At 40.3% G+C, this 144,179-nt stretch overlaps 1 protein-coding gene across 3 annotated transcripts; it reads right to left on the bottom strand.

The window, feature by feature from the left end:
• Positions 1-49,834: 49,834 nt before the first annotated feature.
• ZPLD1 (zona pellucida like domain containing 1) lies at positions 49,835-143,903 on the bottom strand. Of its 3 annotated transcripts, XM_085072599.1 has the most exons (15): positions 143,803-143,903; positions 125,702-125,763; positions 106,866-106,986; positions 80,399-80,522; positions 80,161-80,268; positions 70,934-71,047; positions 65,511-65,731; positions 63,001-63,182; positions 62,280-62,352; positions 59,158-59,255; positions 58,467-58,547; positions 57,475-57,646; positions 56,041-56,149; positions 53,242-53,271; positions 49,835-51,397 (listed from the first exon to the last, which is right to left on the bottom strand). In XM_085072599.1, exons 6-15 carry the CDS (start codon positions 71,037-71,039, stop codon positions 51,222-51,224), a joined length of 1,248 nt encoding a protein of 415 aa, XP_084928725.1. In that variant the 5' UTR covers positions 71,040-71,047; positions 80,161-80,268; positions 80,399-80,522; positions 106,866-106,986; positions 125,702-125,763; positions 143,803-143,903; the 3' UTR covers positions 49,835-51,221. The 3 variants fall into 3 exon arrangements, with proteins under 3 accessions (XP_084928725.1, XP_084928708.1, XP_084928716.1); XM_085072582.1 differs by lacking the exons at positions 80,161-80,268; positions 80,399-80,522 and adding an exon at positions 74,814-74,954 and having other exon boundaries at positions 106,871-106,986; XM_085072590.1 differs by lacking the exons at positions 80,161-80,268; positions 80,399-80,522.
• Between the last annotated feature and the right edge of the window lie 276 nt (positions 143,904-144,179).

Raw genomic sequence — 144,179 nt, 5'->3', positions numbered from 1 at the left:
TCTCACAGCACAGAATTTCTTCCCAGCATCTAACATAAACCTCTCCTTTTTCAGTCTGAAGCCATTCCCCCTTGGCCTGTCACTCTATGCCCTTGTAAAAAGTCCCTCTCCAGCTCTCTTGTAGCCCCTGGATGTACTGGGAGGCTGCTCTAAGGTCTCCCCAGAGCCTTCTCTTCTCTAGGCTAAACAACTCTCTCAGCCTGTCTGCATAGGGAAGGTGCTCCAGCTCCAGATGACTCTGGTCATCTTTGTAGCCCTCCTCTGGGCTCACTCCAGCAGGTCCATATCCTTCTTCTTTTGGGGCCCCAGAGCTGGCTGCAGTGTTCCAGGTGGGAGTACAAAGATGTTAAACAGTGCCAGTCCCAATAGTGACCCCTTAGGAATGCCACCTGTCACTGCTCTCCACGTGGACACCAAGCCACAGCTCTTTGGGTGTGACCATCCAGGCAATTCCTTACCCACTGAGTGGTCAACCCATCAAATTCATGTCTCTCTAGTTTACAGACAAGGATGCCATGTGGGACAGTATGAAATGTTTGTGTAAGTCCAGGCAGGTGATGTCTAGTGCTCTTGCCTTATCCACCAGGAAAGCCTACATCATATCACCTAATAGAGAGAGGAGGGACAGACAGAAGAAGAGTTTCCTTTCGATCTTGTCACCTACATTTTATGGCCTAATTATTTCTTTATTGGATAAAGACTGTATATAAACACCAGACAATGTAGAAGTCTGGAAAAAATTTGAAAACTCAGGTGTTGGAGCATAAACAACCTCTTAACTAGTGCACGAAGGAACTCTTCTCACCAGCAAGTCATTCTGTAAGCACCCAAATCTTGCCTCTCCTGGGGAAACATCTGGTACCAAAAACAGGATCATTTCTTTTTCCTCTAGTTAAAGCTCGCACACCTGAGCAAAAAAAGCAAACACTGAACACAGATGGCACCTTTGATTTTACTCTTGGAAAAGTGTGAAGTTGTGAGGATTATAGTGTTAGGCCCACCTACCTGTGCTGCTTAATTTGGCCAAAAATGACCAGGATAATCCAGCAGCAGAAATCCAAATCAAAGATGATAATCTTTTGTTCTGACAGTGGTTGGTGACCTTTCCCACTGACACAGGACTGCCTTTTTCAGGTTGGCCACAAAGCTCTACACAACAGTGAATGTGGTGAAAATATTTCTGTTTAAGTCTTTTAAAGCTTATCTGCCTTTTTTTGTTTGTTTTTGAACCTCTGACCTTGATAGCTTTTCCCTGCACTCAGGTACCATCTGCATCCACTTGCTATGACACTGCAGAAACAACAGTATTTGGCAGTTTTCACCCGATTAAAATGTATTTGTGTAGGAGAAAGAGATTTGGGGGTTTAAAATCAAAAGAAAAATAAATTCCATTTGCAACTGAATTCTTAAGCTTGTTTCTTCTATTATTAAAAGAAAATTGTCACAAAATTTTAGAACTTTTTCAAGTGCTTCTTCCACTTCTTTTCTACATGACCTGAATACGACCCAAACTTGCAAAACAATGTTTATCATTCCAAGACTACAGTTTTAATGTAGACTTCAATTCAATTCACTAAAAAATTGTTTAATATTCATTTTTATCTATAACTACCCAACTCCCACATAGTATTTTTTCTAGTCTTATCCTAGTGTGATAGAAAAATATGATTTATCAATATTCAATGCTTCTTCTCTTTGAGCGATGAATCCTTATTTCTCTTCAATGTGTGGTTCTTCACAAAAAAACACATATAAAGCCATCTTCAAAATACTTATATTCCATCTTAAAAGTTGAGATTTTACATTCTACCTGGAAATTCTGTCTGAAGTATGTATCTATTTTATTATTTTTATTTCACTTAAAAAATTAATTTAGGGTACAGATAGAAATCAGAAACCAGACTAGTTTCCATGAAAATCATGCAAAAGTCCCACTGGCTTCAACTGACCCCAGCTTTCATCCATGGCTGAACTGCTGAAATTGGTGTGTTTCAGTGAGGCTGCCATGGTCTGTCTACCCAAAAAACATTCATACCATTTCATCTGATGTTTATCAAATTCCCTTAGTCTAGAATTTCTTTCTTGCCTGAAAAATTTTCCCTGCCTCGCCCACATGAGAAAAAACATTTCCTTCTCATCAGCAATGCTATATGTATCCCTTGATATTCTTCTTTAATTTCTTCTTCCTTACAGCATCTAATCAGATTTGTGGCAAAAAGGGTCACCTTAGTTCTTATTACACTAGGAAAGGTTAAAGATGTGTCCTCAAAACTGACTTCAGGGTAATTATAAAAAGGAACAGAGGAAAACAAAGAAACCAATGATAACCAAAGGGACAAGGCATAAAAGAGATCAGATGCATACCAAATATTATGCCCACCCAGAAAAACACTTCTGTTCACATTTGAAGGCAGAAGCTGGAGTAAGATAGCTGCCATGAAAGTGTGTAGAAACACATTTTCTAAATCCCAAACATCTACAGCACAAGATCTTCCCAATAGCTTGTCGTAGAATACGTGCAGCACTTGCTCATTCAAAACAACAATATTTTGAAAGTAAATGTAAAATCAATGTCCCTTTATAATGGGTGAATTTGTAAATGAGATTATCAGAACTGCCTATTAAAATGTGGTCTGCAATATAAAGATACTGCATAATCTCCTGACAGGAAGACAGAAACACAGTTTGAAGGCTGTCATTTGGCAGTTTGCTGACACTGCTGTCTTTTTCCCAAATTGTTCTCTACATCATGCAAATATTTTCAGAAATAAGTCCAATATTATTTTCAATTCCTCTAGTTTTTCTTGGATTTCTTTTATGGCAACAGATATTACCATACAAAAAGTAAAACTACCAATCATCCTAACTTAAACACATCACATAAAATTTAGTTGGCAGTAAGAGTAATAAAAATGGAGAAGAGATGAAGCAGGGGAAAATAAATAACTAGGAGGAAGGGGAATCCCTGAGAGAAAGATTCACAGCACAATCCCACAAACTATCCCTGTATCCTCACAGAAAATGACAATGATCGAGGCTATGTACAGAATTAGATTAAAATTATTTACATGGGTCTAATACATACATCTGGTAATTTCCTGTGAAGGCAATCAGATAACTAAGTCATAAGAGCTATATCATGTGGTTTTAGATTGAATAATGTGAGATGCTGGCAGTTGGTAGCTACACCAGTGGCTCGATTTTTGTGTAGGTTCTGTCTGCTCGTGGCATTTCTAATCCTGCTGAATGGGGCCACAGCACTCCAGCAAAAAGAATTCTGGAGGATTCAGCACAGTGGCAATATTAGGTCCCAAACTGTCCTCTAATTGTATGCTTGAATTTCTCTCATGTATCATTCTCTTCTTGGATTTTAGTGCATGTTTCTCCTCAAGATGTACAAAAGCCATACACTCATCAACTTCCATAAGGCTTCTAGGACTTTCTGTGCCAGTTTTCCCACAGCAGAGGTGGCTGAACAGCAGATATTTGCAGCTTAACCAAGCTGAAAATTCTGCCTATGAGAGAGGACATTTCCAGCTGCCTCCAACCATGGCAAATGTCCTGGAGGAGGCAAGTTATCAGAATGCAAAATGCCCCATAAATGCAGGGAAGATACTAATTTTCTCTCTATTGCCACACTGAGGACCCTAAAAAATTATCATTTAGCAATCAAGCCACCTGCCCCCAAGACAGCAGGCATGTAATGCAACATAATGTTGGGTAGTATAAGGCCTCTAAATTTCCATAATGACTTTTTTTGTTTCTTTCTGTCTTAATCCCCAAGAACTTGAAACATATTAAATTTCAAAAAAGTAAGAAAAAGAGAACAGAAACTGATAATGTGCTCAGGGTGGAAAGAGGGCTGGGTAATATATTCATTCTAATTGTATTAACCTTCCCCCATAATGAGAGGGGGGAAAGCCTACCATCTGCTTAAGTCATTAGTCAGTTCCATAATTAAAGGATTAAGATTAGCTCTAACAATTTCATTACTTTTCCTAGGAAACTGAACATCTGACTGTTTAAAACTAGTCTGATGCCATTAAAAAGTGCTATTGATTAGTTTTGTCTTTCTTATAGTTTGGGAGGTTGCCATCAACCCAAATTCAGTCCAATTGATTTATGCCAGGCACGTTTTCTTAACTTGAATACCATGCCCAATACATAAGGAAAAGATTTTTGTTACTCTGATGTAAATAAAAGCATTTCATCAGCACAAAGTAATAGTTTAACCTCATCTGCTCCTGATCTCATACACTGCAGTTTATGATTAGCCCTAATTTGTATTTCCAACCATTCAAGAGCAGTGATAAACAAAAGGAGTGAAAGGGGATGACCTGTTCTCTTGCACAGCTTTTAAGCTAAAGAATTAGCCTCCTTTTAAGTCAAAGTGACTGTAGACTATAATAAAGCAACAAAATCAAGGTGAGAAATGATCACACAAGTCAAACCTACTTAAAGGGCCAAATCAACCTAATCTTGTCAAACACCTTTCTTTATCAGGCAGCAGGGATTTATCTGAGGATCTACAGACACTCTTTAATTCCATCATTAATCTTGTACTATCAATGCCTGATCATTATTTATTAAATTCGTCTAATTAGGATGGTAGATAGCATCTACTGTTTTATTTCATCTTGTATCAAACATTTCAGTGAGATATTTAGGTTGGCAGAACCTAAAACACTGTTAGACCAGATCTTCGCCTGGTTTAAATGCAAGTGAATAAGAGCCTCAGGAGAGCATTCTCCTTCAATATGTGCAGTTGCTTACAAGGACTAAGGGCTAATATTTATATAAAAAGCATTTCTAGGTCCTGGTGTCTTTTTTAATGATGCTTTTATTAAAATCTTTCATCATATTTCCTTAGCAGAGCAGGTGAGGAATCCTGAGGGTAACACCTGCTACCACCAAGGCCCCACACCATCTACATGCTTTGTTCTGTGTCACTGAACACATCCATAAACAATCCAGGCAGCAGGAAATGTAACACTGCTATTTACCAGAAACAGCAAGTAATCCTTGGTAGTAAAGCTTAGAACCATCAGTGAGGAGTTTTGGAAGAATCTCACAATACTCAAGTGACCCCAAAGGAAAAGTGGCAGGTGAAGCCCAGGGTTCTTAAAAACAAAGTACTTGAGATGAAAAAATCTACCTTATCTATATGTAGATAATGACTGAGTTTGCATTAGCTATGAGCAAAAATTCAGCAATTGTGGATACCTTTGAAAAAATGCCAGCAGAGTGGTCTGAGGCAACACAAGGAAAACCAAATACCAGCACTGTCTGTAAAAGAACTTGAGAGGAAAAAAGCATTTTGCCATTTCCCTAAGTCACCACGTGTTCTTCCCCCACACAGCATTTTGCCACAATCAGACCACGTCCAACAAAAGACTGGAAAACTGGGAAAAACTAAAACAGCATAGAGAGAAGGACGACAGAAAGATGTGAAATTGGTTCAGCTCAAAAGGAGCACACATAGATTAAACTTTAGCATTGAAAAGACACTTGTTTGAGGGAATATGAGAGAGGGCAAGAAAAAACTGGTACTGACTGTTGTACAAAAAGGTGTAGAAAGAATAATCATTCTCCAAAATACGTTACAAGTTTTCTGAAGATTGGCAAGCCACCAGTTTTAAACAAAGGGATCGTTTAATTTTGGGGGACGATGTGCTAATATATGGTAGAACTCAAAGCAGCCAGATATTGGGGTGGTTAAATAAATTTAGAGAGACCAGCCAAGCTCACAAAGCCTAAGTGGCTATTAAGTGACTATTCAGATTGTGTTTTTAATGCAGGCTCTGGTTTACAGAGTCCTTAAATCACTATTCGTCATAAGCTGGGACAAAACAACAAGGAAAACAGACATTCATACTTTTTGAGGGTGTAAATGACTTGCCTTGTTTAATCTTGATTATCATGGTTTGCATGTTTGAATGTCCATTTTTATCTATATCTATAATTTATCTATAATTTATCTATAATTTACCACAGCAATATTTTTCTCCCTCTCCTCATCACACAAAACGCATGATTTAGACTTGATATCTGAAGCACGCATCACATCTTAAACAGATTTTTTTTTTACTTGATTCTTCACCAGCTATAATGGAAACTTAAACACCCATTTTATACCCAGATACAGACACCTAAGTATCCTACAGGAACTGAATTCAAACCCTAGTAGAGAATTTATCTGACTAAATGTGTTTACATTCAAGCACAAGGCAGACAGCATGAACACCATTTGTAGTCAATGGAGGAAGAAATGGTACTTGTAGAAGCCCCTCATTTTAGCTTTATGCATGAGCAAATTCAATCAAACAGACCATGTCCTAAAGCTCCCAGTCCCCCAACCTTTCAGCAAGGAATGGAGAGTGTGGTGAGCTCAGATGAAGATATCCACACTGTGAAGTTTAAATGTTACCTGCATTCATGTTTACACAATTCAGAATTCAGGCAAAAAATCCCAACTCCTTCCCAAGAGTAAGGTGTATATTACACTTGTAAAGTGACATGTACCATACTAATGCATGAATGTGCACAGAACATACCAACTCCTGAGGGCTGGGATTATTTTTCCTACTTCACCAGGAAATGGAAACAAAACTCAATGCAATTCTAACATTAGTTTGCTATAAATTCCTAGTCTTTAAGCTAATGGCAAAATAATGTTCCTCTCATTAGTTTAATGATCATATCGTGCTTAATACAAGCATCCCCCCCCTCTTTTTTCCCTCTTTCATTAACTCAGTCTAATAGTTGCACACAATTTTCTTTCACTATAAAGCTGTCAATCTTTCTCTTGTATGTAACATGTCAGTCTGTTATAGCACAGAATTAAGGCAATGCATTTATCAGTCTGGGACCTCTTTTCATTTACTCACTCAGAAATTATTTTGAGCTATCTATAATGATGCATGTTAATGGAGCACATTTTAAGAAGCAAACATTTAGATCATTTACAGCTTTTCTTTTTTAACTGTGATATGTGCTTCCTTGTCAGTGTTTGACTTAGAATAAAGTAGCTGACACTTGGAAAAAAAAGGAAAGGAAGCTGACACTGATGCAGAGGAAAGTCCCTCAGCTCATACTGAGCTGGCTGTTCCCCTGAGGCACCCAGAAAAAAGGACTTACTCATGGCAGTATGCAGCAATATAAAGCAACAAAAAAGTTTCCTTCTCTCATAATGATGAAGATTCTTCTTTGGAGTATGAAAAATGAAAATAAAATAGTTATTTTTATATGCTAGATTTTAGAAGAAGTCACCGGCAATTTCACTGAAGGGATAAGGAAAAAGAAGCAATAACAAAGAATATGTCCAAGGGCTGCCATATGTGAGACCCATTAGATGCTTAAGACCCCAGATGTATTTGGCTTGACTAGAAATTTAGAGACACTTTATTCTAGGCATGTGACCTATTCAGCCATTCTGTTGGGATCTCCTGCATTCAACAATGTCACATCATCTGAGCTGACACCTATTTGCTGTGAAAGAACAGCCCTGCATTTCTATCAACACTCTGAGTTTCCATTTCAGGCCCTCAACTGTCTCTTACACCTTTCTGTTTCTTGCTTATGTTTATCCCAGCTTCTTCAGAGCTCATACTGCTTTAAAAGAGCAAACATTTATCTTTGTCCACAGTCCTGCCTCTGGTCGGTGGCAACAAAGCTGCTGTTCTTTTCTTCAGTTCTTTACAATAAAAGACTTTATCGAATGAAAACCAGCAGCTGGTGAAAGAAAGCCCCATTGCTTCGCCTTGGCAAAATTCAAGGGGTTGCTGTGCTTACTTGCTTTGTTCCTCTCAGAGGCTGGCATTCCCACACAAATCTGTTTGTTTCTTCCCTGTTTCTACGAAAGTTTACATTAAGACTATCCCATTTTAACTTTCCCCATTGGGGTTTTGTTTTTTCCCCATTTAATGTATGAGAAATTGTTTTAAGTATCCATACCTCAATCAACCAATTCAGAGACACTGTATGAAACACAGTGTTCAGTCAACCTGTCAGTAATTTTATTACATTTTGGCTTTATAAAATATATATACTTATGAGTCACCTCTTCAGAAACTGTTTTTTAGAGCTAAAACACAGTATTAAGCAAATGGAGAAACAAAAAACTCTTTAATTCTGGACTGTGACTTCAGTGGTTGTCTGCCTTTTGAAACAAGAGGCACTCTTCATCCCTAAAATACATGCTAAGGGCCAAAACAATACTTTTCAAGGCTGTAGAGCATGGAAAGAGAGATATTAAATGGAGTAAATATTTCAAGCTACAGCTGCTGTGTCACTTACATTGGGAAAAGGAGATTGCTGGGAGATTGCCGTTACCTGAGTCTGGCTCAATGATCCTGACATCAAAGCATGCTGAGAAGGGTACCACAGGAATGGGAATAACAGGCCATTTAGCTGCTGCTACCAATAATCTCTTAGGTATCTCTGATGCTCCAGGGGAAAAGATACAGGGAATAACCCAGTTACTCATCCACCAAGGAAACTTGTGCACTTATGAAATGCGGAAATGACCCAGGTGCCTTGCTCAGTGCCTGTGAGCCTGCTATGACCTCCTGTCATTTCCTAGAGCACAGGCAGGCTTTAAGCTTCCCTGACGTGGACAGCATCAGTGTTTTCTAAGGCTAGGACCTGTGCCTTTGTTACAAGGTCAGAGGTTTTTTGCCCTAAAAGCACATAAGCAAACCATTAGCCTGCCCCAAACACCTCTGACTGAAGGGAGATCAGAAACAAAGACCAAGAGCTACCAATAACTCTATCATGTGAAATGCACTGAATCCAAATAATCATATCTACCTCTCCCCTTGCAAATATTGTGTTCTTCCCATTTCCCCAGACAACATACACGTATTCTCTCACACTGCTTTGTCCTTGTGTAGCTGAGAACAGATCAAGCCATTCTCTCACACACTGTTCCAACCAAACTGATTCTGAAATTTTCTCGTGTCATTCAAGGACAAAAAAGGGGAGGAATTTAAAAAAAAAAAAAATTACAGGCTTGTAGAACTGAAGAGCCCTTTAGAGACGTATCTCTGTCGCTCCTCTCTGACAGAGAGCTCTGATGGCTACAGCAAAATCTCGCAGCCTCTGTGATCAGCTAACCTTGCCCTTACCCTTCCCTCCAGATCTCAGCCATTCCTTTCTGTCCCCTCTGTTGTAAGAACACGAGTGTTTCAGATGGAAGTGATCCATTTCCTAATTTTTTGGTTTTGTCCACCAGTGTCACTCACATGGAGACTGGTTTCCAGCAAGGTCTGAAGGTGCTACTCCCATTCCTTATCTTTAAATCTGTATCTCTCACTCTTCTCTCTCCTGCCTTTTCCCAGGCTTTGAGAGCAGCATAGGATTTTTGCTGAAATCCACAAAATTGTCATTATCTCATGATGTCACAGAGGCCCAGCAGACCTTGGCTCTGCTACATGTGCAATTCTCCACACCCATAACAGGGAGGACAGAGAGGCACAAGCCAAATCCTGACCCCCTTCTGCCTCCACCTCACACCAGGGAGCCCCAAAACTAGGATTTGACTCCCACAGAGGACCACTCTGAACTGGACCACCCTGACCCAGACCACTACTGGTAGATCAGAGCAAGCTCACCATGCCTGATTTTATTCAGTTCAACACCGCATTAGATACCTGTGAGCTTTTTCCTGTGTGCAGCCAGTGACTGGAAGACAAGCACTTGATGAAATCTCAGGTTATTTCAGACACACAGCTGCAAATGAAACACACAGCAAGTCCTGGATGGTTCCCCACACCACATTCAAGACCAGACAAAACTGGGCATGCAGTGCAATCCACACTGCTTCAGGCACTGGTATTCAAAGGTGAAGAACACTAATTCAAGGGTTGCAAACTTTTAAATACCACTTTTTCCCCCCTACTTCTTGCATGCATCTGTATCTTTTTCTAGCCTGCCTTTTACACTGCAATTCACCCATGTGCCTCTCTTCCTGAAGCATATCACATTTGGCTTTTCTCAAATGACTATACAAAAATATATTTACTTTAGCAAGTCAACATGTGTAAATGTCATAGTCTGTCACGGCTCACTGTTTCTCTTTCTTTCCAAAGTAAACAATGTAATGCAATAAGAAAGGTCAGAGAGCTGGACAGCATTGTGCTCCTTTCTCTGTTTTCATTTCAAACTGAAATGGACAATAAATGCATGCCTGCTCCTGGTGTGAGGAGTCAGTAGAAGATCAGTGAAGGAGGCCAGCGTATCTCAACAGTTTTCGAACTCACAATGCCTGTTCCCAGAGCAGCTGAACTCTGACAAGCACTGTCAGAGAAACCAGCACTGAATTAAGAGGAAAGTTGGATGCCTATATTTTCACAAGGTTTCTCTTAAGAAAGCAGATGCTCATGCCATTTAGGAGGACTTGCTCCTGGATTCATACTGATTTGTTTCACTGCAAATTAGTGTTACTCAGGTATTATTAAGAAAGCTGAGGATGAATCAAAGAAACTGCTTTTCATCACAGTGCCAGAGCAGTACAGCCTGGAGCACAGCAGACATGAAAGTGCACAATATGCTTAGTGAGATATTGAAAGGAAGCCCTATATATTTCTAGTGTTCTTTCTTCCTTTTATGTGTGTGTAACTCTGCTGGAAGCTTGAGGAAGAATGGTTATTTCCCCAAAGAGACACATGCACAATTTGCACAAAATTTGTGACCTTTCTGGACACAGCTGCCCTCCTGGAGCAGAAAGCATCGAGTGAACCAGTCCTGTGGGGTTTGCTTTAGAGCAGAACTGTGGTCCTACACACTCAAAGGTCACCATGCTGTGGCAGGCACATCACCTGAGCTGTTAGCCACTGCCACCAGTGATAAGACAAATCAGAAGTGTGTGGTGGCACTTCACTATCAATAAAGGGTTAGAGTGGGAAGCTCATCTTCTGAAAATGGGTAAAAGGGGAAGTTCCAAGAGAACACAAAAGACAAACAATGTTTACAATATGCTTTTTCCTAAGCACGCAAGTGATTGCTCACTCCCTCTAAATATGTGTTTTCTCAGCATTTCCAACAAGGCTTAGGAATGATGGAGTTGCATTTTATTGTTTAAACCAAGGTTCAAGGATCTTCTGATTTTCTTTTCAGAAGCAGTCCTTTTATTCTAACACTTCTCTAGTTGAAATGGTTTTACCAACCTGTGACCGGCACGAAGTTCTGACCTCCTGCCAATGCCAGGCAACCACGTTAAACTGACTGTGTTCTCACCCAGTGCCATCACACTGTGCTTCACCCACAAGTACTGCTAGAGAGAGAGAGTGAACTCATGGTGCAGCTCTGCCCAGGAGATGGACTGAGAGGCAGGGAATGCACACCTGTCAGCTATAGAAAAATGGGCTTTTCAGCCCCCTCCATACTTCAAAGAAAAGCAGGCGGTTTCAAGGTCTGCAGCACTGAATGTTTGCCATTTGATGGAGAAAGGGCTAGGATATATTCAGGTCAATTTACAATGGTTATCAAGCACCAAAACACTAAAATGCCTGAAGATATTGTTTGCAAGAAATCCTGCATACTTGATTTGAAAGCAGTGTTGTATAAAGGTTTGCATCTGTATAAAGGTTTGTATTTCCTTCATGAAAGCTATGCTATGCCTAGTATATTCCAGCAGAAGGTTTTGTGTATGGAGTAGCTTGATTTGGGAAGAAGTCAGACAGGAGAGACAGGAAATGAGAAGAAAAGAAACTTCAACAAATGCTCTGTATGGGGAAGCCTAGAAAGCAAAGAAAGAGATTCTCAAAAGATTTTCAAGTAGCATTAGCAAATCACTCATTGCCTTCATGTAGCAGATTGTAGTACTTTAGAAACTACTTCTTCTCCGCTGAAAAAATGCTGAAAGAATCCTTAACAAGAGCAGGTTTGTAAGCCCCTTAAAAACTCTGGCCCTTAGGAACTCAGAGTGGATGTTCTCTGCTTCTGTAACACGCTTACCAATCACCCTGTGCTCTGCAATGTTTTTCAGCCACTTCATGCTTAAAGTAATCTAATGATCTTAGCTGCAGGAAAAGTTTTGCTAATGCAAGTGGTGGAGGTCAGTGCCCGTGACAAGCGGAGGGAGAGTCAACGTGAGGCTGGCAGATTGCTTGGCACATGGGCTGGAGACATGTGAAGCCTGAGCTGAGGCAGCAGGGAGGGAGAAAAGCTGCTAGAGGAAGCTCTGGAAAAAAAATCAGAACAGTTATTCCTCCCTTCTTGTACATACCAAGGGACATGGTTTTGCAAGTTGCTTTTCTCCAATCCACCAGGATGGCTGCTTTGGGGAAAAACACATTTAACAAGTGTGCTCAAAATCACATCTTTTAAGTCCTTTTTAGCTGGCAGTTCTCTATTCCCTCCCCACTGCCAATTCTCAGACAGGTTTTTAAACAGCTGTTTTTAAACTTTTGACACTTTGGGTTTCTCTGTGAGATGTGATGAAGTTTCTGTCTGTTTCTCTTGCTCATAGTCTGATCTGCCAGTCTAGCCAAAACCATGGACAGTTCTTGTCCTCATGGCAATCCTTTATGCTCACTGGATATTGTCCAAAAGCATCTGCAGAAAAGAGATACCAGATACACAAAAAGGCACAATCAAAGGGCACTATTCACACACCAACTAGATTCCTTTGTCCAGCTATTTCATAGCATTTCTTTAACCATCTGGTCTCTTTGAACTTGTCCACTCTGCCAGATTAACTGTGTTCATTTAAACTACTTTTTTTTTTAAAGATCTAAATTATTAGGCATTGATTGAATTCCACAGGCCAATGATTACAACTAGGAGAACCCTTTGCAGTTCATAACTTACCTTGTTTTGTTCCTGTTCATAAATTATCCACAAAGGACTTTGATTTTTACTAATCTCCTCATTATTCAAGGGTCTTCAGCAAAAAATTAATGCAAACATATTTCAACATATGGATTCTGTCTGTGGGCTACTTCTTCTACCTCTCTGACTCACTGTAATTTATGGCCTGCAAGTTGTCAGTTGAGCCACATGGCACTCCCATATCCTGGCTGAATGTTTGCACCAAACTATCAAGACTTTCTGAGAAATACTATTCAGCTTTATCTGACACTTCTCATTGAATAAGCTTCAGGTCTGAGTTATCATTATGAAACACTTACAGAAACCAGAGTAGCAGAAAGAGAGGATGGCTCTTATTAGCCACTTCATGACTTGAGAATAAGCCCATTCCCTGCCTTACCTGTGTTCACAGAGCAGAGGTATTTCCCACAGCTTCCCAGATGACTTATTCCATAATTTACAAGTCAACAACAAAATTATGGGTAGAGGAAGACCTGACCAAACAAAAGTTTATTGCTTTTTACCCTGCTGCCCTCTTTCTTTGTAGTCCTCACCTTGTTTGGATGTAGCTTAGGTACCTCTGCATGAATGATGCAGATATATCTCCAGTTTATTCCAAAAATGAGAAAAAGACAGCAGTAATGTTTTGTTCATTTACAACAGAATAGGCAATGAACTTACCAAAATGAAATGAAGCCCCCAGGGACAGTTTCCCAGTGCACAGTTCCAGGCTGGTTCCAGTAGATGCCCTGTGCAACACCCTTGTCCAGCCTGTCCTCAGGGCTGCCTGGACACTGCTCTGTCACTCTTGAGCAGCACTCAGTGAAGCCTCCTTGGCCCTCATGCTCCTGACTGCCTTTGGTCCAAATAGGGCTTCACACCAAAACTAAAACATCTGTCCCTTCATAAAGCTATGATTTCTTAGAGATTTTGAGGAGAGGCAACTGCTATACCACCAGTTTCTGGGGAGGTTTCATTTCTTATTTTTTCAAATTAGAAAAGAGGAAGAGACAGCCAAAGGGCTTTTATACCTTTTTACAGTGCAGTGATAAAAGCCACCAAAATCATAATAGCTGCCCATTTCTTGTTTAAAATGCTCTTGCTTGGCTTTAGAAAAGAGAAAACAACTCTTTAGTGTCATTTTGATCAGCACTGCCACCATCTGCACAAGCCTTAACTCATACGGCAGGGATTTGCAGAGGAATTGCAACCAAAGTGGCACCAACAGTGTGTTTTCAGAGCTGACAGAATCCCAGAATAAGGAATTAAATGAAGTGATTCACTGAGGAGCTGAATTGCATGACCCATGTTGCCAATCCATCGCTGCAAAGTCTTACACAGAAAAGTCTGATGGGAAAAAAAAACAAAACCAAAAACCACAAATTAGAAAAAAAGGTTTCCCCGACACCATCAGATCTGTTCAATGTGAAAGAATGAGACAGACAAAGCATATGTATTTATCCAGTGCATTGTTGAGCTGTAACTCTTTTTCCAGACTCAATCGATATTTTTTCTCTTTTAATTCCCCCATCCACTGTACAGGAGTCAGCTAAGTTTGTTTACCAGCAGATAACCATCTTAATTAGACTACTGTATTGAAGCCCTGCTCTCTTCAAGCACAGAAATAGTTTTGCTCCCTCTGGCATTGTTTTCCTTGGAGGTGTCTCTTGCTAAACACAATCTTTTACTGTTTAATGAAACAGACTAATGTAAATGCCAACCTGTAATCTTTGTGCCCATGTCACTCCCACTCAAGTGAAACTAGACAGGACCAGTTAATTAGTACAAGTCATTAAAACCAGATAAAAAGCACTGTTAACGGCCAGCTTATTTATTTCTAAGCATCTCATTTCCACAGCATCGAAAACAATTGGAATCAAGTAAAACGACAGCAAATGTTTTATGTCTTGAGCATGAAGCCTGTGCACACTGCAGGCAAATTCTTGCAGAAGCCATAGCAACTTGAGAAGCAAGTCCTGAGTAACCAAGCTAACTTTTCCAAGACCAGCACGTGCACTGCTCAGGAGCCCTCACAGCACAGAGCCCTGTGCCATGTGCTGCCATCAGAGGTCTGAATCACTGCAGCACAAGAGTCATTGCAGCCACACTGCTAGCCAAGGCAAATTCTCAACACCAACAATGCTTGTCAACCCACACGGAATTCAGTAAAGATTTGCCTGTAAGAGAAGGCAAAACCTGACCCTACTCTGTCACATCCTACTGAAGAGCTGTTACTTCTCATACACAGGTTCCTGTTTTCTGACCCTCAGCACGTACTGCATGCCAATCCTCTAAAAAGTACCTGAGCACAGGGCACATTAGGGGCACAGCAGCTCCATCCTTTGCTTACAGTTCACACCCTACACAAACGCCTAGTAAGGCAAGAAAGTACTTTGGAACCTTTGAAAAACTTTCTTTCCCTGAACAAATTTTCCATGGTCATAGGGCCAGCACAATTCTGTCCTTCTGAGGAGGGCCATGAATAGAAGAAATTGTCAGTAAAGAAATGTAGAGCCTTCCTCACTCTTTTACGATAAACCTACCAAAAGTGCAGGGCCACGTGCCTCTTCCAATGTCTTCCATCTGCATGTTAAAACTAGAAGGAAGGACCTTCTTCATGAAGTCCAGTTGTGACAATCAGTCAGTTCTACACCTCTTCAGCAATGAGGAGCAACAAGCAGCAGTACGAGGGGAGGAGCCATGCCAAGAACCCCACCAAAATAAAGATACTTTTTGCTAAGTCAGTGGCTGGGACAAATGACTGAGGGGTAAAGGAGAGGGTTAGATTGACAAAGTACAGGCCTGTGGCCAAGTCATGTCTTCTAAATCTTGGCACTTCTGTGTGAAACACGGAGTCACAAAAGCTAGCAGAATATTTCTGTTCAGAGCATGCTTTGATGGCTGCCATTTTTTTCTCAATGTTGTGCTCTTGCAACCTGAGAAACTGCAGGCTTTCAGCGCAAGTTAAGAAGATTGGCAGAAATTCTTACTCTGTCACTGGCTTTTTGTGAAAATTGACTCCAGCAAACTGCTAGCTTTTTCACAGTCACAACCTAAAAATAAAGTGAAGCAGATTAAGAAAGACAACACAGCCAGTTCTGCAGAGCCGCAGACAAAGATCCAGGTTAAGCACTATTCTAGTGCATACTCTCTGTCACTGCTCACCTCAGCAAGCGTAGGAAATTTTAAGAGGTGGGTAATACTTCTCCACATAGTTTTAGTGAAGTGGGGGTGATGTCAGAAAAGCACACATTTTACAGTAGGCACATTCCACAATGTCTGCACATTGCTTGTAACCCAGGGCTTCCCTCTGCAAACCTCTTGTACCTCATGCTAGCATTGAAGACAGGAGCTCAGCCTCCCTTCAGCCAAGAGCTCTCTTTCCCCACTTTGTGCTGGTGACAGTCTAAACATGGGCATTTTCCAGATGCATTGCCTATAGATGTCAGAAAAAGGAGCAGGGAGGACAATTCAGTGAACTAAAACGTCAAACTCTGATATTCTCATTATAGCACCTGGTCATTGTAGGGTTTATTTGGACCTGATCCAACAGCCCTGTTGTCGTATTGTATTTACTAAGGCTATTGTGTACTAAATAGCAGGAAGATGAACAAACACATCTTTCTTTAAAAAAGAAAAAGGCAAATTTTATTTTCTTAGCAGCCTTGGAGCTGTACAATTAATGTTCACCAATTCAAACACAACATTTACTCATCTGTCCTTTACTGCAAAAAAAAAAGATAGTAGAAATAGTTGGATATCCTTCAGCTGTTTCCCACTCCAATTTGCTTTTTAATTAGTACTGATTCCAGGAAATTATATGGCTATATTTTTCAATACTGTATGCTTTTATGTGATGTGACATTATACAATGACATGATCAACAAATGCCCTGTTCTGGCCCTGGAATATTGCACCCACATCCGTCATGCCTGCTTTCCACCCATGGTCCAATGAATGCAATTAGAAAATTAGTAAGCCTATTTCTATCCTAGTCATGTCCGTGGGCAGAGATGAGGTATGGAATCTAATGATGAAGTTTAAATCAGGTCATATATGACTCCAAATAACTTGGTCGAAAACTGAATATAGTTTGTTCTCAGACTTCACCCATCTGAAGATCAATTCCACTTACATGTTTGCCTTGTTATCCTCGTACCCTTTCTCACCTGCTAAAGAGCTCCCCAGCAGTTCCTCAAGGTCTTGAAATTGTACCCAAGCTTTAATATCAAGGGAATTTTACAAATTTGAACTGGGCTCTGCTTTAATCCCGTAGCATTTTCAATCCACTTTTACACAAAAAATTTATTTCTCTCTATTTTTTCCCCTCTTCCCTTCACACATGCCAAAATGACTGCACATTGGTCTAGAAGCTAGTGTCTAGACCTCAAGAAGCCCTAGAGATAAGACACAACTCACAGCCAACCAGCTGTCTCTGGACTCCACATACAGGGAGGGCATTTCCCTCTGAGCCACCCCTGTGAGGGTGCAAGAGTGTGCTAATTCTCTTATCTCCCCACTGACTTGTGTTACATGGCCCAGTGACTCAGGACATGACAGAGCATAACATGCAGACCTTTTAGACTTTCAGTAGCTATTTAGTTAGGAGTAATAATTCCTTTTGAATGACAATGCACACAGAGATCGCGAAGATTTATTGAGTATAACCTACTGTAGTCTATCCATCAAAGTGACATTCAGTCACTTAAGAAGTTCCTGATCTTACTGTCCTTAATGAACACTTCACAGATTTCTGCAGTATTATTTTTGCCTAACAGAGAAGTCTCTCATGTGATTCTTAGGGAGAAGAACTTCCCTAAGGAGTAAAGAGATCTGCCTTAGCCCTTGGTAATCACAGCACATGCTGATGTTTGATTGATGTTGCTCATTTATCATTTCCCACTTGCTCTTTCCACAGCACACCACATACTTTAGAATTAACATTTCCATGGCTATTTTGCAGTGAAATCTCATTACATGTTTCAGAGTAACAAGGGAACACGATCCCCTGTCCTTCTGACAGCCAATTTACCTTGAGTGGGCATCAGAAGAACAATTCCTGTTTTGCCTGAAATGTGAATGACTGTAATGATTAAATCCTTCCTTTCTAGGGGGTGAAACTAGTATATTGTCATTTCCAGCCATGTCTTTATCATCAGTCCTATAAATAAGCAAGAAGTAATACTCCCCTTGGAGTCAAACAACAAAAAATAAGAAACTGCTTTTCATCCCTTAATCTGTTACTGCATACCCTTGAAGATGTCTCTCATCTTCCTTTTACTATTTTTCAGGTTCTCCCACCACATGGTTGTCTCCCATTTTCTTCTGAATAAGTGAGTCTGTGACCAGCTGCTCTCCCTCTTAGCTCTGTCACAAAGCAGAGGTCAACCCTTCTGCACTCCCTCACTCTTAGACTGGCTACCTCTTGTTTTCTTCATTACCAAGACAATTGCCAAGCCAAGTCAAAAATCCTCCTACCTACAAGTCCTGAAGGGCAACCAAAATATCCATGCTGCTTTTTCTCACACTTATTCTCAACATGCAGATGTTGCTTTTTGGGCCAACTTGCCAGCATCAAAACTCTTTGTTCAAATTCAAAATTTCACATAATCCCTGAGCAGAGCCATGCTTTCTCTGCTCCAGCAAGGGACAGTGACCCTGGAAAAACATTGACAGTGACATAGTTCAGAGACACTTTGAGGAGAATTTCCCACTTCATCTGGAGCACATGTATCCCCAAACATCTGGAGAAGGCTAGTCACTTATCACACTGGTGATTAGTCCCAGAGGTTGACAAGTTCCTTTATCTTCCCCAGCATTTTACAAGCTCAAGACAAACCCAAATTCTTCCACCACAATCAAAATACCATCTCCTGAGGAAAGAAAAAATAAGCCTCTTAAGTTGAAAAACTTCTCCTCTTTCCAAAGACTTAGCAAATCCAACACTTTTCCTGCCCATTCAATAACACAGATTTTGAGTGGCACAGATCACCTGAGACAGCAGCTCTGTGGCCCTGCCCACATAGCTTAGTGATTGACACTTGCTGGAGATGGCTCAGCAGCTTCTCTCTGTTTAATGCAGAGCACAGGCTTTGTCCTAGTGTCCTAGGTTGTCCTAGTGAAGAACCTAATGACTGCTCATATTTCTTTGGCATCCTTACCCAGCAGCACAGCTGCAACAGGGAAGTTTCTTCCAGACTGCCCTATAGCCTCAAATCTAAACCAGGCAAATGTGATTTGCCCTCTCTCCTGTGCCCCCAAGTGCCTCTGCCTACACCAGTGAAACAAGAATACACCCTGCCACCATCACTGCCCTTCTCTGAATGGCATCTCTCTCCTACAGCATTCTTTTTGAAAATACATGTTCTTTTTGATCAATATAACTTAAGTTTGTGGCTAGCTTCTAGACAATTGAACTGCTGTTTCCCAGTTAAAATCCACCAAAAAATAACTTATCCAAGCAGCTTCCAAATCCTCTCCATAGTCAAGACACAGGGGAGGTAGCACCTTTGTCTGCAGAGAAAGGTGTGGGCCACTCAAGTCACATAAAAGATGCCAGCTAGAATAAGAATGTGCATGTCCTGGAAATACTTGTATGTAGGTCAGAGAGTCTTTAAATATGCATTGAAACCATATTAGTGTCACTGACCTGTCTGGTCACAAGTGCAGCTGCTGCCTTAAACCATCTTAAAATTGCTTCTTCTGAGAGCAAGTACCTGCTGCCTCTCGGATCCTTCCTTTATCTGTAGATGGGTGGAGGGAAATTATTTACTATCAGATGTTCAGCTGTATTTACTGATTTTAATAAAAAAGGAAACTTGATAAAGGACACTTCCTTTCCAATTAATGGCCTGCAAAGGTTTATCATTGCAGACATTTGGCACCAGAGCTGAGGGGAAGTTTGTATTGCTGCTGTTCAGCTGTGCTTTGCCTCAGGTTAACTCATACTTTCTGTTCTGGTGCAGCTAATCTCTGGGTTTTTTTCCATGGGCATGAAATAGTTGTTTTCCTTGGGGAAAAAGAAAATAAAGACAAAAAATAACCAACAAGAAGCCCCATATATACAGACATGGCAAGGATTACTTGTAACAGCCATAATTTAAGGGCAAAAAGAATCCTCTTATCTCACCTGCAGAGTGGATTTAAAAAATGAGAGCAGGAAGAGAAATGACTTGCTGAAAGGAAGTTTTGGAGGGCATTATTAGGGTCTAAATACAGATTTATGTAGTCTCCATGCTGTACTCTGATATCTTTCATGCACTTTGGCTTAGACAGATATAGAAAAGGAACTGGAGCAGATATGAGTTCATCACCGACACACATTCCGTCATGATGTCTCTGTTACATGTTGCTCTGTTACTCTGCTGGGTAAAATGACTCTGTTACTCTGCTGGGTAAAATGGTAACTTCTCTCCTGGTTAATATCCTAAATGTACAGCAAAAAGGCAGGAAATTATTTATATATGTATTTGTAGCAGGGAGGAGGTGCACACATGTCTGCTGACAAGCACACTACATCTGTTCTGGTAGAAAGCAAGCTGCAAAGGAGAGGGCCTGCTTTTCCATTCCCAGCATCATCAGTCCTTTGCTTCTGTGCCAAAGGAGAGAAAATACACTTTTAGTTCAGTCATGGTGGTGCTTTACATAGGACTATTCACATTAGTATCTCCAGGTACTTTGTCTCCATGTTAAACTCCTTCTCAAGGGCATAAACTGACCTGTCCCAATGCAAACACACCAGTTCAATGGCACTGCAGTGGTGCACACACACGAGAACAGCTGTGCTGGTGTGATGTAGCAGGGGCCGGGAGGGTGGCACAGGCCGGCTCCCCCCTGGACCGGGTCTCTGGTTTGTGTAATTTCCACCAAATCCGGGCTGAGCGGCCCCCGAGGTTCCGCGGCATGGAGCGAGTCTTCAAACCACGTCAATTCAAGCAGGAATATAGTGATACGAAGGAAGAACTGGACTCCATCTCTGTTCTGGCAGATTGGTTTATTTGGGGTAATGGGAAAAGGGGTGCAGGGAAGGAGAAGGGGGAAGGGAGACAAGGCAGGTAGCAGATGCTAGCAGCCCAGAGATGCAGACCTCGAGCTAATCCAGGCTCTGCCTTTTAAGGGGAAGGAGAGGGGGCAGGGGCTGGCTCTCTCTGAGCCAATCCCAGGAGGACGAAGGGAAGATTGGCAGGAGGGTTACACACCAATAGGTTTTGAGGTACAGCAGAGCATATTTCAAAATGAACCAATGGTATACAAAGCAGAAGGACAAAGGAGCACATGGAATCCTAAAACCCCACGTTGCTACACTGGTGCACATGTTCTGCTCTAAAGAAGATCTCTCACAAGATATCTTATTACCTCACAACCACTATGTAAAGGATTTCTGCTGGTAAAATAAACTTGTGCTCACATACACACACACACACTGGTATGTGGCCTGTGGCACAACAGAACCATTTTACCTTCAAAAATCCCCAGAATAGTTAAGCAAAACCATCTTTGTTCACGTTCGTAATCTTTCCTCAGGAAGAAGCCAGGCTACAATAGGAGCATGCAGTTAAGGAAGGTGGCAATCCTGCTCTTCTAACTGTGCAATTAAGATAATGTAACTTTATATTTCCACTTGGTAAAATACTTTGAGATCCTCAGATGAAAGCTCTGTCCCAGAGCAAAGCATTTATACCTCCATCAGTGGGGCAGATGGCATGTGGTGTGTGAAGCCTGTTGTCAATGCTGTTATAATTAGTTAAGAATCATCCCTTCTGCTGTTTGACAATGCTTGGTAGGGGCTGGCATTTCCACAGGAACAGTTCTATCTTGGTGCTAAATACTTAGGCTGCTTCCATCACTGTTGTAGCTGTGTAGTTGAAGAATATTGTGCCTATGTGGTTGAAACACAACACAACAAATGTACACATGAACTAGTGAAGACCAAAGGAGACCTAGAGAGGCAGCCTTGTCCATTGCTCTGCACAGAGCAGGGTCAAGTACCCCTGTGCATTGCCTAACCAGTTTGTCTAACCTGTTTTAAAGACTGTCAGTGATAGAAGTCCGTGCCTTCTTAAGAAGCCTTACTTTGTACTAAATGTGAAGTTGTCTAATATTCAAGCTCAAATTCCCTTGGGGAAACATATGCCCATTATTTCTAGTCTTCCTTCAGAAATAATTTTTCCATCCAAGGCCCTCACTCTTAGCAGCTATATTTGTATACCTGCAGATTATTGTATGTGGTACATTGTATTCTATTTCATTGCACTGAAAAATATGCAAAGTGTGTACCTCTCAGCTTCGTCCATCCTTCTGCTGTAAGCCCATGGCTGAATAAAAGGAACACTGGAAAAGAAAAAGAAAAAAATAGGCACAGAAACTATCTTTCAAAGTAATTGCTGTTCAGCAGACCAAGGCTGGAAAACAAGCATAAATGTGTTCTAATTATATCAGCCCCTGAGTTTTGTTTTGGGTCTATTCACATGAATAAAATTACAGTGATTCTGCCTTTGCCAACAGGAATAAAGCACCTTGAAACAGGCATGGATATATCTAGCTAAATAAAAGTAAATATATTACTGATGATGACTGTTGGTACTCCATAAATAAATGCAAAAAGAGAATTTGAAACAAATTTGAGTAACTCATGTAAACATCATCACATGCAAGGCCAAGGAAGAGGGTCAGCTGCACTTCCCTTGTGGCACAATGCATCCATGCAAAACATTCAGAATTTCTTTTGCATCTTAGAGCACCCATACCCTGTAATTAACATCTGAATTATGGAGATTTTTTTTATATCTGAATTGTTCTCAGACTCACTTACAGGAATGTTACCTCTATTCATAACTCACGTTCTCCAGTTGCAATAATTACTTTTCTCCTAGAAGAAAAGACACAATGCCTAAGACAAAAGAGAAGTGGCAGAGCTTTGCTCTGCTCTGTGCTTCACTGGATTCCTACAAGGAAATTAATTGCTGGGCTGAACCACACAGTAAGTCTGTTATGCTCGTATCTTGTCTCTGACAGGTACCACCAGCAGGTGCTTCAAATCCTCATAGACAGTCACACGGTAATGTTCCCGTAGAGGATGTCTCTTCCAAAACCAAGGCGCTTAAGACTAGTTAATGTCTTGAAGCAGAAGGGCTCAAATCTTTAATATTTTGCTTCATCCCAGCTGGTGCAATTATAGACATTTACCTGAGTGCAATCCTCTCCAGTCAAATTCAAAATGTCAGTAATAGTGTCCAAAAGAGTGAGTTTCATAAGTTAAGTAAAAAGGCAGTAAAAAAAAAAAAAATCATATAAATTCATAATATGGTCCTTCACTTTACCAAGTTCTCTTAATCTCAGAAATAACAACAAATGGTAGAAAGAAAGGTCTAAATTACACCTTTAAATATTTCCTTACTTGATATACTTTTATTTTTCATTGCAATCCTTTTGATCAAGTCCTAAAAATTCTACTATTTCCTTAAGATATTTTACATCTTAAATGCAAACCTTTGTAAAGATCTAGCCTTGGTATCTTGTGGTTAATTTCCTTGAACAATTTAGCTAAGCAGCAAGACCTCAGGAAACCCTCCAATCTAATTTCTGGCCAAGTACAGATCAAGTCAACCAAAATCATTCTTTATTTATTTGTTTCTAAAATCTTTAGGAATCAGAATTTGAGAAGGTCTATGGATAGACAATTCCAGCGCTGAACTGCTGGAAAACTTGTCTCAGCATTTAGCCTAAATTTCTCTTGCTGCAATTCAAACCCATCCAGATTTGCCCTGTTTGTGTGTCATCACACATCTGCAGTGCAAACAACTCCTCCTAAAGCAGATTGCCTTAGACATCCTTGCCCTGTTTTGGCCACTGAGTGGTTTCAAATGACTTAAAAGTTAAGTGAGCAGTATGGAGAGAGAATTGCAGTGTCCAAAAGCACAGCCTTGGCAGCAATGCCATGGCTGCAATTAAATATGCACTGTTAATATGATCTGACCTCCATCCAAGAGCAGCTCTGTGCACCAAATCCGTTTTCCAAGGTGATGTCCAGAGATCCACACCCACTGGAAACTGTACCTGCAAGAGCCAAATTCAGGCTCTTCAGTAATATTCAGTGGAAGGCCAAACTCATTGACCTGAGCAGTGAAACAAATGCAAGAGTATCATACTTGCCTGAATTATTCTCAATTTTTCTATATGTGTGTGTGTGTATATATATATATAGTATATCTAATGGGGAAAAATTATCTTAAGGTAAAAATAGTTCATTCAGGATGGTGTCAAAAGGCTTATTCTATTTAAAGTCCTCTATCTCTTCTACTCCTCCTCATTTTTCTAAATAAATATATCAAAGTGCCAAAAAATATGTTGCTTGGGATTAAAAGATAGCATCTTCTTTCAAGAAACAACATGTTCCTTAGAGAATATCAAAAGAAAGTACTTGGACTTTCTAAAAGTTTTCTTCAGAAATAAAAAATAATAACAAAATTATCACAAAAAAAATAGAAAAACCTTTGTCAACAAACATTCAGACACAGCATTTGGCAGAAAATCTCATAAGAAAGAAGTCTGCCAAGATTTCACACTGTGGCTCAGGCTATTTGCTCACACTAAGCAGGTGATACTTCTCTTTTCAAGACCTAGATCACCATCCAGCAAGAGGAACAGATCACAAAGACACAATCACTCTTCTACTGGAGTTTTTTGGTGATCCATACAGGCATCTCTCGGTCTAGATGGCATTTCCATGTTGATCTTTCAGTCCAATGTATTTAACTGGCCTTACACAAGTTCTCCATGTTTTTGAGTTGTCTTAATCTCCTATGTGGGGCAGATATTTCCCTAAGAAGCTGTGACCATCATTCAGAGCAAAGCAAGGGCTGATGGCTCTCCAACTGCAGCAGTGTTTTGAAGTGTGCTGTATTATAATTTATGTATATCCATACCATAGAATTATTAGGGTTGGAAGAGACCTCAAAGCTTACCTAGTTCCAACCCCTGCCATGACAGGGACGCTTTCCCTTCCTTTTCTTGCTCAAAGCCCCATCCAACCTGGCCTGGAACACTTCCAGGGATGGGGCATACATATCTGCTCTGTGCAAGCTGTTTCAGTGCCTCACCACACGCACAATAAAGAATTTTTTTCTGATATCTAGTCTAAACCTACCCTCTTACAATTTCATGGATGTGTTATTGGCAATTTTACGTGAGAGAGGAGAACAGGTCAGAACAGAAAAAAAAAGTGAGATTAAGCTGTCCTCCTGGGAAACTCTGAAAGTGTTCAGAAGACAGAAGTTACATTACACCATAATATCGTTAATTTTTTAACATATTCCAAATAGAAGTGAGACATTTTCAAACACCTGATAAGGCCTTGACAATTACAAAGCTCCTTAAATATTGATGTGAATTGAGTGGGTCATTTTATTTTTTGGCTCAGCAATATTTTACCTTCTATTACTTTGAGAGTACTCAAACATGGAAATGGGAGCAGGATGCGCTATTAAATGGGTAAAGTGCCAGAGAGAGCAATATGAAGAATAAATTGGAATCCAAATCTCATACACAAATTATTATTAACACTAATTTCCGCATATTACAAAGCAGCTTCTTTGCATGTATGACATTGCCTTTTGCACCCAAACATGACTTTAATTAAGATCTAACTTATTCATGACTATAATTCAGATCTAACTGCTACTCTAGTCAAATGAGTATAATTAGTCCCAGAGGGTAGATCTAAGAGAACTAGGGTTTCCTTTTTACTCTACATTTAGGCAAACACAATAGATGCTGAAAGATCCATCTGGAAACCTGGAAATTTAAAGAGTTTTACAGAGCTGGTAGGGAAATTCTAAACAAAAATGTTGTTAAAAAGGACTTTCATAAAGGCTCATTTAGTTTAATTTATTCTTGCAGACTACACAATAGAAGTGAAACAATAGAGGTGATTAACCAAAGTAAAGCTGATAAAGTTTTAATAATGATTTTCTTGTTTATTAGGAAATAGAACCACAGAAGTTTGTTTAGCCCATCCACACACAATTTTAAAAGGTATTAATGAGGTATTCATTTTTATTCCTGTCCTGCAGAGAATACAAATCAAACAACCTCCTACAGAAGTTGTCACTGGCAGAACCAAGTGAGAAGAAATCCTACCAAATACTCCATATTTGTCAAGCATTCAATTATCCCAGTGTCCCCACTCACAACATACTCCATCCAGAAGGCAAAACAGTGAAGACAATACAGTCCATATGATTTGTTCATTCTTATAGTAGATCATCCAACCCCTACAGCTGCTTTGCTTTCCACCCTACTCCTCCTCCCCACACACTTCCCACAAGGTACTCACTTCACCTTTGCCTGACAGACCACTCCTCATCCAGTTCCTCTGTCCTGAAGGAAAGCTGATAGAAACTGGTTTTGCAGCAAGAACCACCTCATTTCCCAGCTGCTCCAATGTCAAATCAGCTTCTAAAACAGATTGCAAGGAATTACTGCTCAGGCCCAGCTTAAAGTTTAATGTGCCATGACACTGTGCTTGGTGACACAGCATTTCAGAGAGCTACCCTTGCATTGTTGTACCCTAAAATTGTCCTCTGGTTTGGTCACTACTTCTGTCTGAACCGCAAGAAGAAGTGTGAGCTTTCACACACTGAACTTCTTCTGACTTTCTCAGCTGACCGTTCATCTATCTGTAGCAGGGACACAAAACGCTCGTGAGATCTCCACGCTGTGTTTGAGGAAAACCAGACTCAAGAGTCCTTCTGGTGGAAAACACCATCACATGACAACCTCTGGTCCAGCCAGAGGACCAAGAGCTGAGGCACTGAATATTTTTCTGCCTTTACCAGAGATAAAGCAGCAGTGCAGGTGCTACCACGTGCAGTCAGCCAAATTTGGTTTTCAGAATGATGTAGTCTTGGCCATCACGCTCTATATAATGGCAACTATTTTTCTTCTTATATTCAGTACAGATTAAACTTCACATTTGCCAGAATTAATCCATCAACTCAGTTCCCAAAGCTCAGTGAGAGGCAAGAACTGTGTTTTAGAAGCATGCACATGTTCTTAATACTCATTTAAGGTAAAAAGGGCTCAGTATATGACTAGTTTCAACCATGTTGTAATTGCCTCCTTAAACCAAGACTTCTCTTAGTATCTATAAGTGCAACTTGCTTAAAATTATTCTCAGAGTGAAGAAAAACAAATACAGTCAGTTTCACAACGAAAGAAAAAAGTTGAACTCATGTTTGGATGACAGCTAATGCATGAGGCTTGCAAGGCCACGGTCAGCTGGAGTGGTGCCTTTCTGGAAGGCATTATTAAATGGGTATGAATGAACTTGGACTGCTTTTGACAAAAGTTAGAGGTTCTTTTAAAACTGTGTTTCATAATACACACACACAAGAAATAAAAACCAAACCAACTCTGTAGACAATATTTTTGGAATGAACTCACTCAACCAGGTGATAAAAATCAGGGTTTGACTCTGCTCTCAACATGCGTTTCCAACTCTATGCTTCCATCATTTTCACTAATTTTTGCCTTTGTATACAAAAAGACAAACTCTCACAAGTAACCATTTCTTTAATTGTTTGCCATTTGTCACAAGGTTCCTGTTAAGAATGACATAAAAATGTTCATTGAGTCATGAACACAAGACATTTCCTTTGATCTCAATCCCAACCCAGAGAAGAACATTCAAAGTTTAACAGGGAGATGGAAGGTTTGTTTAATCTCCAGAGGCATTTCTGAATTTTTACATCCCACATAGCCCCACCAAGAGAAGACAATGTCACTTTAGGAGGAGGTAACTGGATTGTCCCTGTTATATTTGTTTTGACTCAGTCAGGTCTCAAGGTGATGTACTGCTTCAAATTACACAAGTATTTTTGTCTAAGAAATATACTGAACAAAGTATGTATGAGGTTCTTCACAGAAATTGACCCTACACAGTACTGAAGAAAAGCTAAATCTGAGCCAGGACTAAGAGGCTGAGGGATCAGAAATGCAATTTTCATTGCCTTGCAGCAGGTTCAAGGCGAAGCTGTACTCCATGCATCCTTTACCAAAGGTAGTATGATGCACATCTGTGTGCAGAGCAGCAGCACTGTTCTGCTGGGTATGCTAGCTTGAACAGCTTGTGCTGCATAATGAGAGACAATAGAGAGTCAACTCAGAGAGGAAATAAAAACCTATTAGATTGTCTATTTCATCCCCTTACCACTATAAGACTTCACTCTATAATAATTTCATATCATTTATTCTATTCTAGTTTAAAGTGCCTGGGGTGAAGAAGCTTCCCCTGAGATATTATTCACAGCTTGATAGATCTCAGTATGTGGAAGCATTTTCTAATACACAACACTCACGTTTCCCTTTGAAATTTCATCCCATCACTCCTGGGCACCCACCCTAAATCAATATTTCTTTTCCTTCCATTACTTGTCACCTTCAAGTTTCAGCAATGCACCCCTTCTGCTCCCATTTAACAATCCCATAATACACAGCAGATTTAATCTCTTCTGGATGCATAAATTGACTCTTTAGCACCTCCATTACCTGTGCCTTCCCCTCACCATGTTTCAAACCCTCAGCTGAGGACAGGGCAAGAGGGGCTCTGGGAAGCCTTGGCTTCATGCCCCTCAGCCCTGATTCACAACCACGGCCAGCCTTGGCTGGGCTCAGGGTGTTCCACCTTGCAAATGTATTCTGCTCCTTTGCATAATGTGTAGTGCAGGGGGTTAGATCCATGTGTAAATCCTTGATGCAGTTTCCTTTTTAAAAAAAGATGTATTTGCCATGTAGCAATTTGGGCAGTTAAAGGACAGTACAATTAGGAATGAAATCCACTTTTTCTTTCCATGCGTTTTGCTCAAAGGCTGGCAGGTGGCAGTGCATGCTTAGGAATTAGCCATGGAAACGTGGCCACTGCAATTGTCATTTATCATTTCTTGAATAGGGGGGTGGTCACTTTTTCTTTTCACCTTCCTCTTTCATTTTACATTTCTTCTTCTTCATATTTTTTTTCCTTCTTCATCTCAAATAATTGTTCCCCACATTCCAGCATGGAAAGTAATTTAATACAATGTGTTTCACACCCTGTCTGTGTGTGTTTGGGTATGATGACATTTTTGGTTTATTCTTAAAGGTCCTGTATTCTCATGGACATTCAAAAAAGTTAACCTGCAAGGCCAGTAAGAGACACACTGAAATGAATCAAGCTGTCTTGGGCAAAAGCTGAAAGGAGAAGAAAATCTGAAATAGCCATCTTGCTGATGCAAAGGATATCAGCCAGCTAGCTCAGTCTGCCATGGAAATATGCATTGCTGGTCTTTGATAAAAGAGCGAAAACTTATCTGGTTTCTTCAGGAAGCCCAAATGAGACTGAAAACACTGCAGAAGAGGAGGAAAAACAGCACTGATACCATTTGTGTGTTGTCACACCTCAGGCAGAGAGGCAGTCTGTGTTTCAGGTCACCATAAACAACATCTTAGGCAGAACAGTGGGGCATCCCAGCAGCATGTCCTGAATCAGAGATCACTCCCATGCACCACAGGCTCTGTTCCCAGGCCCCAGTGCTGGGTGGTGGGATGAGGAAGAGCTCATCAGACTGTGACTTGAAAGGCACTGTATGGACAGAGCTGTAGGGGCACTCCTGCCGCCCTCAGCCCAGCCCAAGGAGGCTGTGGAAAAGCAGAGCACTGAGCAGCTTCAGATGCTGCCCCAAACATGTTTTTCAGTGAACTCCAAGCTCCTCATGCAGGTTTAAATCACCTTGCTCTTCATCTCCCCCATCCTGGCTTTAGTGTACAAAGCAGCTGCTCAAGCACTGGGTTGGCTACTTGAGAGAAAAGAGCAAAAAGATGTGGAACAGCAGTTTTGGGATGGGACAGCTCAAGGGTGGCTTTCTGGCAATGGAGGAAGCCAGGTGAATCATGCCCAAGCAGGAAGATGCTGGAAGCAAGTGAGGCACAGACAGGAGAAAATGCACATGACTACATGGCCAGAGAAGAGGAATGTCTAGATGGAGAGGCAAAACCAGAGCAGAAGCCCATAGCTCTGGGGAAGAAGTCAGCCTCACTCCTCTGAATGCCAAATCCATGGGCAGACAAGTTAGCAGTGCTTGAAATAGCATCAGAGTGGGGAGGAAGAAGGCAGGACACTCATGACTGCTCTCCTGCAAGCAGCTTCTTCCCATCTGTCATCTGCACAGACTTTTGCTGAAAGAGATATTCACAGGGGTGACTCTTGCCCCCAGTACCACAGACACAAGACATCTTGTTTTTTAGGAATGCTGCTGCCACTGGCCTAGCCCCCATGGCCTGCCTTCTCCATTTGCTCCCACCAAACTCCAACAAAAGCAAACTGTTGTCACACTGTGTCAGTCTATGACCAAACCCTCACAGTCCTCAGGGTCTTTCATGGTTCCCAACACTGCCCCAAAGCCCTCACAGCTCTCCTGTCACCCCAGACACCAGATGGAGCACTGCCAGCTGCACTGCTCCTGGTCCACCACTGCCAAGTTGAGCTCTGCTCAGCCTGCCAAAACACCTTCAGCCTCCTCCAGCCACAAAAATTACTCTGGCCATTTATTTTTCTTTCTTTTAGGTTTATTAGCTAATTGCCATTGACTCTTGGTTATGGCTGTGAAAGACCTTTACCCTTCAACTACTCAATCTTTGCACTGTGATGCAGGCTCACATTTCAGTGTTCTAAGTTATGAACCATTATCTTATTCCCTGGTTCCTCATTATGGTACTGATCCAAAATCAACAGAGGCTTTCCTCTGGCTTCAGTGCTTTCTGGATCAGACTGACAGCCCCGGCACAGCAGCATCTGGCACATTGATGGCTGGGTTGAGTGAGCTGTTATCCAAAGAGGGCTCAGAAGAAAATGACCAATAACATTTGGAGGCAAGGGCAGAGTGTTATGGAAGAAATTGGCGGTGGGCATTTAAAAAGCACCATGAGGTGGAAAGCAACAGCTCCCTGAAGTGGTTCAGAAATCCTTTGCAAGGAGATGCAGGGCTAAAAATATGCCCAGATTGGCTGAGTAAGCACACAGGCGACAGAGCAGGTAGGAGCAGAAGGAGAAATGCAATGAAATTCAGACCAAACACCAAGAAAAAAGTCCCCAGGCAGACCTCTGCTTAGCTTCTGGAATACTCTCCAGCAGCAAATAATGGCAAGCTATCAATTGGTATATTTAAATGCAGATTTGACAAAGTACCAATAAATACTCTATTGAGAACAATTCTACAGTGAAAAAGCTATGGATGCTCTTACAACGGCTTTTCTCAGCGCTAGGCTATGTGATTTTTAGGATACTAACTGGAAAAATGACAATCCTTCACTCCTTTGAGATCAAAACCAAAGAAGCCATGCCAAATTACTGTACCATATATGCAAATAACTGAATGCAAATTATGTTGTTATGCTTGTGTATACTCCCAAGGAGCCATAGCATCTTTGAAGCCCTTTCTTCTTCACATACAGTGTATGTAGCCATCCGTGACAAATTTGTGTTTTCTTTTCTGAGAAGTAATATACTGTATTCCTCAGTGGCAGAGAAGTGAATGGAGCTGCCATTTACAAAATTTAAATGTTTACACCCAGAGGGCAATTAAGTCAGTTTTATATGATAATGTTATAAATGAAATGCTAATAAGTACTGTAAATGGCCATGTAATCACATCCCATCATTTGCCAATTATTAGGGAGGGTGAAAAAGAGCTGAAAGCCAGCAGTAGGGCTGAAGATGATGTACTACTTTAAATGAGAAAATGCAGATGTTGTGTAATGCATAGCCCTGACAGTGGCATTGTTATAACAGGAATTCAAATTTCTAAGCAATTTCTGATTTCACCTTGTATTATCATGTCAGTAGTAGTAATAAATTGCTCTGACACAGGCATTTTGTTACAAGTATTGCCAAGGGATTTATAGAGATGAAAATTGGAATTTCAAAGGAACTGGAGTGCACACCTACTTTAGGAGCTGCACAGTTCCCAAGGGGTGGCTTTGCCTGGGCTCCAAAGTAATAGTAAACATTGTGCTCTGGAAACTGTTTAGATGCTTTGTTGTGCAATTGTATCCGAGTGAGAAGTCCTTAAACAGGACTCATTTTCTATAACCCTGTGCCAGAATGGTTTCTGGAAAATCCCTCTTTCTACCACATTGAGGGCAAATTTCAGCCAGCTCTCAACAGAGGTAGTATAAACTTACTTTCAGTAAGGGCTCAGAGGCTTTAGTCTGAGGGGATGCCAGAAAACTTTTCTGAATGTCATAGATTGAAACAGCTCAGGCCTTGAACTAGTTGGCATATAAAACCTTATTAAACAAACCAGACTCTGGTCCCAGAAGATCCATCCCATTGGAAAGGGTATGAAGCACATATCAAACCACTGGGAACTACTATTGACCCCATCACACATGTGACTAAACAAGAAAAGCCCACAAAGACCTCTTCTCAAATTAAGCCTTCTCCCAAAGTGCCATGCAGGGCCCAGAATCACTTCTGCTCACACCAGTCAGACACCACAGAAGCTGCTCATCAGTTTGATGACTGAAGGTCAGAATCTCATTTGTTCTGGAACCTCTTCCTGGACAGTCTCCCTGGGAGACAGCAAGGAGGGAAATTGTTGGGTTGATGAAATGAGAAAAATATAATCAAGATTCACCAAACTAACAATTAAATGAATATATCTCATCATAGCTGTTACAGCATGAGGTCTTAAGTAGAACAGAAGGCTCTTGGTCTCAGTTCTAGGGTTCTCCTATGTGAAGACACCATTTCCCAGAGCCAGGGCAGTTAGTGCAAAGCAACCAGCAGGATGTGGAGGAAAACCCTTTCACAGTGATACAGGATTGTTTGGTTCTACAATAGCAGCACACACACATTTTGCACCAAAAATGCAGATTCAGGTGCTTGAGTGCCAAGCCTTTCTCACTAAAGTAGCAAAATTATTGCCTTTTCATCATAATGGAAATGTGTCAGGTGCTTTAAGGCTGTAATGCCTCCTTCAAGCCATGAAAAGCCACATCAGATATCAGAATGCATAACATTTAAAAGTAATACCTCTGACATTCATTCTTTCATCTTTTGAGCCCTTAGAGATCACATTTTCAAAATCCTCTCCACCACTAAAAAAAATCAGGAGCTTTCTAAACAAAGCCTGAGAATCTCACCTAACCATGCAACTCCAGAAAATGAAACTTTTTTTTTTTTTACAGAAAAAAGACTCAATGAACATGCAACAACACAGAGCTGGCAAGACTGTCCATAGGTAAAGACTAGCAGTAAACAGGGAGACTCATGTTCAGAGCTGCACCAGAGGACAGCGAGTGAAACAGGAATTACAACACTATCCCAAGAACTAGACCAGTTTTATAGACATTATTTCACAAAATAAAAGGCCTTCTGACACTCAAGAGAGTTTTGTGTCTGAGAACCTAGAACAGGATAACAAAACTCACAATACTACCATGTTATATTTCTCAGTCTGGACTAAACTGTGGTACTTCTGACTGGGCTTTGCAGGTCATACCCTAAATTTTCTACATCCTCTTCCTTAATGGGTATTGATCATAAGCACTGGCCAGAAGACTGCAATAAACATTCATAATAAACAAATATAACTACTGCATAGGAGAAAATTACTTGACATTGATGGTAATTAGTGGGCAATTTCCATGCTTATATTTGGTTTTAATCAAGACCATGAAACTTTTTTTTGTTCCTATTGTGATCGATGAAGCATGACAGACAAAGCAAGTCATAAGCTTGACCTCTGACTGGGCGTAAGAAGAGACAAGATTTCTACTATTCACTGGGCAAATCATGTTGTTGTATTTTATACAACTCAGCAGCTTTGGAGAGTAAGGCAGCAAAGATCCGAAAAAGTCACAGAAACTACAAAGCACAACAGAAGAGTAAGTCTACCTGCCCAATGGCATCTAAGAAGACATCAAGACACACGAAGCCTCACCTATTTTTTAGCAGTGATGTAATCAATTCTGCAGCACTTGTAGTCTGGATGAGTAAGAAAAGATTAAGCAGTCATCTGGCAATCTCACCTGAAGTCTGAGGTTGGTTTTGAAGGTCACCACCCCTGTGAGTTGGGTAAAGTCGGGGGGAAGGTTTAAAATTGGCCTTTGCCTTTTGCCTGCAGTGGTGCAGGGAGCCTGGCCACTGTGCAAGAGCTGCTCAGCATCTCCATCACACTGACAGGCTGTGGTTTGAGCACACATGTGATCTTTGCGATTCGCCTTCTGGTGCATAAAGGAAAATATTTCTCTTTGCTGAACTCCACATATGCAATGAAATCCCCAGTAACCCAGCAGTAGCCCAGATGAACTCAAATCCATGAGTACTACCAGAAGGACTACCAGGACTGCGTTGAGGTTTTGTTTTTCCCTCCAGCACTGCTCAGCCTGCTCTGCTCACCATATAGAGCAATATAAAAAATTTTTAAAATGGAAGCTCAGACACATATTTAAAAGATCAGCACCACATTCATTACTCTTCTTTTCCTGACCAAGCCAGACACCATGACTCATCCATACACTCAACATGCTCTCCATTGGCACACTTTGCTTACCTTTATGGCCCAAACTCTGAGGAGAGGAACACCAGGCCACATCAATACACCTCACCATAGCCTGGAGAAATGCCCTGACAGCCAGGAACTGATGGATTCCACTGGAGGACTGCCTGCAGTGGGCACAGTAGGGAAAGGTACAGCATAAGGAACTGCAGTGTGTTTGATTTACTGCATTTAAAGCACTGTGAAGGTGAAAACCATGAACTAGAAATGGGAAATCAGGATACCAACTGATTTGCTTAAGCAACAGAAGACAAATGGGAGGAAGTTTCAAACAGTTCAAAGGGATGATGAGTGTGGATTTGCAGTTAGGAAACATGGCTTAGCACCTCTCCTACAGATGTGAAAACTAAAGAATTTTATAAGATTTATGTACAATCATCTAAACATGATTCATAAATTAAACATGACTTACAAGATGAGAGAGCTCCCCTTTCATCAGTTTCCCTTGTCTTTCACAGCCTCCCTCTGGGAGGCATCAAGTCCAGCTCAGAGCCCAAAGACAAGCAAGCTGTCCTGGGCTACTGCATTTTCTGCAAGGATCCTGAATGCTGAATTTGGTGAAATGGCTTCAACCAATACTGCAGGGATGAGACAAGGATCTGGCTCCACATTCATAGGGTTTTTTTCTGGAACATTGGCTGCAAGTAAAAGAAATAAAAGTCACAACATGCAGTTTTACTCACAAAAGGGTATAACTATGTCTCAGTATGCCCAAGGAACAGAACTGTTCCACAGATAAATGCTGTTTCTACACATTGCCATTTGTTTTCAAAATGCACATTTTTAGTGGAAAAATGCAGAATAGCAAGATATGCATAATATGCATATAATGCATAACACATTCACATTTTCAGTGGCTGAAAAGCTATTCAAGACTACCTTAATTTCTCCTGAAAACATTTCTAGAATAACTAAAAAATATTTCGTGCCATCAGAATACATCTACATTCTTGTAATGCAATCTGCTCTAGGTATAAGTGTCAGAAGGAGTTATAAGGTGAGCAATTATAACTGAGCTCCACATAGCCAGCAGCATAAGCACAAAAAATATGCAAGACTACAGGGGTTTAGAGTGAAGGGAGAAATATATTGTTTTTATTAAAACGCATTAGGATCTCATTTGTCTAATTCCCAGTTTAATGATGCAGCCTCTCGGCAGAAAAATAGCTTTGCCATTAGTTAACTTGATTGTGTTGGGGGGGACTTTTTTTGTAGACAGAAAAGTTTTAACATCAAATTGATTTTTTTTCTCTATTCAAATGAACAAGCACAAAGTGAAAGATCTTTTCTGAAGATGTATTTTTATTGGGGAGAGACATTTTTGTCTGTTCTGTTTTTGGGGAAAGATTTTGTGGAATGGATCATCACTAATCTAAGTTACTTCTAATTGTAGCAGCCTATTTTCACGAAATTATTCCTGAGTGAAATGTAATTTCAATGGAAAAATAACTGTTGAAATGCCTCATTTATTCCTATCGATTTGAAAAGCAGCCAAAAGATCATTGTCCTGAACCTTTTGTTAATTTGTTACTTTACATAGCAGTGAGTTATTGATGTAAACAGCCTCAATATTAACCAGCTAAAAAGTTAACTCTAAGAAGATCTATTAAGCATTATTTGACCAAAAACAGAAAATATTAAGTTGAGAAAGTCAAGATTTTATATACTTAGCTTTTCCTTTTTTAGTTTCCCCATAAACTATTTAATGCATTGTTTAATCTATGTTATCATGTTTAAGGGGAGCAAGTGCTAGAACCCAGTTTTCATCTAAAAATCAAGACCTGACTTGAAACTATCAGTAAAGGTTTATGGATTCGTCTTTACTCTGTGTTTGAAGAAGCAGGGAAGTCATAGTGATTATGAGAGAAGGAAAGGAAGAAAATTAGGGAGTGGGGAGAAATGGGAGGAAATGCAGAGAGCAGTGCCAGCAGCTAAGGAGCTTTTCCAAACCAGAGGCAGAAGATGGAGACAAGCAAGCAATCTGAGCAAAAACAACAAAAAAACATCATGTCAAGCCACAGACACATACGCCTCCACCCCCTCTGCATCCTGTTCCAAGGGGGAGTTAACTTGCTGTGACATTACAGCATTTCTCACATTTTGGAATATCATTCAGGGCTCACTTTCTGCACCATTTAACTCATTACAAACTCAGTTTTGCAAACTCACTCCTTGGAAAATCTTTATATTTTCACATGTTTAGTTAGATACAAAGGAGCAGAGATGAGATTAAAATTCCCACAAAGCAAATGATTTTGAAAGATACAGCTGTTCAGAAGCACGACCCATTGTGGCGCTTCTTATCAAGCTATTACAAGAAGTAGGTCACTGCAGCTCCAACTATTCAAATGTCACTCTTTCCTTCCAAGAATCAGTCACTGCTAGGTCTTGCCTAATAAAAGGCAAGTCTCCAGCAGAGAAAAAAAACTAAAGAGAGAAGCAATTTCCTCCAACATCAATGGCAAACCATGAAATGGTACTGACTTTGTAGTATCTGCTGACAGAAATTATTATAAGAAGTCAAAGGAGTGTAACTGGGAAGACGTCTTTCTTCAAATTACACTTCTGAGTTTCTCGTACGTCATTTAATGTTGAGGGAGTTTTGTTGGCTTGAGTAAGCTATTCCTAAGATGTTTGCCTTTTCATTGTACAATACCCTTACCTTTATTCCTAGGCATGGATTGCTATCATGCTGAGGCATTTTGTTCTCCATTTCTTCACCCCCCACCATCTCACAAATAGAAAAATATTCTTGTCTTCTCTAGTGTGGAGAGAGAGGTTTCCCCCTATTTTGTGGAGAACATCTGATGCTATTAACAGGTCTCTGCACACTGTTTCCCTCCTGCCATTCTCACACAGGACACCAATATGTGAAAAATATGAAACACAATAGGCTCATGCGTGTGTCATCCACTGCCTTTTTACCTAGGGCAGACTAAAATCAAAAACCAAACCAGAGACTACTACCCAAAGTCACTGAGGCTCTCTGCTGATGTTCTGAGAGGCTGAGGGTTTAGCAGGCACTTATCCTGTGTAGAGCAGTAATGAGTCCAGAGAGCTTCTTTCCTATACCTGTCCCTGATCCAGGGCAGAAGTTTCTGGGAGTTGACACCCTATGTCAGGGTCTATGCAACAACACTTTTTTTTATCAGCTGAAAGTTCATCACTGCTCTGCTTTAAGGCTCTGCTCGCTCTGGAGGTGCTCTACAGCACACTACAGACTTGCAGGGTGAAGAGACCAAAAGCAATCTAGTCAGCTCTGAAATCAATAAATATGAGACGGGAGAACAAGGAATGTTCTTCTTGCCTTTTGACGTTACCATTTCTCGACAATGAACTATCTCCTCTGTTTCTTCTAAAGCTGAGGGATCTTGGGTGCTTAGTAAATAATTAGAAAAATCAGGCCAGTGACAAGCAAGACTGCTTAAATCTGATATATAAACGGACAACTGAACTTTTTAATGGATACAGAAGAGCTGCCTTTTTAGAATGTAAGAACTTTACCTCTTTTGATACATTCACACATCCTGAGCTCCAAGAAAATAAATCAGAGAAAAGCAGAAGCAAAAGATAGTTACAGGAATTCAATCTGAAACAGAATGGTCAAAAAGGTCGTGGATCTACCAGGCTTCCAGCAGTTTTGGTTTTAAGTTATGGCACAACTGTAACTTTGAAACAACACTAAGCTAATGGTGGTGCTGCATCCCGCTTGCCCTCAGGTAGGATGCGTTGCCTGAAAAACCATGGGCAGGCCTGAGCTCCAGGAGAGGGATCCTGGGAAAATCCACCTGCTTCACCATGGAACAAACACAGGAGCTTGCCTTGGCCAATAGGGATATCATGAAGTCTGAAATTACAGCCTTTTAAATCCATCCCTTCAAATGAGAGTGCAGAGCACTCTTTGGGCCTCACTGCCCTGGAACATCCTCAGTACCACACAAACATTCTCTGTGTGAACCATTTACTTACTGCCCACACCTGCCTGCAAGCAGAGGGGAGCCAAACCCCGAGGATCCTGACTAGGAGGTCACTGAGCTAAAAGTAATTTTTTTTTTTTCTTGTCACTTATTGCTATTTGTCAGTTGTTCTCAACAACTCCAGCTCCAGCAGTGGCTTTCCTGCCTTTCCAGGGGATCTCCAGCTGTAAAGCAGCTTGCTCCAGGGCTAATTTTGGAAGGACAGGCCTTAACACAAAGACTGTCCTGCTACAGGCACATAAGGATTTTTAGTCAAAATAGTGCTGTACTCTTCAAAACTGCAAATTACTTCTTAAATTTGTCTCTTTTCTATGGAGAATAAAAGGTTTCAATACGAGAGGACAAACACCTATTTGAATTTTTAGCTGGCTTTTTAATTGCTCAGTCAATGCTCCTGAAAAAAACCCTTATTCCTTCTTGCCACTGCTGCCAAGGAGTTTATTACACATGCAAAGGGCATCTGTATGGCCTTTGTCCATGGAAAAAGCAAGTAATGGCACCAGATTATAAGAAAAAACAAACTCCTCATATTGCAATACAACATAGAGCATTATAAAAGCAAAACATATTACTCTGCAGCACAAAGTCATTTTCTCAGAACTCATCTGGGTGATGTGAAATGGCCTTGTACAGTACTGTAATGATTGACAGACCTGATATAAATATCAAGACAGATAATATGAGCTGCAGGGCTCTGATTTCTCCCACCATTTATGGGATAAACCAGTAGCAATAGGAAAGAGGTATTGAGCTGTCATCAGAAGTCACAGCACAGAAGCTTCCTATCTTTCAAATGAGGGCAAGAGATAAGGTCAAGAATTTTAATTCTTTATGTAAATATCATATATTTGTATTTTTAAATGTTGACATTTATAATCACTCTGTGCTTTCTCTCTACTGCTATGTATAAAATGTGACAACTGCAAAAGAAGTATTTTTCCCAACACTATTCCAGGAAACTGTCTCATGTAGCTGGTGCTACCAGCAGTGTTACTCTGGGCAGTTTCTGATCTTACACGAACATCACAGACACCACAGCATTAAGTGTACTAACCTGAATGATTCCCATTGACTCCTCAGTAAATTTACTAGCATTACCATAAACTAACAGCAACTGCTCAGCAGTTCCTTATGCTGCCTTGACTGACTTGGAAATGTGCTAGTTAAGAGACAAAACAGCAAGATCTGATCATATCTCTGCCTCTATCGTACTATTTGCTAACTTACTGGTGTGACTCTTTAATCTCTAGTCAATAAAACAACTTTCAAAGCATTGCTGTCCAAAGCTATACTCCATCCAGTTGGTATGTCCATACAGGGAAGGTGCTGCAACGCAGCCCTAGAACAACTCCAGTCTGGATTCAATGAAATTATTTGGGCTTCACACATTTTCAGTTTCCACCTGCAAATCTTCTTTTCATTCTTGCTTCTTCATCTTAATTCTGCCTCCTTCCTGCTTTTCCATCATTATCCAACCACAACATTAAACATTGGGATATGCTGTGAGAAAGGTGCTCTACAACAGACATAGGTTTGTTCCAGCATAGCAGGAGATGGGCCCTCTGCACTCCAAAAAGCCAGTGGTTGTTCTCCCAGTGCTCCAGGAAGAAGTTACACCCTGAGCAGGGCAAGAATTTGTGTTTTAGTTATCTTCTGGTAGCTGCCCCACATCAGCTGTCTTACTGAACCCCAAGAGCAGATGAAGGTTATCCAAGTACCACAATGTACTTCACAAACCACAGCTCTGTACCTCAGCTTCCCCCCCAGTCACTTGCTCAGGACACATGCTACAATATCAATGAATAATCCTTCATCTGAGGACTATACAGGTTCTTCTCAACAGAATAGGACTCAAAATACTACCAGATGCCAGATCCCATTGTCAAAGGAAATGCACAAGTCCCACCTAACTCATGTTCCCATTCTTCTTGTTTGGATATCAACCAAACCTGCACAACACTACCATGTCCACAGAGCTTCTTGCCACCTCAAAATCACAGAATCATCAGGGCTGGAAAAGACCTTCAAGACCATCTAGTCCAACTGGCAACCCAGGACCACTATTATCAGCCCTAAACCATATCCCCAAGTTCCTCATACAGCCTTCCAAAACACTTCCAGAAACAGTGGATCCACCACCTCCATGGGCAACCTGTTCCAATGCATAAAATATGTAATCTGAACCTCCCCTGGTATGACTTAAGGCCATTTCCTCTGGTCCTTTCACTTGAGATGTGGCACAAAATTCTGACCCTCAGCTTTCTCCACCCTCCTTTCAGATGGTTGCAGAGAGCAGTAAAGTCCCCCTGAGCCTCCTTTTCTCCAGGCTGAAGATCCCCACCCAGCTCTCTCAGCTACTCCTCGTCAGACTCGTGCTTCACACCCTTGAACAGCTTCATTGCCCTTCCCTGGACACACTCCAGCACCTCAATGTCCTTTTTGAGGTGAGTGGCCCAGAACTGGATACAGCACTCGAGGTGTGTCCTCACCAGTGCTGAGTACAGAGGGACAATCATATCCTTAGTCCTGGCTGGCCTCACTATTGCTGATCCAAGCCAGGCTGCCGCTGGCCTTCTTGGCCATCTGGGCACACGTTGGCTCATGGTCAGATGGTTTTTGACCAACACCTCCATGTCCTTTTTCACTGGGCTACTTTCCTCCAGCCATTTTTCCCACAGCCTGGAGTGATGCGTGGAGTTGTTGCAAACCCTGTGCAGGACCTGGTGTTTGGCCGTGTTGAACTTCCCAGTGTTGTCCCTCAGCCCATCGATCCCTCTGCAGAGCTTTCCAGATCCCTCTGCAGAGCCTTCCTACCTTCCAACAGATCAACACTCCACCCAGCCTGGTGTCATCTGTGAACTTAATGAGGATGCTCCCCCTCACCTCTTCCAGATCACGGACAAAGATGTCAGACAGGACCAGTCCCAGTGCTGAGCCCTTAGGAACACTGCTAGTGACTGGCAGGCGACTGGCAGCCAATTTAGTTTCATTCACCATCACTCTCCAGGCCTGGACATCCAGCCAGTTTTTTACCTGGTAAAGAGCATTCCCATGCAAGCCATGAGCAGCCAGTTCCTCCAGGAGAGCTCTGAGGGAGATAGTGTCAAATGCCTTGCTGAAGTCTAGACAGACAACATCCACAGGTTTTCCCTCATCAGCAGATCGTTTTGTCATAGAAGGAGATCAGGTTGGTCAAGCAGGACCCTTTACATTGAGAGGTCTGTTGTATCTCACAGGAATATCTATCCATTTCCTCAGTTTTACAGTAGCATAACTCTTCAGACGACTGAATAAGCAAAATGGTAGCAAATAACTTGTTTTGTAAGCTCTCCTCACAACCTTCACAGTTCATGTGTTCTTTTTATGTTAATATCCCATATTTATATTTCACTGGAAGAAACCCTGACCAGCTAAGTCACCCAGTTACAATTAAATGCAGATAAAGCAGTCTCTATTGCCTAGGAAGACAAAAGAGATATTTCATCCAAGCTGGAAGGATACACAGATTTTTTTCAAAGAAAGGCCTACCCAAAAGCTACTTTTTTAATCCTGACTTTCACTGCTACACTTCAGCAAATACTTAACTAAGGATATCTCACAAAAATCAACTGAGAAAAAGAATTCAGATTGTTGTTTATTATTTTCCTCAGATAGCTTTTCTGCTGTCCCTAGCAACTTGAAAAAGAGCAGAGAAACAGAAGAACTATATGTGTAAAATACACCAGTGTGTTACAGCAGAAGTTAGAGGGTGAAGGACTGTTGTAACAATGCTGAGGAAGGTACTGAAAGATGACTATTAAGGAAGGAAAGCTTTCAGAGAGCTTCTGAGACAGCAAACTAAAGTTTAAAAGGAAAGGGAACCATGTAGGAGAAAAAAAGATAAATTAGGAAAAGGAAGCATGCAGCTTACACAAATTTACCTCTCTATAAAACACACCCATGTCACAGAATCACAGGGTGGGTAGGTTGGAAGAGACCACAGTGCACCATCTGGTCCAACCTCCCTGTTCAAGCAGGGTCTTCTTGAAGTACATGGCGCAGGATTGTTTCCAGATGGGTCTGGAATATTTCCACTGAGGAAGACTCCACAGCCTCTCTGGTCAGTTTGTTTCAGTACTCAGTCACTGCACAATAAAGAAGTTCCTCCTCGTGTTCAGGTGGAACTTCTGCACATCAGTTTCTACTCATTGCCTCTTGTTCCATTGCTTGGCACCATGGAGAAGAGCCTGGCTCCCTCCTCCTGACACCTTCCCTCCAGACACTTGTAGACTTTGACAAGGTATCCTCAGCAATCTTTTCTCAAGGCTGAACAGGCCCAGCTGCCTCAGAGAGATATTCCAGTCCATTAATCATTTTTGTTGCCTTCCACTGGACCTGCTCCAGGAGCTGATAGTCTCTCTTGTCCTGAAAAGGCTAGAACTGGACACAGTGCTCCAGATGTGCCTTACTAGGGCTGGGTAGAGGGGCAGGATCACATCCCTCGACCTGTTGGCAATGCTCTTTGTAGTGCACCCATTTCAGTGTTTCCTTCAGCAATTCAAATGGGAACTGTTTGTGAGGCAACTCTGCAAGAGGCCAGATCATTTTTACCAGATTGAATCAAATACAGATACCATTAGCTATTCTACTGTACATTCACAGCCTGGTAATCATTACAGAGGTATTCCTCACAGGGGGAAGCTCTTTCCAGACAGCAAAACAGCAGGAAAATTGCGCTTCTCTACCTGCAGGCAGGCAATGCAAGTGATCTCCATGCCTACCTTAAAAGGGATTATTGGCAGCTCCAACACACCTGGAAGCAGAATTAACCCAGTCCATCATAGAAACAGAAACAAGAAACAGGATATATGTCTCTCTCCAGACTTCTTCCGCAGCAAAACATGTAAAACAATAAGAATGGCAAATAACCTCTGTAGCATCAGAGCAGACCTGTACGAATTGTATGGACAAAGAGCTGAGGAAATACTTAAGAGGGATGCTCTCTGGGAACACAAGTATCTTGCTTGCTTTATTTTATTAATTGGAGAAGGCCTTCATGCTTTATTCAAATCCATGTAAATCAGAATGTAGCAGTGAAATTTTTTCCACAACTCCAGTCCAAATTGGAATGGATCAGAAAAACTACTGAAGCACATGGATTTCAGTTTCATTATGAGGCAAGTGCAAAAATATTAGTAAAAGGTGTTGCTTTTGCTTAACATGTTTTTTCCTTCCTCTTAATACTATTAGTTCTTCTTTCCAGTATGACAACAGCAGCAGAGCATGCTCAATATATTGAGCATCAAAATTTATTTCCTTAAGATTTACCCAGAGGAACAGTAAGTTTGACATTTACCAAAACAAGAACTCATTTTCTAGACTGTTAGCCACTGTATGCTTTCATTACTGTAACCAGAGGTCTCCTGTGCCCTATCCCAAGTAAATAGAGAGTGAAAAGGCAGCAGTCACCTAGAGAAGAGTTTGGCATAACCACCAAGAAGGAGGTGGGACACTAAAGCTCAGAACCAGAAATACAATGGGGGTAACACTGACCTGGCTCCCACATGGTCACAGCTTAGGGTTAGGCTGGGCTTGGTGGACAGAAGTCAAGGCAGGCTGGGGCCAGGCAGGAGAGAAGGCAGGCACCCACCCAGTTGGGGAGCAGCAGAAACTATGGTCTTGGGAGACCACAGTGGTTACAGAAGCCCTAAAGCAGCTGGCAGGGTCAGAACACACACAGTGGTGGAACACTGTACCAGGAATAATATCAAGGATTAAGGCTTCAGGTAGAGAACGTAGGATTTGGGGAGAAAGTTAAGAATGAAGGTACAGAGCATGACTTCAATTCAAGCTGTCATTTCAGCCATGTCCATGAAGAGACTGACTCAGAAGCACTGCCTAACCGGACAAACCAGAATCCGCCTGTTTCATCCATTGTATTTTAAACCATTTCCCTGCCTTATTCACTGGAAACTTAACTTCTCTAGTAAAGGAGATAGGGCTCCACTAGGCAGCAACCTCCTTTTCAAACATTGCTTGAAACTACTCTGGTTCACTGTTCACCCTGTACCTAGCAAACAGAGCAAGGTTTGAAGGAAAATAAACATCTTTCCAAGAAAACACACCACGTTGAGCATAGCTCCTTAGTGCTTTACTCTGTAACATTAACGTTCTGTCAGGATTGGATTTCTAATGTAATTTCCTGATTAAAAGCAAACAATATAACAACCTCTGTTGAGTAGCATCATCATTGTCCCTGTCATACAAGATCAGAAGAACATGAACCTGGAACTGATAGCAACAACTTCTTTCAGTTGAACAAAGGGAGGAATGATTTAGTTTAGCAAGTAGTGGTCATTGTCTACCTGGACACCAGCAACAAATGGAGCACTGTGGAAGTCTGCTTGTGATCTGTCCTCTGCAATACCTTTATCAATGATCTGGAGAAGGTGACAGCAGACTACAGACAAATTTTCAGATGACTCAAACTGGGATAACCACCCTATACTCTTGAGGGCAGACCTGCCATTCAGAGTCACCTCATCAGGCTGGAGGAATGGGCTGGCAGGGACCCAATGAAATTCAGCAAGTACAATTCCAAAGTCCTGTATCTGGATGGGAGTAACCCCTGCAATGACATATGCTGGGGAGTGACTGGTTGGGGAGAAGCCCTGGGGAAAAGGAGTGGGGAATCCTGGTGGAGAGGAGGCTGCCCAGGAGCCAGCAGTGGGTCCTGGCAGCAGGGCAGCTCAACAATGTCCTGGGCTGTATGAGCAGGAATGTGGCCAGGGGATTGAGGGAACTCATTGCCCCCCACTACTCACCCCTTTTTGCACAAACTAGATGTACTCTGTCATTTTCTTGTCCCCATAATAGAAGGAAATCAATAAACTGGAAGAAGTCTGGTGGAGGACCAACAAAATAGTTAGTGGCTGGAAGACCTGCTAAGGGAATGAAGAACCTAAGAGGCTTAATGAATTTGAAGATTTGAAAAATACTAAGACAAAACACCATCATGGCAATTTCCACTCTAAGGATTAAAATTAGAAGAGCAATTGAAAGAGGACAATACTCAAAGCATGTCTGAGTTTAACATTAGGATTCAAGGCACAAGTCACACCCATGGTTTGGGCCTGACAGACCAGAAACACTTTTATTAAGTGAAATTAATTTAATAGAGACTCCCAGGGAGAGGTTCCTATGTGAGCACTGTGTCTGTGCAGTACTCTGCAAGCACTGATAAAAAAGCTGACAGCATTGAGAGCACCCAAGTGCCGCTGAAGCAAAACACAGATTGCTGCTGCAAAGTGATCTGCACAAGAGGAAAGTAGGTGAGTGCTTAAATTTTCAATCTGTCCACCTATGATCTTGATGCAAGCTCAGTATCAAAGCAAATTTCCCTAGGACAGCACAATCTTCCCTAGTTTATACCCCAGAGCCTACACTATGAACTAACTGCCCTGGAGTGTACCAGGGCAAACCATAGATGTTTGGTTGCCCCATAGACACCATAAACATTAAAAATTCCTGCCACATAACACATGGAATAAAACTGCTTCTCTTCCTTGAAACCTGACACCTTGACAGCCCATTCTGCAGGGACTGCTGCCCTCACACCTGAGGCCACAGTGCTGCCACCTCCCCATCTCCCTGCCCTGCCTTCATTTGTGGAAACAAACACAATTATCCAGAAAGGGGCTTACTCAGTGATTTCCCACTAAGTCATACCCTTCTGTCTGTGTGTTTACTCAGTGTTCCCAGCAGAGCAAGTCTGTGTGGAGCTCACATGGAGCAGAACAAGCTGCTCAGCTTCTCTGTGAGCAGCACTGCAAACAAGCAGCACAAGCAGTGCCAAGGCTGTGCTCCCTTTGCCAAGTGACAGAGCACCTCCACAGTGGGATCTGCAGCTGGGAAGCACCAGAACATGGTGAGGAGGCTGACTGGGAGCACTGGCCCTGGCCATACTCATTGCAGTTCTCTGATGACAATATGCAAGCCAGGGCTCAGTGTTTTGGGGTGAGGAAGGGATCCCCACAGGCATCACTCCATCCCATGGCATTGATGCAGCTGGGCAGCCCCTAACATCCAGAAGCAGGGTTTGACTCTGAAGTGAGATAGCACTCAGAAATACCTTCTGACATGTCACTGGCTCCAGAACAGATGCAAGCCTGTGCAGAATACACACCTGGTGAGTGTGCATGATCCTATGCACCAAATGAGTCATCCAGTACAGATCCTGCATTGAATTTTTGTGCTAACAGTCATTTGCAATTAGTGTTTGAATTAACAGGATCATTATTTTTATCCATTAGAATCTGGAGAGGGGAAAACAGAAATCAGGCATATCTGCTCTGTAATGTAATTTGTGATTGTACTGATTGGTCCAGCTCCCAAATCCCCCTTCATAAAGTTAAAAAAAATTAAAAAAAAAAATCAAAAACTCAGTTCAAAAACCCACACTAAAACTATGCTTGTTCCTCAAACTGCTGCTGAGCAGAGAGATATTACCGCCTGATAAAAGTAATAAAATTACCTGAATAGATCTTGATTCAACCTCAGCTTGAATCAAGAGACAAGGGATTACAGCACTGAGGAGAAAATCACAAGATCAGGTTCTTCTTCATCCACTCTGAAGAGTACCTGTAATGGATATCATTCAACCTCTCTGTCTTGATGGGAAATATAACACACTGCTGGCAGGAACATGAGGTCTCTCCTGATTCACTCTTCAGTCCAAAAAAAGGGGTTGAAAACATGCTGAAGAAAAGCTATTTTTTATTTATGCAAAACAAGCGAGTTTGATAAACACACTTGAGAGACCTAGAGTCTATGCACAAGCAGTTCAGGATGTAAATAGAGTATCTGAGGCCTACTCAGGTGAGGATAGCAAATGCCTATAACCGCCACCATATTAGGAGTTCAAAAGAGTGAAGATTTCCCCTTTTAGCAGGTGATTCAGGCGTTCCAGCTATGGCTAAATGGTATTTTTTGATTACAAGGACAGGAGTGGACCCAGCTTTAGCACAAAGTACTTTTCAAACTACACCCTGAAGTCCAAAAGAAGAGGTTAAAAATGCAATAGCAGCATTAGAAATCTGGCTGGCCAACACCTTCCCTGGTTTGCCAGCAGTGATTAATTTACCTTCTTCACAAAATAAGTCACTTAAACAACTTTTCCACCTTAAATTTTCTATTTCTCTAATCTCAAGGGTGTGCTTCCTAATTGTGCAAACATACTCTTTTAAAGAGCAGGAAAGAGTTAATTAACTAACAACAGAAAAATTAATAGAACTTTTCAAAAGAGACATGACATTACTGAAACCACGGGCATATCAGACAGTCCAGTCTGTGCAGAACTACTCTCTGATGTCTCTTCCATGTCCATCCTACCTCTTTCTTCCTGAAAGGCACAGGGAAGGTCCAAGGACCAATTTGCAACACTTGGAACACTTCCTAGTTTACCACAATACTCCTACCTATGTCTCCTCCAGATGAAGAGATGAGTAGCTTAACCAGGGCAAGGCTGCTTCTTCTGGCATATTTATGGAGTCTAAGAGACATCAAAAGTAAGAAATACTGTCTGCTGAATATAGTAGGAAATGTGGTTTACTTCCAGGTTCCTTGGCCAAGGCTTTTTTCTCAAATGTCAACTGAATTCATCCCAAGCAATGGTATACACAGTTCTGGTTGGACATGCCATTTATCTCTTCCAAGAATGGACCCAGGAAGTGTTTTCACCCTTTTCTATGTTTATTAAGCTCTACAAGATTTAGAACTGAGCTTAACATTTCAGTTTCTTTTTGATCTGCTCCCCGGTCTGGATCACAGACCTGAGAATATTTCAGTACAGTGTGCTTAGCTGCAGAAACCTGACCTCTGTGCATAAAAAGCATTAAAACACACATAACAGGCACCCCTAAGGGAAGTCCTTGCATTAAGAGAGCCACTATTATTTTAGCAATTCTGTTTCACTTAACACCTGCAAGACACCCATTTTGTATCTGGCCAGAGCTCCTTCATCCAGAGTACATGTCTTCTTAGTTTCAGTGCTTCCTTTAAAACTTGATCTTTCCAGTGCCCACTACATGTAATTGATATTTCCAATCCATTCCCCATTCCCTCTCACCTGATAGCCTGCCCTTCAAAAAAGTAGGGTGTAACTTTCACACACATCCACTCAACTTCTGCCTCACCTGTTACTTGAAATTTGTGTGGTCACAAGTTATGGATTCCACGTGTTCCCTAATACCTGTATATTTCTTTCAAACAATCCAGGATGGGGATATTTGTACAAATTCAGTCAGTCCTTCTCTTTCTAGAACTATTTTGGCAGCCTGCCTCAAGTTTTCAGCTCCCCTAAAATTCATAGAGCATTCCCATGTCAGATCTGTAAATGAATAAGCCTTGGTTTAGGCATTGTTTTCCACCTGTGACTCTCCATGTTTCTTTACCAAGGAGGAACACATATTTGTTTCTTTGAATGCATGATGGAGACAAATACATTCACAATCCATAGCAAATTCAGTAATGATTCTTGCAGATGACTGTTAGAGCTCTGTCCACTAATTTAGCCAGAGGGAGACCACCCTTTGGTACCTAGCAATTTCCACATGAGGAAAAGTTACACAAATATCTTACCTGGTTCTTCACAAACACAAACCACTCCAGAAATTTTAACAAACAAAAGAAAAACATTCTGCACATTGCATTGAGTGACAACTCCATTTTTGTAATAGGTTAGCTGAGCCTCAAGAAGTTTAGTCAACAAGAATTCGTTAATTACTAATAAAGAAACACATTTCTTTATAGAAAAGCAACAAACTGCTTTCCAGAAACACAGATAAATCAAATAGGACAAGTATGATATTATATCAGCAGCTTTTTTTATGTCCAACAACATTCACTTTCTTTTTCTGTGATCTTAGCCAAACTAGATGGGATTTGTGGTAGAAAAAGGGTCTCTCCCTCTCTCTAGCAGACATAAGCCTAACAGTTTTTAAGGGCTGGTGAGTCAAAATGGGCATATTCACATTAGTCAGTCTTTTTAAAAGTACTAAAGGCAGCAATTAACTGCTGAAACAACTTTCTCAGGACGATAATGGCTATCTCCATCACTGGAAACTTTCGGTTAAAGCTGCTCCTTACTAAGTAGTAATTACATTAATGGACTTTTTGTGGTTGTCTTTATTAGTAAATTAAAATAGATTATCTGAATTTATTTATCCCCAGGCTGGAATATAAATCTCCAGAGTTTACCACTCTCCTTTAAAGGTCAGCAAAGCTATAATTATATTAATTTATCCTGTATATTGAAAGCTCTTACCAAACCAACTCAAAAAGCAGGTCCAGTTTTCATCTTTGTAGAATGAGCTCCACGGAAGCATGTACAAAACTAACAATTGGACAGGGGGAGAAAACAGTTCAGACAAAGTATCCATTCTGAAATGTTTAAAATAATTTTATTAAACAATCGTGTTTTACATGTCATCAGACCTACCCCCTGAAGTGCAAAAATGTTTCTGAGGTATTAAGACTGGAGGAAAACAGGCACAGTATTGGTTGTTAGGGATACCGCCCTACAGCACAGTGGAATTTGCAAACAACAGGCCTTTATACAGCATTTGCAGGATCAGAGAAAACTGACAACAAGACTGTATTTGTCTTTAGTCTTGAGAGCCAAAAAGCCCTGATCATTAGCCAGTTCAGTCACATCAGTGAAGACACAGACATGGTTAACATAGGATGATGATAAATATCAATGAGGTGTTTCTAGGCCAATATGTACAGTACATGAAAAATGAAATTTAACTGCTGTATGTGTGACCAAAATCCCGACTGTCTATCCAGTCCAGCTTAATATATGTTGTGTTTATGGTGGCCTCTCCAGTAACAGCATTTTGGTCTATTCTACACAGCTAAGCCACTGCCTTGTGCTCCTGTTTGAGGGCACCTGTCACTCACACCCACTTCAGGTACGTCTGATGTTAATCAGATTAACTAGAGTCAACAGTACAGTACTGCTTGTAGACTGTTATCCTTCTAGTTGCCCTCCTCCCCTCATCCGTGCAGTGAACAAGTCTAGCTCATGCAGAAAATCTGCTAAAGAAATAAGCACTGATTGATGACTCCTCATGTGGAAATGAAAGCCTTATCTGAGAACTGAAAAACTCATGGGGCAAAATTTGCCCTTACCAATTAGTATATTAATGAGAGTTTTACTCACTTGCCAAATTGTGCTGAAAAAATAATTTTCTGTGAGGCAAGTTTGGGCAATATTTAATACATGCTATCTCTACAAGTCAATGGAAGGTATATTTAAGAAAACAGTTCCAAATTAGTAAAAAGTAAAAGTCATTTGTTCCAAGTCTTTCTTGGGTTGTTTCTAGGCGAGATAGCTGATAACAAATTCCTCCTGAGACACACTTGTTTTTGTGAAAAATGTAATGACAAAAGAGAAGTGATCCTTATCTTACTAGGTGTTTATGAACCTATGAATTTTTCTGAACGTGTCAGGCTGTGTATAAAAATGTCATACTTGGAAAGGTTCTCATCTGCAGCATCTTCAGCTTTTAGACCTTAGTGAGAAGATGAAGACATGAGCTCTATTGTCAGCACATTCATGGGCAAATGTCATGCAGTCTGACTGCAAACACAATTGAGATTCTCAAAATCTTCTAGGCTTGTTACCAATATCACTGCTGCTTACCTACACAACAACACCTAGCAAATCTACAGATAGAGAATAGCTGGAATACAAGCTGGATACCACTGGAGTGTTGCCTTAACGTTACTTTTTAATGGAATCATTTTTCACAGACAAGAAAGGCAACCCCAAACAAAAAGTGCAAACAAATCATCACTTTCAGTTGAAAACTGGGTTCCGGATGCCACTCAGGACTGAGCTGTTGGGCCAGTTTCTGTGCAGAAGGGTTAGAGAACATACAAAAAAGAAAATGCTTGAGATTCCCAGGACGACAATGCCTGAAATCAGCGCGCTGGTGACGGTGTTCAGCTGGAAAGGAGGTCCGTTTGGGTGAGCTGCAAGAAGAAAAATGCTCAGGTAAGATCTGGCTATAATCTCGCAGGAGTGCCAAACACCTCTGCCTCCCCTTCCAACATCCAATATACAGTATAATTGCAGTGAAGGAACTAAAACTGTACCTCAGAATGAGCACCTGTCTACTTGGATAAAGCTTGTCTAAGTACATTTTGAAAACAGTTATTAGCTCTTTCAATATCAGTCATGCTGGGGGAAAAAGACAAAAGACTTCTAAGGCATAATCCCTCATGTGCTAGTGACCAACCTTGACCTGTGCTGCTCAAAGCAAGGCTACCATTATCCAAGGGCTATTGTGGTAGAGGTATAAAGATCTGTGGGCTAATCAAGTTAATTAAAGGGTTTCTTCCCCTCTAACATTACATCTATATCTCAATTCAAAGTTTATATAAATCAGCAGACACATCTGGCACCGTATACCAGACATTCTCAAAGCTTGTACACCTTCAGTGAGGGCTTCTTAATTATGTTTATTAATTCTCAGGTAGAAGAGGTGACATATTTATTACTTAATGCAGTTCAACAGTCTGTTCATGGACCAATTCCGAGATATTGGACCACATACATCCACAGACTGTACTGCCATTTCCATCAGGATGGGAAAAAAGCATTTGAGTACCAATGAGCATTTGGCATCACCAGTGTTGGAGAGTGAGATGAAATGACAACACAGCCTCTACGTGAGAAACCACACTGCTTCTCCCAGAAGCAGCCACCTTGCCTCAACCCTAATCCCATCCTCCTCACCCAAGCTGGAAGGAAATCAGTGCTGTTGATCTGGTTACCTCCCCTACTCAACACTGTGCTGCTTTTTGACCACTGCAGCAGTAATCTCACTCCACACTTCTGTGCTCTCCACTGGGACAGCAGCAGGCAAAAGAAAGACTGCTGCCCTGGGATGGAGAGGCTGCTGCTTTTGTTGGATGGGAAGGAAAGGTAGCAGCCATTAACATACCAAACTGTGTGCAGCAAATAAAGAATTTGCTTTTTATTATTTTAATTATCTCCATGGGTAGGAACACACAAGGGAGCAATTAATTACAGGGAAAACTCTCCATGACAGGCAAGAACAGTAGCTGCTTTTACATGTTCTAAGTTGAGAAAAGAAAGTAAATAGTGTTAGAGTTCAGAGGACAGGATAGATTCATTGTTCCACTCAGTCCTGTTATGAAGAAGTACCAGGTGAAATGGCCTAATGTACCACCTGGCTACCCTGTTCATCCTTTCTTAGTCACCAGCCACTCCTTGTTGCCAGCAGAGAACAGTAACAGGCTGAAACAAGTCCTCTAAGTAGCCAAGGAAAAGCACCCTAAAACTTAGAGAGCTGATCTCCTCTGCAGGCTATTTCCTTCCTTTCTTGCCCCTAGCAGGGCACAAGATCTATCCAAGTTTCTCCACAGGCTCTTTGCACTGCTAAATGCCAGGAGAACAGGAGCTGAAGCTCTGATCTTCTGGTTTTGAGATGTGAACCAAGCTAGACTGCAGCACAATAACAATTTTCCTGCTCTACTCCTGTTTGGCATGAGAAAATTTTACTGCTTAAGTTTGGTTTTTAAACTCTCATATGTCATAGCATCAGATCTTCATTTCAATTTCATCATAGGAATTAAATTTAGTGATGTAGATTGGGCTAGGTGCACAAACTAAACTGAGAATTCCATGCTTGCCAATTGCTTTCTTTTCAGTATGTTGGTATTGACTCATTTAAGTAACAACAACAAAAAAAATTCTTGGTGTGTAGATATAAATCAAAATGGTTCATCTCCTCAGTTCTGCTTCTCTCATAAACCCTCTTTTATGTTTCTTGGAATTCTGATTAACTTACCAAGCTGTGAATTGTTGGTTGGCGTCTCATCTATATAAAACAAAAATGGCATGTGTTATATTTTTAAAATACCTCTGACTACCTCCTCCCCTCTTGCAACAGAAAACCCAATAGTCCTAGTTTTATTTTTAAAATACATCAGCTGTACTTGCCACATTGACTAGCAGCTTTCAGCATCTGTTAGAATATGAACAATAGCATTAATTGCATGTCATTACTGCATTTTTAATATCAGGAGATATTAAAATTTGAATTAATATTTTTAATGTCCTGTGGAAAAACAAACCAACACCACCTTAAATCAGGAACCTCTTAATTGAGAAGGTGGCCAGTTCTGTTGTCCCCTCAGCAAAAATACAACCATAAGCACAATGTTATATGCAAGTCCCTTCACTGTTAATCATATTATAAAATAGCTCTATAGGAAAAAACTTGAATTTTACAGGAAAAAATATGTCAGTGACATAAACTATTACAAAAATGTTATTTTCACCATGCTCGTTTTCCTCTTGGCAGTTACATAGTGGCTTTATATTCAGGGTAACATTTGTATTTTGTCTTCAGTTTTTACTTGCGTACCAGTGTCCATTTCAGAATTACATTTCCTGTGACTACTTTGGGGGTTTTTTGTGCAATTTGTAAACACAGTTCACGTATACATTTGTTTTGAGCAGCTGTCTCCTGAGTTTAAGAGAGACATCCATCAAAAGCTACATAATTTCAACTTCACAAGTAGGTACCTGCTTTGTTTCCATACAGAGACTAAAACATATTCTTCTGTGTGTATCTCCTGTAATGACTTATTTTGGATTAACAAAAAAGAATAACGTTTCTCTGAAAAGAGCCAAATGTTGGAAATATGAGCTCAGAACTACACAGGAGAAGGACCATCACTCTTTTGCAGCAGCACTGTTCAGTTTCTGCCAAGGCAGCTGCATCAACAGCTCCATGGCCAAAACAGCTGCTGACAGGAGCCGTGGGGAGACCTGGCTATCTCAAGGAGCCAGCACAACACCCTGGCACTCCTCATCCAAAATTTACCTAAATTTTCCAAAAAAAATCCAAATTTATCCAAAATTATTCATCATGCAGGTGGTTTTGGTCAAGTTCTCCCATGATCTTTCCCCCCTTTTATTTTCTTAACTATTGTGTTCATAAGCCTCCTGGTTTTTATGGACTTATTTTCACAATGGGAAGTGAGAGCCAGACTAATTCCCTCTTTCTGCTCTAGCAGAAAAAGTGAAGTGCAAGTCAGATTGAGGGATTTGCCCAATGTCACTCATGAAATTCATGGCAGAGTTTAGAACTGAATCCCATTTTTTTCCCAAGTATTTCCTATTAAACTCTACTTCTGCCAGCTTGAGTGGAATGCTCCAGAAACATTCTTTGTAGATACAGAAATCAAAAAAGCTTTACCCACTCGCTTTCAGAATACACCTAAAAAATTATTTTCATTTTTTCAGCCTTATTCATGATTTCATTTAAACAACCTCAATAGCTGTCATGAAATTATAAAATTGTTTATCCTTTCTCTAGGGCCATTAAACATCCATGGACAGATCTCTTTGCTTGAAGCTGTGCAGTATTTAAAAGTAATTGATAAGTATTCTTTTTTTTCTGAATTGTAAAAATAGCGCTCAGCATTTGAATCATAAGCTCTATTACCTACCAGGGGTTGCTCATATAACAAGCTGTATCTAGTTTCCATTCCTTGCCTAAGGCAGCTTTACTCCAGCATACATGTTTGGCTGAGCAAATCCATCATTCATTTCCCACATGTATACATGTACTCATGTGCAACTTTGAAGTTAGTTCTTCTCACTTTTTCTTGACTAATCAGATAGCAGAGACTCAAATGAGACCATGTATAATGCAAAGAAAAATACTTATTTTCGTTGCAGAAATGCTGCTTAGAGCATATTTGCTCTAAAAATGGTCTCTTGTTAGGTGGTTCCCCATTCCAGAGGGTCAGTTGCTCTCTTTGTAGATGGGTGCAACTACTTTGTATGTAAAGAAGGATTTTATTCTCGAGTGTTTAGTCTTCCTAGATCAAGTCCAGTCCTACTCTCAGCATCCTAAATCTACAATTGCTGAAATCAGTTGCTTAACTGCAGTTATTTATAAATACCTGTAATTTCTAAAACAAACAGGAGTAACATGAATTATTTTCAGAGACTGCGGGTTTCATTTAGAGCTGCCCTTTTTTTTTTCTTAAAACCTTTTGCAATAAAAATTAAAATCATAGAATTTCACCCCCAATTTAAAGCAGTAAATTTTGGCCCACTGTTGAAAATTTACAATGGTTTTGTCCCATTTCTTTCTTATAGCTGACAGCTAAGAATGGAGTGCATTAATTTTAGGCAATACATACATAAAAACCCAGAGGGAAGCTGGAAGAAATGGTGAATAGAAAGTGACAGTGAATATTCATTATCCATCCAAATTAAATTGCAACACTGAACACAGTACCTTCATTTATATTATCTTCAGTGAAATCTGACAAAAAAAGAAGTCAACCCACTGAGTTTGGACTTTTATAATGGCCTTATATATATATACATATATATATAACAGTATCCCACAGTGATTTTATTGGAGGAGGAAGCATGTGAGAGCCAAACACAAATACTAGTTCAAAATGTCTACCAAACAAAATAGTAAAAAATGTAGTAAAATATACTCAGCAAACTCACAGAGAATTCACCCTTTAAGTCACTGCAAATTTACATTAAACTGCAAAACGTTTCCCCAGGTTTCTGAAATTCCTGCAGTCCATAGAGGAAGATTGCTTATTCTTACCACTCCTTGTAATGATGGGGCCAGCAGAGATTACAGCATTGCCAGATGTGCTCTGCGGGCTCCAAGTTGTCCTTCCACCAGTGTCTCTTCTTTCTCTGTTACTACAGATCTGAGTGGTAAATCAAAACAATCATGAATTTAGAGTGGAACAGAATTGTGGCCTTTTTGTGCTTCCTGCTTTAATATAAACTACATGATAAGCAATACTACAACTTTGATTTCATTTCTTAGTATGCATTAAATTACTTAGCAATAAAAACAGCTGCAATATTGCCTAGAAGTGTATCTTACAAATGCCTGGCTTCCCATTGTATTTTGCCTCACTTTGTTTACAAAACTACATTGCTGTTGTGTACAAGATCCATCTGATAGTATATTAAATTTTCAGTAGTTAATTTCCCAAAGCTGTGTTTACAGACAGTTTTCCCCAACAAATCTGTTTTTCCTGACAATCCCTATTCTAGCAAGCTTCTCAAGTGAGAATTTGCACATCTTCCATGGAGTTCTAAATCGCAATGACTCACACTAAAACAATCCCCAGCACTCTCATCTGGAATCCGCCTTTAACATCTGTAACCTATCATCTACCTTAATCTAGGGTACTCAAGCATGCTTCAAACAAGAGCATTTCCTTAGTTTCAGCTTCTTCTGAAAGAACATCAAAAACCTCAGAACATAAATTGAATACAAAACAAATTATGTAAATGCATAACATAATATAAAACAACGTACAAAATTTCAGAAGTATGCCGAACTGACAGCACTTCAAAAGTCTAAATAGGAAGTCATTGAACAGAAAACGATGCTGTGTTCTGGAGACATCACAGAACTTTGTGTTTATATGTTTATTTAAAGATTTCAATTTCCAAAATATATTGGTTGTTCCCGATACTCCTAATATTAGTTAATTTTGAATAGACCATGAATTTCAAGAAAAGAGTAGTTTCCAAACTATAAGGAAGATGATAATAAACTATAAGTGGTACAGTATTTTTTTTCACTGTGAGAAACTTTTACAGATTTTCCGTGTCAGTATAATGGCATTTCCTATAGCTTTAAGTTTTCCATACATTATATTCTAAGATATTTGTCTTTATCCACTCTGACAATGGATACCTTACTGCTATACTAAGAATATCAACACGAAAACTGTCTCAGAGTTGCTACTTCTAAAAATTATGGACCACAAAGCAAGCAGGTCCTTTCTCACATGTTCAACAACCTGTGTTTTGCAGGTCTAGTATTACTTTATCTCCAGATTACAGTATTCATTTCCCTATTCTTCATTAGTTGTTTCACATTCCTTCAGACACAAAAAACATTCTTATTTCAATGTCTATAAGTCAGCTTCATTCTGTGCCATCCAAACTTCCATAACACTTGTATGCAGAACTCCAGTGCGCCTATTTTATGTGCAGATAATGAACAACTTACTGGCACAAGAAAGGGACAGTCATCTGCTCTGCACAGCTTTGTCACACAGTGAAGGAAGACCGTCGACATCTTCTGGTTCTTGTGCTTCACAAAGCGAAACACCTCGAAGGAAAACCGGCCCATTTGACTCTTGCCGTTCTCAATGATGGTTGTCTGCGGATCCTTGTCACAGCTAGTTTTTGTAGAGAAAGGTAAAGCTGGGATGAACAGCTCTCTTGGTATTTTGAAGCACTTAGCTGAGAATAAGATGACTTAAGCAGCACGTTCAACACTTTAGTTCCTTGGAAAAGAACACAGTGCAAGTATCTGCACACACACAGTCTGCCCGTGAGGCTGCAGAGTCCTGTGCTGAAACGCATTCCTGCAAGAACGCTATGTTTGCTTTGCAGCAGCACAGAAATAACCAAAGTACCATTTAATTCCAGTGCCCAAAGAAACTTGAGACCAGAAGCAAAAAGTAATCAGGTATGCTAACCAGTATAGACAGGTAACTCCAAATGAAGACAGTATTTCTCCAGTAGGTGTCAGGGCTAAAATTTAATCTGAAATACTGCCAAGATGTTTTGCAAAGTTCCAATTCAAATAAATGTTATTACTGAGAGAAGAAGCAGGAGTATCTATTTAATCATTTGCTTAACTGCTTTCCTGGACTGGAGTCTCTGACGTTTTTTATCACTGTCATTCACCACATTTACCTTTGGTAAAATAGAGACCGGTTTAGCCATTCACTTTGTCCGTTTATGTTACCTCTAGTAGAGCTATTTTGGATATATGCTTTTCTACCTTCATAATTCTTATGACTTTGCACTTTTTTCTATGTTTATGCTCACACAAAAATGAGTTCTGACATATTATCTATAAGCCTAGCCCTTGGTCCTGCCTACTAATAATGCTTAAACTTTCCGGGCAGTTTAAGACATCACTATTGAAGAGATTTATAATTATTTTCCTAAGGAAGGATCAACAAAATACTGGGTTTGCACAGGACCCACCTGAAGAAAAGATCATATCGAAGATCATCACTAGGATTGCCAGATGGTGTGGTGTAACAGTAGTCCATCAGAACATTCCACCTGCACAGGGAGTAAGGTGATAGATGAGGGGAGCTGGCAGTGCAAGAGTGGGGGGTGTGAGTGAGGTGAGATTAAAGGACAGTACAGGAAAGCAAATAGGTAATGCAGGCTGTTACAGTGAAACTGAGTTACTGTATTAAATGGGTCACATACAGCTCATCCTCTTCCTTCAACTACATAGGAAATTAAATAGCACAACATCACAGCAGAATTGTATAAATCAAATCATTTGGTTTCATGCAAGTCAACCACCATACCAACACACATTGCACACCTCTCAGAAATCACAGCCACATAGGACTAGAAATCCAAACTAACGCACTTTTAAAAGCCTTGTATTTTCTCACTTGATCACACAGAGGCCTTTTCTTAAATAAAAGCAATATAGGATTTAAATTATAATTCAGGAAAACTTTCATAACGAGAACTGCAGCAAAATATGCATTCACTGTCAAGGACCTGACACCCTCCAGCTGAGAGCAGTGATTATTGAACACCAACCATTATTCTAAAATACAAAAAGCTATGAGGAAAGACAGATGCTTCTAAATCAGATAAGTACCAAGAGTTGAATAGCAAGCAAGACAAGAAATAACATCCTGTATGGTACCTGCCATCAAGGTTGGTTGCTCGTACAGCTGCATATATTTTGGTTTTCAAAGGTAAACCTGTACTTGGAATAAGGAGTTGCTGGGTGTAGGTTGAATCCTGTAAAACAAACATTGCTTCAATTGTAACAGAAAGTCCTCTGTACCATCTCATCTGCATCCACAGACTGAACTCTCATCAATTTTTCTGACCCTCCTGTGCAGAACGATCATTTACTTTGTCCTAAGTAAAGAAGCAAAAAGCAGTGCCAGAGAATTTGCCTAAAAGTTTGTCTGTAAAGACTGGCTTTGCCCCATGCAACAATTTGGGAGAATCTATGATTTAACAAAGTGGTTGGATCAGTGATTAAAGAAAACATATCATTCGCTGACACTTCAGTAAGTCTCCCAGAGCAGATAGGCAACAAGTGGAGTTACTGTGACTTTCTAAAGGAGGAGCTTTACTGGGTTGTCACACTGCACTCTTTCCCAGGAAAGGTTGCTAAGGTTATTTGAATTAGTGGAGATAGCAATGCCAACAGGTGTTATATATTTTAAGCTACAGTCTGGGAGAACAGAGACATTCTGTTATGCAAAATGTAGTTTCTATGGAAGCTGGCTTGTTGAAAACTACCTCTAACAAACATTTTCATTTAAACTGTAGTATTTCAAAAGAGCGTTTTCAAGAAAGCTGTATGCAACTTAAAATTTGGCAATTCCCCATATGCTACTCCTTAAATATATCTGTTTTATTGGGGCTTATTGCTCTAAGTCTGAACCATTAACGTCACTTTAGCAACAAAACCGTGAAACAAATCTGTGTGACAGATATTAATTCAGAATATCAAAATTCACTATCTGGTAAAGTCACCTATGTCAAACACATTGCTAATGCAAATAGCACAGCAGCTTGGTGTGTTGAAAACTCTTGTGAAAGGTCAAAATACTCAATACATGTGAAAAAATCTGGTGAATAGGATTTCAACCGGGTTCAGTGTGGCAAGTGAGACCATGGCAAGCAGCAGCTGACAGCATCAGCAAGGTTTACACCTAGAGATCAAGTGATTTTTTTCAAAGGTAACAGTGCCAAAATTAACAGCGTTCCAAATATCCAATCTATGCAGAGGCCTTGAGGTAGGTTTGCCTTCTTTCAAATTAATTTTGCATTTCTGTAATACATATCTCTGCCACATTTTGCAACTGATTAAAAAGTGCAAGACCCTCACTACTATGTTCCATGGCTGCTCTTTTATTCTTGAAGAGCAGTTTTTATTCATTTAGACAGGCATTTGCAAAAAGGCATAAAAGCACATAGCCACTTAGGCTCTGTGAAAGCCCATTAAGCATTTTGCTATTAAACTCTGAGTCTATCATAAAAGCTCTTCTTTCTTTCCTAACAATGACATGCATAGCATCACAAAGTAGATGTAAACAACACTTTGTGAGGGAAGACAGAAGTAAGCTGAGAAGAGGAAGAGTCAATGTTAAGAAATCACACTACAGCCAAATTTGGAAAAAGGCAGGTGCTTGCAGTCAGGAGACACATCTGTACACAACCCCTCACCAACAGCGAGGGTGGAGAGAAGCCTCGAGGTCCCTCCCAAAACCAGGGCTGCCAACAGGGATCCAGTGAGCCCACAAGACAACAGGTGTCCAAAGACGCATTCCCAACAGGGAAAAATGCAGGCAATGTCCATGTATTTATCCAGCCCTGGGGTGTGCAGCAGAAGGGCACATCTACTAGTGGAATCTGCCAGCCTTAGCAGTATTATTCATGACAGCGCTGCTCACCAGGGTGAGTAATACAACTGCTGTCAGAATGATAAGACACCACTGTTCGTGGTCAACTTGCAAGCTTGCAGGGCTGGGGAGGATGAAAGCACATTTTGGTGCAGGATATTCAAAGAACAAATATTCTCAGTATGAGCATCAAAAGCATTTATTCCACACTGCTGAACTGGGCCCTGAAAGGCAGCCAGCATGTGATGGTCAATGCTTGGCTTGGCTTAGAAATCTGCCTACCCTCATTCTGCTCCATCTTTTTGATCACAGGTTTATTTAAAAATGAGAGAACTATAATCATCATTTTAACAGATTATAGGTTGTTATTTGGAGCTCTGCTCTTTCAAACAAACATGATTTTTTAGAGCATGCCATTGAAAAATGTCCTGTTGCAATATTTATAACTCATTATGTTCAAAGCATAAAGCATTGACTTTTAAATCAGTTGCATGAATTATAACTCAGCAGCAAGATGGCATGAATAATAATGCAAAAAAAATCGGATTCATAATTTACAAAAATGATGCTTGATAGATTGAAAAATTGATATTTAAATCAGGTATTTAAAATGTATGAGTAAAAATTTTAATCAACACAAAAATATAATTTCAGGGATTAATGTTATGTAGAGGTCCTTGCATTTTTCATGTTTTAGTGTCACCAACCCTTTTTACATGATAAAAGCTTTTACAATAATGCATATTCAATTTAAATTATCTAAAACACAAGGAAGAAGCAATGGATGAAAACTGTTATAAAAATCTTTAAAGTCCCCACCGTAAGGCAATATATGCATCAGGCTATAGATTTGAAACAGATACATCCCTCACTAAAATCACAGATGACTGAAACCCTCTGAGGAGGCTTGAACATAAAAATAGCCCAGCCAAAGGGCTACAGTTCATTGCTAAGGGAATAGGCCTGGAATAATTGTACAGAATACTACAGAGTACTCTCTGTTTAAGTACAAAGCACCTATACACACACTCACACAAAACATAATAAATGCAGGCAAAAGTATGCACTCTGAAGTATGATTGTTATTGCTACAATTGATAAGTCACATGGCACTACAAACTGAAAGCCAGAGCTGTAAACTGAGGAACTGTATAAATACAGGACCAAAAGGCTGTAAGTGTCCTCAAAGACCAGCCATATGAATACAAGACAGCAGGTACATGCAAACAAAAAGGAAAAAGGAATTCAGAGATGAAAGATGCCTGGAAGCAAGGCTTGGTTCATGGGAGGAGTGGGAAGGAAGTAGCAAATTATGAAGAGTCTATACTTTGGTCTGCTAAACCAGTTTGTACCCACATAGTGCAGAGATTAATTTACTCCAGGTCATACTGTGTTTTATACTCACATTGTAAAGCAACAAATTCAAAGTGCTGATAAATGTACCATTGTTCTCTCTTACAGAAATAGCAGCTGATGACCTACAACAGAACCAGAAACCAAAAACCATCATGAAGAAAGATACCTTATTTTCATTTTTGCATACTGCAGTGGGTTTTATCATTAAAAACCACAATGAGTCGTATCACAAAGAGTTAATTTATGCATTTGGGTTATAAACTTCAGAAACAGGAATTTATAGTGGAAATACTGGCAGTCTTAACTATGCAGAAAATAATGGATGCTACTGAAAGGATGAATCAGAAAAATAATTAGCAGAGAGGCAAAGTGACAAAAAGGAACCCACTTTACATGATGTACAAGGCTTACTCATGGAACTATTTTCTCTTGCATTCTATATTTACAAGTTTACAAACTATTTCATGAAGTTATCTTTTTTTCTTTTTTTTCTTTTGCTGCTATCATTTTTCATAGGAACATCTGAATTTTAAGGGAAGTTTTACATTATCTAAAGGTCTCTTCCTAACAGCAGGTCTCCATAAACCATGTTATCTCATAATGATGATACAGAATTTTCTTTTTCCTTAGAACACCTTTTGGTGCTTTTCCTTTCCTGTACTCTTAAACAGCCAAAAATTGTTACATTGACAATACTGTTATGACAGGCACGTACACATGCTGACACAAACATGGGGATGAAACACACAGGAATGAAAAAGTAGACTTACGAAGCAAGCTGGGTATTGTTAACCAAGTACTCCAGTGGGTAGCTACAGCTAAATTTGTACAGAAGGCCAGGCAAATAGCTGATAATCGTTGGTGGGTCTGGCGTGTCAATATAGCCTGAAACATTACCGATCTGTACCACTGAGGTATTTCCATAAGCATTGATACCTCGAGCTGAGGATACCTATTGAGGGAGACAGAAAATTAGTTAGCTGAAATTTAACTGTGGAGCAAGAAAACTTAAGGGCACTGATGGTTTTGCCCATAATTTACTCAAATATCTTTATTAAAACGTTCAAAAATTAATTCAGTTTAGTAACATCTTCCCCGTGTTCTGTTTTTCATGTCCCTGGAATCATGCATATGCAATTCACAAGCCATATCACTCTTCTTAGAACACACTTGAGCAACATTTGAAAAAATTTATGAATCTTGGAAGCATATTTTTGGTAGGTACTTTTTCTCTCTACCTTCCCAATGAATTCATGCGACTTATAGGGAAAAACTGAAGGAACTTTACTATTACAGTTAAAAAATATTACCTTACATTGAGTTTCCATATGCAATAAAAAGGCTAATACACAAGTAATTTCATTCACAGAAACAATATCTTCTCACTGTTGAGCTTTGGTTTTGACACATAAAAAATAAGGTACTTTCTAAGCAGACACAAGACAAATGGCTGAAGTTTGAGCCTGTGGCTTTGTTTATATTATAAATTTCTAAATCTCAATTATAAACTATAAACTGTCAGAAATTACAGAGCTGAAAAGTAATCCAAGCTTAATGTCAATGCAACCTAAATTCTGTCCATGGACACGTTTGTTATTCTGTGTTGCTCAGCTCACAGAGCATGCAGAGCCTGCAATAATGTGCAGGTCTCAGGAAAACTGAGGGACACTTTCCTCCTGGTAGCAGCCCAGCCCCACTGCATCTGTCACTGCTGATCTGAACAAGGGGGTGGTTTGAAAACAACTGAGAAGTGTCACAAATTCCTTTCTCAGTAGGCACATACACAACCAGGTAAATTAACATTGCACTGGACTTTTACTGTAGCGTTTCTTTTGTATGACTGTATTAGCAAAACAGATGTTTTAAGTAGCTTTAGAACATATGGTTTCTTAAAAAAAAATTAAATTACGGCCAAATCATCCTGTAACATTTTGCAGTAAGTAGCACAGGACACAAAGGTATTTTGATTTCTTTCTCCATGGAATACACACCTAAAAGACAGAAGCAGGCATACATTTTGCCAATAGCATACTTAATGATTTGCTAAATGGCACAAAAAGGTTGAGAGCAGAATTTTCTAGGATCTGAGTTTTGCCTAAACACTATAGGCTAAGGTAGGCTGTAGTCAGCTACAGTTCTCTTCATCTTCCTCACCACCCTATACCCATAAAGTAAAAAGTTTAGTCTGCTGTAATACGGAAAGACCTGGGTTTTACACAGGTTCTGCCTGAACTTTGGTCTTTCCTTTACTTATATTGAAAATTGGCTTGAAGGTCTTTGCTATGAAACACTGCCAAGAAATACAGGGGATTGTACTACTCCAGCGTGGGGAACACAAAAAATGCTCCCTGCTCCTTTTTTGCCTTCATTTGGGGCACAGCATGAATAAACAGAGAGCATGGAGGGAACATTTTTGGTTATATTTTCAGCTGCTATTTGTCTTTGTATTCATTGCAGGCTGGTGGGTGACTTCATGGAGAACTCCAATTATTTGGACTTATCAGACTAGGGGTTGTTTTGTTTTGTTTTTTAAGCATCAAGATCTTACAATCATAATCAAACAAATTCAGGGAGTTTACAAGGTGACCAGATATAAAGAAACAGGAAGAAGCTGCTCCTTGGAAAATTCTTCTACTGCAGGTTATGGAAGTGCTACAGTTGGAAGAGTCTTGAATTTGCTGAACTATCTTCTAGCTGAAATTTTAAAAGAAAACTCAGCCTAAGGCAAAGACGTCTCAGAGCATATCAAACATTGCACCCCAGTTTCAGCAAAATTCTTAGCAACAAAAGAGGAGGTTTGTTATAAAAATTGACAAGGATCAAGTACAAGTAGGAATTCTGAATAGAATAAAAGCCTTAAAAACAATGAATTTTTTACGCTTGGTTTTGTAAGTTATATGTAGGGTACTTTAATACAAGTCATCACTGCTTACTTAATGTGATACACACAAACTGTAAATCTCTCCATTCTGTGAAATCTAAGGCATGGTCAGCAGGAGTTTTAGAAACACCTTGGAAAAATCTCATTTTTCCACTGAAAAAATATTTAACATTATACTTTCTAATCAGAGGCCAAATGTGCATCCCACCACATTTTCTCATTAGTAATCAAGATTATAAATTACTAACTTTCTCTGGTTTTCTTTGATGTATGCAATATGTTTCTAACTGTGTAAAACAAAGTAAATACTATCTGTAAAAGATACAATAATGTCAAGAACATACCCTTGATCCTATGTGTAAATAGCCATGCTATAATTTCACTTTGACTTGGCCTTACCACTAAAGTGTTTCCACAAGATTCCAAAGTACTCAGATTGATGATGAAAATGACCACTGCTGGAAAGGTGTTGTTATTAATGAAGCCCCTGCAGTGGGCATCCCCGTGTTTCCCATTCAGTGCCAGATCTGTCTCAGAATAACCAGAGAAAAGAACTGTGCAAAAATTTATCTTCATAGTAATTGTCTGTACTCCACAGAAAACATTGATATCTCGCTCAGCTGCAAGAAAAATACAGAGAAAGACATTGTAGAAAGATTTGAAGTAGCATCATATAATTGTTGTAGCAGTTACTTTAGCGTTGTGACTTCCAACCAAATAATTTTTTAGAGTTCAGTCCCAACAAAATGCTAGAATATAAAGGTCAGAATTGCATTAGTCTGCAGAACAGATTTGACTCGACCACTTCACTAAAGAAAAAAACAAGAATTAATATAGCAACATAGTGTGACCAAGAAAGAAACATTTATCTAAAATCCCCCAGCAAATCTTTTAGCAGCACATTCATAAAATGAAACACTGCAACAGAGGAGAAAACAGCAAGTGGTTAAATATTTGCAGTCTGATTAAGCAGGCCCCTCTGGAACAGAAATTTCCAAGTAATTTTGAGAAATTGAGGAGGCCAAGCTCTGCCTTCCAGCCCACTCTGGCATGGAATACTGGCTACATTTTTCTGAGATGTCTGGAGTCCACTTTGTATGAGATCACAGGCTGTGCAGACTTTGAAGTACAATCAACAGCTTAATCAGAGTAATTTATTATGATTTCTCTAAAGTTGTGTTTTCCTGGGTTTTCTGGGGTTTTTTTTAAGAACCATCAACTTGAGCTTTAATGAAAAATCAGTTGGCTCTTGAAAGACAATGATCAATACTACAAAGCATCTTGCAATCATTCATTCTGTGCATTATGACAACACAAAAGACCTAGAAAGCAGCAGCTGTTAAAACTGATCAATTTTTGAACAGCAAAAAACCATCTTCGGACAATTTGACCTTTTATTCAGAAGTTCTGAAGATTTTTATGTACTGAATGGAAAAGCATCAGGTTCAGATACAGGCACAAGCAACAGATTGCTTAAGCAACAAATTGTTTTGCTTTAAAGCTCTAACATTGGTTTTCTATAAGGTCTTCTTTGCCCACAGATGACTGGGGAGCTGCTCTGGTGTTTTCCCCTAGTGCTTCACAAAAATGCATACTGCATTGTGTTAAACACAAGCATTACTCCCTTTTTATAACAACTAATTTATTGCATCTGCCTAAAGATTAAGTGCTATTAAAAATTGTAGAACAACTTCAGTCAATACTATACCATTAAGCTTGCTGAAATGAATTGTTTCACCGTGTTATCACAACAGAGAGGAAATGAAATCTCCATTACAATGACCTAGTTCTTCCCCCACGGTGCAGGAGCACAAGCAGTTTAATTTAGACAGCTTTAATGGTGGCTTTCAAGCCAAAACAATCAAGTGCAGGAAATAACAGGCCAAGCTCAGTCCTGAGCTAATGCCGTGATAAATGTTACTCACTGGGTGTAAATTTGGGCAGAAAGGTACTGGAGGCAAGGCAGGAGTTGGAAGTGATTTGGCATGAAATTCTCCTGGTTTGTACACAATCATAACCCCACTAATGTAACACACAAAGATCAGGAAGCAGCATGCCTTGGTTTTCGTTACAGGAGGACTATTATGATCCATTTAATGAGTGCACTAAGGCAGAGGGACCAGTACAAAAAGGTGAATGGCAAAGTGTGCATTTGTGCTTCCTTGGACTGATGCACAAACAGTCAGATTGTAATGAATTGCAGGATGGAACACAAAGTAGCTCAGTTAATTTTATAACTCACTTCAAGCCTTTTCAGAAAGCAGTAACTTCACCAATTAAGTTACTGCTACTGCTTGCAAAATTATCATTTGACACTATGGGAAATGAGACCATACCATACAAAACCAACTTTTGTGTGATACAGGAGGATAAACAACCTTTCCAGACTGAACATTTTCTGCCCACTACTTCACAAGGAAGTGTTGCTGCCAAATAGTCTGTTCTGGAAACAAAACATTTTTTGTTCAGAAATAAATCTGAAGCTAGTTCCAAACAGATCTAATGCCCTCTTAGATGTTAAATATCTAGCTCATTTTTTGACAATTCAGGAAGGTAAATATTATTCCTACATAACTTTAAAAGAAAGAAAAAAAGTATTTGCACTCCTGTATTAAAAGCTCTTGGTTTTATAAGAGGAGCAATGGTTTGAAGGCTACATCACCCATCTAATGAAAATTTAAATATAATACCCTCTCTGTCACAGAGTTTCCATGCAGACAAATCTCCTACCTTCTTTCTGACTCAAATCACACAAGCTGTCTATAGCCAACAGCGCTCATAGATGTGTCACAAGCAAGAGAGCAAAGTTCAAGTTATACAGAGATCCTACAGAAACAAAGACAATCTTGAATTATGGAAAGACTCATGGTGACAAATGTTGGGAACTCCACTGCCCACTCCTGCTCTGTTGGCCCTCCACACATTGCCAACTCACCCCAGGGTAGGCAGCAAAAAACCCTCAGAGGACAAGAGTTTTCCACAGAAGACCACTCATAAAAGTCATTCCACCAGAAGAGGCATGGAAAGACCTGTGTAGTTCAAAACCAGTTTCTCTGCATGAACCTCCTCTTTGATCAAATCACTGCTTTGATACTGAATTAAAATGCATCATGTATGTGAAAAGGCTGCAACATTTCCTCAGTTCCTACTAAGTTCTCAATACATATTTAAAACAAGAACCCCCTGAATCAAAACTGCATTTCCCCACTGAAGACAGACTGCTATGGCTCTATGCCCCAAAAGCCTTCTAAAAGCTATGCTTTACTGCAATGCAGAGCTAAAGCTTTTCCCCAGGTAAGCTCTCTGAAGGGTGGCAAGATCTAACCTAATTATATATTCTCTGGAACACATCCAGCTTTTAGTATTAAAAAAATCACTGAATTTTCAATCTACTGAAAATGGGGGGTATTTTTCCTTCATTCCTAATGACTATTGCGTTCCTGCACTCTAAAATAAACCTGCAAACTGCAGAAACAAAAGATTGTCTGATTGTCATCCTATTTATTCAGCACCATTCCTATGCAAGAAGTCACCTAAGCGATGAATGATAAAAGCACAAGCAAATGAAAAATGGATGAGCTCCATGGTTCCTCTAGGAAGGCTTCATTTCTCCTCTTTGTTGAGGAAAACTTCTGGTTTTTAACAACATTTAAAGAAAAACAGGACATAACTTCAAAATCCAATGGCTTCTCTGGTATCTGCACCCCATGCTTTGAATTCCAGCTGACAGCAATGAAGATTCCTTGTGTGGAACAAATAAGGAACAGGAAGAAAGTCTATCCATAAACAGGTTCTGTGAGTAGTATCTCAGCCTGGGAGATACTGTTTTTTAAAACAATCTCCTTTTTGACCTCTCTCTCACCTCTCCCCCTTCAGTTTGAACTCCAAGGGCCCTGAGGCAGCATCCCCAAAGCCACAGCCTGAGCCCAGGGGAAGCCAGCACAGGAAGAGTGAGCTCCTTCCCCCTGCAGAGTCTCTCTCACCCATCTTCAGCAGCCTCTCAGCTCCACTAGCCCCAGCCCATTACACAGCAGACCCTTTGGCATATTGAAAATATCATCTGTCAAATTTGGGGACAATAGGGGTTCCTGGCTTTTACCTCTGTCTCTGATGCACAGCTGATAAACAGAATTATTTTTCTTTCTTAGCTTTCAAAATCAACTGTAAGACTGTTGATTAAATTACAGCCTTAGAATCTTTGCTGCCATGGATGACAAACAAGAATAAACAGGACTCTGCTTTCAGCTCCTGTGGCCAGTGAGGAGTGATTAGCATTTACTTAAAAAAAAAAAAATCTGTTTATGTATAAGCTAAACAGATTTTCTCCCAAGTCAATGAGATTTGGCAGACATGGAATCTGATATGACTCATTTGTATGAGGCAGAACTGCAAGAGGCCCTAAATACCCACAATAGGAGATGAATTCAATTCACAGGTATCACATTGCAAATAAACATTGGCACAGAGCAGGTGCAAAGAATGACCAGAGAAAAATTTTAAAACTCAGAAAGAGGAATATAAATTTCCCTCTAGCTATTGCAAACCCCTCAAGAAGCCTGAAACAATGACCAAAAAAGCCACAATTACATAAAAAAACTCAAAAGGTAGATCTGCAGCAGGTGGGAAAAGTTCCTTCACATTTCTGAGGCAAACCCGTAAAACTTGACGCTAAGAAGGGGAATATACAAGTAGCTTGTGAAATACTCAGTTAAATTGTGATTTTCTCAGGAATGTAAACAACATATTTGATCTTCTCAGTCTGTCTTATTTCTCTGTTCTTCATACCCATATTGATTAAGTGGAAAAGAATCAAACCCACTGTTGGTCTTTATGTCAACAGAGCACCTAGCAGTGTAGTAGTAACATAGGAATCAATAAACAGACTTTCCGCCTTCTACTGACTTTAATTTAATAAAAGAGTTGACCCTTCCTGGAAAAAAAAAATCAAAACTTTTATTATTCAGAAGCAACTACAGGAAAGGTATTACAGCATAATACTACACTGAGAGTTCATTACTAAACTATTCAATTCAATTGCTATCTCAGAAAAACAAGATGTGAGAGAGACAGTATCCACAGCCTTCTTTTTATTATTATTATTCTGCCCGAGATACAACTGAAGCAAGAAGGATAAGCAATGTAATAGAAACTAAAAGGATGCTTTACCTGAAAAAACCCTGATACCATGCCACTAAGACTGACATTTCATTTCTATTTCTCATTGTATTAACAGCTCTGAACATCCAGTGTCCCCAAAATGACTTCATTCCCATTTTCTTAGAGAAAGGACAATGCATCATACACAGACATATCCCATTGCCTCACCTGTGCCTAGCAAAGGGCATAATGTTGAAGCGAGGCACTAAATTTTGCTTAGAATAGAGACATATTTCTTTATTTTACTAAAGTTATAATTATATTCTCTTACCCAGGAAGAGAAAACAATAAAACCCAAACACAAAAGAAAACCCAGTTAGAAGTGTGAGAGTGTTAAATCTATAGAGAACATTTACAACAATATGAGCTCTGGCGAATGTCTTGGACAGTTTAGAGCTCTGGCAAAGCAGGTCAAACCCCACTGATGTGAGGGGAATTGTGTGCATTGCTACCAGGCTGAATTTGACCCATTGTGCAGTTAAGAAGGAAGTAAAGTGCGACATTAGACAAGTTCATTGTCACAAAGATAGTTAACACTCACTTAATGTGGAGTCCTACCCCCAGGCTTTAGACAGATTTAAAGCTCTGTATTTAAAAATAAGCACTGCTTTGAACCAAGACAATAAAGAAGCTATTAGATAAAAAAAAGTCTATTAAATACTTACCAGGAAACCTGCTATGGAGGTTAGCATCACAGTTGTATCCATTGAACTGAGCACTCACTGGAAGCACTTTAATCGTCAGCAGGAGAAGCAACCATACCTGTTCCATTGCAAAACCTAGGAAAACATTAAGTGGTTATTACACACATCTGTTCATTGCATTAAGATGCTTACTGCAAACATTTAATCACTCGGGAGGCGATGGTCTCCAGCAAAGGAACTGAGGATAAAGCTCACAAGCTTGTGGGAAAGAGGTCACAGACAGCAGGGCCAATTTCTCTGCTTCTGAGTAATGTGTAATTTCTATTAACTTCTACAACTTTTAATCATAACTTGTGGCAAAATAAAAGGTACTCAAGGATGATAGAAAAGGTAAAAAAAACCAAAAAACACCAAACTAAAATATATTGATAGATTAGAGTTTCTGGAATATTTAAATTCCAACCATTTTAGAAAGATGTCTTGGATAAAATTAAACTATTTTTCTAATTCCTTGAAAACCATAGAAATAAAATTGCTAGCTCAGCAATTCTCAGGCTCAAGATCCTAGGATAAAAATCAGTATCTATTTGCCAAACATTTGTTCTTTGCAGCACACATGCAATTGAATTGAGCTTATACAAAAAGCTGGTACAGACACTTTCCTCTATTTGAATTGTATCTGGCAATCAGAACACATGAATTTCTAGTGTTCTCAGTAATTATTCCTTTTGCAAGGAAAGCTCCCAAGTGTAATACCTGTGGTATTTACCACAACAAAAACAAAAACAAACAAAAAAAAAATCTTGTACCTGTCTGTCAAAAGCATCTCAAAATACCGAGATTTTTGTCCATGAATGTCCATGAATCCAAGTGCACTAATTTTTTTATTTATTTTTTTTTTATAAATAAGGTTTTGTCATTCTAGAGAATATAGCTGGTGATGTGGACCCCAAATGTGGCAATGCTCTCCATTTGCCTAGTCAGGAACTCAGCAATTCTTTGATTTAGGAAATTGCTTTCTCTGAGACCACAGAACACCTTTCTCCACCTAGATAAGGAACATTACAAACTCCAGAGATGCAGGACACCTGAATGCAGCCATGCCTGGCATGGCAAGGGACTGTCATTCCTTGCTGAGAAGAGCTGGCCACAGCACATGGAAAGAGCATTTGAGACAAATGCTCACCCTTGACTCAATCCTTCATGGCTACACAGCAGCCTGAGGTAAAATCTCCTCTATAATACAAAGGCTTCCACTAATTTTCAAACCATGGTCATTTAATGCTCTGTGTTGAAAGCAAGACTCTTAGAGGACACTCCCAAGAGCTTTGTCCATGAACAGATCAACTCCAACAAAACATTGACCCAAATTCTTCTAAAAAGTCAAAGATATGTCCAAGTGTACAGACAATGACTCCTCTGTAATTCTGCTTGGAAGTACATGGAATAAAACATGGAATTGGAAACACCAGCTTCCAGCCAAGCTTGCATGTTTGGGAAGTCACATATAACTTTTGCTATTATCACATTCAAAAGGAGCTCTGCCAACAAGTTCTTCCCAACTTCCTCGAAGTGTAACTTACAGCAACAATGCAACCTCCTTTTTGTTTCAGGTGGATACTAAATTATAAACAAAAGCACTCTTTGACCCTTTACTCTTTTTCCATTAGACTCTTGTGGAGGTTGACAGCACTTGCAGCTAATGTTGATGAAGAACTGTGAAAACATAAGAAAGCAAATAAAATTTCCAGCTGGGTTGCTATGAAACCTCTGTATTTTCATGATCTCTTCACCCTGTCCATTACTCTCAGATGGAGAAGTAAGGCAGTGTTCTGTTTGTTTGTTTACTATGAAAATTCATACTTTATTTTGAAAGAAGCACTTTTTCCTTCAGAAAACTGGCATTTCTCCAGTGTCCTGGAGCCTTACCTGTGCTTGTACAGCACTTATATCAATAAGGTGGCTATTACTGTTCTCTTGTATATGGGCTGGTTTCTTATGTCCATTACAATGGTGTAAATCAAGGGCAATTTATCAACATCTAAATCTGAATTTAATTTTCTAAATATCCACAGCGGTTTTTTGCTAGCAAAAAAAACATGTCTGAAAAGAATTTAATGAAAGATGTCACTGACAAAGCTGTAACTATTATTTTAGATGAAAAGCAGAACTTCACAATAAATTCTAAAATTTTAATTATTAAATAACTTATACTGCTGCATTTTGGAGGAAGAATAGATGATTGCTAAGGAGCAAATCTGAATTAAGACATTAAGTATTTATAGCGTTATTTCTCTAGCTGCATTCAGAACAATTCAGATTTTAACACAACCAATTAACTCCTACTTGCTTTTTGGCTATTGACTCATCTGCATATGGATCAACATGCAGATCCACATCCCCAGTTGAGCTGACTCCTGCTGATTTTGGTTAAATAAGCTAGGAACCTGAATTATTTTTCATTTCTCAAGAGAACTGCGGGGTTAGAAAGTCCCCTGAGAGGCCAATATTATTGATCTGCCTACCCCAACAACAATTAAGGCAGCCATTCCAGCTTTTCCAGCCTGGTCTTAAAGGCGTCTAACAAGTTATTTCTCAAAAGAAATTTCTAAACTTCAGTATCCCAAATGTATAAGGCATCCCAACCAAAAGGCTTGTACCACACTGATATGGCTGACCATTTAATACAATTATAGAGGAATGAAAGTTTTATCAAAATAGTAACACTAATATAATTTTATTGCCGGCATATGGAATTAAAAATCCATGTACAAAAATGTAAAATAGCATGGAACTGCCAGGAATAGGATGGTTTATAATCCAGGAGTGAAATCTGTGAGAGAGATATTTGCCTTTTTTTCTGCATTTAGTATGCAATCCTTTGTATGCCTTTTTTGAGGAATGCAGCTCTTAGTGTTTTCCAAAAAAAGTGCTTTGATCTACTAGCACACATATTTGGCTGCTAAGGAGCCTTCCAGAGTTAAAAAGATGTCAACACAGACTGCAAGGGAAATATGACCCTTTCTAATCATTAAACCCTTAATTGACAAATCCATATCATGTTTCACTGATGTACCAAGAGTCAGGTCCTACTGTTCAGTGCTGCATATCAGGGAAGAGTACAGAGAGGTCAGAGCTGGAACACACACTCCTCAATTTATTTGTTATCACTTCACAAAGCCCTCGTCCCTGCTTTGATAAACTTCACCATGTCAGAAAACCTGCATAGAATTCCCAAGTAAAGATGTTTATGATTTAAACAAGACAAGCTTTTGCTGTCAATTTAGGAATTTATTTCCACTGAGAAGCTGTAGTTTGATTTAAATTTTGTCTTCTTTCCTCTCATGACCTGATATGCATTTCTCTTCTTTCTCATCCTCTCTAAAAAGATCTTCAAAAAGTTTCCATTGTCAACAGCATTCACTGATTCAGTCCTATGTTTTTATTGAAATGCATTTGGGAGCTAGTTGTGACTTCCAAGTATATTATTATTATTTCAAATATTCTTTGTGCATTTTATAAGAACTTCCTATTATCCACTGCTTACTCTCTATTTTTAATTCACAGGGTGTGGCAGTTCAGCAGAATAATATGGTGATCTTTCTACCTTCTGACTGGATAAGTTTTTCAAAAAGAACATTTAGTGGTAATAACAAGTTCTGAAAGAAAATTATAGATGTGATGGGCACTTAATAAGCTGATGGTGCATTTGTAAGTGTTTTCATATACACCTAGTAACTGCCTAAATGTTGTCTAGCAATGTACATTAGGTGTCTAAAAGTAATGGAAAAGGAACATTACTTCTAGTCAGAAAAATATTTGCGAATTATCATTACATGTTTTGAGTCCTTCTCAGTCATCTCATGACAAAACAGCTCCTTGTCTTTGTGGTTTGCCTCGCCTTGCTGCCACACTTGCTCCTGCATGTGCACTCAGGCTGTGCACAGCTGTGCAGAGCATTCACTGTGCCACTCTCAGCTCCTCCAAAACCACTTTGCTTCTAAACGTGAGCTCATTTGCCATCACCTAAAAGTAACCCTTGGAACAAAACCAGAAAAATAGTCTCTACTTCAAGTTCTTCAGTGGAACTTTCTCTTTTAACTTGTACATCCTATTGAAATAAATTATCCAGATCATTTTCACTATCGCCTTCCACTTTATATCCTTGGATCTTATGATGCAGATAAAACAGGACTTGGATCTTTACAGCAACTGTTTTAAAGGTAAGCCTATCAAAAGGTGATAATTGCCTTTTTTCAAAAGGTTTGTTACAGAAAAACGGGCACTTGGGATACAAAGAACTTCAAGACAGATTTCGACTATAAAATTTCTCTGGTTTTGTGGATAATCTTTGGTTCTGAGACTTTGAAGCATGCATATATTTTTTTAGAGTATTCTGTGATTTCAGATTCCATACTGCCATCACGTTTCTGACACCTAACAAAACCTACCAAGCTGAAAAAATAAATATATGCAAACACACACATACACATATATACATGATAACTGTGTACACACAGAGGCACACATGTACATTGAACTTATCAGTTTCCTGAACAGAAGGCTAAAGCTGATGATGGAGCTAAACCTGTGAAGAGCCTGTAGGCTCCCAAAATTACAGTATTTGAGGGCTCACAGCAAATGTAAAAATTTGACATATGTGAGGAAATAATAAAATAACATCAGAAATCAGTGTACCTCAGAATGTACAAAATCACCTGATTTTTCCCATACACAAAAAAGTGAAAATATTTTTGTTTTAAATAATAAATGAATCTGTCTTGTAGCTATTCAGAACTCAGCAATTATCAACTGAACAAGAAAGATCATGCTTTAAAAACACTTATCAGTCAGGTAGAAACTTGCCATCAGCATCAGTTATTTGGCCTTGGAATGACATGTATTTATTTTCCACTCATATTTTTCCCCTCAATTCTTAAGATTTATAAAAAAAAGGGAACCTGGATTAGCTCCATACTATATCAGAAGTGTAATTAAATGTTGGGTCAAAGCTTGGAGTCTCCCTTTAATCCAAATTCGGCCAGAACCAAACAGGAGCTTTCCCATACCAATTCTAAATCATAGCTAAAATCTCAAATGCCAAGATGTTTTGTGAATCAAGCAGGTGCCATACTGTCCAAGGAAAATGAGACTGGGAAGAAATTTTTGCAGTTTTTGAAAAACAAAGCTTTTGCTTTGGTTCAAAAGTTTACAAAATTCTAGCTAATGTTAAAATAATTTTGGGTTATTTTCAAGTCTTTTTACAATAATCTCTTTCACAGAATAAAAAAGTCAAAGAGTCTGGGAAAGAGATGTTAAGTTTCCACATAAGTAAGCCACATCAAAATTATTAGACTTTAATTTGAAAGACCACATTTTGACCAGCACACCATAATGGGCAACTGATATTCAAGATCATAAAATATTTATATGGAAGCCATTCATAGTGTGTCTATGAATTCAAATTAAATAATAACTCTAAACCCTGCTGATTACCAAAACGCTGCAAACCTACATCTGCTTCCAAAAGACACAGCTCAGTATTTTTTGTGAATCTCATTACTGTAGTGAGAAAAAAATGTGTATGTTGGGTAAATAATAGAAGCCTTACAGCCATGCAGAGCTCTTGAATCAATAAAACCAGGTGTGTTTAGAGAGAGATGCACGAGCACAGGTCCATCTGGAGCTTCATCTCAGAGCCTCAGACAGGCAAAACTCCAGCTGAGATGGTTTTTCCGCCTGCCTAATGACTAGGGATATTTAATTGCTGTACCATACTGCCAATAAGCTCCTAAAAAGAAAATTTCTGCATCTTAACACTTCAAAACATTCCTAATAAACTTTTAAACACTGTACCTTAGTATACATGTGTGTCATCATTTTTACAACCAATCCTTGGATGCACTGAGTTTTTTTTAATCTAATCTGAAAAGAAACTAAGTTAACTGCATATTTATGATGTGAGAATGAGTGACAAAGTGAAATATGCCTTTATGAAATATTTCCAAGACGTTTATAAAAAGCTGCATAATATCTTCTTCCAAGGAGACAGACTACTAGGAAAATACAATTATTAAAATATAAATAAACCTAAACAAGTGTTTGTTGAACAAGCCAGAGATCTGGACTTACTATATCTGTTTAAATTTATTCACTTGCAAGAGTTGAGCTCATGGAGTAGACTGTTTACCTGCTAGTCTGTGCTAAATGACAGATTTATTCTAGTATTTCCTGCATCCACTAGTGAAATATTAATACTCTTCAAACGTGGTATCTTCCCCCTACACAGTCCCATATTATTTTCACCATAGTTCTGCTTGATGATGGAACAGTTGAATTTTACTTTAAATATTGCCAGAATATTTGCTTTGCAGTCCCACAAAAGTGGCTTCAACAGTATACTTATTTCTCTCTTCCATTTATTTTAACAACCTAAGAAAATGCTAGAATTTTTCAAATCATGCCAATCATATCATACAATAAAATTACATAGCTATGTATCTGAGAGATAAGCTAAAAAATTTAAGTCTCTATTTGAAATTATGTTTCCAAATCCATGGTTCACAGACACCTCAATAACGTGTGAAAACACAAATCAGCTTTAAGTTCCACATATAGAAATGCACAAAATAACATCTTCTGAGCCTCACAGAAAAGACTGATTTCTATTCTATTCTTCCAACCTGCATGAACTAACCAGTGTTTCCCACAGGGCATTCGTGCAGATACAAAGCACAGAATGTTGCCAGTGAAAGCAGATTTGTGAGGAAATAAGGTCTGAAGGAAGTGATTTATGGTCAACTCTTGGACCTGAATTAAGCAATTTTGAACAGATTATCCTCTCACTTTCACACTCTTTAGACCGTCTACTGCATCAGAAAAACTTTGACATCAGCAAGACCTGAGGAAAACAGAAACCAAATTGAGTATAAGGTTTGGGGAGCATTTGGAGCAGTGAGTGGTCTGAAAAGGTCATTTTAACTCAAATTTGTATGTTCTTGACAAATCAAGACCTCCTTTTAATCATTAAAATCCAATAATTTGACTTTTTGTGCTCTGCTTTTCTTTAAGCTTGTGGTTTAGAGTTAAATTCTTTAGTGCAACTTCAGTGGATTCAACTGAAATGACAAGAATATAAACCAACTGAAAACATTGATAGATTCCCTATTGAGGTCACTGCGTTTCTGACTCACATCTTAAAACAAAAATAAAAATCATGTTGGATTTTCTACTTCTCACTTCAGCTACAAAATACTGTAAACAACCTAATTACAAAACAAGAGCCATCATACCACCACCAGCTGTGCCACATTCACTTAAAGACTGGCAAGTACATATAGTAGTATCTGTAATGAACACAACTGCAGTGCTTAAGATACTGTCTAATTAATCCAATAGTGAGAAAAAATGGGACCATTTAGCTCTATTGCAGCTGGTCTATGCTGTGTTTCTCTTTCACTTTTAGTGGAGACATTGCCATTTGACAATCACTGAGACTGAAGCCAGCCCAGGATGATCTTGGACTGAAACACAAAAGCAACAGTTGTGTCATGTCCCCTGCATGGGTAGTGTCCAAAGACTGTCCCTAAAACCTGGAACTAAGAGACTATTCCTAAGCTTAAATACATTCTCCACATATGTACATTCAGTCTACAGATTTCCTTCTCAGACCACTGATCATTATGGGGGTTCCATCAGCTAGCAAATTTACAGAAACCATCAAATCATCTGATATAGGCCCCTGAAGTGTCATCACATTCTAGTGGCCTTCAGTTGCCTCTAACCATGGTCTGGATTCAAACCCACTGATCTAGTGATGAGATGTCCTTAATCCTATTTCCTGACCCCAGAGCCCTGCAGTCACATGGGCAGATAAAGATCTTAATGAGTATCATTCCACTTAATTACTCTTTTTATGGTTTTGAAGAGAGCAATATAAATATAAATCTTCAGTACAATAATGCTTGATGTCACTAGCAAGTAGATTATACTGCAGCCATCTGTTTGCAGCTTGAAAAGTTACCAGTAAAATAAGACTTCCCTCACAAAAAACAGCAAGTTTATGCCATCATGATTACTTCAAATTCCTCACTTTTAGAAACAACAATTAAGAAGTAAGGTTGTAGAATAATGCAGTAGTAGAATACAACCTTATCTAATCCTTGGAAGTTAAACAAATTTGCAGTAAATAATGCTGCTAGTACCTTGGTCAAAGGAAGCACACAATAGCACAGATTTCATAAACTGTGAAATCAAAGAGCATTCTGTTTCGAGATTTATATTTTAAAAGAAAAACTATTTATATTGTGAAATAGAAGAGATTCTCTTATGGCTATTTCTTTCACCATGTTTCAAGTCCATGTTGTAGCCATTTGGGAGTTCAAACAAGGTTTGAAGTAATTTTTGAGCCAACCTGTAAAACAAGCCTGAGGAGTACTGGCTGATCTAGCTGAAAGAAAACAAAACATCATGCACTGGTAAAACCATTCTTTGATAAAGAATATGCAAGCAGGGCCAGCACTCGTATCTTCTGCAGCTCTTAAGGCTTTCCCCTGCAGTACACAAGGCAATTATAGTAACTATGTCAATTTAGACTGTATCAGTTCATCAGCTTAACTGAAGACTTGATTTCAAATCCCCACAATCTTCATTCAAGAATATATTGCCATTATTATTACTTTAAAAATAAACAAAGGTGGTGCAATTACCATGTCCAGTCAGCTTTGTGACCAGAAACAATGTAATTTCCAATCAACGAACTCCTGTCATTCAATTGCAGTGGAGCCAGATAAGAAGTCCTGCTTATCAAAATTTTCCTCCATCAATGCAATGACTGTGGGAACAGGCTGACTGACACCACAAGTTGGGTAACAGTGTCTCCTTCAAGCAATTGATTGTTTCCCTCCTGAAAGCAACATGAGTGGGTTTGACATACATTGATAGCCCCAGCATCGCACAGCGTTTATAAGCTTCCTCCCCTTGCATTAATAGCATGAGCATCTGGCCTGGGTAGCCTTAGGTAAAAGCTAAGATGTAAAAGTCAATCATAGTTGGATGCTAACACCTTCATATTTCATCAGCCATTCCCTGCCCACTTCTTCCCCAACGAACTACCAGTGAGACTTCCTAGTGAGGATAAATTTGTCTGACAGGTGATAAAGAAAGAATTTTCTTTTAAAAGTAAGGAATGCTGTGATATTAACCAATATTTTAGTAAGTTCTAGTTGGCTGACATGGTGGGCACTTACCCAAATCCCCTGTAGCTGTTGAGTCAGCTGTACTCCATCTATCCCGTGCTCCTGCATGTGATCAACTGTTCGACTCCTCTGCCCTGCAGAACTTTTTCAGAAAATACTCTGAGATTGTGGATGGAGGAAAAGAGACACTCATTATGAAAATTCTTTTTAAAATAGGTCTGGATTTCAGATGGGAAAATTTGACAGGTCACAGAATACTTTACAAGCCTGTTCATCATCAGAGTGAAACCTGAGTAGGTTCTTTATGGTGGCTTTTTTCAATCCTCTGCCTGTTTCATTCTTGCAGGCTTTTGATCTGCTTCTCTCCACTTGTATGAAGATCTCCAGAGGACCATGTGGGGCAAACAATCAACCTGGAGAAATTATTCTGTCATCAGCTTGTTGAGGGAAAACCTTGTCTGCTTAAAAAGAGGGGTGGCAGGAAGGAGAGAAATGGAAGCATTGAGATAGGATCAGTAACTAAACTGCAGGGCTATCAATGTACCGTTGTGTGTTGTGAGAAGTGTCTATTTTTTTTTTTTCAGCTCTGGGCTAAACTCATAGTACTAAACAAAACAAAAGCAAAAAGAGAGACATTCCACGCTGTGATGAAAATGTGATATAGGGGTGTCATCATGAATACAGGTGTCAACAGAATGGTAATTACCAACAGGACATCAATGCTCACAAAGCCAAGTGCACACAAAGGCAAAGATCAAGCTGCTAGAAACTAAACCTGCTTCATAATATCTACTCCTCCATTTCTGGGATTTGGAGGGGGGTGTTTAACTCCCGTTTCTGGCATTAGAATTTTTTCCTCCTTCTGCTCCCTCCCTTCAGTTCATATTGTAACTATCTGTGCCTGGAAGCTTTTGTTACACCTTTGGCCACGGAAAACAGTAGTTTATAGGTTTTTCCCTCATAGGGATAGCTTTGAGGTACCTGGATTTGTTGGAACGTAGGGCAGTTTTTAGAACAGGAAAGCCCAGCTTCTGCCATGCCTTCACTTCAGCCTGGTTCTCTTAAATATCAAAGTGCTGCAGAGCACACTGTGGATACTCATGGCAACCCAGGCAGGCCCCACAGGGCAGACATGGCAGAACCAGCAGTGACATGATGCCCTGACTCACCTCCTCCTCCTCATCCTCCCGCATCAGGGCAGTGACAGAGGAAAGCAGATTTTCCTTCTAACACTGAAGCCTTGCACAAATCCACAATGAAATTTCTCAGTGTAACATCAGTTTCATAAACAAGAGTATTTAAAGCACAGTCTAACCTTGATTAGGTCTCCAAAATGAGAATCTCTATTTATGTTTCTTTATTATTTAAGACATGCGTAATATCAAAAATCATCCCTTATCTTTTGGTCTTCAGATGAAATTATGAAAACATCAAATCATCATAAGACACTATGCAATTTCTGTTTCCACTGACAGGAGTAATCTGCTCTTATTTACAGGAATAGATCAATCAACAAATCTCTGTGCTTAGCAAAAACAGGCTCTTCACTGCTGTTGCACTGTACCTACAAGTGACCTGAAGGATATACTGCATGTCCTCAAAAACCCAGGTTTCTTTTTCAAGTTCTCTATAGATAATATAAATTCCACTGTTGTACAATGTGTTATTTCTCTATTCTTTACATTTAAAATAAAAATAAATCCCCAAATTCTTTGACAGGATAAAAATGAAACAAACCTGACTATTTCACCATTAACCCTTGAGGGAATGTACACCTAATTATTTGATTTTCTAATCTAAGAGTGCATTCATAAAGAAAACTATTTTCATAATGTATAATATTCAACAGCTTTGCAAGTTTTCAGTATGATTTCAAACAGTTATTCTGACCAGGACAAATAGAAGATCACAGTTCTATGAACAGATGACAATAAGATTTCCAAATGCAGCTCATTATGAGTAAGAGGAGATATCTTGCTCATTTTCAAATTAAAAATCTGTCTCCATCCCACAAATCCCTCTGCCCATCTCACTCATACTTTATGCATTATTTGAAACTGGACAAACTGATTCTTCTAAACCATAATGTTAGCAATTTGGATGCAGTCTGATTACTAATTTTATCAATTCGCTTCTAAGAAACTTTCTCTTTTCATATAGAAAGATATAACACATAAGACATTTCTTTTTTCCGCTTCTCCAGGACTTAGAAAGCCCTCAAACCTTACTACCCATATCTAGGTAACTGTGAGGAGACAGAGAAACTGTAAGAAAATAGAAAAACTCAGTAAAAGAGAATAAATTTCAAATAAAAGGTCATGTCCAAAGTTTATTAACCAGTCCACAAGCAAGCCAAATTCTGCTGCTGATTTGCCCACAATAAAATTACATATTTTGCCAGATTTGCATTTCTCTCAATAAAAGTAAGATAGCTAATATAATTCTTTATTAACAACCAGGAAAAAAATTCCTGGTTTTTATCACTATTATCCTCTCATAGAAGGGCTCCAGGGTTATCTTAAACTTGCTTCTACCAAACACAGACCACATCAGAACTTCACTATTAATGTGAAATTCCACAAACCTCAGCTAGATTGTTAGCTTTAAGCACAGAGGTTATTTCAAAACACAATATTCTTCAATTTCATGAGTTGTACGAAATTCCCATGCTCAGTTTAAAAGTGAAATGTTTTGCTTTATGAAGAAGGATTCTGGGTTTTTTGGAAATGAGCTCTGAAGGTGTACAGTGATTGCCGGAGTGTCCATGAATTGAATTTTGCAGCCTAAATGACCTTCTAATGGAACAAATCAGCCAAAGAACATCTCCATTGTTTAGGAACAGAGGAAGTCTTATATACAATTGGATAAGTAATTTCTCTAGTCACATGCTTTCTGTAGAATTTATGTCAACATCAAATGTTAAAAAAAAAGTCAGAAAAAAAGGATGGTTAAAAGAAAAACCTCAGCTGCTGAAACACAAACTAGCAAATCTTTCTGACAAAATAATCTGTTAAAATTTGGCATATATTTGGAACATATGTTGACGTACATATTGGACATATATAGGCGTATATTTAAGAGTAATCATGGATTTCTTCCCTAGACATCATCCTTATCCACATACAGCTATTATGTCCCCTGTTACATACCTGTTTTGCAACCAGGCCTACATTAGTACATTCAGTTCTTCTGACAATGAGTTTGGAAGCCTCCAAACAGCCCCCCACTCCTTCTCCAGCTGCTTTGTGTTTCTCATAGCTATATTCATCCACATTTAAAACTCACACCCCCCCCACCCCACAACTTGCTTTTCTAGGGATTTCTCAGTATTAAGACCTTATTAAGCCCATTGATGTAAGCAATTCACATTACTACCCAGGTCTCTTCTAAAAGCTCAAAACCCAGATAAACTGGATTAACAATTTATGTAATTCTTACTATACCTAATCAATGTGTGCTTTAGCCACAAGGAAAAAAAATTTAAAAATCAATACTGCATGAGAGATTCCTCCCCAGCTGTAATCAAATATACTCACACAAACACATGGCTTAAAAATTGTCATGGCTGTGTACATTATTGGCATCTAGAGAAAGTGCACACCAGTTTTAAGTAACTGAGCAGTATTCAACCTCAAATCTATCTAGTTCACTTTCTATCTTGCCAAAGCAACTGTAATTTAAATCTCTCTAATGCAAACTGTTAGCAGAACAGGGAGCACAAGCGAGAAAAATGATCATGAAATTATACTGTACTGAAACATCACAGAACCCAAACCCAGTTTACGTGAAGTTTTACCAAAGGCAAAACTGTGACCTGAACAGATTGTGAGCAACCCTGAAATTAGTTTCATTTGGGTACAGACCACAGAACTGAGATAGACAAATCCCTGTTAGTTTTACTAGCACACAACACCACACATCAAAAGACCAACATTTTTCAGTATTAGCAGAAGTAAATGTGAATTAGAAATGGTTGTGGTTACAAATTGGGAACTAGAGTAAAAAGTACTCGCAAGAGTCCTTCAGCTTGTCTGGATTTATGAAAACCTGCCTGCACGCTGGTAACAAATACATGCTGCATGTGCTTTAGAACAGCATTAAAACTAGCTAATTTCTTGATTTAAAATTTCCCTTTATTTCACAACTTCTCTGCTTTTTAGTTTTAGATTTTTAAGCCCCTACTGGCAGAATCTGCATCTATACCATAAATGACTTTAGCTCACCTGTGATTTCCCATGAAAAATCAGATTTCATGTTGACAACCTGACAGCCCAGTGTGAAAATAAATCTGGAATTCAACTTCCTCTTGGATTATACAAGAGCATTTTTACTTTGTCCCAAATCTTAAAAAAAAAAAAAAAAAAAAAAAAAAAAAAAAAGGAGGGGGGGAGCAGGGGGCAAAAAATCACTAAGTGACAATTTGCTCTCTTTTCTCCAGTCATAGAGAGTTACACTGTTCACACACAAGATGCAAACTTGGTTTTAAGACTACAATTTCCAAATATACACAGTGTTTGGTAGTATTCGATGAATCCTAAACACCGCACACTTGTATGTATGACTGAGGCACCCTTCTTTATGAACACAATTCCACCTCCCAGTTAAATCCAGTGTCTCTATTCCTGTCCTAGATTATACTTAATTTTTCAGTAGTTAAAGCATTTATTTCTTCTTCAGAAGCCCTCTCATCCTTCAGATGTTTTTGACCTGAAAGGAACATTAACCTGGTCCTCTTGCTTTACAGCATAGCCTTTCTCCTTGTCTCCCTCTGCCATTAGCTTCTTCAGCTAAATGCAGATGTCACCAGCCTTTCTTTAGCAAAGGGAAATAAGTGTCCCATTAAGTACTTAGAGGAGTGGACAGATTCTCCCATTCAGCTGGTTCCCTACACACTTGCTGGTGCTGAACAGCAAATCTTCTATTTCTGAGAAAGGGCTATCACAGAGAGGTCTTTCTCCTCTAAGTGGTTTCCTTATTTCATCTGTTCTCAAGTTTAGTGTTAAGTTGCTGAAAGATCACCTCATTCATATGATTGGGAGTCTGTTCGCCTCCAGAGTGTAGGGTGAATGAAGCAATAATTATTTGTTGGAAAAATACAGATAGTTTAGCTTGCATTGCAAAGAAATATGCCTGAATTTGTCATTATTCCAGGGACGAATCCTGAGGCCTTTATTTCCTTTTCAGAGAGTCAGGCCCTGCTCACAATGGTGAAAAATTACATGGGGATAGTCCCAGCTGCTGCTCCCGCTCAGTGAGAGCCCAAAGGGAACAGGAGAAAAGGGGCTGCCTGACCAAGCTCTGCTGCAGACCATGTGTGCACCCACGGCCTGGGGCTTCTCCAAGGAGGAAAGCAACCACCACGTAAGGTAGGATGAGAGTTTAATGTGCTTTAATACACGAGCGAAGTTCCCCAAGCCAAAGAGTTTCCCCAGCCTCTTTTGGTGTAAGCAGGTTTTTCAGCTTTAGAGCCTAGTTTACATTACACTAGGAGCTTCTTTTGGGAGTCTCTTACTTTTGAGGGGCAGGGGGGTTAAGGCTACTTTTTTTCAAGAAGAAAAAGCAAACTGCAGAGTTATTGAAATAAATGCAGAGCCTCCCATGTTTAGTCAGTTCATGGACAGATTTCTCAAGACTACTTTCCGTGAGATTTTTCCCAGACAAATAACAGTCACTGCTACAGTCACTAGGACAATTTTCTCCAATTTAATGCAAGATTAAAACTTCAAAACAGTAAGACCATTAAATATCAGGAAACTCTAACAAGAAGTAAAAAAGAGTGACGGAGATCAGAAAGATTTCCACAGCAAAGCCTTGACACATTCCTCCTAGGTTGCACCTGCTCCCAGAATACAAAAGCAGCAAACTGCCCCTAGGAAGTAAAAAGCTTACTACACAACCCCTATGAACTGCATTTAAGATGCGTATTCATTATTTTGCAGAAGGAATGTTCAGCAGGATCAATATGCCATCAAGATAAAAGAAGAGTATAAATTGTCCTGAGAGTTGGTCAGAATTTTCTTTACTGTCAGCCAGGGAATTAAAAACAGGGCAGGAGGCATATTAAAACTGTGCTTTTATAAGCTTAATCAGTAGGCTGGAAAATGAGTTTCACAAAGAGATAATGAGCTCCCAAATCATAATTTGCCAAGGGTGCATCGATTTTCACTCGTCTTCAGATCATTTATGAGCATCCAGCACAAGAACACCTTTCTGCCCCAGGCTCCCACCAAGCAGGGGCAGGTGCCAGAACAGCTCTCCCTCTGCAAGAAAGAGTTACCAGTTCAATGGTTGCATCAGCTAAATAGGTCATGAGTTTGGATCCACTCAAGATGGATATTTCATGGTCATTATCAAAGCTGAGAATGAAAGCATTTTTGTGCCCCATTGAATAAATTTTCTTCCCCTCATGGGCATCTTCACAGATATAGCAAAGAGCTAAACGTAACAGGTTGATGACAAAATCAGTTGTGCTGCCATCACTGCAGCTTTACCAACCAACAGTCTGTGTCCTCATCCCCTCTCCATCCCCAGAACTATTAGGGCAATGGCCCAGTCCATAGGAGAATAGACTGAATATCTCTCCTCCCGCTTCCTCTTGGGGACAACTCCACTAGGTCTAAGGATGAAACTTACTCCTGGGCTGGTGGAAACAGGTTTTGTCCTCACCAATTCATTCTGAATCCGTTAAACAAAGACACTAATGTTAGTTACAGTAAAGGAGAGAATGATCTAGTTCAGCATACACTCTTGATCAGTGCCTAAACCGTTATCCTGAGAAGCAAAGTTGAAATAAAGATCTCAGACTAGAGAGGCACTAAACCTAGGTTTTCTACATCTTAATCCAGCAGCTAGATCTCTTGATTAAAACAGAGGAGCTACCGCAGAGGCAGCTTTCTATCCTGGCAACCAAAATTTTTACAAATATCACAAAATTATAATAGAATTTAAAAACATGGTCTTTTCTTTCAAGTTGACATTTGATTTCTTCTTTTAAGGCACACACAAAAAACATGTATATATCTGCATTCTTGCTACCATGAGTCAGGCTTGTTTTCCTCTCTCACCCATACATCACCAATCCCCAAATGCCCTATGCTACAAAGACTCACTGAATTTTTTCAGGAGAAATGTTGGAGTCTGAGGGAACAGTCTTGTCCTCTGACTCCTGTATGCATTATGTTCTTTTAATTCCTCTGTATTTTGTATTTCGAGTTAACACTGAGATGTACAGAATTTTTCTTTCTAACTCTTTCTCACTTTTTTCACCCTCTAGTGCTTTCAGCTTATTTGATTGCACCCTGCTCTTGCCAGTGATTTAGACTGACTGGGTATTAATTGTCTGTTACATCACTTTTTACTGTGTAGCAGACACAATTTTCTCTTGTAGAGTTATCTTCATCCCACAACCCGGTTGGATTCCAATGGAGCTATTTGTTTGTCAGGGTAAAATTCAATAAAAAAATGTTGGTTGTCTTCAGGAGTTATTTATCTTTTGCTGGAGAGTACAGTAATTAAAAAATAGTGCTGTTTGGAGAAAACAAATAGGTTGCGGTGTTGTTTTTTTTTCCTTTAAATTAAATCCTGCACTCTGAAGTTCATTAGCACTTCAAAATCTTTTTTTCTCTAGAAAAAGGCACAGAATTATAAGGGAAGAGAGCGCTCCAATCTTTGGACATATCCTTTTTTTTTCCATTCTATCACATCTCTGAACAAGTTAGACATTCCCTAAGTTACTCATTTCAGTGGAAAATGAGGATTAGGTCCCTCTACCTTGTCAGTCAAGCAAATAAGACCAGATATTGATATGGGGAGGGGGGGTGGAAAGGAACCTGTTACTCATTTTCTATTTAAACATGTATTTTTAAAAGCACAGTTTATCTCCCACAGCAAGAAACAACCTACCCATATCCTTCATTGAAAGGACTCAAAGCTGATGCTTTCTTCCCTTGTTCATTAGCTGGATATGTCAATCACCAGACCTTAGCAGATGTGGCTGGGTTGGTAAAACTAATCCCCACTGTGAGCTGCCATTCTCTGAAATACTCTGAACTTCTGCCCTGTGCAGGTGACCATGCACTGAACAGGTTGCCCAGGGAGGCTGTGGAGTCTCCCTCACTGGAGATACTCCAGACCCATCTGGACACAATCCTGTGCAATGTGCTCTGGGATGACCCTGCTTGAGCAGGGAGGTTGGACCAGGTGGCCCATTGCAGTCCCCTCCAAACTTTGTCCAGTCTGTGATTTTGTCCTGTCTTTGTTGCTACAAGTGTCTGCAAAGCAACATCTGAGGACTGAAAATAAAAACATCATTACACACCTTAAATTTCATCTTCCTCCATGCAAAACCAGTGCAAAGAGCTAAAAAGTTTAAACTCTAAATTTCATGCAATTTTTCTAGAGAAAACAGAAGAAATGAATGCTTACAAATCTTCATTAGTCTGTGCATTATGGAAAGATACCATAGGCTAAATATCAGAATTGTCTATTAAGTACCATAGCAACAGATCAAACTATATGCTAGTACACTAAAAGAAAACACTGGGAAAAAAAGAAAAAAAATAACAAGAAAATTGTGACTAAATGTATGTTAAATTAATCCATAAAATCAAAAACTGAGGAAAATATATCCTCTCAAGAATTACAGCTTCACTTGATCTATTTCTTTCCTTACTATTAAGTCCACTGCATTATTTATTCATTCAAGTGCTTTAATCAAGATAACCACTCAGAAGCCATTTGATTTAAAAGTACTGTTCCTGCTAAATGTAGCAATAACAGATCACAGCAATTTGCAGCCCACGGTTATGTGCAGCAGCACAAAAAGCTTCCTGCTCTGAGGACACTCTGAATGGCTACAGCCAAGAAAGACAGTCTGGGGTGTAAAAGGAGATTTTTATACTGTTTTTAATAAAGAAATACTGTCGTGAGAGGCAGCCTTCCCCCTTTTGCTCAGAGCCAGGACCCACACTAACCACACCAAACAGGGTTTGAAGGCTTATCCTGCAGGATGAGACAGTGTTTAACTTCTGCACATTTCAAGCATGCAGCTTTACCCTTGGGGAGCCAGGCTACAGCAGCAGGGGACCCCAAACGTTTTTAAAAACCTATCCAAGAATCAGGTAAATACCCAACATATTTACACGGACAAAACACACTCTGTTGAGCCTTTTGCACAAGTGCTGTTGGATTTCTGAGTGTGGAGCAGCAGTGGCTGAGACAATGCAGGGATAGCCATGGACTCTCACATTTGTTACCAGCTACACAAGGAAAACAGCTCTTCCCAAAACACAGCTTTTTAGGTAAAGCCATGTTCAACACAAGTTTTATTTCTTTTTCTATATATTCTCACACTGTGGCTGGAGAGTCTCCTGTACTTTATTGTGTGTAGAGGTGCCTATTCTTGACGATTGAGTGAGGAGTGAAAACAAAATCAGATGAAAGGGACCAAAACATTAACATGTTGGCTGTTGAAAATATTTCCAGTAAAATGTTAAATAAATCATTACAAGAACATTGGAGTTTGGGGTTTTTTTTAACTTGCTACATCTGAAAGATTTTTTTTCAGAAGCTGAATTCCATAGAACATTTGGAACTTCATTTCCATTTCAAATCGGGGTGCTGGAGAAATAAAGAGATTGTTTTCCTAAAATAAGTGCAGGGAAGTTCTCCTGTGAAATGGAGAAATCCATTTCTCAACCAGCTGGCTCCATCAGATCTCTTTCTGAAATCAAGCCACTAAAAGATACAAAAACTTTTAAGTGACATAAAAAGGAATACATTGAACACTCCAGCTAAATTGGAATACAGACAGCTTTAAAATTAGAACAGAGAAAAGAACATATGAATAACAATGGGTCACAAAACAGAGGAGAAGCAAGAACTTTAGCAATTCTGTTCCTGCATAAAATACAAATCACAGCTTCAAGAGCATCGTTGTAGCAAAGGAGAGCTGCAGACCTATGATTAACTTAAAAGAAATACTGGAGACAGCTAGAAAGCTCATATCAGATTGCAGAGCTTCAGAAACTGAAGACCATATTTTAAAAATCTGCCTAACACATGCACACAAACCTCCTTTATGTAATAAATATTTTTATACATAAAAAAATTATTCTTCTCTCAACAGGACCTGTGTAAAACCTCCGAGACAACCACATAAGAGACAGAGAATCACTTTTTTGATGTCAAAATAGATGTAAGCTCATGGTAACAACTTTACCAATACTAAAAACCAAAATCCAAGTAAAGTACATGAAAACTCTTATTAAAATAATCTACAACTATAACAACTAATGATTATAACAATCTTTCAACAGATGCATGAGGATGTAATCTTGTATCTGTTTTAAAGCAGCATGTCCACAGACCACAACTATACTTGGAGCTTATAGCTTAAGCTAGCACATGGGAAGGGAGATCATAAACAAAGCCTAGTGTTTTTATACTTTTTCTGCACATTCCAAATAATTTTCAGCTTTACTGCCAAACAAAAGTAACTACTATTGTTTTTTATTATTCTATGCAAGAACCTGCTCTCTTTAGATGAAAGCATGCTACTTGCAAGACAAATACATTTAGGCAAACAATTGTGCTTTGGAGAGTTTACTGTCTAGTTTAATGCCAAACACTGTAAGTGGAAATAAAAATAATATACGGAAAGAATATACAACATAATGCACAAGTTAAAAAAAAACGCCTGCACTTAAATTCATTTTTCCTAAATAAATAACATTTTCAATTCTCTTTCAGCTTTGTATTTCTATTTTCTTTCAGCTAAAGTGCTGGTTAAAGAACTTTAACTATATAAAGCACTCTCTATAAATTCCATTGATTATTATGTACTGTTTCTATTGTAATAATCCTACATTTGTGCCAGAGGCTGCATAAACACCGAGATGATAGCATCTGGTCTAAAGGCTTAGTAATTATATTTGCATTTTGAAGCATCTCTTCTGGGAATGGAAGAGAAATGCCTTAGACCATGAGGAGTCCAGCCAAGATGTGTTCAGGCCTTAACACAGCACAGCCTTAACAGGGAGGGGAACAGGTAGATTTAGAGATCTCTGCTAGGATTTCTTCCCTGGCATGAGAGGAAGAAATGTAATGAAAATATTCTTTAAAGATTTAAGCAGGACACATCACTGATTACAGGGAGAGAGTAACGTTATCAGTGCTGAATGAGGAAGGAGCTGTAACATCTAAAGCCATGAAGGACCTTGCAAAGAGCACTGAGAGTGGTCAGAGCAGAAGAAGGCAGCAGCAAGTCAACAAAGAAACAGGCAACACCGACCCAGCCAGCTAGAGCCATACTCTCACACCCCAGAGGAGTACAAGCAGAGCATGAGAACACTCAGCAAGCCAACAGACAGTGATGCAGAGCCCCCGTTTCTGGAAAAAGGCACAGAATGTGATGGCAGGAGTGCACTCATCTGCTCACATGACAAGGAAAACTTGGAGATTTCACAGAATGGAACTGCAGTACTTAGACACTGCCTGGAGATAATCACATTAACACAGATCAATACACTGGGTATGCATATCAATGTTTGAAAGTAATTACTTCCAGAATTCACTTACTTCTACTTATACTCACATTGTTCCTATGCACACAGTAAACCGTAGCATTTCATTATTTTAAAAATCTACATTAATAGTACCAGACAAGGACTCTCAGCTTGTAAACAACTCAAATGCTCATATTGGGCTTAAATAAGGTTCCATAATGCCATCATTTAAAAAATACTATGAAACATGCACAAGAGAAGAACAAAACTGACTATAAGCATAAATACCTGGACCAGATTTATAATCCATAATTTTGCAAGGACAGATGACCTTGCAGGCGGGTTCTTTACAGTAGAGATGCTTGTTCCAGGGATATAAAACATTATGCAATTAATGATGTGGACAGACTTAGCTTTTAATAAGTTTCATCTGAGTTCATTTATTGACTTAAGTCAGCATGGTAAATTTATGAAGAAGCATTGGAAGTAAAACACACCAATAGGAGTAACAGTTAGGTCACACAATTTTCCCATGCCCTAAAGAAAAAAGGTAATCAACCAACATAACACTTCAGGCCACTTAAGTTTTCTATCTAGATGTTTATATCAGGAAAAACTTAGGCAGATACTTAGTTGAAGCTTCAGTCTATTTTCATACATGTATGTATTCATAATATCCTAGTAAATAGTTGATGAAGCAGATTTAGTGGCTCTACTAAATTAGGGTGCCTTATATTTACATGATTATTTCATCACCTGTACCTTTAAGTTATTTATCTGGGAGAAAAATTACCTCATGTTAAATCCAGACTAAGGCCTTTTAAACAGTCAGTAGGAAGACAGTAGGTTGGATGTGCCTATATTTCTTGTATAGATCAGGACAGAATGATAACTGTTTGGAAGCACACATAGAAGGCCAAAAAAACCCAAAAATCTATAAGCAGCACTGGTACAGAGAAGTTGGAAAGATAATCCAGTACTCTAAAAAGAGGGAAACAAGAAGGTAATGTGGTATAGGCAGTTAAGGAAGACTACCTTCCTCAAAATTCATATTTCCCAGCACTTTCCATATTTAGCATTTTTTGTACTCCAAGTCTCCTTTGGAAGACCAGACTTTACAAACACCTTGGGAACATCTCTGCTTTTAATTTACATGAGAAAGTAAACCCCCTGTGGTCACCTTTCTCAACTGCAGAAACTCAGAAACCTTCTAAGATTTTACCTGGTGTACATCATCTGCCTCCTTTTTGGCAATCACTCTCTGCTGTAGCCACACAAATGGTTTTCCACAACTTTCAGTGCTGCTTTTGTCTATGGCCAATTTGATGGAACTATGCAAACCAAGGCAGGTAATCTCCCTCTGTTTTTTGCACACCAACCACCACATGTTCCCTGCTCTCCCAAGAAAGGAAGAGCCAGCTTTGGTCACTGCGACAAGCATCTCCCTTCTTCCACAAGAGAACACAAAACAAGGGAATCCACAAGCTCTAAAGAACATCCAGATGGTAATCAGGTTGTTCACAGAACTTGCATGGTTTGTGTGTTTCCCTGATACACAAAATCTCGTACCATTGACTTCCATCAATTTAGTTTCCTGTTTTTCTGCAACACATTAATGTAGCCATTCCTTTTCTTCTCCACTCAGAAGATGCCTACAGGAGACTTCACAGAAGGGTGAGATGTTGCATTAACGTGGGTAACATGAATAAAACTTGTACAATTCCTCCCTAATTTTAAAATTGTCATAGAAAAAGGAAAAATAAAGTTTCCACCAGCTGAAACATTTTGCAAGATCATAGCTTCTCTGTGCTTTCCTACAGCTGAACAACTCCAAACCATTCCCAGCCTTGTTTCAACACCTGTGAAACAGTCCTGCAGAGTGATGACCCCAAGACAAACCACTGGTTTTGCACAGCCACTTTCTGTCCTCCTGTCACAAAGGAAAGCATTGCATATGCTTCATGGTTTTTACATGTAGAATTGTTGCAAATACCTTTCTGGCTGGCCTGGCTGGCACCCACATTGAGTATATCACACTAACATCTTGCTACAAATCTTTCATACCACCAGCACATTTCAGGTTTGTAAAGAAGCATTGAGTAATTGAAATCCCAGCTTTTTCAAGTGCTGTATGTCTGTCAAAAGAAATGGCACATGTATAACATATTGGACCCCGCTGTGCAGAAAACCACAGTTATTATAGTACTAAAGGTCTTGAGCCATCATGGCATTGTTTCATTATGCTCTGCAAGCAAGATATCAAGAGATATTTTCTGTCACAAGCTACCAGAAATACTAACATTATTTCCCCCCTAGAGTTAACACCCTAGATAAACAACCAGGCAAATCAAACACTGTGGTTTCCAGGACCTGATTCCTTAAGAAACCACTGACAAAGACACACACTATCTTCAGGCACTCGAGTCACCCAGTGTCGGGCAGCAGCAAAGGGCCAGCTGCTCACCAGGGCAAGGCAAGTCAGTAGCCCTGGTGGCCCTTAGCACCAAGTGCCAGGGTCTGGGGACAATAGGCAATTGGTCATGGGGTCCATCAGTGGCCCTGGACAAGGCAAAAAAGGAACCAGATCCAAAGCCCCTCTGGGCACCACAGGCAGGAGCACAAAGAGCTCCTTCCAGACTCTGCTGTGAGCCAGGCAGTGATGCCATTGTGCTCACCCAGACTAGCAGAGCTGGGGCTGGGCTGCCACACTTGGGACAGGGGGATTTTCCTCCCATCAACCACAGGCATGGACCTTCCTTTTCAGCAACATCCAAGGAAATGAGACTGGTTTCCTACTGCCTTTCACTGAAGCTGGCTATCCAGGCCTCCCTCAAAGGCAGCCAGCCTCACATGCCCATGATGCATGGGCTGCTCATGCATGGGAGCCACAGGAGCTCCCCATTCCATGGACTGAGCATTACACAGCAGCTGGCCAGCTCCCAAAATTGAGCTGCTTATTCCTCTCATCAAGCAAACGTGAAAAATTTCACCTCTGAGACTGTGACTAATGTTTGGTTTTATCAACCATCCAAAAGTCCAACTTAAGAATTAGCTACTCTTAATTTTGATTTCTTAAAACAGATTATTGAATAACCAGAAATATTCTTACTTGTCATCTCTATGCCAGAAGGATATAAACACATCAATGTCATGGACTCCTTGTTATGCTTACTAATCACCCTAGTTACCAGCCCCCAGATGAAATACTCTATCATCCATTTGTATTCAGCTGCAAAATACCTATGCCAGGGCCATGGAAATGCACTCAGGAACCAGTTAAACAGGGACACTGTACCTTGTCTGTGTCAAGTGTTCTTGCCAAGAAGCCTCTTTGCTGGAGTTGCCACTAAATGCTTCCAGGAAAAAGCAAACTCCAATAAAGCAAAGGCACAGCAGAGGGAAAACACCACCAGCAAATATACCTCTTATGAAAACTGGTATTATTCTAAACCCTGCAAACACCAAAGTGTAGAACCACCAAGGCAGTGGCAGGCAGAAAAATTACCAGCATCAGATTTTACAAACACCAAAACCAAAGTTCTGAGCTGTCTGTATCATGCTTCATAGCATGAATTCAGTTACTGGTATCTCCACCACAATAAGAAACATTTGTATGTTCCCTCTCCAGGCTGCAAGTCAGTCTCAGAGTAGCATAAATCTGACTTCTAACTTCACATCAATATTGAAGGCCAGAGGAATCCCTGAAATGTTCTAGCCTGAGCTTTTGTACAGCAGAACAGAAAGCCTCCCCTGCTCTATTTCAGGTTCTGACTCCTGCTTGAACAGTTGCTGGGTTTCTTTTACTTTGTTTTGTAATCTTAGTGCTGGCAGAAAAGAAAATCAAACAGTAATCAGAGTTTTGGATCAATGGTCAAAAGCGGGTTTGATCTATGCATTCCCTATAGCATTCAGGAATTTATTCACCTTACATAAATGGCACAAGTACAGAAACAAAGCCCTCACTTTCATACAATCTTGCACACAATCTTTCACAATCAGTTTTGAGAACTAAAGTCTCCTTAAATTGCTATCCTAAACAGTACAATATTCAAACAAATATTCCCATGATCAATATCAAATTTGTAACTAGATGAACACTAACACATAGTGCTTACTCATATATTATTAGTGGTGTAAGGCGCAAAACATTTAGTCATACCTCACCAGTGGCATATGTCTCTGATTTAAGTTCCAAATCAGCAGAGAAGCTGAGTGTGGCCAAAGATACAAATAGCAGAACACAGCATATTTGATCAGAGAAAATATCTTGATTTTGAAGGGACTGAACATGACACTGGCCCCAAAAAACCGAAAACAAATAAAATCAGTTGGCATCATTTAAGATGAAAACAAGAGCATGTGACGTAAAGCAGCAAGAGAAATTTTTTTTATTTCAAGGCAAAACTTAGTCTAACAAAGCTCAGACTTTAGCAATAAGTATGACTTCTGTTTGGAACAGCCCTCCTTTGTGAAAGGGAAAGGCCTAAGCAGGAATGTCTTCCTACAGGTTTTGCTTCTGCCCCTAGAATCTGAAACTAATTCAGAAGCATTACAGAATTTAATGTTTAGCCCTATTTAAATTTACTCTGCAAACCACAGCATCACATTTTCAACAGCTGACAAAGTGATTATAAAACTGATTGGTCTTTACAGCAACAGAGCATTGTCTGCCGGATCTAGCAGCACTCACTTACTCCAAATCTTTTTCAGGCACCAGCTATTTATTGCTTCAGCTCTATAGAAGAGATAAGACTTCAAACACAATAATAAAAGGAAATAATTACAAAAGGAAAGCAAAATTCATGTTCTTAGAGATGAAAAAGACAAGACAAAAAAAACTGATTAAAAAAATTGTACTTCATTACGAAATACTTGAGGCTCAGATAACCTAAATATATTATGAACAAATATCCTGAATTCTGATACACTTTATCTAGAAATAGAATTGGGAAAATTAACAAGAAAAATCATACTGCATTTGTTCTTGTTTAAATTCCATTAACTTCTAGGAACAACTGTGCTCTCAAGCAGGCAGAATACATGAAAACGATAAGCTTACAAAATGCAAAGAAAAGCCCTGAAAAGCCTCAAAATTAATTCTGTAAACCAAAAAGCAGCGGTCAAATGCCTAATTTACAGTGCTATACTGTTTGTCCATTTGTAAAACTGTATTTAGAACACTTCCATATGGTAGAAATACAGCAATTTACACTAGTAGCCTCACAAGAGAAGGCAGATAATTAAATTTTCTTAAAACAGAATCTTCCAAACACCGTTAGAGTTGTACAAAAAATATCACATGTGCCATGAGCAACATCAGCTCCAGACAGAATTCCAACAGCTGCATTAACTAGAAAGGTACTATTATTTTAAATTTAAATTTCTTGGATAAGAATCACCACATTTTCAAGCAGCTATTTTGGAGGCCAAGTTCTTTATATTCAGGTTCCTTTCACAATACAACCTATTTAAAAAAACCTAAACTGCAGTCAGTAAAGAGTATGTATTTCTTTACATGCAAATACATGGTTGAAAATAGCCAATTACGTAAATTGATTAGCTGTATATGATTACACAATGTAAATACAAATCAAGTAAAGCTTTTATTAATAAATTTACACGTGTTTATTATGCATGGCAGCCACTGTTTACACACCCTTTTCATTCCATAAGGGTATTAGCTTTCTGTTATTTCAAAGAATAAGAAAGCATAGAATATCCAGAGAAACACCAGCCCACCAGTGTCAGCTGACATAGGACATTAAATACCAGAGAAAATCCATTCAAACAGTGAAATAAACACAGAAACATATCCCCCAGTATTAAACTTCTGCTGAGTAGCAGAAGAGTGTGGTTCAGTAGCCTGATATTCCTTTAAATCCCACATCACCGGGTTGGAGATTCACTCCTCATCTCTTCCTCTCCACACTTGTTTCACAGCCTTAGCACTCTTTTAATGTAATTTGTTGGTGCTGTGAAAACAAGCATGTGTGCATTCAGCTGCACCGAGCAGAAGATTCATATCCCAGGTGAGAGACAACTTGAAATTCCATTCCCACTTCACAATTACAGCACATATAAATGGAACAAAACATGAAGGAACTGCCCGCCCCACACAAGACGTGGCAATCCTATATCATCAAAATGTACTCAGGGAAACAGAGCACTAAATGGACTGAAGTACATTTTCATTTGTCAATATGTTTACAATGCACTCTCAACGGGAGGGACCATCATGGTCTTCCAGCAGCCCTCTTATTATGGTTGCTATTATTATTGTCATTATTACAATACTTTTCTCCCAGCCTGGACAAGCAGCACAAGCACTGATTGATGAGACAGCCCTATCCGAGCAGAGAAATAAATGATAGCTGTGCCACACGCCAGCAAGCAATGACACAGCCTTTTTGTAACCTGAAGTGCTATAGCCATAACTACTTGCTGCAAGGTGTGAAGGCTGTACTATATTTGCACCTCTACAGGTCTTTTCCCCCTTTTTCCTTAGGAGTAAAACAAAAATCCACAATGCTGCAAGATAGACAGAGGAAGGTGTTTATGTCACACCTCACCTGAGTGCTCCATGTTTCATTATTTATGAGCTGCATTCCCCCTCCAACAGTCAGAGCAAAGGACAGCTTCCTTCCCCCTCCTTTTTCCTACTCCTAAACACAGAAGAAGACAAAGCCCACTTTTACAAGGTCTTTCCCAAGGCTTTTCAAGCCACTTGCAAAGAGAGGACAATATTTCCTTCCCCCAGAGCTCCTCTCTAAGTAGGTTTTCACAGCTCTCCCACTCTCCCTGCTGGTCTCATGCAACTCAGTGCAAGCCAAAGTAGATGCAGACAGCACACTGTTTCCACAGGAGGATCCTAGCCCAGAGACTCAGAACTGGGAAGATAACCACTGGATTCAGACAGGCACTTAGAACCTGAATTATCAGGGCTGAGACCCACAGCAGTCTTGTTTCCCATTAGCTAGTGGGAATCAGGCCAGATGCATATCTTCAATCTACAGAGGTGCCAGGCTAAAGCCCCATCAAGAAGCTGGCAAGATGGGCCCTTCTGCAAGCTCTCACAGGGAAAACAAAAAGGAAACAAATGAGCAACACTGTACTTATAATGCAGCAGGGACCCTGCAAGGCAAACCCCAAACCATGTTTTCTCTCCACGGCTGATTTTCAAGCTTCACATTTGGCTTGGATGTGATGGTCACATTTTGGCCTGAAGCACATCCTCACATCCACTGATTTCACCAAACATTTGGAAAATTAAATAAAACAAATGTCTGCTTTCATGCCTATTAACAGGGGCTTATACAAGCAACATTTCAAATCGAAAACTGGACAAATTCAAGTAACGGAATGTCTGCTATATACTTATTCCCTATTAAAAGTGTTGCTCCATAAAACCTGAAGGTGAATCAAGTATGTAATTAAATTTAATAATCAACCACTTTGAATGGGAAAGAATCCAGCACATCATTTGTACCATTTGTTCCATGAACCAGTGGTGATGATTGTATGCTATTTTTTATTTATTTCAACATCTCCCATAATTAACCTCCATATGTTCAGGAAATCCCAATCTCTGCACACAAGAAAAATACATTAATCATTGATTACATTCTGCCTACAGACAACATCAGTCTCCCCTAGCAAGCTAAATATTGATGCCCATCATTTGGCCACTTTTGGCTACCAAGAGCAGTGCTTTAGAATTTCAAGACACTTTGTTTGCTCTGTTTTTTTTTTCTAGATAAAGAGCTGAAAATCTGAAAGATTCAACTTTCAAAGAGTGGGTATTAATCAGATGTGTGGAAGGAGTTACATTGCAAACGATGAAGATGGAAGATGAGAGAGGAACGAATGCTGGCCATGGGGACTTCATTTCTTTCTTTGTGCTAGGATCTAGGCTTCACATGCTATGCATAGCTCCAATTCCTATGAAAGCAAATCAAATATAAAGTGGAGAATTCCCTTCATAAATGTGTGCTACACAAGCCAACATATGATGCTAGAGGAGTGTGGCAAGTTTTCACTGACTTCCTTTAATGGGAGCCCCAAATAAGAGCCAAGATATGGAATAGGTGACGGTATGTTAGGACATAAGTGGTCTACTGGGAATCAGAATGAACCTCAGATATGTCTATTTTAGCCACATCATTGTATAGCAAGAAAGTCAAAACTAGGAACTTTCAAATAGCTGGTATTGGGCTTAAATATCACTAAAACTCCAGTTTTCATAACTCCAGTAAAGTAGAAAGCCATTTAGAAACAGCATCATCTTAATTCTGAAGTAATCTGAGAAAAGACAGCATTAACTGAGCAGCAAGGCATTAGGTTACTTCAATATTCCTAATTTTTTTAACTCCTTTTTTTAAATATAACAAAGGACACCAACATCTCCCTAGTTGGAAACATCTATTTGGAAAGAAAAAAAAAAAAAAAAAAAGAAGGCGAAGAAGAAGAAGAATTTTAAAGATCATTCTGATTTGGATTATCACACAGAACAACTCTTACAGGGGTCTAGAATTAATACAGTGAAATATTTGGACAGCAATCTATCATGTGACCAGTGAGGGCAACAGCTGTTGTGTCAAACTGCTGTCATGTAACCTGTGCAACCACAAAGAGTCCTCATGGCACAGTGCTGCAGTCCAACTTCTTCCCCAGCTGCAAGTGCACTTAAAGACAACAGGATTTCATTTCCAGACAAAGGAACTGGAAAGACAGATAAATGCAGGGTTATTCTTCTCAGCTCCCACCCCTCCTATGACCTTCAGTCACACCACACACAGGCATCACACAAACCCACACTCCAGTCCTTTACATTGCCCATACTCATGTAGGAACATCTGCATCAGCTGGAGCTCACGGGAGCACTGCCAAGTATCCATCTTTGTCAGTGTTACGACAAAAACAACCCTGGACAACAAAACACATAACTGCACCCTGCTGCTAGACTGACAATCCACATTGCAAGGATTCTTGTTCCTGTGCTTGTGATCCCCTGGTAGCATTTATGGGACTGACACTGGAGAAAATATGAAGGTAAAAAGCAGCACATGCACTGGAGGAACTGGATAAGATCAATAATATTTGTATCTCCTTTACAGTACATGAGTTTTTTTTTGCTGATACCTATGGTAGTCCATCCACCTGGCGCCAAAAAAGGTAACTAAATTAAATAGGTATTCCTAGAAACACTGCATTATTGATTAGGAACATTTGTTTAACAACTGTTTCTTTGGGATTGTCAAAACAGATGACCTAAATGCTCACTTCCAAGGCACTATGTATTGATGAAAGCATAAACCAATAATGCTACTTATATTTTTATTTTCTCTACGGTGCTATTTAATGACCCATGGTAATCTTTAAAAAGGTTATTTTAATTACTCAGATCTTATTCCTTTAAGAAGAAATGTCCTATGTTGGCAGTTCTTCTAGCCTGGAAAGGTGGAAAACGAAGATAAGCAGGAAAAAAAAATACAGAAATAGACCCAATTCATTTGTGGAAGTCCATGGGAAAACCTATGTCTGTACAATATTACATTGCCTATATGGAGAGTCATTTTGCACACAGGAAGTCAAGACTGTTCTTACACCACTTTAAGCAAACAATGATCAGAACTAGAAAAGGGCATCTAAATCCTGTATCTATATGCTACATGGGAAAGTTCTCTCATGGAAAAGTTCTCTTGCGCCAGTGCCTCATGACCATCGGATTAAAGACCTTCTGCCTAACTTCTAGTCTAAATTTCTCCTCTTTTAGTTTAAAACCATTTCCCCTTGTCCTATCACACTCTGCACATGTCAAAAGTTGCTCTCCCTCTTTTTTTTTAAAGCTGCCTCTAGGTACTGGAAAGCCACAATGATATCTGCTTGGAGCCACCTCTTCTCCAGACTGAGCCATCCCAACTCTGGCTCTCTTCATAGGAGAGGTGCTCCAGCCCTCCTCTGGACTCACACATCTTGCCTGTGCTGAGGACCTCAGAGATGGATGCAGTTCTCCAGGTGAGGTGTCACAATGACAGAGTAGAGGGGGAGCATCACCTTTCTACACCTTCTGGCCATGCTACTTTTGATGCTGTTTAAGATGTGGTTCATTTTCTAGGCTCTGAGCACACAATGTTGGCTCATGTCCAGCATTTTATCCATGAAAATACCCTGCTCCTTCTCCATAGGGCTGCTCTCAATGATGACTTCTCCCACTCTGTACTCCTGTCAGGGACTGCCCCAACCCAGACACAGCACCTAGCACTTGGTCTTGTTGAACCTCATGAGGCTCTCGTAGGGCCACTTCCAAAGCTTGCCCACGTCCCTCTGGATGGCACCCCTGCCACCCCTGGAGCAACAGGAGACAATAAGTGGTATAGAAAAAAAATTGAATGTGTATGTTAAGTATAATAAGCAGTCTGTTTAACCTTTTTGGTTAAAAAAACCCCACATACCAGGTATTTTTGATCTCAAAAGAAACCAAATAGCAAGAGACATCCCGATCACCACATTTATCCCAAACAAGTACGCTTTGTTGCCTCAGCCAGTGGCTAATTGCCAATTTGTTTCAGGAACAAAACCTGACACAGAAAGCAGAACCCAGCTATTAAGTATAGAGGGCTACAAAAGAATGCAGGTAGCTTTAAGCTTAAGGCAGAACGGCTCTGCCAGCAAGCATCAATGTGCAAAGCACAATCCCACCTTCTCTATCTCCTCGTCTGAATCTAACTTTTTTGCAGTAGGTTATCTCCCTCAAGGGCAAATGTATTCCAAATATTTAAGGACTCTTACAAAAGGCCAGCACTGATCCCTGTGCTTGAATAATATCCCAAATGGACCCTCATTGGTAACACGATAACAAAATCAGTGTTTCAGTCAAAAGAGAAGAGTCTTTCTGCTCCTCTGTTCTTCTCTTTTTGTGCATTGATATAAAGATCAGAGTCATCTGCATGAATAAGATTTAGAATTCTGATGAAAACAATAAGAGATACTAAACACTTTCTGGCCCTCCCAAATTTGTATTCAACCTCTCCCTTTGTTAAAGCTGTAATCACACTCCCATCGGTATTCAAGGGATTTATGCAAACAAGGTCTCTTCTGTCAAAAATCATAGCAATTTAATGCAGTCACAGCCTGTTGGGTTGTGTAGATTACTGGCACCAAAGACACAACTCAGTATTCTGATGTGTGTCAGCTCTCTATAATACAGATCAGATGGTTTTAGCAGAATACTCAGCTATTCTAGCATAAGATACCGTATCCATATGCAACAGAACCAAGGGAAAGTAACAGCAGGTGACTCAAAGCTACAGTCAAGGAAATTTAACAATTAAGATAAAACTCAGCTTGTTGCTTAATTGCAAAGACACTGTTGAATATCTTGATTTTGCTCTCCATGCTTAAGGATGCTCTCATGCATTGCTTAAGGATGGACTTAAATAAAAGCCTGCTGTCTTTACCTCTAAGCCAGTGCTGTTTGTACCTATTACACATCCACCTTATACACCCAACACCCAGAGGAAAAGGAGTCCATTTTGCAGGTTCCTAGACACAGGACCTAAACCGTGAAATCCAGATTTTAAAAATCAACACTTATAGCTCCTGTGGCTTTCTGCCTGACATTCTCACAAGAAATACCATCTCCTCCAACACTCAGGGCCATATCCTGCCTCCTCTGGGGAAGCCGTGCACTTTGTTTCAGTGGGCACAATTTAATCCCTTGAAGTGAAATGGAAAAAATGTAGCCATGACCTACCCCCATCATATTATTAACTATAGGCAAATCTGGCCATGTAAGAGAAATTCTACCTGCACTTGCACAGGCAATCACATCTGCCATCACTGTCACCCTTCCAAGAGCAAAGAATGGATTTTTCTTCCTGGCTTAACACTTGTTTTTTCCAAAATCAGTTTGATGCTGTAAGAGAAAAAGGGGGCAGCAAGAGCTGATTAAAATCTGTGATGAAATGCAGACAATAGAGTGGAGTACCTGCAGTGCTCTGTCACCTCCACCCACTTTCCCCAGGCAACCATTACATCATCAGGGCAATCTCTAATTGGCTGCATTCTGGATACAGTTTCTGACCCAAAATATACAGGTTAAGTAAAAATACGCCGTTCCCAAAGTATGTTTTAATTTAGGCAACATATTACCAAACACCTTGCAGACATGCAATAACTTCTGCAATTCCCCTGAGTAAAAGATCAGTTAAGATCTGAGTGAATACACAAAATTTTAATACATACACACATTTAAATATAAATATGCAGAAGACTTCCTTTGACCACATGGATTTCTTTTGCATTCACTTTCCAATATGTTTACGCTACTGATTCACACTAGCGGATATGGTTGAAAAAAAGAATTTAAAGTACTTATTTACAAAAAGCAAGTGTTACCCTTAAACAGTTCTTGGTGCCAGGATAACTGTACTGCTCATGGATTTTCCAAAGCAGAGAAACAAGATTCCATTTGCAGGATAAATCTCCGATTGGGTGTTATTTATTCAACTGTAGTACATTAATAGCTGGTTGCAAATAAGGACATTGAGGGATATATAGCAGAGAGCCTTACTATACAGAGCTCATTCTGTCAAGCAAATTGGGGCCTAATATTTGACTTAATAAGTATCATTCAAATCTAATGGGACCAGAAGTACATCAGGTTCTGTTCCTTACTTCATTCCAGTCCTTATCTCCTCTCCCCAAACACACGACATGCATAATCCAAACACAGCATTTTGCAAAAATGAGCCTCATTATGTATAAAAAAAGCCACATTAGAGAAATCCACAGAAGTGGATTAAAAAAAAGGTGATGCTCATCTTTTTTTCAGGTTGACTTACAGCTCCTTAGAGCAAAATTCACATCTGAGTTCTGTATCCAAAGGCTGCATATTACTGGTCCCCTCACTGGCTGGCTAAATGCACTGATGTGATCTAAATAAATCAACTAGTAAAACACACAATAAAACAGCTGGTCTCTCTCAAGAGATGTTATTGGTCCTAACACTATAGAAACACCTACTTTAAAGGCAAATAAAAAGTTTAGCTGACTTTTCCCATATTTAAGTGCCTTGTCTAGTATTATAAAACATGAACCAAATCCTGCAAATTTGTATTCTCTTCACAAGTGTTGAGAGAAGTCAGGAGCTCTGCCTTACAAGTGCCCTCATGGCATTATATTTATACTGCCTTCATAGGACTCTGACATCTCAATATTCATCTACTCTGCCTCAGTTTAGCTGCAGAAGTTCCAGCTGCTTTTTAACATTCAGTCTAATTAGGGAGACAAAAGAAGTTTCCTTAGATGTATAAGTTAGCTTCAGTGGTGAATAAGATGTTAAAGAGTAGGTGATGGACTCTTTAAACAGCTTCTCTGATCTCCCTCTCTCTACCAGTACTCCTTTCAAGATCTTAGCTGCTCTGCCCCACTATTAACCTCCCTGCACACTGAGAATTAGCTATTTATTCTCAGCCTTTGTTCCTTCTCTCAAAGGGCCCCCTCCTCTCACACTTTACCCAAGAATTCTCAGCCATATTCTATGAATGTGTATAACAAAAGCCTTTTGAAAGTCAAAATAAATTTTATCCATTGGTTGGGATACAGAGAAGTCCCTGTTTTGACCATTCACAGCACACTTTGAAAGACTTGATGCTGATGCAATGCTGTTTTTACTGCAGTCTTATGACTCAACAATGGTGTTAGGATCATATCCAAATGAGCTTTCCAGTCTCAAATCTTCCTCTCTAGCAAAGAGCAAGCTCTTTGTCCTTGTGGTGTCCCAGCAAAGCATTATTATATAGCTTCAATCTTTAGCACAGAACATCCCAGCAATTTATCTTTTACTTGAGAAATAGTTCCTGCTGTTCTGGGATCTCTGTCAAAGAGGTACTACAAGGAAAAAAAAAATCAAAACACATAATTTGAAACCCATTTAACTTCATACCTCCTCAAAATATGTGTAAATGTAGGAATAAAAAAACAAGATCTTACAAAAACATCTAAAAATTGAAACCAGCAAATTGTGAACAAACCCAACAAGGCAATATGTGCAATACAATCTTTGTTTAAATTGGCAATCCCCACAAAGAAAACAGCAAACTACCTGAAGTGCAACTCCATCCACACCCATAGAGTGTGCCTGTGAGGAATAAAAAAAACTTGACACACACGGCTTGGATGTTCAGTAAATCAGGACTGAACTTTATTGAGTACAAACAAATGTAACAGTTAACTAATTCAGTGCCTAAGGACAAAATCTCATTCCCAGCTCCTGCACATCACAAAATGTCACAACATTTGGCTGCCTCCTATCAAGCAAAAGCAAAATACCATGACTTCTCTCAGGGCAGGATTAAAGGACAGTGTCAGTGCTTCATTAGAAAGCTGGCAAAGGTCTTCTGGTTTTACTCAAAGTCACCCTGCCAAAGTAGCACTGTTGTAAGAGGCTGAATGGAAAAAATGGGCACAAGAGAAGGAAGAAACAGATTCCATCTGCCTATCAATGTCTGAGAAACGATTATTTAATAATTGTGACTTTCCAACAAAAAGACACATTTAATACAGCAAAGCACTTTGCCATCTTTCTACTCCATTAGAAAACATTTCACTGATCATTAAAATGAAGCCAAGGGACAATGTGAGAATACCTGATAAAAACCTTACTTAACAAAAATAATAAAAGAAGTGAAACCACAGACTCTACTTTAATGGCTCATTATTTGGCCTGAGTCTGAGCAGTAAATCACACCTGAAAATGGAAACTGCATCCAACCTTAATGTTCTTAGCACTATCTCAGAGACTTTGGTTCAGTTTGGACTAGGTGGGGATGATGGGTGTGAGTCACCAGGACTTGTCCCTATCACACATAAATCTTCTCCAGACGTTCCACCCAAACACTGCTGGGGCATATTCTGTCAGATTTGATGAGACAGGAGGCCACAGAATTAGAGCTGCTCAGTCAGATCTGGGGGCAATCAGACTTGCTACAGCATGACACAGCGCTACGGGAAAGCAGTGCCGTGGAACATTGCATTCAGGCTTGGTAATCAAATAAAACTGTCATTCAAGACTTACTATCCTCCTGTGCATAGTTATCCATTATCTGTAACAAAACCTGAACTCATTAAATTACTTCATATTTTCAGTTTTGTGCTGTTGTTTATTATAGAGCAATATGAAGGAATGCAGAAAGAGTCATTTTCTACTAATACTGAACAAGGAACATTATTAGATTAAGGACAGAACATTACCCTTGAAGCTTTCCTCTCAGCTTTGTGCCATTGCAGAACATGCAGTTATATACTTCTCCCTGATGCCTCCTGCCACATATTTAAAGAAGCAAGGCAAATCACTCCCATCACTCTTCTAACGCTGTGGAAGAGGCAGAGAAGGAAATATGTTAATTTTGGTAACATACCAGAAAAGAACATTGGTGTCATATTCCTTCCATCTGCAGAGAACAAAAGGCTAGTTGGTTCCCACCACACATCTATAAGATGAGACAGGCAGAAATTCCCTTTAATAAAAGGGGGTTTACAAAACAGAAAGAAAGATGAAAATTGATACACATACAATAGCAGTACCTGGGTAACGGACAGGAGGGAAAGCATGTTTCAGACAAGGCCCCAGAAATCTCTTTTCAGTGTTTCAGAGACAATGCGTAAGTTGGGGGGGTGGGGGACACACAGGACCCTGGAGTCTCTGTTATTATTGCTCAAAGTTCCAATCTTGTATGAGCAGAAGCCCCAGGGCAGGAGTTTAGTTGCCAGCCTTTGCTCACAGGTTACTCTCCTGGCTGTTCATCAGTCTGTCACAAATAGTGCTTGCAAGAGCTGAGGGCAGAGGCACACAGGGGATGGACAGCAGTGCAAAGGCATTGCAGAAGGAGCTCTGCAGGGGATCTTATCTCCTTAAACTCTTACAGTCACACCAAGAGAGCAACAAGTCTCCACACACTGATTCTCTGGTTCCCTCAGCTTAAACCTCTGTGGCAAATGGGAACAAAGTAGAAGAAGGCCAGAGAAGCCCAGCCAGATCCACTTTCCCAAGTGGAAATCAGCAAGGTCATATCAAATCCTGACAAACTCTACTGTACTCTCCTCTGGGAACTCTGTCCATATGTTTTTGATGAGGAAACAGCTCTGCATGCAGCTGCCAGTGATTTTCATTTAACCCCATCATCTGGCAATGCCCACATTTGAGACTGTGCAAATAATCTTTTTACTCAGTGTTTCCGTGTGTTTACAGGGTCATTATTCAGAAGCTTTCTGATCAGACAGCCTTGGAAGTTACACCCTTTGCCAACAGTATTTGGAGTATTCAGTATCTGTGAAGTGCAGATACAAGGTATAATCAAAACACTACAAAAACGAGGATTACTTTTCGACCTTAACTAAGCTTTTTTTTTACTTCTGGCCACTTTGTTTGATTGAATAATGAGAGAGTTCTGCAGTGAAAACCTTCTCCAACCTCAAAGTCCTGATGAGAGCTTCTTATTCCAAGATCTTGGAACAGGAGAAGAGAATACCCATGTGAATGTTGTCTTAGGATGAACACAAATTTTCACTGCTTTTCTCAATGTGAAGGGCACAGGAGGAAGCCACAAAGACAACTTAGCAAGGGCAAAAGCCTCATCAGCCTCTGATGTGGATAACCTAAAAAAAATAATAGACTTAGATAACATTTTAGCCTGCAGGCAGAACAGGAGATTTATATGGGTAAAGGATCCAGAATTAGATTTAACACACTATAAACAGCCTGCAATGAGGACAACACATCTTACCCTCTTTGGTACTGACTGCTGCCACCAAAATACAACAAAGGTGAATTCAGACAGCAGGGCTCTTACAAGACTTACAGTACCCTTAGCCTGCCCTCAGTCCCTTGAGCAGACTCAGAAATGAGGAAAGTCCATCCTTCCGAGAGACCTTAACAGAATAAAACTATTTCTGGCTTTCATGCAGGAAAAGAAAAAGATCTTATATTGCTTTGAAAGTTAAAACAAGGGACAGGAGACAGGAAGGGAGATATCTAACAGCTGCTGAATTAGTAAAATGAAGAACACAAGAAGGTGAAAACTGAAAAGAACAGTTTCTGGCAAATGGAAGTAAAGTGAAACTGTTACCAATTTCTAACTGTAATTTGCAAGAAAAGAGATATATACCTACAGATTATACCTACAGAAAGACTATTTGAAGATGAGCTGCCAGGAGGACTAACAGTGGAAATGATAGTATTTCCTTTCTTACTATTTACTGGTACTTTAAAAAATGTATTTTATAGAATTACTTCAATATTTTTTGATGTATGTATACATATATCTGAACACAGCACATGTAAAGCATTTATGTTATATTCCTATTTAAGTGTTATTTCCTACTTAGGAGTTGAATTAAAAATTTTCATGCAAAAAAAGCAACCACAGAGCTCGTTTTTGTAGACTGATGTGTAGATAAGTAGATGTTACTAGCTGCAATAAGAGTTTTATATATTTCTAAAACCATGTGAATTTTGAAAGCTGCAGACTATCCTAAGAGAGAATACAGTCAGTCCAGTTCCTTTTTGTGAGTAAATGGTCCAGTGTTTCCAAATCTATTTTTACTTTGTGAGTCATTCATGAACCAAATCCATTCTCTACAAACATCTTTGCTGTTTGCAAATTACTCACTGAATAATTTATATGAAGGAAATTCACCCTAAGGGTTTGCCTGCAAGCCTGTTTGCTTTTACTGTTCCCTGCCTATTATCCAATGTGTTTGAGCAGGTTCCCAAGTCACACAACTTTATTTCTACTCCCCAGGAGAATGAGTGAGACTTTAAGCTGCTCTGTCCATACAAGAGGAATAACAAATCACGAATCAGGAACAGCCAATTGTGGTTTTCAGTGAAAAGCCATCTTTCACCTAGCTGTCAGATCCTTCCTTGCTGTGAGAACTGTGGCCCTTGAGCCTGGGAAGCAGCAAGCACTTAGTTATTCTGATGTGAGCAATGACAGCAGCTCCAACAGTCTGCTGCCTTAAGAGGACAATATTTAGCACTCATCACGGTTATGCCCACCAGGTAGATAAAAACACCTGGGCAGTGTCATTTCCTCCTCACCCTATCTCACAGCCTTCCTTTGGTTTTGATCCAAATTCAGACTGCATTACAAGAAAAAATTACACGTGGAATATTTTTATTAAAATAATCAACTTTTACAACCTGACTGCTACACACAGGGTACATTGAAATAGCTATATTACTTTTTTTTAATTGTTCTTTCTCTTTTCCTTTCTGTATACATACAAAAGAAATTTTTACACTGGAATCATGTAATACCACCAATACTGACTTTTTTTCAGTCTACAGAGATTAACAGTCCCTTGAGGATTGTATTGACCCTGGCTTTGCTCTCACCAATATTTACTTCTCAGGTCAATGAATCTTGATGCTGATTACAACAAAGTCAATATCTACTTATTTACAGTTAGCATAAAAATCACTGAGAAGACTTATGAACACTAGTTTTGTGTCTGCCAAAACCACCCTAGTTAAGGAGTCTGTAAAGGTTTCATTGTGTCTGTCTTTTCTAGTAAAATCTGTCTCAAGTAACAATGCAAAAAGGCCACTTGAAGACTCAATAATCCAGTCTGTTCTTATATAAAAAGAGTCCTGACAAGCATATTTTAATATTTAAGACATATGCAAGTATTCAATAATATACAAATTCAAACATATAAGCCCAGACTTTATAACAAATAATTATTATTTGGAGGTTGTGTGTAGTTGCTGTGGGCTTTTCAATAGTTACAGCAATTTTTAGGATTTAATTCAAGACTTCTTTCTATTTAATGTCAAGAGCTGGGCCCCAAGGCAGGTAGTACATTTAGTTCTCTGGTCCCCAGGGTAGATAATAGGTTTAGTTCTCTGCTCCTATTTTATTTTATTTTTATGATAGACTTAAAATGAACTTCAGAGCTCAGTTGTTGTTCACAACTTTCCAAATAGAGAGCTCAGAAAACTATCTAAGTAACACCTTTACAATCCTAACACCAGAATCCACAAAATCCATTCATACCTCCAAATCCTAAGGTAGGAGAAAACAAAATGATAAGAGTTTATTTTGGAGGGAAAATATCAGGGAAGAAGTATAGCTCAGTAAATCTTGAGAAGTTGGGTGTTATGAGTGTGCAGCTTTGACCAAATTTGTGGCAAACATGCAGACATTCTGTTACACAAACTGGGATGTCCATCCTCCCTGCTCCTGCTAGCAAGATCTGTCCTTACTGTGCAGTTAAATTTACTGACAGATTTATACTTGTTCATGTTTTAATCCATTAAGGCATCATCAGTGTCTCAAAGCCATCAACAGCTACATTAGACATCCTATTTCCATGCATTCATTGAATGCAAATTCAGACAAGCATTATCAAAATTCTGAAGACTTGCATTCAGCCACACTTGTCTCTGCCCACTCAGAAAAATGACTGAGAAAGCCTCAGCTTCATGGCTGACCTTTCAGGAGCATTAAGATGTGTAAGACATTGAAGCTTCAAGCAAAGGTCACCAGCACAGCTTTAAGAGAAACATTTCAAATATTTTCTGATTGCACACTTCCTAAGTGCCTTAAAAATTTGAGTATCTATAGGGAAGGTGAGGTCTACACTTAAAGTCCTCAGATAGGCAAGGACACTGAGTATGGTTGGGCTGCATTTCTCATGACGTCCAACACCTTTCTAGAGGCTGCATGGCTTCTCCAAGGACTGGTGTTTGCCTTTTGCTTAATAACCTGCCCACTCTTCAGTCTTCTTCTTACAGGAAGAAAAGAGTGTTTCTAAGCTGTTTGTTATAGTTAAACATAAAAATTCAGAATAGATTTTTCTAGTCAGTTAAGCATATTCTTGAGGGAAAACATAAGGTAGTATAATTATTAAAGAGCACTCTCAGTAATACTCACATCTTTATTGTGTCAACCCTTTGCCAAAAAAGAAATAAGATTTATAGTAAAAGCCACTTACATTTCTTCTTTGCAGAACCAAGCCATCTGCCTCCAATATACCATCAGCCCCTGCTAGATGAATTCACACATATTTTAAAGCCCCAGAGTAACCATTAGAATGGAAATTGGACACTACTTATCATTTGCAAAGCTTTCTTAACTGGAGAGGCTTCCCATTTGTTCAATTAAATGTTTGCATGTGCAATACACTTTATGAAATTTATCCCAAAACAGTGAGGACTGAAATAATATTGGAGGCAGATGGCACAGCTGTTCCATTTAGAGCTATCCTCGGCAATATATGAAGTGATGGACAGGACGGGGAAGTGGGAGTGAAAACTTGGTACTATGAAGAATATTGTCCATGGATATTAGCAATAAACAAACCATTTCTGTGCCAATCTTCCCTCCCCTATCATATGTAGCTGTGTGACTCACTTGAGTTTATCCAATTAGAAAATACTCATTTAATTCAAGAAGTCAACCACTGAAGCCATGTAAGGCTTTCCCCTAAGAGAATCCATCCCTCTGCCTTGAAAGCTAAGGGAGTCTGAAAATGTGACTTTCACACTGACAAAAGGAGGCAGATATTTGTATGGGCTGATGAGGGGGTGTGCATGCAGAAGAGACCCAGATACCTGTAAGAATAGGGAGCAAGTTTAAGCTGCTACTTATTTGCATGCCTCTCACAGAGCAGAAATCATTGCACTGCGCTCCAGATGCTGCAAATCTCAGGATGCACATGCAGGGCTCATAATTAAAACTGGCAGACATTTTCACTGAGGGGAGGGAGGGAAAAACCCAGAGCTATCCTAGCCAGTCTACACCTCTTTTGAGGGTTCTGGGGTGCTGATCTGTTCTAACATCTCAGTATCAGGAGATTCAAAGGAAAGGGCACACAAAAACACTTCCTTACAGATAAAATACTTGAAAGACCCTGATGAGAGCATACTTCTTTCTGTACATGACCCAGACGGGGGCCAGAGGTTCAGTAAACTAAATGAGCAAAGTAATCAAAAATTTCTTCAAAAAGAATTTTCAGCCCTCATGAAAGAAAATTGGATAACATGTAGAAATATATTTAAACCAAAATATGTTGGCAGGAAAGGTGTTCATGTTAGAAAGCTCTGCTTTGCTGGAAAACAAGAAACGAGGAATGAGGATCGCATCATCCATTGCAAGCCAGCACATATCTCACAGAAGATTTTCCTTAGGCACAGAACAAAAACCACTTGAGGCCAGAAGGCAGATCCCAATCCTTATTTCCAGAGGCAGGAAATGACACTAGCTCTGTGGGACCCCAGTCACCTTTTCTGCAGATTTAACATAACATCAACAGTCAAAAAAATTTACAAGACCAAACTCAGTTAAGAAAGAGCCATAGAAACCAAAGGACAGGTTTCACCACCTCCTTTCTGCCCCACAGCCTACTCTTTCCCTGTTTTCCTCTTCAATCTCACAGCCTATTAGAGACATTCACAGCTGGAGGGTTGCTGAAAACAGATAAAATCTGTTCTGTATGGATTGTGAGTGGGATGAAGAAAGTTCTCCATAAAGTTCCATGTGACAATAAATGGCCAGGGGAGAGAATGCTGAAAAGCCCAAAAGTACATCCCAGTGCACCAGAACACCCATGTTTGAATAGGTTCAGCTGGAGACTCTTATGCCTAATGCCTTAAGAATAATTAGAGGGAAAAAAATACTGCCAGGGCACAAGTAAGGAAGGTGAGAGGGCACTTGGGAAATGAATGGCACTCTGCCTAGCAAAGGATTTCTTTGTGACAGTGAAGGGGCACTAGGTTGCACATTCAGCAGTGTATTACTTAAAAAAATATTTCCTGACCATGCTGTTTCAGTATAAATGGCTCCCTCCCAACCACCTCTTTCCCAGTGGTAATAGTATAAAAGATGTGCCCCAAGGGACAAGTTTCTAATATAATGTTCTAATCTTGCTTTCCAAGCACTTACAACAACTGCAGTAGCAATTTTAAAATAAAATAAGTAAATTTATAAGACTCAACCCCTTCTTCATTTGCAGGAAACTTTGGCTGTGCTGAAATTATTGCAAACTGTACCATCACAGAGAAATATATTTAGTTTCTAACTCTCATTTTCACACAACTTGTACTACACACTGCTGTAAACAGCAAAACACATGGAAGCTCCAGACAAGTGATGAAAAGTGTCTAATTTACTGGGTTTGTACCCTGGCTTCATTTCACCTACATCTTAAAAGGTCAATATCCACTTATGATTCCAATAAGCCTAATTACATAAAGTAGCTATTCATAACTGGTTATTTTCCACCAAAGATGTAAGTATGGAAGTCACCACAAGGGCATAAATGCACAGCTAGTCCAGAAGTAATCTGAGTTCTGCAAAATACCTCTGCAAAGCATCAGTGGGAAACCAAGGGAATTGGCGTACATTCTAAAAAGGCTGTCCTCTTTGAATCATGATTTCCATAAGAGCAGCTCTTCCAGCCTTTCCTGACACCCCTGCAGCCTCCTCATTCTCAGAGGGGCAAAAGGTGGAACAAGTTACTCTCAAACAGAGCACTATGATAATGGCAGCTTCCCCCTTTCAGCTGCTTGTCTTGCTCTGCCCTGAACAGGTGCCCCTCTCAAAGGCTTCTGGCAAGCTTCAGGTCTCTCAGGGTATGAGGACTAGTACTCACCAGCTTCTGCTCCTGATTTTTGGAGAAGGAGTGGAATTTCATTCACATCCACACAACTGCCACCCAGGAACACTCCACAGTTCCTTCCTTTTGAACAGCCAAATAATGATGGGGGGCAGAGACTTGGCAGCTACAGCAGATATTACACTGATGGACTGGGAACTGAGGGACAGTAGGAGAAGATTCCCACCATAGATCTTGAAGAATTGCAGGAGAAGGGAGCCAGGCCATTGAAATATCTAGGAAATGTGCAGTGGAGCATTGACTTTTTCTTACCTACCCAGTACCTTGTGTGGGAGACTTTTCACTTTGTACTACTACAAGGAAATTGAATTAATTGTGAGTAGCTAGAAGCTCTGCAGGTGAAGGGCTCTTTCCCCTTTCCACTCCCAACCATCTCCAACCTGATCTCCAAGTGACCCCAAAATGCATTTCCCTTTTCTGGGTTTTGGCTGGTGGGGCTGGGAGGCTGGCAGGGCAATAGGAGGGATGCAGCAGCCTGGTTGGGGTTTTTTGGTTGGTTCATTGGTTGGGTTTTTTTAAGCAACAACTAAACCAAAGGTCCATCTCTTCAAACAGAACTGAAATGAACTTTTTAGCACAAAAATTGTAGATATCAAAAACAAAGAAAGAGCAGTTACATTTTTTTCACTCTCTCTTGAAGCCTTATGTGCTCCCTCCTCCCTTCAAGCTACAGGATAAAGTCTCAGTACCTCAAGAGATGGATGCCCTATTTCTAAAAATAACCCAAGAAACCTCCACAAACAGCCAAATTCCAGCTGTATTCCTAAGGTCTTCAGAGTAACAAGACCATGCTTTTCCAACAAAACCCTTTCTGCACTTCTGTAACAGTTAACACAAAGGGAAACAGCCAAGATGGCTCTTTAATTCATTGATCTTCTGTTACCAGAAGAGTCATTGGTGGCATGTGGATGCTGTAATTATGGAGAATTCAAAGAATATTAAGTTGGTCTAGAGTCAGGCTCCCAATGCCCAGTACATAAGCTGACCATAAATGCTAAAGCCTGTATTAGTCCATAGGTACTAAATATTATTACTCCTGTTGAAACACTTTCAAGTTGCACAATTTTTGATTAAAAAAAAAATCCATAAGAAAGATTAGGCCTGCTAAAAATTTTAAAACCTTAATGCTGGCAGTAGCACTATAATGGTGCATTAAAAAGGGATAGACTTGCATTAATGGTGCTCCACCAGCAGTGAGAAATAAAGCTCTTTATTGCTCAAATCCGAAGTGTGCAAACTTACATATTCCAGCGTTTACCCTTAACTACATCACAAAAAGGTCTCAAGTTGGGGACCACAGCAATCTGCCAGAGGTCGAAACAACTTCTAAGTCCTGCACTTCTCATAAATGATTATCTCATTCCTTGAACAATGAAGCTGCATGAATTTTGCATGTTACCTCGAGCACTTTACTTTATTCCAAGAATAACAGTTCCATTTCAAAGCACGTTAAGCTGAATCCCCATTTTATCACCCATACAAAATGGCTGCCAAAAGATTAGATAGGCAGTGAGCACAAGAAACAGGCATTAATATTTAAATCACTGTCCATAAGGAAACCCCAAATTCATTTCAAAGAATACGTCCCCCTATTAAAAAAAATACATTTTCTAAATTAAATTGAAATTCTTGCACCTATTTTAGTTGTCTGTGGAGTATTCACATAAAGTTAGCAGGACACTCAGTACATATTTAAACCTTTTAGTCTGCAACTTTTATTTAAGTGAGAGAATTTATCACTGTTGCTGAGTTAAGGCCATGCTTTGGAATGAATAGATCAGAGCAGCAAACCATTAGAAACTTGTTCTAACCAGCAGAATCAAAAACTTTTTTTTGAACAGCACAAAAATGCAAGAGCAAAACTGACAGTGCCTGACCCATGATGGTTTGCATCTGACCCCCATTTTTCACCTCTTCTCTCACTAATCCTGGTTTTAATTATCTACAAATTTGTACTTACTCAATGCTAGCACCTAATTTATCTATGGAAATTCAAATCATCCTGTGTTAAAATAAAGTTTCTAAAATAGACAGGTTTGTCAGCCCTTAATGAGATCGTTATTATTCATATTAAGTATAGTTGAAAGTGAATTAATAGCAAAATGCTTCCTTTCATTTGCAGGGAACAAGAGGGAAGAAAGTTTGCAGACAGCTTTGCAGTGTGGGACCAGTTTGTAGTCAAACCAAAAGGTCTTTCAGCTGTGTAGAATCCTGCTCTGAGACCTGGAGTACATCCCAAACTCTCTTCCTAAGACAAAACCACCTAACAAAGCAAAACAAAGTAAATCTTGAGGATTTGCTCCCAACCCCTGAGGAGGTGGTAGGGCTTGAAGGGCTCATACAAAATTACATCTTCTCATAATATTGAGCAATAAGAGTTAACCATGTCACATTGCATTTGAGATTGTCACATGCTAAGCTGTTCAAGTGCTCAATATTAATAATTCAGAGCAGAGGTGGCATGTAAACAGGGCAGGTTTACTCTGTCAGTGACTAAGTTCTCAAATTCACCTAAGGGATGCTTCAAATTTCATTCCAAAGAGGACAGAAAATGTCTAAAACATAAAGGTGCGAAAAGGTGCTCAAGTGCCTAGAGTGACAGCTGCGAAATACTCAGAGGCCTGGACAGCTAATTGGAAAAATGGGACTAACATTCATCATGAACTTTGGATCTCCAAGAAAAGGGGGGCAAAAAAATAGCAGGGCTGGGAAGGACCACCAAGAGATCACGCTCCTGCTTCCCAGAGCTTGGAAAGTGAGCAATAACTGCACACATCCTGACAGAAATCAGCAAACCTTCTATTTCCGAATGACTACGCCTGTCAACACGGAGCCCCACCACACCCCTGCCTCGGGAAGCTTCTCCCAGTCGGGCAGCAGCTCGGGTTTCTCCCCGTGCGGCTCAGAGCAGCCCCGCTGCCTCCTCCCGGCACACTGCGGGGCTGCGGGGCAGCTCAGGCCTCTCCCGCTCCGCGTTCCCGGGCCGGCAGCGGCCCCTGGCGCCAGCCTGCTCCCGGGAGAGGCTCCGACACTGCCCCGACCTCAGTCCGGCCCTACCACCCCGCCAGGGGCTCGGCAGGGCGGCGAGCGGGGCTGGAAGCGCAGCCAAGCCTCCCGGTACGGCAGAGAGCAAGGAGCTCCTAAGAGCGGCACTCGCAGGCTCGGCGGCTGGGGAGGGCAGCGAGCAGCGGGAGGGAAAGGGATGGATGGCACAGTGTGAAGGTGTATTTCTAAACGGAGGGGAGGAAAAAACATCCAAGAAATTGAAAAATTATGAAAGATGGAGAAAGTGCTCTAATACAAAAATTACAGAGGCAGCCCAAATAACAGGGGGATAGTGGGTTTCTGGTGTCACTCTTGACAGGTGCTTGCTCTGTTCTTGAAGACCTCAAATTGCTGAGCGTGCTCTCTGAGCAATGACACCGAGTCCCTCTTCCCATCCTTTCCATCTTAATCACTGCCGATTCCCCCTAACACCTAAAAAGTGTTACCTAAACTACTGCTGCAGCAATTCAGGTCCATCAGGTCTCATCTTACCCACCACAGAGACAAGGAACAGATCACTGCCCTCCTCCACAACACTCTCGGCAGGTCTAAAAACACGCCCCTGCTCTACAGAGGAATACCATTTTCTGAGATAAACATCATCAGTTTGCTCCAACCTGTCAGAGGTTATGTTTGCCAGATGGCTGAGCTCTCTGCTGGTGCTCTCTGCTGGGGTCTCCCCATGAGAACACACCTCTCCTGAACACTCCATACAGAATAGATCTCACAATCCAGCAGTGCCAGGATAGCAGTGTGAAGCAGTATGTCTGCTCAGCGCATCTGATTGACTGTAATCCTCTCTACTGTACACTTTAGTATCATATTTGCCTCTTTTCTTAGTGTCAGAACACTACTGATGCATATGCTACTTGTGATAAATTACCATTCCCAACATCCTCTTTTGTAGGAGAGCATAGATTTACTGGCCTCCCTGAGTTATGCCCACTGAGTTACTCCCCCATCCTGCTTCTGTGCAATTCATTGTTCCTGCTTAAGCGAAGTATCTCATACTTGTTCTGCTGAGTAATATTTTTCTTCTTTCCTTCTATGGAAAGAATGCGATTTCTCTGTATTACGATTTTCCTTGTTTCTCAAGCTATTTGTCATTTCCAAGCTACCTGCAGATCTTTTGAGCCCGGAAAATTTAACATCTAGCATCAGTACACTCAATGACCATCTCCTGTAACTTCTTAGCAATATAGGTTCCAGAAAACGTTTTCCAGGTTTAGTTAGTTCTCCCATTTTAATGGCAAACCACTAAATATAGTGTAAATTCCATTTCCATTCATCTCTGCACCTGCTATATTGCGGTCTTTGTCTAAAACACACTTCTCTGGCTCTGAGAATTCATTCTGTCTTCACCCAGATGGCCCACACGGTCTCAAGGTCCTTCTGCACCTTTTGTAACCTCCACTCCTACAATGGCCCTGTACACAGATGCTGTGCAGGGAGAGACAGAGCAAAGGAGTCACCCTGAGGTCTTATGGAAACAGTGAATACCCAGGTAAGTCCCATTGTCTTAAAAACTTTGACAGTATCTCCAATGCTCCTCGCCGCAGTGCCAACCTCTCCTGGCAGTCTGTACTTTGCTCTAAGTTGTCAGTATTGTTTTTTCTAGTCAACACTGTCTGAATTTACAGACACAAATTACAAACAAAATCCCACCTAAGACAGTTCTTGCATTGTTTGCCAGGCCACAGGGACAGATATCATCATTGCTATGTACTGTGGCACACCCACATCTCTGCAAGGTGCCATATCAGCTTGTTGTCTCAAGCCAAGCTAACATGAAGAATGGATTTTGGATGAGCTGACCACATGGGCAGAGCCCAGTTTCCATGAGCACCAGGACTTCAACATGAAAACTAGTTAAGCTTGTGAGAGAATTCAAGGAACATATTTCAAGGCCAGGGTCTAAAATGAGAGGAAGAAAGATGGGAATACTATTTCAGAAATGTTTCCAAAAACAACCTTACGAAGGTCATTCACTTAACACTCCATTCAATCCATGGCAAGTCAGCCACTCCCCTCTCCTTCCCAGTTGATGGCTACTTTTAACAGAGGCAAAAAGCTGAGCTCAGAGAATTAAATCTTAAGATTTTGTCGTGGCTAAGCAATGGTTTCAGTGTGATTTCACTTGCATAGCCTAGGGTGGTCCAGTGCTTGGAATAATTACTGAATGCAAAACATAGCCAAGCATCTCTGGATGTATGGATCCTCGTGACTAGATCAGCTTCCAAGAGAAGTGCCTAATGTGGCTATGGCAGCTAATGTACAGTGGGACCTTCCTTCTGTCCTTTCTGCTGATCTGCTACCTTAAGCACAAAGTTTTGGAATCCTTTACCTGAACTAAAATCCAGATATTTCTTGTGCCAAGAACTGCTGTCACCAGTGCAGATGTGATTCTCTCAAAATCATGGGTGTTTTAAGCAAAACAGATCAAGACCAACCATAAAAGACTACAGGTGACATCCTTTAAGCAACAGGTACTATTCTGAGATGGTTCTTTGTTCCAGTCTCTACCCAAGCCAAACCTACATGTTTAAACTCTACATTTCTCATATCACACCTGAAGGTCTGTATTGGGATCCACTTTGTTTACTCCTCCATGCTGGCACTGTGACAGACTTAAGTATCAAACCAACTTGGATCAGGAAACCAGGAACACAGTGGCACTACTGAAGCTCACCATTTTTCATTTGGCTAAAAATACTTGACTGTTTTGACTTGACAATGCTGCAAAGTATCAGGAGCTACGTGAAGCTTTTTGTTATTTAAAACAAATATATGGAGGGAAATGTTCCTTCCCAGCTGCCTGTCTAATGCTCTAGAGATCAACAGGACTGGTGATAAACACGAAGCAAAGCACTCATCCTGCTGACCCTTATGCTATAAGCAAACTCCATTTTGGGCCCATTTTCAAGCCAGCAAGTACTGCATCCATAACTTAAGAGTTATTTGGCTACACACAGGTTCACTGAGCTGTGTATTACTACTCAATATGCCTAATAAACCCCATTATAGAGAACACTGCCTTTTTTTTTTTAAATTATTATGGTGACTGTGAGAAACCACTACCAAAACATGACTGCAGACAAAATTGGTATATTGGCATGATTTCTGAAAAGAGTGCAAGTACACAAGTTTAATTCCACATTTTCCAGAGGTTATGTACTACCACCTGCATGTGCATAAAAACACATAATAAAAATGCTGCTGAAGAAGAGCTTTGTTGCATGGGCAATAGCCTTTTCTCATAGCAGTCTTATTTTGATTGATATCAGAACGCTAGATCCATTGCTGGGAGGGCTTTTAATAACAGTAAAACATACCAACAAATAAAATCAGCAGTTATTATATACAGTAAATAGCCTCTTCAGCCTGCTACAATGATTACATTCACCCACAATAATAAATAATCATAACAGACACCCAGAGCTAGATCCTGGCACAGAAGCCAACCATGCAAAATAGGCTCATAACCAGCGATTTTCCCAGAATAAACTTCATCCTGGAAGTGATGGAAATTCAGAGCTGAAGCCTGCCTCCCACCTTGTAACATACAAGAGAACAGCAATCAGGACAAGGTATATTGAGTCTGACAGCTCTTGCTTTCAGCCCCAGCAGCAACAGCACCTGCTACTCAACAGCCAAAAACCATTCATGATGTTACTTCACTTCTTTTTCTGTCTGAGGGCTTTTGATGTCATGTGTCAAGGGAGAAACTGTTAAGCATGAAGTTAGCACCACTCTGGGAATAAGTTTCTCCCAGTCTGTATTGGTACCCCGTTTCTCTTTGCCAAAAGCATCCCTCACAGCCCAGTTTGGGAGCAAGAGCATTCATCACAAACACAGCTAAGACCCCCATAATGGGGTTCTCAAACACCTTCGTTTGAGTTCCTTTGTCAGTATTTATTCAGTAGGGCAATAGCAGGACACACTGAGAAGACATCACCTTATAATGCATCATTAGTATGTGCTTTGTGTTTGAGGATTTTTTCTCTTTACAGCTCACTTTCTTCCGAAGTGTTATTTTTTCCCCAGAAAAGCATTGAACTCCAACAGCTTCACATCCTGCTTGAATATCTGAACTCACTGCCCTCGCCCTTCAGCTTCGCAGAAGCATTGAGTGGAGAAGGTCCGAAGTTTTCCATCTGAGGCAGAGCTGGGGATGCTGCTGCTCCGAGCACGCAGGGCTCTGCCTTCGGTGCTCTTCTGCTGCCATCTGCAGGGCCTGGCTCGGCTGCAGCTCTGACTTCACTCACTCCCCCTGGCACTCAGCAGAGCCAGCCAGGGTACAAACTGGCCTGGACTTGAGGCATCTGCCAAAATTCGCTGACAGTCACACTATGTGCTTCTCATCTGCCACGGTAACAGGGAGGCTTCGGACCAGACACGCAAGGAATTTTGGTTTTAAAGAGACCAACACACAAAAAAAACTCCTGTATTTGAAAAACATTCAGTTTTACATTGCACTGGGTCAGTACAAAGGCCTTCTGTGGGTCCCTTTTCCTAAAGCTACTGTGAAAGCAAGTTGTGGGGCAAAAAATTGGCAACTTCAATGCACAGAGCCAATCTGCAGGACTCTCTGCTTCTGAAAATTAAAGAGAACTATGTTACCTAGGAAAGGCTGAATCATTTTATTTACATTGATAATGTTTTCAGCTCCACAAGCTACAATAAAAGTTGGAATAAGATGATAACCAAATTTCATACTTCACTGCACAGGCAGATCACCCTTGAAGACAAGGAAGCATTTCTCACACATAACTCTCCACACTTTATACACTTGTACTACATTTTAAAGTGTTCATTTTATTTCTTTGCCTCTCCCTGAAGCATCCACTCACACAGAAATTCAGAATACCAGATAAGAACAAACCAGATGTGAGCTAGCAGAGAAGAAGCAAATGCAACAAAACTTTCTTCAGCTAAAGGACTTCAAAGGTGCTATAGCTTCTTGCTATAAAATAAGTTGTATATCAAGTTTAGGCCAGTGAGGAACAGATATGCTAGAAAACACTGCTCAAACAAAGGTCTGCTTTCCTATCTTGCATTCTGTTTCCCTATCCTTTTCCCAGCCCTGGACTGATGGGTGTTATCCTGCACAGGCTCCCATAAAGCTGCTTCCATCCTGCCTCTCCTGAGCATGCATTTGCACACAGAAGGTGGTGAGAGCACAGTTTATTCAACAGGAAAAGCAGCTCCATCAGCAAGGCTAGACAGGGAGGCAGTTTTTCCAGTTTGCCAGTTATTGACACTTTTTAGTCAGCCATTTGAATACTTTTTTTATTCCAGATGTTGTTGCTTTTTCGACATATGAAGAAAACATGATTCTTTATGGTCAACCTCCTAAGTCCGGTCGGAATCAATTGAGGAAGATTTTTGTAGCTAAAATACAGTTTAGCAATTTCACCCAAGCCAGCTTTTGCCAGCCATATCTTTTCAGGGTTATCTGAAACATCACCATCTCCCAGTCTCATTACAAAGAAAAATAACAGTCTGCAGATGTTAACATTAAGTTGGTTTCTAACTCTGTTTTTCAGGCAAACCCCAAAATGTTCTTTTTTTTGGCACTGCTTTAAAAAGCAGAGATTAGGGAGATTTTGTCTAAAGAGAAAGCAGCTGTTGAAGCCTTTCCTGTGCCTTTAAAAAGCAAGGGGAAAAAAGGCAAAAGGTATGCTTTTTCAGAGCATTCTCACATCACCTTTCTCCAGGGGTGACTAACCTCACTAGTGAGGACATCCATGTCCCTATTAACAAGTACAAAATAGTGATTAAAAACAAATCAAACCTTTGTTACATGAAGAAAAAAACTCAACTGACCTGGTAGAAAGCCTTGGCAGACAGATATTCAAGAGATAATTTTTAGAAACACTGTAACAGGTTCTGTGTTACACAGTTCCAAAAACTCAGATGTACCCTAAGGATGCTTACAATGCTCTAGCAGGCATGTGAGAGACCACTGCAAGCAGGTTAAGTTGGGGCAGACAGATGGGGAGTTAAGCTCTTTTTTATGGCCCAGGTGTCTCTCTCTTGCAGGGTAAGGAAGGCTCTCCCTAGCTGCTGAGGTACTGAAAGGACACAGGGCTCTGGTTGGAGAAAGGAGGCACGTGAGCTGCAGCATGCCTTATTCCCAGTTACCTCAGACTTTTCTGGGCCTGCTGCAGGCATGACTCAGATGCTCACAAAGTGGCTGCCTAGCTGCAGCATATTAATATATAATCAGTGCCAGTTTCAGCTTTCCTCAGTATGCCAGGCTGTTATTTGTGTTGTTCAGTGCCACAAACAGTTGAGTCACTGCTGAAGCAGGGCCAGATACCTCAGAGGGAAATAACATCTGAGTCAGGGCCACGAGGGATGTCCAGGGAAGGCACTTTTCACCAGCACAATTGTACAGTTTGCTCATGTTTGTGAGTCAGCACTACAGAGCAGAAGTACAGAATTATGAAAGTTTCTTCTTGTTAAGAATGTTCTGTACTTCACAAGTGCCAGTAATATCTTTCTTCAATATCAAGGCATATAAGCACCTCAAACTTGTGGGCAAGCACAGACGTGAACACATCTGTGGCAGGATGCTATAAAAGATGAGGAACATATTCTCCAAGCACAAAGTCCCCAGAAACTAAAAGCAAAACAGAAACACCAAATGGATTTCCCTTATCTGCAAGATGCTTATACTGCTTAGGATTAAAATGAAAGGTAGCAGATAAACAAATAAGCAGATTGGTAGCATGGTTTTTGCTTATCATTTAAATCTGTCCTTTAGGGAATGGACCCTGTTGGGCAAGGGCTTGCCTTCATTCCTGATACACTCAGAGTAAGCAGTTTTGCTTCTGCAGTTCTCTTGTGGAGGACAGTACAACCTGCTATAGGCCAAGTGAGATGGGCTGCAGACTTTGAATCTACATCCTCTGACACCCAAACCAGATATCTGCTGCCAAGAAACTACTGCACAGATTATGGGAGAACATCTCTGATGCACAGTGGGCCAAAGACCCTACAACAGAGCTTTGCAAATTACTGAAGAAAATATTAATAAATTACAACTACTGTGATTGAATATTTACTCAGTCCTTGTCTAAACATTCTCATCTATTACAGCTTTTAGGTTACTGAAAGCCTCTGCTGTATATTCAACAAAAATGCCGATGTTTTGGCAGGGAGATCCAGTTGTGGCACCAGTTTAAAGTTTGGACATGCCTTACAGTGGCAGCTCTTTCAGTGCAGTGCTGATGCCTCACCTGAGCAAGTGCTTGATAGCAAGCAACCTCGTTATACCAGCTCTCTGGTGGTCATTTTCTTTTCCTTCACAGATTTGCAGATCCTAATTAACACAGAAGACCAACAACCCCAGCACATCAGCAGCCCAGAAAGTCCTGATTCTCAGTATCTGATATTAACAGACCATCAGAGATCACACTCTGCTCACTTAGGGTTTTTTGCACCAACATAGACAAGACCCTTCCCATTAAAAGCAGGACTAGTAGAAGACACAAAGCAGAGGCAGCTCTGGCTATTGCAAGGTAACACTGATATGCACCTGAGTGAAGTGGCTGAGATCTCAGAAAGAGGAAAACCTTTGCTTTTCCTCACTGTTATCATCCCACCCCAGGTCCTAGCCCACCCTGTTACCCTGATGGCACTTCCCTTCCCCTAGTCCAGCAAACCCCACAGGTATCCTGTCATCCCTCACTGCCCACAGAGGGATTTGGGTACAGCCCTGACCTGAACCCTGTACGTGAGTGTGGGTAAACCACTCTTTCCTTCCAGAAAGCAACCCTGCTAGAATAACGCATCAGGGAAGTGGTCCTAAACATTTGCTTCAGATATCAATATGTACTCGAATAGGATCAAGATTATTGCTCACCATCTTCCCCTTGCTCTTTTGGGGAGTATCTAGAATAGTTTGAGTTGAAAAGGACCTTTAAAGGCCATCTAATCCAACCCACCTGCAATAAGAAGGGACTTTTCAACTAGATCAGGGTGCTCAGAGTTCTGTTCAACCTAACCTTTGATGTTTCCAGGGATGGGGCATCTACCACCTTTCTCAACCTGTTCCAGTGTTTTACCACCCTCATTTTAAAAACTTCTTCCTTACATCTAATCTAAATGAACCCTCCTTTGTTTAGAACTGTTACCTCTTGCCCTGTGCTGAAGCCCAGCACATGCTCTGAGGTGACCTTACTGTAGCCCTAGTGTAGGTTTTTTCCTGTCACTGTATTCCTCCCCAGTCACCCACTATCCATCACTGCTGCAAGACAAGCTGGACCTTCTGATAATGTCTAGATGTCCTCCTTTAGCTTTTTTGAAAAGGACCCAGAGCAAAGCCACAAAGTGGACAAGGCCATTCTGATGCTTACCTCCAGGTAGTTCTTTAAATCTCCTGCATCTTTTTCACAGCCACAGAAGGCTAAAACACAGCCTGGATTTAGATAAGAGAAAGAAAAAAAATTAAAAATCAGCTACATGACTGGTGCTGAGAGAAAAATCATTGTTAAAACCTGGTTTCTTTGTGAGACAGATAATGCTCATAAGAAAGAGCAAGTGCTGAAGTTAATGGGAGACAATGAATGGAAATGGCACTTAGTATCAGCCATTTCAGCATGCAACAAGGAAAGACTGTTTAATTAAGAAGGTGCTTGTTAATCTAAGTTGAAATTTATTATTGGACAACACATAAATGGACTTACATTGCCAACACACTCTTACATCCTATAGCTGTATTTTGATCCATCTAACAAGCTTCTGAACATACATTGTAAAGTTAATTAAACACCAAGTACACAGTTTCTCATTCTGTTATTTTCTGTAACATTTCAATTAAAGACTGTCTTGGGCATTTTAAAATCACTATGTGAAGAATTCTATGTTTCGGTTTGATTAACAATACAATTTGTTTTCTTGGAGTATCTTCCAGCATTCAGCCTTTATGTTCATTTAAAAAATACCCAAGAGTATTCCACAGTACTAGATTAAAATATTGTAAAATGTTTTTATTATCAGGGTAAGATATACCATATTGAAGTTATTGGTATAGATTAGGGGTATTTTTCTCATTAAAAATGTTGGAAGGGTTGAATTGACTATAAAATACAGAAAGCTCAAGGACATCAATGAAAAATGTTAGAGAGGCAAAATATCCAGATTTCTTTCAGGGATGTTAAAAGAGTTCCATGTCTCACATGTTCAATTACCCACTCCACCTCATAAGTTTAAAAATCCCATGACAGCCTTGATATATCTTATGATAAATATTTGGGGAAAGGGAACAACAGCAGCAAACTCAAATGCAGTTTCACAAACCGCACTGCAGCAGAGCAATAGGGTGGGTAACAAGCAACACTCCCTACAAAGCTCACTATGACTTGCTCAAAAGGGCACGTGCCATGGCAAGGACACAAAAGAAAAGCTTAAAAATATTAAATATATTGCAAGGTGGGAATGAGATAGAAACACAGCTAAGGCCAGGAAAAGAAGAAAAAGGATGTGTTAAGTAGACAAAATCCTGTGTGCCTCTACCAGAAAACCGGGGCGGGGTTTTCTTACACTAAACTCTCCCACCAATTACATTCCAGCAGCACTAAGTTAGTCCTTAGCCAGGATCCATAAGACACCTGCTACCCTTTGTGGTGTTACCTGTTTTCACTTATTCACCAGCCTTACCACTGAGGCGTAGTTCCCACACTCTTTCCCTCAGGTCAGTACATAATTTGCATTTTACAGAGCAGCCCTGCAAGCTTTTCCATCAGCCTCCAGTCCCACAGGCCACATCCACCCGGTAAGGCCAGGAAGGCAACCAGAAGGGCTCCTAGCAAGGACCTGGCCCAAGCCCCAACACCTGCTTGCTCTTCTGCTCTGGAGCAGTGCCACAAATGGACAGGCATCGTGTCTCTGCCAGTCTGTACCTTCCATAAGAGATCTAAAACCTACAGCCTGTCTAAAGGGCTGCCTGAGGTCACACAGCTCCCTCAAGGCTCCTTTCCCTCCCACATTCCCAAGCTGAGGGAGTATCTCACTATACATTGTCTCCTTCTGAGCCAGCAGCATTCTGCCAGCACAGTGCCAGCCTGAGTCAAGTGCAGTCCTCCTTCCTGCTGATCCTCATACGGATTGAGTCAGGGCTGTCATATTCTCATGACACTTACCTAAGCACTGCCTTCATCCCTGCCTGTCCTCAAATTGGGGAGCAAGTGGTATAACCCAGGAAAGTATTCAGCCTGAATTTAGTAGCCACAAACTTATCTTTAAAAAATGCTTTTATCTTTAATTTCTCACACTTTATCCACTCTTCCCCAAAAAGTAAAACCCACAATTCCTGCAGCAATGCTGTCTTACGAATCCTGATTTCTTTGGGTTTTGAGGTTTTTTTAATTCTTTTTCAGCAAGAGCTGTTTCACCATCCTACCATTACCAGGGTGCTGACCTCTTTAGAAGTTTAAGGAAAGAGTAGCTCAGTTCATGGGGAAATCTGACATCATTTCCAGTTCAGTCAAATTTTCCGTGGGGCATTTGAGCTGATTACTCAGTCTGTGCTCTACTTCTTGCAATGTTTCTCATTCACAAATTTGGGCTGAAACTTTCCAATACGAGTTCTGTCACCAAAGATACTTGGAGGCACACCCTCTAAGGCTTTAAATCTTTAACAAGTTGGGTAGGAAACCGTGATCAGAATTAGCTAAGAAGGTCTCCTCCTTTCTCTCCCTGAAAAGAAAATATTTACCGTGTTCTCTTCTTTCCCTGAAAGCAGATTTGAAATCAGCTACAACAAACATTTTAATATCTTCCATTTCTGGCACATCCTTTTACGTTGTGTTTGATATCCCAGTCCTTCCTGCAAGGCATATTCATAGACAATATTCTGGAGAACATAACGTATGCCTAGTTAACATGTTTAATGGTGACTTTAGCTGTCACTCCACTGAGAAACCAGAGTGAAAGGGGGAAGTAACAGTTCAGAAAAAACCCTCAACCAGGTCATTATTTTTCTTTGACCACCAAAGGAAGTTTCAGTCTGTGGCATGAAGAGGTATAAGCCTGTTTGCCCTATAAATACTTCACTTCCATATGCCACTGGTTGTTCTCTATGGCTCTGGTAAAGCTGCATAGACAGTAGGAATACTGTGGTCCAAAACGATTAAGATAATTCCTAATGACACATCCCACCTTCCACTCACAGAGCTGTGCAAAAGGCCCCAAAACATTAAGGAATGAGTTTCTTATTCTTCAAACCAAGAGAACTGAGAAGGCAGAGCCACAATTAGAGAAAGAATAATCTACCAAACATCTAACCTTTTCCCTAGCTCCACATTTAAGCAGAAGAACCTGTTCTCCCCAGCCACATTTACTTTCTCATTTTCTTTTTTCAGCCATTTATACCCTTTCAAAACACTCAGGAAAATTTATTTAATAGCTTGCAGCAAGTCATACGCCCAACAGTGACATCTCTACATACTGGTGATTTCAATGTGTATCCAACAACTTTTAACAGTGCAGAGAGTCTCTTGCTCAAAATTGCACTGAAAGAACACAAAGCAGCATACACAGTACCTTTACTGTCTTTTTATCAACACTTCTAAGAATCAATGCTGAAAAAGCACTCTTTAGGAACAAATGGTCTAGCAAACCTCACACAGAAGAAGTATGTGCATTTTTTACTCTTAACATTTAACCATGTATAGCCAAGGAAATAAAAGTGTCTTCCCTTTTGGATAGAAGCTGCAGAAAGAATCTATCATAGGTAAAGAGCCTTGACTCATGGATCTGCAGTACCGAGTTCAATTAGTCTAGTTCCTGAGTCTACTCTAGATAAAGAAAGCTTTCCCAGGAAACTGCACTTGTATTCCAAGTGATAAAGGAGAAAGAATTTAGTGATCTGCTTTGAATTTTCACCTAGAATGCAAAAACATTTATCTATTTTATACTCTGCAAGGCAGATGCCCAAGTAACTGTATTATCACGGATTATGGAGTTTTGTACCCTACTCCCTGCTAAAGATTTGACAGAATCCAAGCTAGATATTTTAACAATCTGAACAAGATTAAACATTAAATCTGAACCAAGTCAGATTAAAGATTTCCTGTCACCTAAACACACAGTAAAAAGTTCATAAAAGCCATCAAGACAGAGCCATAATTATAGTCAATATTTATTTAAACAAATGCCTGCATTCATAGAGCAAGCACAGCATACTTTAGAATAGGGCATGTGTTTCCCAGTAACTGACTTTGCACTTGCTGTTATCAGGCATCCAGACACCTGACACTTATTTATGACTGAGACTTGTTTGGTTTTACAAGGTTCAACAGCTCTGTCATGCATTTTACATTTTATGCTTTCATTTCATTTTAACCTGTATAAGGTTATTTTTTAAATCATCACTAAAAAAGGGCCTGTGCAATATTTATACAAAAGTGTTTATAAATACAGAAATGTATACAAGCATGCACCCCTCCCCTGTACGTTTGTACTTTTATGCAATTGTAAATATGCTCTGTCTTTATTATAAGATATGTACATGGCAATTTCTTCCTCTCATTTAGATGCAAAAGCCAAGCACAGCTAAAATTGTTCTGTGTGTTAGAAGAGGCTGTCTGATCATTTGAAAAACATCATTAGTAGTCAGTAAGTGAAAGAACCCAAATGACCAATATAAGACTCCTTGTGTCTCCTAGAAAATGGAGAGAGTATCCCAGGACATCCAGGCAAGGGAAGCAGCTGAGTTCAGTAGTCACACAGTCACAGAATATTCTGAGTTGGAAGGATCATTGAGTTCAACTCATAGCCTCGCACAGAACATCCCTAAGAGTCACAACATGAGCATTGAACTGAGTGTTCATGAACTTTTTTTTCAGGAATCCCCATCAGAAAGATGCTGAGAAAGAAAAAAGATTTTTCAGAAATATTTTAGTACAAGGCAAGCTAAATAAAGTGGCCACATGATGCCAGCATTGCCTGGGAAACAGGAGAAAATTCCATTCCCAATCAAAGTATGCGGATTCATTTCTTTTTCACTCTAACTATGTTTTAAAGTTTTCTTTAGTGTGCATACATCCACCCTTTCACTTCTCATTTTGCTGCAACCTTTTCACCTCGATTTTTTACAGCCTGCTTGGACCACCCCACAAAGAGCATGAAACCCCCCTTGTTTATTCTTCCAGTACTACAGAGTTTCAGCAAAGCTATGTTTGGCAATCTCATGACTCTCACCCCCTTCACAGCTTGTTTCTCCTTTCTGCTTTACATAACAAGCATCAACTCAAACTTTCTGGTTTTACTTACAAGGAAATTCCACAGAATGATGCATTGCCACCTGACTGCCTGGCTTTGCTTTTAGCGTAAGTCTGATTGAACATTCAGGTCGTTACAAATATTGATCTGGATTGCAGGAAAGAAGAGAATAAGGATGCTTTTTTCCTCCAAAACAGAGTCCTCCTCCCCACCACTGTTTCTCAGTTCAAAATTTTCTTGCAAGAACATCCATAATGTATTCTTGCTCCCTTCCATGAGACCTTACTTTCAAATTTAAGGTGTATGCACACTTCCATAATTTTTCCTTCAATGTTGAAAACCTTCAGAAAGAGCATAGAACTAGAATCATAGAATCATTTAGGTTGGAAAAGACCTCTAAACATCATCAAGTACAACCATTAGCCCAGCACTGCCAAGTCCACCACTAAACCATAACCCAAAGTGCCACATCTACACATCTTTTAAACACCTCCAGGAATTGTGACTCAACCACTTCCCTGGGAAGCCTGTTCCAGTGATTGACAACCCTTTCATCAAGAAATGTGTTCTAATATCCAGTCTAAACATCCATTGGTGCAAATTTAGGCAATTCTCTTTCATCCTATCATTTGTGACTTCAGAGAAGAGGCCAACCTCCACCTTGCTACAGCCTCCTTTCAGGTCATTGTAGAGAGAGATAAGGTCTCCAGGAGCCCACTGGCTGAGCCACAGCCTCTGCTTCTAGCAAAGTGAAATCTTTCGGCATCAATAATTTGGTCCCTTTGATCTGAGACCATAACCTAAATAATTCTGAAGTTGTTGTTATACTGTTAAACAGAGGTCTTTTTTTTTTTAATGAAAATAAAAATGACTAAGCATTTCTGTCTTTTACAGTGATATCCAGCAGATATAGACTTTTCTCCCAAAGCTTTTTATTTCTCTATGTACATGTCCACACTTTTATAAGTACAATTTCTAGATGGAAAAGTTCTGTCTTACATTTTTTAATGCATTTGAAATGCATTTGAAATGCATTGATCAGCAGGCCAGCTGCACACTTTGACCTACCCTAATAAAGCCACTCCAGAGTCTAGAGCTTGAGCTCCAGGCAGAACCACACTTGTCTCCCCTCTCTCACCCCTCAACAGTGCCTTGCTTTGCTTGCTTTCACTTCTGACAATGGGATACTGAAATAGAGCAGAAGTACACCCACACCTGCTCCTCTCAGGAAGAAAAATAACCTAGCAAATCAGAACAGCAGCATTTCAAGTCTCACATTTTTTAGAGGATAAATACACAACACCCAAGGTCAGACATATCAAGTATGCACTTTGCACAAGGAGAAATACTTCCCTTTGAAAATCTTCAGCAGAGAGTAACTGAAGTCTTTATTCAGCTAGACCTGCCATACAACCCTGGTATTCATCTCTCCTCATACCAAATAAAATATTTCCAATGGCTCACAGCCATGCTGATGTCAAGGCTCACATCCTGGCACAACAGAAGTTGATCTCTCTTACCTCAGACTCTGGGGAATCGAGTCAATGAAGATTTCAAAAGTGCATTCAAATTCCCTTCACAGCAGCAGGAGTATGAGTATACATCTACAAAAGATATATTTACCTGTTTCACTTCCTCATTATATCCCCCAGTGCCTTAACAAAAGAGATTATGTCAAGGAGGAAGGTGCAAGAGAGCTGGCCATCAGCAGCCTCCAACACTCCCAGCCTTTTAGCCCACCATGCAAGGGCAAAATGCATCTGCTTTGGTGGAAAAGGCAGAACTTCAGCCCAGCTGGATCTCCTTCAGTGCTGCCACCAACAATGACCAGCTGCAACATTCTTTGTCCTAATACCACAACCCACATTTGCTACACCTTTGAAAATGCAACCACCACATTATTTTCTACTTCTTCAATTAAAAACCTCTATCCTTTCTACATAGTGGGTTAAACCCATATTAGAACACGATCAATATGAATTCAGACAGAGCTCTTTGTGCAAAGTCTACTCCACAAGTTGAACACACAATGAGGTGGTAGAGCTGGGTTAAGTGGCACAAGGCAGGAGAGGGCCAAGCCTAGGTACTGCTCATTACCAGGACCCTTCCCTAGCTATCCCAATGGTATTGGTGAGACATAACAGCACAGCTGCTCCCATCTCTTTCAGCCAGTCTGATGAGAACAGAGTGATCTCCATGTCCTGGCCACCAATCCACAGGTGCCAGCTTGCAGCTGAGACTGAATCACAATCCTTGGAGGCTCTGGGTGCCACAGTGCCTGACTACCCATGGATTTCAACTTTGCCCAGTGTTTTGGAAAGCCTCATTGTTTCCCTGCACCCCCAGCACTTCTCAAAACACAAGTTAGTGTGCCTAATTTCCACAGTTTTGCAACAGGCAACTGTACTTCCCAAGGGATGAAAGGCATATGCCTGGAGGCAGATCCCACATCTCCTGGAGAGCCCCAATATACAATGCCAGAGCCAGGCAATAAAGCCAAAGAACCTTCATGTTTCTTGGCCACTATTCATCATTCCTTCATATCAGAGTACGCCCAACGGCTCCTCCTCAAACATTTTTTTAAAGTTAAAAATACAACTGACATTCAACTTTCACATGCTGAATACATTCTGCCCCAGAGGTATATGCTGGGAAATTGGGGCACTTTCGGGATGGTGGGAAGACCACCAGTTTGTTCACGACACAAGAATCCACCGCAACTTTATTCACTTCATGATAAATGAGATATCTCTGCCATTTGATTTACCCAGACATTCTTGGGTCAACCTTTAGAGCATTTGAAACAACTTCACCTTTTAAGAAAATTTTTTAAACGTTGTGAAAGGGAGGAGGGTGGCTATTCAAGCAGGCTGGATGATCCTGTTCCACATCAGAAATCTGAAAAAGTGACATAATTGAAGCGTCTGAAGAGTATTACAATCACTTGGGTTTGTCTAGCATTCAGTACCACATAAAGGAAGCTGCCAGTTAAGTAGGGAAAGAAAAAGGTTCTGCATCAAAAGGTGTATCAGTGTAAAGATCATAATACACAAATGTCAGCAGCATCTGCCTTTTATTCGGACAATGAAGAGAGCAGAGAGCCTATCTTAATGTGAAAAGCTACATGCTTTTGTCAGAAAGACAGCAAATTTGAAAGTCACAAAACAAAACAAAAATTGTAACACTGACATTCTTTGTGTGAACTGAAATTTAGTTACACCTTACAAAATGAATATTTAGTTATTCTAAAAATCCTAGTAATGCAAATTAAGTAGTGCAAGAGATTCCAGGTAATTTTTTATTCCTACTTACTAGCCTCAACTGTTAAAGCATACATAGCTCTGCATCTCTGTTTTCTTTTAATTTACCAATCTATTGCTCTAAAAAAGAGCTAACTGCAGAATTTCCATACTTCACTGAATGCTGTATAAAACTCCACAAGCTGACAAAATGCTGATCTTCAGTACTAAGGGGTTTACTCCTACTTCAAGAAGGGACAGGGGAAAATAATAAGCATTTCATTTTACAACTGAGATTTTTTTTTCTTATTCATAAAGCTAAATTATTTAAAATATTTGTATCTTGGCTACAATATGGCTTTCAACAGCATTGAAATGGAGAATACTCAGAATGCAATTGAGGTGTTTTTCTAACAATTATTCTGGTCCACATAACTACATATTGTTATATGCTTAAGGTTATGACATGTATCTGTCATCCATCACAGACAAGCATTTATTTAATGTGTATCTTGTCATACAGCTATGTGTCAGCTGGCTATTTGTTCACACTATGTTGACACTGGAAGTAAGTTAAGTATCCCTTACCATATCATAGTATTGCTTCAGTTTCCTGGCAAAGATGCCTAATAAAATATCTGCCAAAGCAGCTTTGTGGAGTCTCTGAAAACTGCTTCACTTCCATAAGTGACTTGGCAAATCTTTGCTAGCAAAGCCAGAGGAATGTAGATATGTCAGTTCATATTCCCACCTGAGCTCATGGCAGCATTCTTTTAGCTTGCCAGGAGCTGGACATTTGTTTGTGCATCACTTAGCACAGCCAGGTCCCAGATCCACAGTGTGGAGCAGCAGCCCCATCTGAGAGCAGAGGTTGCCACTTTGTCTGTCCCAAAGCCCACCTGGAGCATTGCAGCCCCTGCAACAGTGGGCTTGACTGAGCTGCTTGTACAGCCCATGGCCAGCCTGAATCAGAGCCAGGAGCTGAGCCTCCTGTCACTACCAACCCAGCTCTGAGGGTCAGGGACACAAAAGTGAGGGAGAAGCGAAGTGCAGAACATTGCATTGTTCACAGCAGTTATTTGCTGCTTAAAGGATTTACTCGTGGGGTGTTGCCCATGAAGGCAGAGAAGACTGTAAAGCCACATGATCACATAATATTGAAAAAACCCTAAGAAAATGCATTACAGGAGGTCTTGAGAGACTTTCAGAAAGTTCCTGCGAACACCCCTTCATGAGGGGAGAAGTAACATGCACATCTGCCTTGCTCTGCCTTCCACCACTGTGCCCATTTACAGGGCCACTCCTGGAAAGAGGACAGGGTGCAGACAAACTAGTGAAGCTGTTCAGGTGTGCTCACCATGGCACTGCTGGAGATTCTTGCCCAGAAAACTTTCTAATCCTGACCTTCAAGTGAAATCCTCATGACCAACTTGCATACAACATATGGGCAAGGCAGGTTTAAACAGTACAGTTACACAAGGCTGCAATTTTAAAAGGGCTCCATCTCTCCCAGAGGTATCCAGGCCACAAGGTACCAGCATAATTTCTCACCCCACCATGTGCTGGATAACACAAGCACATCTGCTCTGCCTAGAGCTACCTGCACTGACAAGATCATCTGCCACTGAGAAGGGTGTGTTTCCACTCCAGAACTAAAATCAGATAATATTCTCACCATGGTTGAGCAAGCACACAGATTTGTGTATTTCGGTCCCTCAGCATGTTCATCCTGCACTGAAGCATTTTGATTGTCATGCATTGACACAGGGAATGTGTCTCTTAGGCATGTGTTGACACCGTTCAAGACAACTGAGAGGCAGTATTGATTATTCCTGACAGAATCAATTCTTGTGACTGGCAGTAAATCCAATCAGATTCAAATTGCAACTTGGATACTCTGAAGCATGACCCAGTTATTTCAGGCTCAGAATTCATTTTTGTAATTTGTGAGATATACTTCCACCATTTTTCTGACTGTGCTTCCTAGTATGGGCATGTAGCCAGAGTTGCTGGCCCAGGAGCCCCAAAAAAGAACAAGATACCCTGGGGCCATACTACCACAGCATCACATATATACACCACGTGCTTGTACATCCTCCTACCCACTGGCCATGCAGCAGGTAAACTGGCCAGCCTCAGATTGAGGCAGCCAGAAGGACTTTGTTAATAGTCACTGGCAGTGGAGTAGTCCAGGTGATGTAACAAGGATGACACATCAAACTGTAACCGTTTTGTGTGGGCACAAAGCATTTCTTGTTTCTAGAAACAGCCCTGTCTCTACTTGGTTAGGAGCAGTCAAAGGAGACCCCTGAGCCAAGAGAGCTCCAGGCACCCACACTGCTCATGCCTGGCTGGGATGTGAAAGCTGTCCAGAGTGCAGACTAGCCCCCCAGCAGTGCCTTGCTGATACAACAGTGCCTCCAGGGCCAGCACCAGCTCCTGCAAAGCCAGCCGAGGCATCTCTGCACACACTGCCCCATCATGCCAGCACCAGCTCCTGCAAAGCCAGCCAAGGCCTCTCTGCACTCACAGCCCCATCATGCCTGTAACTGGGCAAGCCTTGTCCTGTGTGAGATGTATGACAGTAATTCATGAACCATGGCCTCTTTCTGAAGGATATGGTCATGGATAAGCCTACAACATTTAATTTGGAGTGTCTCCAGACCATCACTGGTGAACATTTTGTTAAGGAGTTAATTGGTGCCTGTTGGAACACCAAACCCCCCAGGCTCAGGTGGATATCAAACCAGGCATGACCTACCAATGCAGCCTAGAAACTCAACCATGCCCTGGCTCCATCAAAAGAATGGCCAGCGGGTTGAAGAAGGCAATTCTGCCCCTCTGCTCCAATCTCATGAGACTCCTGGAGCGCTGCACCCAGCTCTGGGGTCCCCAGTGCAAGACAGACAGGGCCAGAGGAGGTCACAGGGATGATGCAAGGGCTGGAACATCTCCTGTATGAGAGAGTTGGGGTTACTTGGCCTTTAGGGAAGAGCATGTTCCAGGGAGACCTTATAGCAACCTTCTGGTACCCAAAGGGGGCCTAAAGAGAAGAGAGGGAAGGACTCTTTATCGAGTAGTGGAATGATAGGATGGAGAGTAAAAATTTTAAATTGAAAGAGGGAGTTTCAGATTAGATGTTAGGAAGAAATTCTTTAATGTGAGGGTGGTGAGGCCCTGGAACTTGTTGCCCAGAGAAATTATGGATGCCCCAGCCCTGGAAGTGTTCAGGGCCAGGCTGGACAGGGCTTTGAGAAACCTGGTCTAGTGGAAGGTACTGCTGCCCATGGCAGAGGAGGTTGGAATAAGATGATCTTTAAGGCATCTTCCAACCCAAACCATTCTATGATTCTATGACATTTGCTCCTTGTGGGGAGCAAAGGAGGAAGCAAAAGTGCTGACTTGGTCAAAGAAAAAAAAACAACCAAAACTGATGTTGGTCACTTCTTGGTCAAAGATGGAATTTTCTTTTAAGTCATAGTGAAACCAAAGTGTGCTGTGTGCGTCAGCCTCATCAGCCACACGTGCAGTGAGCAAAACAGAAAACTCCTTCAAAGACCTTCCAGTCCTACTCCCTTTGCATCCATAGATATACTTTCTCTAAACCAATATATGCACTAGCTTTTATGCATGAAATTAGTAAGCCATTAAATATTTTTTATGTTAATTAGTAAAGAAACAAGTCATTCTGCACTGAACACATAATTTCCCAGTAGGGTAGTCACATTTTCTTTTGGAGTAGCTGCTCCAATCAACATTTTTTTTAGTTCAGGATTGAGTCATCACAAATAACAGCCTAGACATGTGCTCTACCAGTGAGTGGAGCTCCTTTTACAAACTACATCAAAAGCAAGTTTCAGCTGGTGTTTAAACCAAGAGTATAACTCATTCCTGTTGTCACAAGTATTTACCTCTCACATTATCTATTCTGAGAAATATCAGAATCTTCCTTACAGCATACATTTAGGGTTTTTTTAATTCATTAAGTGAAAATTCTAAAGAATGGCAATCTATTCTTACTGGGTTTATGGGTATGAATTGGCTGACATCAGCCTGCAAAAATTAGGACTTGAGATAGTCTCCACAAGTGCTACACAGCAACTGTGTTTGGTGTCTATAGAAAGCTGGATTCTGGCAAGCTTGCCCACCCTTTCACACCAAGAAGGAATGGACAAGGTCCCTATGCATGCAGCCCACAAAGGCAAAGCAGATGTTTAAAATCATGGTGTCATGTCAGAGACATTCCCCACAAGGTGAAGTGTTGCCTCAAACAAGGCAGTTAAGCAATGCAAAATTCATTTACCCATTTGTCAACACAAAAGGCCCAGAGGAACCTTTCTGTTTCCCAGTGACACAGCAGCTCAGGTCTGTCCCAGGAGAAGAAGGAGCTCTGAGGCTCACTGAGCACCTCCACCTCTGCCCCCCATTCCTCCCAGCCCCATTCAGATTTTGTGCAAAGACCCAAGCCCTAGAAAAACTTGAGTCAAGAGCGATTCACCTGCTCTTCACACCACCCCTATGGAAGTGGCCACATTTAATGGCCAAAATGCTGAAAGCACAAGTTTCCTAAAACCAAGGAAACATGAAAAAAGGCACAGACATGCTCAATGTTACAGCCTGTGAAAGAATCTCAGTCAGGGAAACCATTGGCAGCTCTATCACAGATACAGACCACTACAAATCACAACAGATACAATAATTCAAAAACAAGTCCATAAAGAAACCTTCCTTTTTCTCCAAAATCTTTCCATAATGATAGTTTGGCATTCAGAACCTAATGTCTTTTTCTGGTAGAAAACTTCAAAATGTACCTAAATTCAGTATGTCCATCAAGCTGTTCCTTTAACGGTCACCATCAGAGCACTAGGCTTTGAGCTGCCTCTCTGCCTTGGAGGAGGCATGGATAAATTCATGACCTCAGAGTGGGCATGAAAACCATGCAGAAATGAGATATTAGGGTTTGCCTTATCAGTCAGTTAAGGAGCTGGACTGTGCTTAATGAAGCAAATTTAGGATAGCATCCCATTTTAAGCAGTTACTGAAAATAAGATAAAGTTTCCAATCCTGTAGATATCAGAAAGGGGTGTATTCAGTCTGGGCAGATGAGTTTAAAGCTCCAACCAACACAGAAGATTTGCTCCTGTAACTCCACCCCTACAGACCATCTCCAACAGATCTGGCATAAACAAAAGAGGAGACAGACACAAAAGGTAAGAGGAAATCACACTCTTTACTGAGCAGATATGAGCAGAGCAAGGCAGCACTTCCCACGGGTCAGCATCCTGCCCCTGGGGTCAGGCACTCCTGGGAGCAGCTCCCCTACCTCTCCCCAGAGCTCAGCCTGTGCCCTCCCTCCTGCACCCTGATCACACGAACCTCCCTAGCTTCTCACATATGCTTCATCAGACTCCTGTAGCTCCCAGCCACCTATTACCACGATAATTAAATATTATTACACTTAATTAATAAGTTCCCTCAGAAAACACACACATATGCACAGGGTTTCTCCTGCAGCCCTGTACAGGTCAACAGATTACTGGTCTGGACTGATTAGACTTCCAAAACTTGCCTCCTGATGGGCTGTTCCTGGCAGGGCAGGAGTAGGCAGTAGTTACGAGAATCCATGTCAGCACAGCTATTACTTAACCTGGCACTGCTCACACCCTTGGCTGCCTGCCTCTCAGGTCCCTCCCTTGCCTGCCCTCCAACAACACCACCTAAAGGGAAAGAAAACAAAGAAAAAGCCAAGAGGCAGCAGGCAAGAACGCTTTGGGACCCTGAAGGTCTATTCATTGACCAAGTAAACACTTGGGAAAGGCTCTTTAGAGTAGCTGACAGCTGGGGAAATATGAAGGGTCAGAGCATAAGAGAAATTCTTGAATCAGAGGCACTGTTTCTCGCTAAAGAATGTGAATATAGGGTTTGCTGCATTTGGTGCTTTTTTTTTTTCCTCTCTTTCCTTCTGCACAGGGACCCAGCCTTAACCAAACCAAAGCTGCTACAGAGATCTTAAAGTCATGATTCAGAAATACTGGTTTTGAAGTTCTTGGCTGACACAGAGATTTCCTGTGTGACCTTGGGCAAGTCATTTGTCTGTACTGCACCTCAGCTTCTAATCCATAAGGCAAAGACAATGCCTTAGGGGCAAGGTATGAGGTTATTAGTGACTGCAAATAGCCATGATGATGGGAGGCAGAGAGGCAATCAGGCAGATAGGGAGATACACCTCCTGCAGGATCCAGATCCCTTGGGGATTCCATCTGAGATCAAACCTCCCACAAGTAAAATGGCCACTGTCTAATTAACACTGATTTCTAGGCATGTTTCAGCCTCTCACACTGAAATTGCATTTATTATTGAAGTATGGCTAAATCAGAATAAGATGGACTGTTGATTCCTCCCTACACAAAAGAGCTATACAGCTGCCAGGGAAAGAAAAGGCCTTCACTTTTCATACCTGCCTCTCTCTCCCTCTGCATTCGCCCTCCTGCTAGAAGGGATACAAACATCCATGATGTCCTGGTTATAAAGGGTGGTTAAATATTAAAGTCTGCAGGCTAGTGGGGAAGCAGATGCTCTCCAAGTAATTTTCAGGTTTAATATTCTGTTCAAACTAACAACACGGTTTAAATAAAAGCACAGACAAGTGTCCATCACCATAAGACTCTTGGGGGTCTCCCATGAGGGCCCCCCCCTTGCCCAGCAATCCCTGGGCCCTCCAGAGTGTCTTAGTTGGTTCAGCTATGACACCACAGCCCTCACCCACATCTGGAGCACAGTCATGGGGGGAACCACATAAGTGTCCCTAAGGATGCTGCTGATTTCTGGCCCAGTTATGGGCATGCCCTTCAGCCCCACCACTGCAGCCATGCTCTGCCCCAAGCATGCAGAGCACACCTTGGCACAGCTGACTCCTCTCCAGGGCAGAGGAGGATTCCTCCATTTTAGTAAAACAACTGAGAAGTCATTCTTTCAACAAAGTGTTTTGCTGAGTAAATTCTGACCCACTCCAGTCAAGAAGAGGCTCTACTAATTTGTAGCTGCTGTGTTCTAAGCTTTTTTTTTTTTTTTGGTCAGTTTATACTGTATGATTACTCAATGGGCATGTTTATGATGTTTTACCGAAAGTTATAATTGCCAAAGTCATAAATTAGGAAGAATCCAGTAACTAGATGTTAATTAATAACTCTCCATTGCAGGTCTTTGACCTTTGGCTGCTTGAGCTGCAACCCTGAAAATAATCATATTTGCTTTCTCTATTTTTGTTAGTTTTAGAAAGCATCCCAACTTGTGCTATTTATTTTTCAAAAGTAAAAATAAAGCGAGCAAGCAGACTCCAACCCTGCCTGTATTTAACCCTGTATTTAAAACATACAATGCTCTGTGCTGACAAAGCATCCCATTTGGGAGCAAAACCTGCTACAAGTTACAGAATTATGACTAATTTAACATCATTACTTCAATGATGGTGTTGACTGAGGCAAGAAAACACTACAGCAAATTATAGAAAACTAGTTATAGAAGTATGCAAGTTAGAAGGGATGGCTGAAAACATTCCCAAGCATGAAAATACCTTTGAGATTTTGAAATCCCAGCCTTCACTTGACTTTAAATCACTAATCAGCCACTTGTAAGGCAGAAAGAAAACCCACAGTAGCAATTCACGTTCTCACTCTGAAAGCTTAGTGACTATTCAGGCTAACACTGAAATAATTATGAAAGATCTCTCCAGAAACATGAGCACAGCATGTGAATTGCACTTGCTTTTTCAAGACAGCTTCATAACATGTTGTTTGCTTTTCTGTGCTGCCTAGAAGATCGTACCAGGAGCCACAACATAGTTGTCTTTCAAATCTTCATATCCTCTTGGACAGCATATTTTAAATTCATAGGCTAACCTTTTGGGAGCAGCTAATGTTTTTGCTGCTCTGCTTAATGTATCTTAGCAGGACACAAGTTGTGGGAGCTGAGTATCTCCTCCCTGAGAAGGGAGCTGTCTCTCTAACTGGAGTAATAGTAAGACCTAGAATTCCGTGGCTAATTTTTGAAGATACAGCAGTACCACAGCATTGTCTTATTCAGGAGCCCAGAAAGCTGAGCATCTCTTCAGCTGCTTTTATTCAAGAGGTCCAAAAGAAGGTGAAAATTTAAACAGAAACCCAGAGACTTTGGCTTGCTGCATTCCTGTAGTGTTTGTCAGCAAGGAGGGGAGGAGTGCAAGAACTGGAACCACCGCAGCACACACCAGGTGTTGCAACAACAAGCTTTTCAGTGCCCCAGGTCTGCTCTCGCTGCCGAGCAGCTCCTGCACACCGCAGCCACTCGGGTATCGGTCACGGGTGCTGCCACCAGCCTGGCTCCGTGGACAGGTGAGGAGCAGGGACAATGGGAGCTAAGGGGACTAAGGGGCTCCCAGACACTGTGCTCACGCTGACACCGCTGGCAGGAGCCTGGCAAACGGGAACAACCTCCCTTCCAGCGCTGGCACAAGGCAGCCTGTCCGCCCGGCTGGCCAGCCACAACCATGTGTATCCAGACTCTTCCACCCGAGTGCAGTTACTCGCAGGAGTGGCTCTAACATGAGCTGTAGGGAGTAAACCTCCTTGTCGCCTCTTTCACAGCCCTGCCTCACCCTGTCAGGTGGCGTGGGGCTCTGCACTGCTCCCTGCCATCGCAGGCTAAGGGAGAACCACGATCCCTCCTCCTGCCCCATCTCCAGATGGCAGACAGATAGAACGAGCCAAGAACGAGTCAGCAATAGATGGAGGTGATTAGGAGCAGCACACCACAAGCAAGCGCAGGGTAACCCTTCAAAGACATGGGAACACCTCAGCAATTCAAACGAGGTGCTAAACACAAGGGTGACTTCTCCAGAAACAGACAACATAGGCTAAGGAGAAAAAAACAGAACAAAAAAAAAAAAAAAACTAAAACAAAACCCCCCCAAACCAACAGTTTTGCCACTTGCTGCTGTGTTTACATCTTGGTTTGGATTTTCAGCTGAGATCATGTTCCTAGGATAATGAAAGCCTTAGGTAAGCAAGCAGCAGCAGTAAAGATTACACTGAAGAAGGGAGGAAGAGCACTTGGGAAACGGGAAAGAATAGCCACCTCTGTAAGCACGGGCACTAAAATAATGTTATTTTAAGCTATGTATGGCAAGTCCTGCATGCCATGGCTACATGTATTTGATAAAAAGTAGGGTAATGGAAAGCCAAATCAATTCCCTTCTGCTCACACAAGAGGGACAGAACTTCCTTGTGACCGCAGCCAAGCGGCACACAAAAAAAGATTTCACACCTATATTTGTTGTCTAGACCTGAAGGATTTATTTACATATCTGTGCACAAAACAGATCAAAATTTGTGCAGATTTGTGCAAAATTAAAGTGGTTTTGAGGGTCAGTCCCATTCATGCTCCTGTCCATAGTACCAGGCTGACTAGCTCAGCTCAATATCAAGAGTCACAACCACAAAATCCCATTTGTCTTCCCAGGCTCCTACCAAGTGCTAACTAAAGCATATTAAGAGCACCCCTCTTCTGTAACAAAACCAAGGCCCAGGCTTTAAACACTTATTTAACTGGGCTGTTTTTGTCAGAAGGAAATAAAGCTATAATTGCCCAGGGAGGGCCATTATCTCTGTCCATAGCTACTCACAGTTCAATAGGTACAGGCAAACAATAAAGGCAGCTTGAATTAATTAACAAATATTCCTTTAGAAGCCACACTGACAAAAATTCATTTACCTCTTCATGGATGGATTAGAAAAAACAAGGACATTAAAGAACTTGCAGTTAAGTTCAGTCAAATGATTCACAAAAAATCAGGAAAAAAATATATAAAACCTCACTGAAATTTTGCACAGCATCAGCACAAGAAGAGGCACTTGACTCCTGGAGAACACATACAGATATGAGGAATAATAGTCATACCTTTTGGTTAGCTTTTTTTCACCACCTGCTCTCTTCGCCAATAAGATAATCAACTTACAAACACTCTCCTGGCCACAGCCATAGGGGGCAGGTCCCATCAAAGCTTTCTGTCTCTGTTCTGCACCTCTAGACAAGAAAATGAAATTACTCATTTTCAGACCTTTCATAACCCAGAGAAGGCACCTCAGAGCCCACTTAACTCCTTCACAGGTGATTTTCCCTTCTGCAGCACTTTGATGTAACAAACCACAGTCTTTTCCAATTTCCTCAGCCCTGCTGCTTCCTCTCCTTCCCAATGAAGCCCAGATGGACCACTTGGCATCATTCACCCCACTTCCTTTAAGGAAGTACTGGTCACTAACGAGCAAAGGGGAATTACATTGGAATAATGGGAAAAAGAGCCTGGAAATACTCAGCCCTGCAGAAAAATCTCATGGCA

The sequence above is a fragment of the Lichenostomus cassidix genome, chromosome 1 (assembly GCF_008360975.1).
Source record: "Lichenostomus cassidix isolate B80296 chromosome 1, HeHo_3.0, whole genome shotgun sequence".
In the NCBI taxonomy this organism is placed as follows: domain Eukaryota; kingdom Metazoa; phylum Chordata; class Aves; order Passeriformes; family Meliphagidae; genus Lichenostomus; species Lichenostomus cassidix.
The sequence above is the reverse complement of the archived record's forward strand: the minus strand, read 5'-3'. Positions and strand labels throughout refer to the sequence as shown.

Bases quoted from the DNA above. Each gene is read 5' to 3' on its own strand.
- ZPLD1 (XM_085072582.1), bottom strand. From the start codon at position 74,838: ATGCAGGAGCAAGTGTGGCAGCAAG. The intron at 62,353-63,000 runs GTAAGTCTACTT...GTTCTGTTGTAG, and splicing joins AACAATACCCAGCTTGCTTC to GTCATCAGCTGCTATTTCTG. The intron at 56,150-57,474 runs GTAAGTTGTTCA...TTTACCACTCAG, and splicing joins ACTGTCCCTTTCTTGTGCCA to ATCTGTAGTAACAGAGAAAG.